The sequence below is a fragment of a genome, unplaced genomic scaffold (assembly GCF_019419815.1).
Source record: "Pyrus x bretschneideri cultivar Hongxiangsu unplaced genomic scaffold, Pyrus_bretschneideri_v1 Contig28, whole genome shotgun sequence".
Lineage (NCBI taxonomy): Eukaryota > Viridiplantae > Streptophyta > Magnoliopsida > Rosales > Rosaceae > Pyrus > Pyrus x bretschneideri.
In genome coordinates this window covers 4,757,652-4,892,403 of record NW_025999590.1, presented here as the reverse complement: position 1 = coordinate 4,892,403, position 134,752 = coordinate 4,757,652, and the positions used below count along the sequence as shown (strand labels likewise).

General features: G+C 37.4%; 23 protein-coding genes and 1 pseudogene across 30 annotated transcripts; 15 read left to right on the top strand and 9 right to left on the bottom strand.

Annotated features, from left to right (window-relative positions):
• Positions 1–584: 584 nt before the first annotated feature.
• On the bottom strand, positions 585–2,901 carry LOC125479302. 2 transcript variants are annotated; one of them, XM_048588474.1, is made up of 4 exons: positions 1,887–2,901; positions 1,580–1,642; positions 1,369–1,443; positions 585–1,284 (listed from the first exon to the last, which is right to left on the bottom strand). In XM_048588474.1, exons 1-4 carry the CDS (start codon positions 2,334–2,336, stop codon positions 820–822), a joined length of 1,053 nt encoding a protein of 350 aa, XP_048444431.1. In that variant the 5' UTR covers positions 2,337–2,901; the 3' UTR covers positions 585–819. The 2 variants fall into 2 exon arrangements, with proteins under 2 accessions (XP_048444431.1, XP_048444432.1); XM_048588475.1 differs by having other exon boundaries at positions 585–1,260; positions 1,887–2,896.
• Positions 2,902–3,990: 1,089 nt separating this feature from the next.
• On the bottom strand, positions 3,991–6,161 carry LOC125479128 (transcriptional regulator ATRX homolog). The gene is made up of 4 exons (XM_048588163.1): positions 5,829–6,161; positions 5,557–5,709; positions 5,385–5,455; positions 3,991–4,458 (listed from the first exon to the last, which is right to left on the bottom strand). Exons 1-4 carry the CDS (start codon positions 6,159–6,161, stop codon positions 4,146–4,148), a joined length of 870 nt encoding a protein of 289 aa, XP_048444120.1. The 3' UTR covers positions 3,991–4,145.
• A 1,915-nt stretch (positions 6,162–8,076) lies between these two features.
• Positions 8,077–8,647, top strand: LOC125479127. The gene is made up of 2 exons (XM_048588162.1): positions 8,077–8,431; positions 8,574–8,647. The coding sequence occupies exons 1-2, from the start codon at positions 8,077–8,079 to the stop codon at positions 8,645–8,647; spliced, it is 429 nt and encodes a 142-aa protein (XP_048444119.1).
• Positions 8,648–9,297: 650 nt separating this feature from the next.
• On the bottom strand, positions 9,298–11,162 carry LOC125479164. Its single transcript, XM_048588221.1, has 4 exons — positions 10,799–11,162; positions 10,567–10,678; positions 9,702–10,198; positions 9,298–9,586 (listed from the first exon to the last, which is right to left on the bottom strand). Exons 1-4 carry the CDS (start codon positions 11,000–11,002, stop codon positions 9,464–9,466), a joined length of 936 nt encoding a protein of 311 aa, XP_048444178.1. The 5' UTR covers positions 11,003–11,162; the 3' UTR covers positions 9,298–9,463.
• A 2,570-nt stretch (positions 11,163–13,732) lies between these two features.
• On the top strand, positions 13,733–16,861 carry LOC125479329 (probable alkaline/neutral invertase B). Its single transcript, XM_048588530.1, has 4 exons — positions 13,733–14,134; positions 14,524–14,955; positions 15,775–16,333; positions 16,472–16,861. Exons 1-4 carry the CDS (start codon positions 13,826–13,828, stop codon positions 16,765–16,767), a joined length of 1,596 nt encoding a protein of 531 aa, XP_048444487.1. The 5' UTR covers positions 13,733–13,825; the 3' UTR covers positions 16,768–16,861.
• A 2,021-nt stretch (positions 16,862–18,882) lies between these two features.
• LOC125479167 lies at positions 18,883–20,848 on the top strand. Its single transcript, XM_048588237.1, has 4 exons — positions 18,883–19,051; positions 19,152–19,319; positions 19,573–19,821; positions 20,349–20,848. The coding sequence occupies exons 1-4, from the start codon at positions 18,887–18,889 to the stop codon at positions 20,634–20,636; spliced, it is 870 nt and encodes a 289-aa protein (XP_048444194.1). The 5' UTR covers positions 18,883–18,886; the 3' UTR covers positions 20,637–20,848.
• A 3,848-nt stretch (positions 20,849–24,696) lies between these two features.
• On the top strand, positions 24,697–25,488 carry LOC125479185 (gibberellin-regulated protein 1-like). Its single transcript, XM_048588258.1, has 3 exons — positions 24,697–24,890; positions 25,030–25,072; positions 25,155–25,488. The coding sequence occupies exons 1-3, from the start codon at positions 24,801–24,803 to the stop codon at positions 25,334–25,336; spliced, it is 315 nt and encodes a 104-aa protein (XP_048444215.1). The 5' UTR covers positions 24,697–24,800; the 3' UTR covers positions 25,337–25,488.
• On the top strand, positions 25,391–27,425 carry LOC125479186 (gibberellin-regulated protein 11-like). The gene is made up of 4 exons (XM_048588260.1): positions 25,391–25,498; positions 26,861–26,948; positions 27,030–27,075; positions 27,167–27,425. Exons 2-4 carry the CDS (start codon positions 26,868–26,870, stop codon positions 27,346–27,348), a joined length of 309 nt encoding a protein of 102 aa, XP_048444217.1. The 5' UTR covers positions 25,391–25,498; positions 26,861–26,867; the 3' UTR covers positions 27,349–27,425.
• A 1,757-nt stretch (positions 27,426–29,182) lies between these two features.
• Positions 29,183–34,359, top strand: LOC103927813. Its single transcript, XM_048588161.1, has 13 exons — positions 29,183–30,324; positions 30,570–30,748; positions 30,833–30,890; positions 31,362–31,423; positions 31,585–31,765; positions 31,862–32,156; positions 32,272–32,341; positions 32,422–32,482; positions 32,618–32,693; positions 32,782–32,869; positions 33,018–33,368; positions 33,446–33,658; positions 33,904–34,359. The coding sequence occupies exons 1-13, from the start codon at positions 30,216–30,218 to the stop codon at positions 34,357–34,359; spliced, it is 2,199 nt and encodes a 732-aa protein (XP_048444118.1). The 5' UTR covers positions 29,183–30,215.
• Positions 34,360–35,442: 1,083 nt separating this feature from the next.
• Positions 35,443–37,443, bottom strand: LOC125479163 (AP-2 complex subunit sigma). The gene is made up of 6 exons (XM_048588219.1): positions 37,282–37,443; positions 37,109–37,207; positions 36,946–36,996; positions 36,682–36,855; positions 36,219–36,278; positions 35,443–35,734 (listed from the first exon to the last, which is right to left on the bottom strand). The coding sequence occupies exons 1-6, from the start codon at positions 37,282–37,284 to the stop codon at positions 35,693–35,695; spliced, it is 429 nt and encodes a 142-aa protein (XP_048444176.1). The 5' UTR covers positions 37,285–37,443; the 3' UTR covers positions 35,443–35,692.
• Positions 37,444–39,117: 1,674 nt separating this feature from the next.
• Positions 39,118–41,209, top strand: LOC125479331 (WEB family protein At1g75720-like). Of its 2 annotated transcripts, none has more exons than XM_048588533.1 (2): positions 39,118–39,488; positions 40,490–41,209. In XM_048588533.1, exons 1-2 carry the CDS (start codon positions 39,324–39,326, stop codon positions 40,982–40,984), a joined length of 660 nt encoding a protein of 219 aa, XP_048444490.1. In that variant the 5' UTR covers positions 39,118–39,323; the 3' UTR covers positions 40,985–41,209. The 2 variants fall into 2 exon arrangements, with proteins under 2 accessions (XP_048444490.1, XP_048444489.1); XM_048588532.1 differs by having other exon boundaries at positions 39,125–39,488; positions 40,484–41,209.
• A 5,778-nt stretch (positions 41,210–46,987) lies between these two features.
• On the bottom strand, positions 46,988–50,104 carry LOC125479151. The gene is made up of 3 exons (XM_048588194.1): positions 49,387–50,104; positions 49,115–49,215; positions 46,988–47,897 (listed from the first exon to the last, which is right to left on the bottom strand). The coding sequence occupies exons 1-3, from the start codon at positions 49,911–49,913 to the stop codon at positions 47,227–47,229; spliced, it is 1,299 nt and encodes a 432-aa protein (XP_048444151.1). The 5' UTR covers positions 49,914–50,104; the 3' UTR covers positions 46,988–47,226.
• Positions 50,105–62,967: 12,863 nt separating this feature from the next.
• Positions 62,968–66,543, top strand: LOC103927873 (tRNA (adenine(58)-N(1))-methyltransferase non-catalytic subunit trm6). Its single transcript, XM_048588193.1, has 13 exons — positions 62,968–63,287; positions 63,376–63,503; positions 63,604–63,724; positions 63,810–63,891; positions 63,970–64,040; positions 64,253–64,294; positions 64,395–64,519; positions 64,720–64,813; positions 64,923–65,025; positions 65,103–65,281; positions 65,358–65,463; positions 65,578–65,664; positions 66,210–66,543. Exons 1-13 carry the CDS (start codon positions 63,157–63,159, stop codon positions 66,294–66,296), a joined length of 1,356 nt encoding a protein of 451 aa, XP_048444150.1. The 5' UTR covers positions 62,968–63,156; the 3' UTR covers positions 66,297–66,543.
• A 1,003-nt stretch (positions 66,544–67,546) lies between these two features.
• On the top strand, positions 67,547–71,825 carry LOC125479195 (transcription factor E2FC). Of its 2 annotated transcripts, XM_048588275.1 has the most exons (13): positions 67,547–68,034; positions 68,696–68,936; positions 69,100–69,185; positions 69,303–69,391; positions 69,472–69,526; positions 69,648–69,700; positions 69,787–69,837; positions 69,930–69,978; positions 70,082–70,147; positions 70,223–70,299; positions 70,437–70,644; positions 70,747–70,804; positions 71,002–71,825. In XM_048588275.1, the coding sequence occupies exons 1-13, from the start codon at positions 67,786–67,788 to the stop codon at positions 71,007–71,009; spliced, it is 1,290 nt and encodes a 429-aa protein (XP_048444232.1). In that variant the 5' UTR covers positions 67,547–67,785; the 3' UTR covers positions 71,010–71,825. The 2 variants fall into 2 exon arrangements, with proteins under 2 accessions (XP_048444232.1, XP_048444231.1); XM_048588274.1 differs by having other exon boundaries at positions 70,747–71,825.
• A 7,079-nt stretch (positions 71,826–78,904) lies between these two features.
• On the top strand, positions 78,905–81,817 carry LOC103927885 (putative HVA22-like protein g). The gene is made up of 7 exons (XM_048588548.1): positions 78,905–79,166; positions 79,860–79,902; positions 80,004–80,102; positions 80,199–80,255; positions 80,350–80,413; positions 80,518–80,727; positions 81,300–81,817. The coding sequence occupies exons 2-7, from the start codon at positions 79,871–79,873 to the stop codon at positions 81,702–81,704; spliced, it is 867 nt and encodes a 288-aa protein (XP_048444505.1). The 5' UTR covers positions 78,905–79,166; positions 79,860–79,870; the 3' UTR covers positions 81,705–81,817.
• A 700-nt stretch (positions 81,818–82,517) lies between these two features.
• Positions 82,518–84,470, top strand: LOC125479298 (annotated as a pseudogene).
• Positions 84,318–86,206, top strand: LOC125479297 (probable diphthine methyl ester synthase). The gene is made up of 6 exons (XM_048588462.1): positions 84,318–84,612; positions 84,688–84,812; positions 85,022–85,251; positions 85,338–85,377; positions 85,510–85,601; positions 85,714–86,206. The coding sequence occupies exons 1-6, from the start codon at positions 84,463–84,465 to the stop codon at positions 85,884–85,886; spliced, it is 810 nt and encodes a 269-aa protein (XP_048444419.1). The 5' UTR covers positions 84,318–84,462; the 3' UTR covers positions 85,887–86,206.
• A 129-nt stretch (positions 86,207–86,335) lies between these two features.
• On the bottom strand, positions 86,336–87,950 carry LOC125479296 (L10-interacting MYB domain-containing protein-like). Its single transcript, XM_048588461.1, has 2 exons — positions 87,814–87,950; positions 86,336–87,368 (listed from the first exon to the last, which is right to left on the bottom strand). The coding sequence occupies exon 2, from the start codon at positions 87,344–87,346 to the stop codon at positions 86,414–86,416; it is 933 nt and encodes a 310-aa protein (XP_048444418.1). The 5' UTR covers positions 87,347–87,368; positions 87,814–87,950; the 3' UTR covers positions 86,336–86,413.
• A 2,137-nt stretch (positions 87,951–90,087) lies between these two features.
• LOC125479252 (endoglucanase 10-like) lies at positions 90,088–93,732 on the top strand. Its single transcript, XM_048588403.1, has 6 exons — positions 90,088–90,511; positions 91,090–91,373; positions 91,623–92,060; positions 92,287–92,428; positions 92,985–93,151; positions 93,268–93,732. Exons 1-6 carry the CDS (start codon positions 90,295–90,297, stop codon positions 93,598–93,600), a joined length of 1,581 nt encoding a protein of 526 aa, XP_048444360.1. The 5' UTR covers positions 90,088–90,294; the 3' UTR covers positions 93,601–93,732.
• Positions 93,733–96,161: 2,429 nt separating this feature from the next.
• LOC125479253 (cytokinin riboside 5'-monophosphate phosphoribohydrolase LOG7-like) lies at positions 96,162–99,014 on the bottom strand. 2 transcript variants are annotated; one of them, XM_048588404.1, is made up of 7 exons: positions 98,221–99,004; positions 97,726–97,823; positions 97,557–97,587; positions 97,366–97,465; positions 97,135–97,205; positions 96,893–97,036; positions 96,162–96,602 (listed from the first exon to the last, which is right to left on the bottom strand). In XM_048588404.1, the coding sequence occupies exons 1-7, from the start codon at positions 98,341–98,343 to the stop codon at positions 96,519–96,521; spliced, it is 651 nt and encodes a 216-aa protein (XP_048444361.1). In that variant the 5' UTR covers positions 98,344–99,004; the 3' UTR covers positions 96,162–96,518. The 2 variants fall into 2 exon arrangements, with proteins under 2 accessions (XP_048444361.1, XP_048444362.1); XM_048588405.1 differs by having other exon boundaries at positions 96,576–96,716; positions 98,221–99,014.
• An 8,903-nt stretch (positions 99,015–107,917) lies between these two features.
• LOC125479156 (5'-3' exoribonuclease 3-like) lies at positions 107,918–116,713 on the bottom strand. 4 transcript variants are annotated; one of them, XM_048588206.1, is made up of 23 exons: positions 116,347–116,713; positions 116,092–116,194; positions 115,910–115,986; positions 115,089–115,280; positions 114,817–114,936; positions 114,627–114,689; positions 114,315–114,464; positions 113,937–114,101; positions 113,618–113,695; positions 113,432–113,518; positions 112,584–112,844; positions 112,216–112,311; positions 111,769–111,870; positions 111,619–111,689; positions 111,181–111,309; positions 111,031–111,107; positions 110,887–110,927; positions 110,695–110,769; positions 110,448–110,605; positions 109,755–109,871; positions 109,394–109,469; positions 108,929–109,035; positions 107,918–108,820 (listed from the first exon to the last, which is right to left on the bottom strand). In XM_048588206.1, exons 1-23 carry the CDS (start codon positions 116,548–116,550, stop codon positions 108,142–108,144), a joined length of 3,228 nt encoding a protein of 1,075 aa, XP_048444163.1. In that variant the 5' UTR covers positions 116,551–116,713; the 3' UTR covers positions 107,918–108,141. The 4 variants fall into 4 exon arrangements, with proteins under 4 accessions (XP_048444163.1, XP_048444165.1, XP_048444164.1 ...); XM_048588208.1 differs by having other exon boundaries at positions 109,755–109,859; XM_048588207.1 differs by having other exon boundaries at positions 111,775–111,870.
• Positions 116,714–120,134: 3,421 nt separating this feature from the next.
• LOC125479157 (ATP sulfurylase 2-like) lies at positions 120,135–123,815 on the top strand. The gene is made up of 5 exons (XM_048588210.1): positions 120,135–120,897; positions 121,870–122,275; positions 122,501–122,761; positions 123,046–123,132; positions 123,415–123,815. Exons 1-5 carry the CDS (start codon positions 120,329–120,331, stop codon positions 123,550–123,552), a joined length of 1,461 nt encoding a protein of 486 aa, XP_048444167.1. The 5' UTR covers positions 120,135–120,328; the 3' UTR covers positions 123,553–123,815.
• A 7,528-nt stretch (positions 123,816–131,343) lies between these two features.
• LOC125479181 lies at positions 131,344–132,914 on the bottom strand. The gene is made up of 2 exons (XM_048588255.1): positions 132,682–132,914; positions 131,344–132,154 (listed from the first exon to the last, which is right to left on the bottom strand). Exons 1-2 carry the CDS (start codon positions 132,912–132,914, stop codon positions 131,902–131,904), a joined length of 486 nt encoding a protein of 161 aa, XP_048444212.1. The 3' UTR covers positions 131,344–131,901.
• Positions 132,915–132,951: 37 nt separating this feature from the next.
• Positions 132,952–133,742, top strand: LOC103930090 (auxin-responsive protein SAUR50-like). The gene has a single exon (XM_009339381.3). The coding sequence runs from the start codon at positions 133,097–133,099 to the stop codon at positions 133,412–133,414; it is 318 nt and encodes a 105-aa protein (XP_009337656.1). The 5' UTR covers positions 132,952–133,096; the 3' UTR covers positions 133,415–133,742.
• Positions 133,743–134,752: the final 1,010 nt, after the last annotated feature.

The window sequence follows — 134,752 nt, the reverse complement described above, 5'->3', positions numbered from 1 at the left end:
AAAACTTCTCACTTCTAAGCAAAAAAACATATTACCAAATCGTAGTACTGAATGGCTGATAAGGCGTTATCTCAAAGGATAACTATTACTTATGTAAGAACGCAACTAGGGTTTCGTACAACAGTTGTGAAGTAAATCCTCCTCCTTCGTCATCTACGGCCGAGATTCTAAAGCCTGCTCCGTCTTGTTACTGGCAAAAACTCAATTATATTGTGGTTTCACTTACAATATAAACCGGATAAATACTTTTTAATTATATGAAAATTTTATTACGCTCTGGTACATGATGTATAGTAGATGAGTGAAGTGGTAGTTCTACATCTAAGGATTCAATGGCTACTCTTTGACCATAGCCTTACAAGGTATATATAATTTTATTTTTTTGTTAAATTTAGAATCGTCTTGATTAATTTTAATATTGTTTAATCTGTAAAGATATTTATAGCTCAAATAGTTGAAAAGTATTCACATATTAACATGCTCCTTGTTTCTTTTTGTGGTACACGAACTTTTCAAATTTGTCACACACAAAAATAATTATTGAACGAATCTAAAATTAAATTTAACAATATATCAATCAAATATCGACGTAATTCCCAATGACCAAAATCTCATTACGAGCTTCTCTTGTTCTATGACAATGTTAATATATGGAATTATAGGTACAATATATCTACGTACTAAGTCTCACCTTAATAATTGCTAAAAAAGACCTCATCAAACCTTTTGGTTTGGATAAAAAATTACACCCCAAATAAAGTAATCAAATTATTAGGGGCAAAAAATTGAAAAAAAAAAAAAACATTGGCCAATGCGATGTCATCTGGAGTGGAAGCGAGGTTTCTTAACCCTGCAGATTTCGAGCCTCTTCTGCCTTGCCTCGGCTGCCCTTTTCCTAATCATATCCTTGTTAACCAAGCCAAGATCAAACGGCTGGGAGGAGTTCAACACGATTGAATCCTTAAAACAGAGGTTAAAGTTACCGCCTCGCGGGCCCACGTTGATCTCTCTTCTTTGATTTTTAGCCGTTTGATCCATGATCAGCTGCTGCAGTTGATGTTGATAAAAAATCACACTAGGAGGAGAAGGAATTTGCATTTGCATTTGCATTGGCATTGGCATTTTCACTTGCTCAGGATGTTGGTAAGGCTCTTGATTTGGGGCCGGTTGAGGCGGAGTCACAGACGTGAGTTGGGTCGATTGGCTTAATTGCTCGGTTGGTTCCGGGCTTGCATCCGTATCCAAACACGGCTCCTCTTCCTGTTTATGGTCAAGTCTCATTAGCTGCTTAAAAAATAAAAAATAAAAAAAAAGGGTAAGCAAATTAAAACAAGAGAAAAATATTTTTTAAGCGAAACAAAAATATACCTCCTCTTTCCTTGCTTTCAATTCCAAAGTAAGACCATCCATCTTCTCAAAGAAACGCTTCACATTCACAAGCTCCTGCTCAAATTATCAAAAATCGAAGTTAAATAAATAAATTGAAAAAGAAAAAGGATAATTTGGCACGGTTGAATTTTAGAAAAAGACAGAGAAATTGCTGCAAAAGACCAAAAAATAATTCAAGTAAAATACTTACTTGATTTCGCAATTTTTTCTTCGAAGTCAATTCGTCCACAATTGTAATCCATTCCTCTGTCTTCTGCAGAATCAATAAGAACAAAAAAAAAAAAAAAAAAAAAAATTCAGAAAACAGTGAAAAATAGTAAATAAATCAAAAATATTTAATCCGTAAATTGGAAAAAGAAAGAAAGAGATCGAACCCAGTTGCCAGAATTCCCAGAAAATCAAAACCCATATCACAGAAAAATAAATTACAAAATTTCTTATGGAAAAACAAGACGTTGTTTTATTTCTGGAGTTTGAACAGAGAAAAAAAGTCGTACCCTTTTTTGACCAAGGAGTTTACTTCTCAAGTGGTCAGGCTGCTTCTCATCAGATTCACTGGGCTCGAAGCACAGCGGCGTATCGGGGCTGGAAGTCTCCTCCTTGACAGCATTAGGGACGGGGGAAGGCGGCGGAGCCATGGCCGCCAAAGGCCCAGGACCCAGAGGAGCCAGAGAAGCCCAGAGTGGAAGTGAAGACAAAAAATCAGGTCCAATCAGACGACGCAGAGTGGAAGCGCCGCCGTCGTTCTTCAGAGCGAGTACAGATCTCTTTCTCTTGCATCCCCAGACGAGCGCGAGCGGAATCGGAAGCGGAGTTTCGAATTCGGAGATCATGTGGGGAAGATTAATCAGGATTTTCGCCACCTCTATCTCGGAGTCGCTGGCGTTCGGAAAACAGGGGAAGAGTGGAAGCCTCTGTTCCATTGTTAGTGTTTCTCTCTGTTCCATTGCTTTCACTCTCTACAATTGAGGATTTCACAGCAATATTGCAGTCTTTGTGGCCAAAAGCAAGTATATATATGCGCCGGAATCAGGCGGACGACGGCGGGGGTGCGGAGGCGTTGAGGGCAACGAGAAGATTGGATGAGAGGGTTGAGAGAGAGAAAGCAGAGAGAGCGAGTAACTTGGAGGACGGGGTTTTTGTCTTCTGTGTTTATGGGACGCGAGGGGAAAATAATCCTTGAGGAGGTAGGAGAGTGCAACACGTGTCGAATAGATGGAGATTGAGGCCAAGGCCCTACTCCCTAGGGTATATAGTCTTTGTAATTTTTTATTATTTTTTAATCAGAGGGAGTTTTCCTTAAATCGTTTTCGCTTTTTTATTTTTCTTACCTTCTGTTTTTCGGGTTAGTTTAACAAGGAATATGCAAGAAATCACGTGTCTGTATGGCCAGATGCACAAAATTAATATCTTCTATTTTTACATTATTTAAGGCTACACAGAGTCTTATCTTTCGAGTCGATGCGGCTGCTATAGAAAAGGTTCACAATTACTTTTCAAATTTTTGATTGTCGGATTAAACGAATTGAAGATAATCAAATAGCATAAGTTAACATGAGTGTGTAAGAGGCAAAAAAAATATGGGCAACGTCATCCAGAAATAAACTTGAAACCAATTTTGTTCGCCTTCCTTCATGCAAAGCGTCCCTATGACTCACCAAAACATATTATAAATCAAACAAAAATAAATTTAATTGGTGATACATTTATGGGAAATGATTTTCACACTTTTTCAGCCTATTTTTGTCCTTTGATTTACCGTTAATTTATTCATCTTGTAGGTAAAAATAAGAGAGGATAAGAGAACAAAGGGCATTCGTACGTTAATAAACACACCAAAATTTGTACTTCTATATATGAAAAGAAACAAGTCTTTTATGCAAAGGGATTCTTATTTTTTTCAAAAAAAAAAAAAAAGGGAATAGGTGTGGGGCCCACTCCACATTGAATTTCAAGGATCCGAACCGTCTATTTTGTAAGTCTCGATTCATAGATCATCCTTGCAAAAATTCAATTCAATCCGAAACCATTTGCCTATTTAATTATCAAGATCAAATTTCATTGTTTCTTATATAATAAAGTATTCGTTCATTTCTTCGAACCCAATTAGATGTCTTAAATATTTCTGATTTGGCTAATATTTTGCAAGGATGATCTATGAGGTACAACTTGAAAAATAGACGGTTTAGATCGTTAAAATTCGATGTGATATGAACCCCACAACTAATTTTTATTTTTATAAAAAAATGATAATCTCTTCCCTTAAAGGTTTCAAGAAATCATGTTGGAATATGAAATGGCAACCAAAGTAGCTGACCCTTTAACTTGTAAGCCCAGTTTCTTACCAGACTGAGTTTAAGCCCATTAACTCTTGACCATGGTATGAAAATTAAGTTAATTAAACATAAAAAATAAAATTTAAGAAAATCCTGTTAATTGGACTTAATTCTGTGGATTCCGTTACTTCAGGACCAAGTAAAAACAAAAGCAGAAACGACGACGTAAAGTGCATATCACAAAATCCACCTTCCTGATTCTCCCTAATAATCTTTTACTTTTGTAGTAGAAAAACAATTTTAACTAAGAAAACCCTAGTAAAAATACAAACACTAAATGATAAACCATCGATTAATCTTTTGTTAAAACGTCGCTACAATCCGATTAATGAAAGTTAATTACATCCGAATGCCGAATAATAAGGTAGCAGAACAAATGCCCCAAGGCTGTGATTGATTAATGACAAACAAATAGCACAACTAAGCTGCTTGCTTCTTCTTTACTATTCTGGCCACAAAGTCATCATCAGAGTCTCTCTCTGAGCTGCTATCTTCCGTCTTCTGCTTCTTCGACTGGTTTGTTGCGCTTTTGGAGACTGTTGTCGGTTTCTTGTTATTTGAAGGCGCTGCGGGTGATGGTGTGTTCTTCTTAACAGTAACTGACTTTGTGCTTGTCTTTACAGAAGATACAGATTTTGTTGGAGAAGTGAGCTTTTGCAGTTGACTCTTCTTCTGCTTCTTCTCAAACACTTTCTCCGCCTCCACTTTGGGTAGCAAACCGTACTCCATCATCCTGAATTCACATTGAAAACTTGAAATCCATGCTTTTACAGAAGCAATCTAGGTTTAATTATACTTGGTCGGTTTCTAGTTTCAACTGCTAGAGTTGTAGCATTGCAAATAATCAAAAAGGGCAAGAGAACGAGGTCTCGCCATTGCAGGATCTGGGAGGATTTAAACATTCTTGGTCTTACCCCCAGTTTGGGGAGAAGCTGCCCAAGGACTTCGAATTAGAAAATGTGAAGGAAATGAGGGAGGAGAGTCGCATTTATAGGCAAGGGAGGATTGGGTTGATGGTTAGGATCATTCTACATGACCCAATGGCCAAGATTTTCCATTACGAATCCGTCCTTCTGGTTGCAAACAACCAACTTAACTAGTCTGCAACCTATAGGTTGCAAACAAGCAAAACTGGTATGAAAATCATGAATCTGTTATGTCATTTACAAGTATAAAAGCAAAGCATCATTCAAAGTACGACCACCACTCAGACAGCAACCGAAGAGGCAGGTTTCAAACTGTCAATTGCAAGCTATAACTAAACCTAATGCCCTAAATGCAGCATGCACCAAAGTAAACATTTCCTGATTTCCATACATGTTAAACAACAAGAACAAGGTTGAATAGTAGGTATCCAAACTTCTCTCAATTTTATTTGTAAACTAGGTGCAGCACGATGCAATTCATTGAATTGTAATTCAAGTTCACCGAATTTGGGACTTAAACATGCTTTTGGATGCCCCAAAGCCAGCGCTTCCGTGCAAGCAGCATAGAGGTAACTAGATAACTAGCTACTCACAATAAAACACACTCCAAAACAAATTCTATTGCCTGAATGCAATGAGAAGCATCAGGTAGCTCAAATAGTATGCAGTAAACTCAGCAGTAGTTGTTTGAGCAAAACCAATTATCGGAACAAATGGGAGAGCAAAGACTCACCAGAACTGCGCCATCTCGCTACTCGGAATTTGCTCGTGAAGCGACTCGTAGAATTGCCTGAGTGGGTCCTTCTGAACTCCAAAGTACAACAAAACAATCACCCAAAGAATTCCAAAGCAACATTCTAAATACGAATTAAAGTAATAAGAGAAAAAAGGCAGTGTTTGTGTACCTTCTCGGGAGGGTCCTTCTTCTGACCAGGCAAATCATACACCTTCTTCTCCCTCTTCTTCTTCTCCTCCGTCGCAGCCTCCGACGCCTTCCTCTTCTTCCCCTTCTCCTCCTCCTCCTCCTCCATTTTCTTCACCTTGTTGTCCTTGATTTCCTTAATCCAAATAACCCGCATTCATCAGTAAAACAGTAAAATTCAGTACCTTCTCACAAACAGAACCCAAATTTGAAAAAAAAAAAAGAAGAAAAAAAAAACCAAAACAAAGCAAGAACCTTTTGGGGCTTTGAATTCGAACCCTTTCTCGGCTTCAAACCCAATTCCTCGTTGCTATCGCCGCCGTTCTCCTCCTTCTTCACTCTGGCTTCTTGTTTAGGCTTCGCCTTCGTGGCCTTATCCCAATCTTGGTCCATCTTGTCCTCCTTCTTCACCTTAGCGGCTTCTCTTCCCGTAGATTTCGCCGTTCCATTCGCATTGCCACTGCTTTTCGTGGGTTGCTTCTTCTTGCGCTCCAACGCAATCGAACCCAAGCTCTTCTCATCGTCGTCGTCTTCTTCCTCTTTCACCTCCCTCCGCGGCTTCGCAGGCTTCTCATCTTTTGGCGGCATCTCTCAAAATTTTAAGTGTGTGAGAAATTCGCAGGCGAAAAGATGGAAACCAAAAGGGTTTTTGGAAGAAAAATCGGAGGGAGTAAAAAGCGAGGGTGTGAATTTCGATATTCAAAAGGAAAATTGCCCTTCCCTTTTTGGGCTTCGCGGTTTGAAACGTTTCGGAATACATCTTATTTTACTTTTTACATACCATTTTAATTTTCGACAGTCAGATCGGAGGATTTGAAAAAAATCAACAAATGGAAATTAATAAGGGGTATGTAAAAAGTAAAATGGGATGTGTGGATAGCACATCCCTTTGGGAAACATCTGAAGCCCTAATGCAATAACGGGCCGTACTATTCATGAAGCCCAACTTAAGCTAGCCTTAATTAAGCCCAACAACTTGAGTCCAACAAAACCCAATACGTCCATTTTTCGCCATTGCCGGTTTTTGTTGGGGGGAATAATAGTGTTTTTATGTGTTTATAAACGTAAGTATTTCTTATATATAGTCTCTCGTAATATAATTGCTTAAAAGCATTTATTTGAAGTACATCGTATAAAGAGAGGTCCATCGTCACGTTTTTTCATTCACGATTTTATGTCTTTGGTAATGATAAAAAATATATTTTCTCTCTTCTTATACTATTCTATTTAATTATCTTGATTGTTATCGTTTGATTTTTTTAATATGATGGTTAAAAATAAAAGATAATGGGTGAGAGGCTAAAGAAAAGGTGAAAATCAGCTCCATTACATTTTCAATTTTATTAAAATTATCCACTGTCTTTTGAATATATACCTTGAAGTGCTTTCTGAAAAGAAAAAAAAAACATTTCATATATATTTTTCAAAAAAAAAAAAATTATGAGTCATAAACACTTTTAAAGTTTTTTTCTCAAATGCAGTCAGAAGTCATTTCAAGTGTCCTAAACCATGTTTGGTTGTCGTAAAACAATCTCAAACAAGTCATAAAAACTTAATCAAAAATTTAATCACATATAACATAGCAAATACAGCATATCCAACCCTTCCTTGATCGTGAAGATTTGCAATCAACCAAGAAGCATATATTCTTCTTTCCCTGTTTTATGTACTTTTTTCGTTTTTTTTTTTGGGAAAATTTAACATTTTAGTATCAAATTCCTCCGACTCGAGAGATTTTTTTTAGTTATGTCTGGAACACGTACACATACGTTAAATGTCATTATATAAGTGGAGAGACACTTGAAAAATAAAATCCTCTTCACTTATATAATAACGTATGACTTACATATCTGTGTGTCCGAACACATTGAAAAATCTCTTATATGTGGGCATTTCAAAGTATCCAAAAGAAATAGATGCAAAGATTGGTGGGAGATAAGAATCTGCAACCTGAGAATTTATGCCAAAGGCACAAAGCCAACACACCTGCACTGTAAACCTCCCATATCAGACCCCACCCTAAAACCCTAGTAATTTCAAATCATGAAAAACTAGCTTACTTGGGGAAAAGTTAACCTCCAATTTCCCATACTACTTTGGTATTTTGAGAGATTTTTTAGTGTGTTTGTTAAACTGGTGGTACACCACGTATCGTTATATAAATGGTAAGATATGTGTGTTAAAAAGTTAATAACTTCAAAAATAAAATTTCTCACCATTTACATAAAAACACGTAATGTACCATCCGTGTTTCCGTCATGATTAAAAATTTCTCATCTCCTCTTACTGTCTAACCCTGGAATGCCACGCGTCATCTCGAACCAGTGATACAATGTCACGTAGTGGAGGTCAAATACATTGTATTATTTGCCCGAAATGTGCTACAGTGACTTGGGTATATATAATACCATCTTCATCCTTCATCTCACTCAAAAAAAAAAAAAAAACTAGCTAGAGAGAGATGGGTTGGTTTTTGAGTGAGAGAAAAGGAAGGAGGGGATGGATGGAGGAGACCCTAGCCTCCGTCTCCGCGCCGCCATCGTCTCTAGTGATGCTAGTCGGCATAGTGGTTGCGTTACTAATATTTTCATCTTACACCAGCTACAAGGCGCAGATGGAGAGAACTAAGTTCGGGTTCAATATATTTGTCTTGTTTCTGCCCTTCTTGTTGACCATTGTCGCTTACTGTTTGATCACATACCGGAACTTTCGGGTGAGGACGAAGGCGGCGGTGGCTGATAAGGCAGCTGAAGGTGGAGGAGCATCCCCCTGGGGCGTGGCCTTGTTTCTGGGGCTGTTGCTCGTTTTGGTGTCCTATCAGTCTTCTGTGCAGTCCAAGTGGTGGCCTCACTATTGGGGTACTTATTAGTTAATTAAAACAACTACTTATTGTTAATCATGAAGTTAATCAAGCAGTTTTTGAGGTTCCATTCATCATAATCATCATCATGATGTAACAATTAATGATGTTCGTGGTGTTGTTTTACACTGAAATTGTAGTTCATGATCCTGCTGTGTTATTAGTTAAGAATGAATTAGTTGTGTGGATAGTTTGGAAATATGCTCGTGAGTAGAGGTGACAAATCACTGTAATTTATAGTTGAGATTAGTAGTTCATGATCCTGCCGTGTTATTGTTAACGGATACCTGTTAAAGACTCGTTTAATTTGATATCACCGTAATATATAGTTGAGATTAGTAGTGGTGATGATGATATAAGATGAAATCAAACTAAGTCGGTCTTAATGGGTATCCATTAACAATCCAATGAATTAATTTGCCACCTTTACTCGTGAGTTTATGATAGAACGGTGCCGGTTTGGAATTGCTTTTGTAAAAAGTACTTGTACTTATAGACTCTTTTTCAACAGCTTAACTTGCCAAAATTTTATTGAAAAATCCAAATCCACTTAGGAAGCAAGCGCTTTTATGGCCAAAATGCATCTCTTAATTTCTTTTGCATTTGGATTTTGGAGAAACTGGAACTGATGCAGCCCCTTCTTTAGAAAAAAGGGTTTTTACGATCCAAAAGCAGCTTTTAGTTTTTTATGCGTAAAGTAGTAGAAGTGCTTTTAGAGGCAATTACAAATAGGCCTTGGGAATAAGAAAGCTATAAAGCAAAAAATAGAAAAGTCTACTGCGAATCAAATTCCCACTGATTAAAAAAGAAAAAATAAATTTATCAAAATTTACAGGATAAATGTGTAAGATAACACCACATAGATGATTCACAGATCCAATCATATATTTTACTACTTGTTAGGATTGACACATAATTTACACAAAAGCAATGAACTCTAGGAGAACACAAGACAAGCTAAAACTGAACAACTCCACATGAAACTACGGTGTGACAATCGCCGTTAGGAAAACGCCGTTGGGTGGGACGGTTATCTTACACTGGGTGATGATGCATTCTTCAACTTGGGTACTTTAAATCTGGATGAGAACAACTTTGGAGTCTCGGTAATGGTTATAACATCATCTGCGTTTCTCTTTGAACTGCCGCTCCCCTGATCAACCAGAAGCAGAAGATCAAATATTGTAGTTTTAGCATTGATGCTACAAAATAGCAGAGAGAAATAAATAAGAACACATCTGATTCGAACTCATTAAAATCGGAAGTACCCTTTTGGTGTCCTTTGAAGGATGAGGACGTTGTGCAGCCGACGAATCTTTCTTCACAGTTACATTAACACTACTCTTGCCTCTAGTTCTTGTTGTACACCGGTTCAAAACAGGAGTAGACGAAGTACTTGCGGAATTTCTTAATGTTTCCAACTCCTTTGAAAGTTTAGAAATTTCCTCCTTGAACTTGTTTGAATCAGTCTCCATCTTAGCAACTTTACTTATTAAAATTCCAATCTTGTCATCCTTTTCGGTACTTGAGGACTGTAACTGCTCCATACTGGCGAGAAGAGTTTGTATCTTTGCATTCGCCTGCTCAAGTTCAGAATTCTTGCTCTTCAGTTTAGTTTTGTAATCATTTTCCATAAGGTCGTACTGATGCCACGCGAAGCTCTTTTCGGAAGCAAGCTTATCACATTGCTGCTTTAAGGTGGTATTTTTGTTGGAGTGTAGGTCAAACCATGCTTTAAAACCTTCTACCTCACTGTCTGAGTATTCTGTAAGTACAAAAACATCAAGAATAGTATCACAAAACAGCCCGAATTCCCACCCACATACAGCAAGTACCCCATCATCTAAAAGAGGCCTTGCTAATTTGCTAACATGGGATATTTTGACGGAAAAAATCATCGAAATCCAACATAATCGAGTTGCTTATATAGACAATACAAACCTAATACATTGACAGGAAGAAAGACGGATTAACTCAAATTACTACTCAAATCGACATGGAACGCTAGAAATACTAAACCCAAGTTTTCTTGTGTTTCGAAAACAGAATTCTAACGAAATCAAACACAATCTACAGAAAATCATGCTTATAAAGTAACAATATTTTTTGCACATATGAAAAAAAAGTACTCACCTAACTTGAGTTTCGCGATATAAGCCTCTTGTTGCTTCATGCTAAGAGCCCACCCTAACTTGGCCGACTCAACGGAGCCTTCCATTTCTTTCAATTCCAAGTCCACCTTCATCTACACACAAATTCACAAGAAACCCACAGAAATTTTCAATTCCAAACCCCCCCAAAAAGAAATTCGTATGTCAATACACGAAACCCTAATTTTACAAAATTGAAAAATTGGGGAAAATACCTGGCGGATTTGATCTCCCAAGAGATGAAACGCGGAGATCCACTTCTCTTCTTGCACTCTGACGCGATCTTTGAAGACTTTTCTGTCGGCGGCCATCGTCTCGAGGTTCGATTGCTGAGACCGCAGCATCTGTACCAGCGCGTTGAAGATGTTGTGCCAGTTCCGGCGCGGAGGGGGGGAGTCCAGAAGCTCTTTGGTGCCCATTTGGGAAGAGAAATCGCAGAAGAAGAAGAAAAAGATCGGATCTTTGGAGAGCGGAGTTTTGGAGGAGAAGAAGACCGTTGGAGAGAGAGAGCACTATAGAGTGTAAAGAGTTGCGAGTTGTCAAAGAGGGAGCTTTCAATCTCAACGGTCGGGAAATATAAAACAGGTGTCGTGTTTTGAAAGCGAAGCGGTCTATCAGATGAGATGAGGGATAGAGTTGGATTGGGCTGGTTTAGGTTGGGTTCTTGTTAAAGAAATCGGGCCGTTAAACGAGTAACAAGTCAGTTAGAAATTGATTTTTTTTTTTTAAATGTATTCTTATGAGAAGTGTAAAATAATTTTTTTGAAATGGATATCGATCTTCTCTCGGATGTATTCTTCAAGGCATCCCAAATCTAATTTATGGCGGGAGTCGTGTTTCTGCCCAAAGTTGGGTTGTTTTCCTAAGTAACAGAGGTTTTCGGGAGCTGGTGATTTCAAGCTTGGTTGTTTGCATTGACTGAACTGTCTTGGTTGTCAGCTGACATCAATCGATTAAGGTGAGAACATGAATGTAGCACTCGATGAAAATATCAATTGTTGAAATTAAATTGCCGCCCCATCGTAGATGATTAAAATGTGCAAATCTAACCACTTACAGACAAGACCAAACAACCGTAATAGTAAGGATGCGGACTTTTAATTTAGAAATACTTTTTTGTAATTGGAAGAAATAAAACTATTTGGAAAATTATTAAACTATAACCGTAAAGATGTTCCTAAGAATCTGAACTTGCCGCCGGATCTTACAAAAAATGCCTTGCATTCGTATTTTCCTTTTTCTAAATATGACAAAATACTGTACATTGGGAATTTGTCATGACGAATGACTTGAACAAATTAAATATACGTCGTGGAACTTGCTCTTGATTATTCGAAAATTATCAATTAAAATCTTCGAAGTTATCTAAAAATTAATTTTCTTTGTGCATGATTTGTTTACAATTTTCGTGGACGAATAACTTTGGACAAGTTCTCTAACTCATTAAGCCTAATGGTTGTTATCAATATTTTGTTTATTATTATAAACAGCTTTATTATACTTTTTTTTTTAAGCAAATGATATTATCGATACTAAACGGTAAGGGAGTAGGCAAAGTCTCATAATGCGTTAGTAATTATCAAGGTTCTAAAAGACGCTAAGCGCTAGTCGGGTGGCAAGCTGGGGCATAGCGCCTAGGCGGACTAGGCATATTTAACTAAATCCATTATATTTCATGTAAATAAGTGTACGTTTATACTTGAAATATATATAATTTTATCATAAACTACAAAATATAATAACACATATATTATGAAGTATTGGAACATAATGAAAACATGGGGAACAAGCATATAATGTGTGCTCATTTAAGTATTCGACAAGTCTCTTACAATTTATTGAAAAAAAATAAAATGCAAAATGAAAGTTATCTATTTTCTGCCTAAATGAGTCGATGCCTAGGTGGGTATGGGCGGGTGCCTAGGCGGTCTAGCCGGGAGCCTCAGTAGGTCTATGGGCCATTTCTTAATTTTCAAACGCCTAGACATTAATCGAGGTAGTGACCAACCGCCTAGATGGGGTCTAGGCGGCGTTAAGCGGGGATTTTTAGAACAGTGGTAATTATGTGGTTCAAATTTTCTTTTGAGGAAAATCGAACCTAAAACCTCTCACTTACAAGTAAAGAGGAATTACACTAGACCGTAGTACTAAATGACGACTTTATTATATGTTAGTAAATGCACCATATACAAAAAATGAGAATAAAACTCATATTTTGCATACCTATTTCCATAAGCTAAATATTCTATTTTCGGCAAATCCTCGTGGACAACTAACATGCTTCCTACCTCCCATATCCCATTTTTTTTCTTTAAATTTTATTACTATTAACGGGAGGGGGAGAGTCTAAAAATATTACAATAATTTAAAAAATGAAGATTTTCGAACCTAAGATGCATGGATGAAAATCCAACATTCTATCTGCTAAAATATCAACCACATGCTCCTAGATCCCACCTTCTTAGTCTTAAAAATCTCTTTTAAACAAACAATTCACAGAGATCTTCAATTTTGCAACTTGTTACCAAAAGAAAAAAAAAATGTTGCTTAAACCTTGATCTCTGGATCATGGAAATAAAAATTAAAAAAAAAATAGGAAGAAAACGTTAAAACCTTTGGAAATAAAGAAGAACTATAAACGTTCATTTGGTCCGGCAGCCTTTGGACTTCGGAAATATGACAACCATAAACCATTCGGGCTACACAAAAATAAAGACGAAAACGAGGGGAACATCCCAAGCTGCTGACGGATTTACCTAGATTGCCAACTTCCGTCCACATTTAACTACAACGCCATTTTCTTTCGCAGTCCGGTTAAAATTCGCTTCTTGTACTTGTCTTTGATGTATGGTCGAAGATTATGAATGTCGTCGATTCGATCAAAAACTATGAGACCGTTTGCTTCCCTGCTGTCAACTTTTTCATCCTTCCCATTTCGCTCCACCATATAAGTTGCCACATTGCTGGCATCACCAGCAGGGCGAGCAGCCATCTTCTTCCCTTCGTTAGCTTTTCTGCTACGTTTTTGGTAAGCAAAAGTTTTACTCAACGACTTTTACAAGAAAAAAGTAAAGGAATTAGTTGCTTTCAATATCCATCAACTTTATGTGCTAAATCTACATCATTATTTTTTTTTTTTTGTGATCAACTCATGCGGTCAACCTATGCAGATTCTTGAACCTTAGATTTGATACCGAAATCGCTGTTTTCGATCGATATTCAAGGACCGAGAACCGGAAGAGATGTCTCCTTTCCAAAATGGGAATGCGAGAACTCACGAGTCACCTGTTTTCGAAATCGGAGAAGACTCCAATTTTCTGAGGTTGCTGGACAGGCCTAGACCGGTAAGCGTGGAGAAGAAGAGATCATTCGATGAAAGGTCGTTCAGCGAGTTGTCTTTTTTGGGGAGTCCTAGACCAAGCTTTGACACCAATCCCATGGTTTCCGATGCCTGGGAAACCTTGCGCCGCTCTGTAGTTCACTTTCGTGGCCAGGCTGTTGGAACCCTCGCCGCCGTCGACCATTCTGTCGAAGAACTTAACTATGATCAGGTGAACTTTTAATTAAAAATAGAACTGGAGGGACACTACCGATCTGAGGCTTTAGAACTCGTTTGAATGTACTTTTAAAATGGCTGAAAATGCTTTTAGATAAAATGTTTTTAGATTCCAAAAGTACTTTAAGTGCTTTCTGCAAGAAGCATCAGTTATGTGCTTCTTTTAGAAAGCACTTTAAGTGCTTTTCCAGAATTTACTTGTATTTTTATTAAGGATTGGTTCCAAAAACATTTTCACCAAAAGCGCTTTCATTCATTTTAAAAGCACATTCAAACGAGCTCTTATATAAACTATATTTCATAACCAATTCCTTTTGTGTATACTTCTCTCGAATTAATGTTACAAATTTATTTCATGCTTTTCTTAGTAATCTTTTTGTATAGGTGTTTGTTAGAGATTTTGTGCCAAGTGCATTGGCATTTTTGATGAATGGAGAATATGAGATAGTGAAGAACTTTCTTTTGAAAACACTTCGCCTGCAATCACTGAAGAAATTTGTGGACCAATTCAAGCTAGGAGAAGGGGTCATGCCGGCGAGCTTCAAAGTGCACCATGACCCCATACGAAACTCCGAAACCATATCTGCGGATTTTGGCGAGACTGCAATCGGAAGAGTGGCTCCGGTTGATTCTGGATTCTGGTGGATCATATTGCTTCGTGCTTACACAAAGTCGACCGGGGACTCTTCAGTCTCCGAAATGCCAGATTGCCAAAACGGCATTCGCCTCATCCTCGCTCTCTGCCTCTCAGAAGGATTTGATACTTTCCCTACTCTGCTTTGTGCTGATGGATGTTGTATGATTGATCGCAGAATGGTTAGTTTACTTCCCATTTTATCAGACGCCTTCAGTGCGCTAATTACTAAGTAGTCATGTTTTGCTTTAGTTATTATCTAAACCCTACATCCATTCTTTATCAATGGACACTCAGTCGATAGTAGCGATCAAAAATCGGCTAAAATAATTATACATTACATCTTATTTGTTATAAATTGCTTCGGCACAAAATAAGAAACGGTCTCTCCAACGCATAAATGGTTGGGAATTAACATTCTCATCATCTTTGGTAAAATCAAGTCCACCGCGTAGACATTCATAAACTGCTCTACCGTAATTCTTAGCGGATAACCCCAATTTTGGTTTTATAGTACATCCCAATAGAGGGCGGCCATACTTGTTCAATTTATCTCTCTCAACTTGGATACCATGAGGCGGGCCCTGGAAAGTTTTAACATAAGCAGTAGGGATTCGCAAATCCTCCAGACGTAGAGCGCGCAGGGCCTTGAACCCAAACACATTACCTACAATGGAAGTAAACATGTTAGTAACAGAACCTTCTTCAAAAAGGTCTAAGGAGAAATTAATATTTACGACGTATCGATCTGATATCGATAATATAGCGATCAGAGATTAATCAGTCATATGATATGACTAATTAGTCATGTCACGGTTTTCTTCTTTAAGCAAGAAGTTCATTTTATTTTATTAAATAATAGATTGTCGATATAATATATATTTCATTATCGATTATATGAGTAACAAAATTTATCCCGACATGTTTCATTAGCATCTAATATCGACTTTTTGCGCAGAGAATTTTTGTTTAATCAAAATACGTTATGATGTGTATTGCAGGGTGTGTACGGATATCCAATCGAAATTCAAGCGCTGTTCTTCATGGCATTACGATGCGCTCTGATTTTGCTCAAGCAAGACAACTGCGGCAAAGAATTCGTAAACCGCATAACCGACCGCCTCCACGCCCTGACCTACCACATGCGCAGCTACTTCTGGCTGGACCTGAAGCAGCTCAACGACATCTACCGCTACAAGACGGAGGAGTACTCTCATACGGCAGTGAACAAGTTCAACGTCATGCCGGATTCGCTGCCCAGTTGGGTGTTCGATTTCATGCCGAGCCACGGCGGTTACTTCATTGGGAATGTGAGCCCGGCCAGAATGGATTTCCGGTGGTTCTGTTTGGGCAATTGCATGGCGATTTTATCGTCTTTGGCGACGCCGGAACAGGCATCGGCGATCATGGATCTCATTGAATCGCGGTGGGATGAGTTGGTCGGAGAAGTGCCGTTGAAGATTTGCTATCCAGCAATAGAAAATCATGAGTGGAGGATTGTTACTGGCTGTGATCCAAAGAATACTAGGTGGAGTTACCACAATGGAGGCTCTTGGCCAGGTGAACTTATCGCCTAATCACTTATTTGAAACTGCTTTTGTACAAAGTACTTTCTCATAAGCGCTTTGTTAAATGAAAAATGAAATTTGAGGGAAAAATATGTTACGTAAAATAATTTTATTTTTGTGATTGGCGCAGTGCTGCTGTGGCTGTTGACGGCGGCATGCATAAAAACGGGGAGGCCCCAAATAGCGCGACGTGCGATCGAGCTGGCGGAGAGCCGGTTGTCGAAAGACGGCTGGCCGGAGTACTATGACGGGAAGCTAGGAAGGTACATGGGGAAGCAGGCACGGAAGTACCAGACATGGTCGGTTGCAGGGTACTTGGTGGCAAAGATGATGCTGGAAGACCCCTCTCATTTGGGCATGGTAGCATTGGAGGAGGACGAGCAAATGAAACCCCTAATTAAAAGATCTGCTTCATGGACCTATTAAATATTATTATTTTTAAATAAATATTGTTTTTTTGCTGTATTTATGCAAATGTGCGTTAGAATATTGTAAGCAAACAGTTTTGGGCGTGTTTATTTTTTTTTTTGTGAGAACGTGGAACTTTTAGCATTTAAACACCTTTATAGTTTATACTCCTCTTTTATGCAAACGTGCATTAGGTCAGCTGCGGAGGATATATGTATTGAATGTTTAGTAGTTATCAAATGAGTTTCTGTTTTCAAAGCTTAAAAACTAAAAAGTAAAAACAAATAGTTATCAAACCGTCTTTGAACTTACTTTTTTTAATTTGAAGCATAACCTAGACAACTTTTATAAACCCCATAAAATCACAAGTTCCAAATTGATGGGGCTGAGGCGCAGATTGTACACAAGTATCCGAAATTCAAACAGGTATGTTATATGTTATGGTCCTTTCAAAACAAACTCGTGTTTCTCTCCGTCGTGGGTCATCACCAAAGGCATTTTTTATTTTTTTCCCGAACAAAGAAATGACGTTTTGAAAGAAGAAAAATAAGAGAGAGATTTGCAATGAGATGTTAAGTAAAGGTTGAGTTGGAAGAGAAATTGTTCGATCTAAAGACTAATAAATAAATAAAAATGTAGTTGTATAAATGTGTGAAATTCTCGAGTGATGAATGGTAAAAGGAGAAAAATGAATAATGCTTTCGTATGACACATATTAATCTATTTTATAACATGTGTTAATATAATAAATTATCGTCCATCCAAATTATGATGATTTTTATTTTCTTTCCCACTATTTTACATATTTTCATTTGTAAGTAAATTTATGAGTATTTATCAAATATAGTCAAATATTAGCCTCTAATTTCAAAAATTTTAGTTTTTATAAAAACTTTCAAATATATCCAAAATATCACTTAAATAGATACAAATACCCTTAAGCTTTAAACCTAATAAATTAAAAAAACCAAAACCCTATTAGATGAAGAGTTCCCACAACTAAACCTTAAAATTGGAGGAGACCTAGTGAAAGCATCGACTGTTGGTGAAGAATTGTGCACTCCTAAACGAAGATGAGTGTAGAGGTTGATTTTTCGCACTTTTCCTGGTCTACATTTTCTCTTTGCTTTTGTAGTTTCTTCCTTCGATTGAATATTTATGGAAGAATGAACTGTCAATTTTTGTAACATTATTTATCTCAATTTTCCTTTGGATTATATGTGCTTCATATTTAATTTTCCACTTTTGCAATATTAAGGGTGTTGTTCGTGTCCGGATTCTGTTTTGAAGGTTATCATTGACTGCACTAGTAAATCGAGAGATTTGTTGTGTTGTTAGAAAGTGCAATAAATATATTTTAAAGTTTACGAAATAGAAATTCTTATGGTGCATATTAGAAAAATTAGTGAAAGCACCACTTGATTATCGCACAAGAATTTTTTTATCAACAACTAGTTATTTGTATGAACTAAGGGTGTTTGTATCTATTTAAATGATATTTTGAATATATTTAAAAAAATTTATAAAAATTGATATTTTTGAAATTAAAAGCTAATATTTAGCTATATTTGATAAATACTCTAAATTTACAAGTCACGAGTAATTTTTAGGCAAAGAAAAAGGTAAACCATTACCACTCATTGTTAGAGCACATTTATGCTCACCCTTAAAGTGCGGATGATGCTCACTTAGTTTAAATTTTAAAATTAATTAAACCAAACTAATCTTACGGGAATAGAGGTGAGCGAAATTTCCTTCTTCCTCGTTTTTCTCATCTGCATGACTCATCACCTTTAAAATAAGCACCCAGTTAATCGTAAAACAAATAGAGCTTTTCCCCCCCATTTTATCTCCTCTGATGTCGTTTACTGGCGGAGAAAGAAAATCAGAACGTCGTCGTTTTACTGCAGGCGCGAACTGGCTTGGTAGAGATTTTTTAATGTGATCGGTACACGATGTGGTACATCACGTGTCATTTATTATACAAATGATGACTAAAGTGTGTTAAAAAGTTAATAACTTAAAACATAAAATTTCCCACAATTTATATAAAAGCACGTGATGTACCGTTCGTGTTCTCAGTCACAATAAAAAGTTTCTCCTTGGCGTACGTGTCGTTTCCGTGATGGAAACTCCAATGAGGTGGAAAGCGGAAGGGGCAGAAGAAGATAGTCCCCAACAAATTATCAAGTCAAATACTTCCCCCTACTCATTTCAGAGGTGCACGCAAAGCAAAATGAGCTCTCTTCTTCCTCTCCACGTTCCGGATGATATTGCCCTCCAAATTGCTTCCTTGTTACCGGTGAGTCGAAGCTCCTCGATCCTTTCATTTTCTTCCGATGGTTGTAGATATTAATTTTGTGTGTGTTTTTTGTTTTTAATTTGAATTTTTGGAAACGAAGGTGTGGGATTTGTGCGCGTTGGGCAGCTGTTCTCGGTTTTGGAGGGAGCTCTGTAAGTCGGATTGCGTATGGGAGTGTCTGGCACGACGGCGATGGTCTCTTCTGGAATTTTCGGATCATGGGTCGTCTTCTTCTTCTTCCACTGCAATCGAAAAGCCCACGTCCATGGTAATTTCCCAATCGTCAATCAATCAAATTATTTGATCAATTGAAAATTTGAGCTTGTGGTGTGATCAATCCCTAATGATTATCCATGATTTCGGAGAAGGAAGTACGATTTTCACGCAGAAGCCCTCGATCTCATTACGTTTTAGAGAAAAACACGTGAAAGTTCGATACTTTAGATAAAAAAAAACCTAGAGCATATGTTGTAAGTCAATGGTGTTTGTTATACTCGTTTGGAAATTTACGATTTATGCAGGGGTGGAGGAGCTTTTACATCGAGCTGCACAACGAGAAGGCCGCGATTGCTGCCTCGGTGGTTCGATTCGTGGAGAAATGCTCGTCGTCTGAATCCCTTGAGGTTGGAGAGTATCAGAAGGCGATGCGAAATTTGAACCAATTGCAATTCGGATATCAGGATGTGGAAATGTTTCTTTTCAAACCAAAGCTTACTGTGCTTGTTAACCTACTTGGTTTGCACTACTGCCTGAATTGGCTGAGAGTACCGGTATACACTTTTATCACCCTCTCCACTGATTAATTTTCCGTCAGAATCTACGTTTCCAACTCGTTTATTTTTCGAAGAATTTGCATTAAGGCCAATAGTGACCGTAATGACATTAGGAATTTAGGACTGTTGAGGCTGTGAGGAAAAGGATATGAAACTTACTTCTAAGATGATACAATTCATTCTGCCATTGTCGCGCTCGTTTTCTTTCAGCGATTTTTCTGTGCTTTTCCATGTTATAAGACGATACATTTTGTTCTGAAAATGTATGCAGTTCTTGATTTCTCTGTACCCTCTCCACTGATTAATTTTCCGTAGGAATCTACGTTTCCAACTCGTTTATTTTTCGATGAATTTGCATTGAACCCTAAACCGAATTACTTCTGTGCTTTTCCATGTCATAAGATGATACATTTCGTTCTGAAGAATGTATGCGGTTCTTGATTTCTCTCAGCCATATTACACATTCTGGCAAAACCTGCTATTGACTTTAGATGCTTATAGTGTTTTAATAACATAATTGGCAGGCTGAATGTGTCCTGAAAGCGCTCCAGAGTAGCGAGATATCGGAGCGGCAAGTTTGTGTAAAATGGTGGACGCTTGGGAGATGGTCACATGGCTACCGCATGCGGGATGAGTTATGTTCCCGGTGCTTCACTCTGTTAGATTTTGGATTGGCCAAACAAGAGGAGGTTCTCGCGGTGCTATATCGAGGCGCGGTTCATGAGGTACTACGCGTTCAGATCTGTGTTGCCGATCCCTCAAGTACCTCTTGGTCATGCCAAGGAGCACGCAGAGAGGGGAAGAAGACTTGAAATTGAATCCCTAAAATCTTTCTGTATGTATAATGTCTTCGTAATTATTGTACAGTGACATTTATACCTAGCTGTACGTGTGGTGTGTGTATGTATGTTTTAACTTTCTTCCGCTACTCGGAGTGTATACTCAAACTTGTCTGTAAATCCGTATACTCGAAACATACGTTGTCAATGCAGAGACCATGGAAGTGCTGGAGTTGCTTCAATAACTGCTATTACTTAGCCAAATTCAATTCACTTCCAATCAATCAAACGTTTCAAGGAGCATATCTACAACGAGGTCATCCCGGCCTTTTCCAAATCGCGTATTCCTTAACAAAATACGTACTCCTCGAAGTACGAAGATCATCACCTGGTTGCCAACCTGATGGAGGATGAATTCTCCTTTCCGTACAGACAACAGGGGCATTGGAGATACTCTTGCTTCTTCTTAAACTCCTTGGCCAAACTGCGTGGACAAACGCGGCCATTTTCTTCAAATTCCGTGCATGCTCGAGCATGTACCTTGCAAACTCGATTAAATAAGACCTCTCAGCAAATTCAATGTGGGAGTCGACGAACAAAGTTGTAAGTTTTCGATGGGCTTCGGACTGAATGAGGTCTGATAGGTGAAAGAATGTGATGACAATTTTCACAGGAATGAGCAAGCAGGAAAGCCAATGGGCTGGTTGGATTGCAGAACGAGGGAAAAAAAAAAGCGAAAGCCTAGAAAGCTGAAAATTTGAGAAGGCCCAAGAATTACGAACCACCAGTTGTTTTTCCTTTCTGCCTTGTACCCGAAGGCCCAAGATTTGGTGGTATAAAAAAGTGCTTTGATCGTCACGACCAAAGGGAAAAAGTGCTTTTGTCGTTGCTGCCACTTGCCAATAATGCCAAATTTAGTGGGTGAAATTCTGCTTTCCAGTTCCATTTTTAGGTCATGAAATATCACGAAACCACAGGCTGCTCTTGTGATTGAAAACTACCGGAGGAACACGGCAATTGCAATTGGCTAGCCAATCAATGTTGCCAGTTAAATTGTCATTTGGCGAGATAGTAAAATGGCGGATGCATTGAGAAAAGAGAGAAAGACGGAGAGAGAGGTGGGGGAGAAGATGGGGGGTGTGTGTGTCAACTGAGCTCCCTTCGAACTTCGATGATCGTTCATAGATACCTTGGGTGTTGATAAGTGTGTTTCCTTGTTAAGAATTCATATAGGAGCATGCTTGGAACATGTTAATTACCCTCGCAAATAAAGCATTAATGGGTGTGCAATATGCATTTCCAAATAACTTCAGGTCTAGTAAAAAAAAATTACGCACTATTCTTACTGACCTCTTTAATATTATTTCTTGGATCCGCCACTGTTAGTCGGACCTCCAGCCTCTAGCTATGTGAGGTGACGGATCCAAATTTTGAATTTTGTGGGTCTCATTATTAAAGGTTCAAGTTTTTTAATAAAAACATAGCGCGTAATAAAAATTCAGTTTATTTACTGAGGCATTTCGTCAAACGCTTGGTGAGCTTGTTGTCGGCAACCTAACCAAGTTGCGCACATGTCAATAAATAATGACATATGACGAAGCAATCTGATGAGTGCTATTGAAATAATTTGAAGAGCGTTGTTGACACAACGTGCAAGAGGCATTTGCTCTAATACTTGGTGCACACAAAAAGGACCGGTATCAAACATTCGAAGGGTCCTGGAAAGACTTTCACCTGGATATTTTTTGAAATCCGAGTGATTCTGGTACCCCTAGGTCCCAATATGCATCCGTCACTTGCTCTGTGGTCTCATCTCATTCGTTTGAGATAAAGCACAAGTCCCCCTTTCTAAGTGCACATGTGGCCAATCAGGCACGTGTACTTCATCCAAATATTTTATCGTGTAATTAAGAGTATATTTTCTTTTTCTTGTTTTTCTTATTGATTCATATGACGAGATGAAAGAGATAGCGATAGTCGAACAACGAGGATCACCAAAGCTAATTTGTACACAAGACACACATAATTTCGAGTTTTGTGGATGCATCACTCTTATATATAAGGTTAAATATTTGTTTGCTTGGCAAATACTAATTACTTGATTAGATATTTGGATGGAGAATGATTGGGTCCAAAGCCAACTAATAATCCACTACTAACCACTTCATTAGTGCCTTTTGGTTTGGCAGTCGACTCCACTTCATATATATATATATATGTTGGGCAGAAGAGTCCATTATCCATCCCATCACATTTTAAAAGACCTGTCACTTTTCTGGCCAGCCAGCAAAAACAAGAAAGGACCGTACACGGCCTAAATAAAAAAATCCATATATAGAATTGGCTTGATATTTATGGAAAGGGGTTCTTCCGATTCATTTGTTCTTAATTTATCAAGTTCGAAAATTAGGATTGTTGAGATTTAATCAAATAGTTATAAATAAGAGCACATTTTAAAATTTATAATAACTTTAGTCGTTGGATCAAATTTTAATGATCGAAATTTTCAAACTTAATGGATTAAAAAGAAGGAATTTGTAAATGATTCATTTTCATAAATATCAAGCCAATTCTTTATATGGATTTTTTTTTTATATATTCAATTACCTTAATTCTCAACTATTAATCTCAGCCACCGGATTTTAAAGCAGTACATGTATCTATCAACCCAAGATTTTTGTGTTTTCATTTTTGTACATGCCTGGAATTCATAAGACTTTTCTTCTGGAATTGTTTTAAAAAGTTATATTTCAGAGTTTCGAACGCTAATCTAATTTATATTTATTTCTGAGTTAACTCAAGTGAATTCTATTCTAATGTACATTGGGTTATGTCAAGAGATTTGGATCGGATCTCTTTCACCAAGATCAACGATCAAGTGATTTGAGTCTTTGAAATTTCATCCAACAGCCCACGTGTTTTGACCTCTTAAAAGCTATAATAATTTTTGGCTGTTAAATGAAATTTCAAAGTTCCGAATCACTTGATCAGATGACCTTAGTGAAAGAGATCTGACTTAGATATTTGTATTGAAATGAATAAAAAATGAAAAATTGATTGATTGCCCATGTCTTGCAACTTAAGTATACTTAATAGCAAGGTTCCATGCTTAACAGCTAGCTAGATTCACTAGCTTGCTTTATATGCATGGCAAAGTCCGATAAGTCCACCTTAATTTTCTGTAATTAGTCCCTAGACTGTGTGCGTGGTGTGTGCCTTTATCAATCTAAATTCGCGCTTCGGCTACGCGACAAAGAATAAAGAAAAAATGAAAATGGTTGAGAGTATGAATTTCACACCAAAAAAATGGGAGACTTTTATGTACTTAAATGTAATTGGCTTACTCCCTATAATGGCGGATCGAAGATTTGAATTTTGGACAATTATATTGTTTAAAAATCCAAGTTTTTAAAAAAGAAACAAAACTCGAAGCCCGCAAAAAAAAAAAAAAAAAAAACAGTTTATTTACTAAGACATTTCTTTAAAAGCTTGATGGGCTTGTTATCATTAGTTAAATTATGTTATGCACATATTAACAGATATCGACATATGCTGAAGCAATCTAATAAGTGATATCAAGAGAATTTGTATAGTGCTGGTGACGTAATCTGTAAAGATATGTCTAGCAGTTATTATATAGAACACTTAGTGAGCACAAAAAGGACATGTATATTTCTAAGGATACTCAAAAGACAGTCACATGTATATTTTTCAGATTTTTAGTGGTCCTAGGACTACTTTGATCCTAATATACATCTGCTCTTAACTCTCTATAGTAGAACCCCAACTTCCTTCGAACAAAAACTCATCATTAATTTTCGACGTGCATGATAACCATGAGCTACTACAACCTAAGGCCAGCTGGAAAGTTCATCCCCACGAATACAAAACGCAAAGACGATAGCTTTACTCATCGTCCAGGCACACGATTCCAAAAGCTTTTACACGGGTGATGCCTTCTATTTCTTTTCATGCTTTTGCCATTTTTTTTCCTTAATATTTTGGCTTCTTAATTATTCGCGGCCAATTAGCATATGCCACACGTACCCACCCAGCTGGCAAGCTCCTGCCCTATAAATAGGGAGGCCATGCAAATGAAAACCACATAGTAATACCACTCCACGTTAAGCTTAGTTTCAATTAGGTTTGAGACGAATATAATTAAGGAAATAATTAAATCTCGTTAATCAGCTAGCCATGGCGGCCATCTCGACCTCATCAAGGGTTGTGATTGTTTCACTACTCGTTTCCCTTCTTGTTCTCACACCCGTCGAAGCTGATGAGACGGTAATTATCTATTAAGTTTCGGTTAATTATAATTAGCTACGCAGTTAATTATCTGCTAGCTTCATCCTTTGTTTTTCGTGGTTTACAAGCTAGCTTTAAGGTGGTATATGCATGTTTTTTATATGCTTTGAATTTGCAGGTAAACAACAATCCAGAACAGACTTCTCTCCTCAAGAAAATAGGTAAGTAAATGTTTATTTTTAGATTTTTCATCTGGACTTGTATAGTACTGCAGCGTTTGATTAAATGTAAATATATATGTAGACTGTGGCGGAGCATGCAGTGCTCGATGTCGTTTATCATCGAGGCCTCATCTGTGCAAGAGGGCATGCGGGACTTGCTGCCAGCGTTGCAGCTGTGTTCCACCGGGTACCGCCGGCAATCTTGAGACCTGCCCGTGTTACGCCACCCTCACCACCCACGGCGGCAGACGCAAGTGTCCTTAAAACAATCCTCTATCTTGAAACTCAAACAAACGTGCTCATATGGGGCATGCAGGTGCTGTATATATGGGAATTGAAGGTGTTCATGCCTTCAGATGAATAAATAGTATGTTTCGAAATAAATAAAAATGTCACTGTGTGTTATTAAAGCTACAGAAATTGCTTGTAAGTATGTTATTCTTTTTCTACTTCTTCAAATATGACCCTTCAATTTCGATATTGCTAGTAAAACATCATGAAAAGCTATCCATAAAGAAATTTTTTTTGGGACCATAGCATACGAACTCGATGATCACTTTTCACACAAGCCTTGTTCTATTTGAGGGAATTGGATGTGGTCCGCACAAATTCAATTTAACAGTCCTCACTAACTCATTTTTCAGGTCCATCACATAAACCCAACCTACGGCTCTGATTTCTTTTACACACCAATCAGCGGTCCAGATGATTTGAGCAGATCCAATTCCCAATTTTAGTACCATCCGACTTCGTACAAGTAGAACTTTCAACATACATGCGATGACCTTTGTAAGAGTGGCATGACTAACTATCCTACTATATATTTTTTACTCCATAAGCCTCAGGGAATTATTATGGCATCGATCATGAGGACTGAGTTGTCCATAAGGAAAATTTTTGTACCATAGTCTCTCGATCACAAGTCAATGCAGTTGAACTTGAAATTGGCGTGCCCCACTTTACTCAAAACTGAAAAGCCTAAATTAAATCATGGGCCTTATTTTCAGTGACCCAGAGCCCAATCCCGCCCATTTTGCAAAATTAACAAGCTGCTGAAACTCGAATTTGTAAGTGCAGAAACCCTAACGACAGAAACGCCTGGATTGTGAGGCAGATGCAAGTAATTCTTAGTCATACAGACACAGTGCTTAATTTGTTACTCAGTTAGGATTTGACCAAAATTATGACCTGGATTAAGTTAATTAAGCAGTTTAACAACTCTTAAACTGTTTCCTTCCATACACTTACATTTATACGCATACTTGTACCTCACTCAATTCTCATGCATGCATGCATACTTGGACAATTTATTGCATTAAACTCATTTAATATGACCATTGATTTTTTCATTTTTTTTGTTAGGGTAATGCTTGGGAAATTATTCATTTAAACCATATTTTGTAACTCATATAACGTGATTTTGTAACCCGTAGGCCTTGCATGGTTCCGCCCATGCTCATACAACAATTCTTGTAATTGTGTTCACACATGTACATATTCGTGTGTTACTGAATTTTTGCTATTGCTTATGGTTTAAAAAAACTTTTATTTACACGAAAGCACAATAAAAGCATTACTTAATTGGTCAATGTTGTTGCTGGTTCATATCCTCGTTGGAGTACTTTTTGTCATCGCGGTGTCACTGAATTAAATGACCTCATATCCCATAACCCTCATGAACGTCTCTATAAATATCACACCAGTTTTTCACTTTCAGACCACACACATATTCTCAGTTCTCTAACTCTGCATATCCTCCGAGAGATTGAATATTTTCAATTACTCCAGGGCCAAAATGATGTTGAAGGTTCTGATCGCTCACGTTCTTGTTTCTCTTCTCGTTCTTCATGACCTCGCCGCTGATTCCAATGAAACTGTACGTAATTAAACTACCTAATCCTGTTTTTTGTAGTATTATGTTCAAAGCTTTTGACTAACTCAGGGTGACGCATTTCAGGTGGCCACAACCTTTGCTGCAAACCTTCCTCCTCAGCCAAAAATAGGTATTAATTAATTAATTAACTGCTATATATGTTACACTAACCAAACCACTTAATTATATGCTTATATAACTAAACATGGCAATATTTACAGACTGTGATGGAGCTTGTGTTGTTAGGTGTTCAAAATCATCGAGGCCTAATCTGTGTCGTCGGGCATGCGGGACGTGTTGCAGTAGATGCAACTGCGTTCCGCCTGGCACTTTCAACAACTATGACGTATGCCCTTGTTACAGAGACATGACCACTCGTGAAGGCAAACACAAATGCCCTTAGAGGTTAATGTATCAAGTTTCTCTTTATTCGTTAACTGGACTACATAAATAAGAAAAAAAAATACGATTTTGATTTTATTACTGATTTGCATTTGAATTACTGACAATTAAATCATAAAATTCTAGCGCATGATGAATATTGTTAGGTCCATAAGCCTAATTAGTTGGAACCTGTTGGGTCAGATATATGTAGGGATTTGGAGGCCCAATGGGCTAGCGCCAGTTCACATTTTTCTCCAACTTTGGGGTGCACATTATCAGATCCCAATTCCCAACAAACATGCAAATGTCTCGTATGATCACCGTGACACCGTTCCACTTTTGGCGCGGGGTTATTTAGTTAGGAAGAGGATGCTCTCCAGATAAATATTAAATATGTATGTTAAAAAATTAATAATTTAAAAAATAAAATATATCATTATTTATCTAAAAATACGTGATGTATCATTCGTATTTCCGTCATAATAAAAAATTTCTCTCATTTTTGACGTGGGGTTATTAAGTCAGGAAGACGATCTTCTCCAAATCCTAGAATCTTTACATCTTAGTCGTTCATCATACATCGTGCGATCATGTTTTTTTAAATATTATTTATGTTTAATTTTAATCAAATAATTTATAACCACACGATAAATGATTAAAATATAAGAATTCGATTCGAATGAAATCCAATTCCATTTAGTCATTCGCCCTGAAGGACAACGAGTCACACAACAAACATGACTCAGTCCCCCATTCCAACAAATAAAAATCGCCGAGTTGCCAACTCCTCCTCCTTCCTTTCCTCGTGGCTCCCGAAACAACTACTGTCTTTCTCTAGAATTGGACATATATACATTCACACACATATATAGATGATCTCCTCCACCTAATTCTCTTCATCAAACAATCTGAAATTTAATCCAATGGTTAAAATTATTATATCTTTTAAAGTAAATCTGTGTTTTTAACCATTGAATTAAATTTCAAAAACCCGAATTGCTTGACGAGAAGATCAGGGGGAAGGAATTCGGTATCAATCCCCTGCAGCTGCTTTCACATCCGCAGATTTTAGTGTCACTCAGTCAGACACTCACAGATTGATACACCCGTTTTGTACAATCACACCTGCATTTTCCCACGCGCATCCTGGGCTGTGAACACTAGTCGCCCTGCACTCTGCAATCTACTATTCCACTCTTCCTGTCCTCCTAATTGAGTCGCGTTGTATACGCACATTGTATGTACGTATTTGTAGAGCTACGGTGTATAATACGTACATGTACATGGGGTGTGGGTGAGAAAATATAGGAATGTGCTACCCATACACCCCATTTTACTTCTCACACACTCTTGATAATTTTTTTCCGTTGATATTCTTCAATTCATCCTATTCGACGGTTGAAAATTAAAAAGGTGTGTGAGAAGTAAAATGAAAGTGTGGATATCACATCTTAAAATATAATTTGTGGATGTGGGAAGAGGGAGGTACAGAGAGAGAAGCACAACCGTTTCGTACGGAGAATTTTCTGATGCCTCCACGAGGAAACGTAACAACCGTCGGATTTAAGAAATTTGGGTTTCACAGGAGAGGGAGAAGGCGATCGGACGGCCGAGCGCGGCGGAGGTGAACTGGTAGGGCAGGGGTGGGGTGGGAGGTTTATCTGATGTAGGATGCCACGCGGGATATAAAGTTGCCCCGATCCATCAAAAGATGGTGTGTGATCTAACGGCTGCGAGGGGACCGCAGATTGATGGACAGCGTGTGTTAGCCGTCGATGGTGGAATGACGTGAGGAGGGAGGGAAAGCATGGAAAAAAGCCTCGGTGTTTCCGTCTTTTGGGAACCAAGGTCGTGCTTTCTGGCTTCTGCGTTTGGCTTTCTGCTTTCCTTCTCTCTGTTCTCTCTCTGGTCCAAAATTCAAGCTCCGGTCTTTCTGGCTTCTTCGATTGCCTTCAGTTTCAACGTTTCCCATAAATGCTTTTGGGTGAAGCTGATGAATTCAATGAATGGGTTCGGATCATAAATAAAGAGAGAAATTGTTGGATTTAATTTGGTGGGTTTGGGTGGAAGAAAATTGGGTTTCTAATCGAATCGAGACATTGTTTTCAATCAATTAATGCGATCTAACTCTCCTCTCTCTCCATTTGACATTGTTTTCACGGGTCTCTCAGTCGCAGACACCCTTTTTCTTCCTTTTCTCTTTTACCCTTTACGTCTCTCTCTCTAGGAAGAACCTGATTCTCTGGGCACGAGGTGGGGAGCGCAGTGCTTTACATTTCAGTGGCTTTTTTACAAATCGCTTTGCCTTTAATCGCTTTTACCTTTGTCTTCTTCTTCTCCTCCTCCTCTCTGAATCTCCTCTGTTTCTGCTACTGCTTCTGCTTCTGCTTATTTTCTGAGCTCTCTTCACTCCCGCAGAAAAAACGGAGAGATATCTGGCAATCGATCGAAGCAACTGATAAATCGTCGATTTTCTCATTTTTTTGCTAAACAAATATAATAAATAAAATAAAAACCAAACCCCACTTTTTCGGTTCTCTTTCCGGCGACCTTTTCGTTTCGCTAAATAGCCATCGATACCCACAAAAAGAAACAAATGATAAAAAACTAAACACGAAGCTTTCTCTCTCCTCTCGCTCTCTCTTTCTCTTTCCACACGTTGTTCTCGCCCACTTTCTTCTTCAGCACCCTTGCCTCCACCTCATTACCCCCATTCCAGCATCTGGGTTCTGCTGTCTTTTCGTTTTCCTCACCTGGGTTTCTTCCATTTCATCGTTCTGCGATCCAAGTTTGAAGATTTTAGAGAGCTGAGCTCAAAATTTGCAGAGAGGCGAAGGATCTGTTCCTCGAGCTCAATCAGACGGTCCAGAATCCTTCAAATTCCAGATGTTAGTACCACCTGCCACCAAGCATCGAGACGTGAGACGTGGAGGAGGAGCCACTCGCTTCAAGCAATCTTCTGGACCCAGCAACACCACCACCAAGCTCTTTCCCAGTAAAATGCTAAAATCCCAATAAATATTTCACCGTTTTCGAATTTTTGGAATTTTCTCAGCTGGGAACATTCCAAAAAACGGCCGAGAAAATTCCAAAAGCCGCTTGATGGGTACTTGTCTTTATCTGTGTAGCTTTCTGATAAGAGCCTTGCAGATAATGCGTGCCTTCTTCCCTTATAATTATCACCACTATTTTCTCTGAGTAGTTGCTGTTCATTTATTTTGTTCTTCTGAAATTTTGAAGGTTTGGATGGTGGTGGGGACTTTGTGCTCTCTGGAAAATCAACGAAGAAAGAGAGGCTCAGAAAATTGAGTGCTCTTGGTACTGCAAAAACAACGAGCTTTGGAGACTGCGAAATGGGTTGCGACGTGCCTGACAGAGACGATGAGCTCCCCACTAAGAGATTTAAGCTTCCCAGAAAGGTTTGCTTACATCTATCGATTACCCAAAATCTTTGATTCGTGTTATTATTCCTCTGTTTTTAATTTTTCTTTTTTCTTCCCCAGTTCTTTGATGATTGCAATGGCGTTGATCTTGCCTCGGTTCCACGGAAGCTCCGATCAGGTATGTGGGTTTGAATTAACAGTGGAAAATTTTGCTCTTTTATCTTTGTTTTTAATTTCAACGCTAAATTTTCCATTTTTGAGTTAATTATTTTTTGGTTTAATTATTTGGGATTTGATTTCTTTGGTGGGTCTTCTGGGGAGTTTTTCGAGTTTGTTTTACTTTGGTTTAAGATGTAATTCTGGATTAGAAGTCAAGCAAAACCGAAGCTTTCCGCTTTTTCTTTCTTTTTCGAGAAGTAAGCTTTCCACTTTTATTAATTATTTATTATATTTGGGTCTGATATTTTGCCCTCCTTTTTTTCTGTAGTTTTACTTTTCCAAAAGAGATACTTTAATGGCTTTCAATGATTCGGGTCCCTTTCGGATTATGGGGAATTAAAAAAAAAAAAAATGAAACAGTTCCTGTGTTATTCTGTTGTATGAAGTATGAATGTCTTGTGCCTTTTTGAAATTGTTTATGCACTTGCAGCAATGAAGAAGCGCAATCGTGAATCTGCATCTCCCGCCCGGTCTTTACCAAATGCAAAGAAGGTGAGCCATACAATGCGTGGAAGCGAATCTCTGAAAAGGGATGGTGTAAATAAGTCCAAACCGTACTTGGTAGTCATCTCTGTCTGCTATTTCGATATTTTCGTTATGTTTGCCTTTTCTGTTCGCAACTCTAATGCATATACTCGAACTTACTTGTGAAGAAACAAGGAGGCTCAGAAATCACCAAAGATGAGGAAGAAGTTGTGGAGACGTTGTATGCTTTGGCAGGACTGTTTCCCAGAAACGATTCAAATGATGATAGTAAAGTAGACTCTGAATCGTTAGATGCAAATGCTTCAGCTTTGCCAGAGTCAAAGGAGAGTTTGACATCTGCATTTGAAGGTTGATTCGTAATTCACTTCTGAGAAATCTTCTTTTTCTTAAATATATGCCATTGTGCCAGATTGTTAATTTATGTGGTGGAATTGGTTTCTGCAGTTGGAAATGATAAATCGGGTTCAAACTCCCCCTTGAGAGCTACCAAGGCTGCCAGTCCATCAAATGTAGAAAGATTAGTAAAAGAAAATGATCAAGTTGATTGTTTGAACAAACCCAGTACTCAACAAGAGCCTGAGTCACCTAACAGCAGGAAATCAAGTATAAATTCAGATAATTCAGTTCCTCAAAGTCTGAATGTTTCGTCATTGTCAGTGAAAGTTGAGGGGTGCAATGAAAAGCATGCTACAAGCAGTGCTGTCAACTTTTGCATATCTGATCTAAACCTGGATAGTTGGTGGGTACTCTTCAACTTAATTCTGGCTTCCATCCCTGCATTATATTTCATTGTGTGTTTGTGTGTCCGCCTATCTGTTTCGTTTTTAAGCATTATCATATTTCTAATCTCCCAGCAGGTTAAAGCAGCCTGTGCAAGAGTTGTCCTCAATTCCTGAGAGAAAACCAGTAATAGCACTGGAGCTGGTAAGAATTAACTCATCAAGTCTAAGTCAAATATCGTTTGGTGAGATCAGTTTGATTTTAAGATTTGGGTTACTCTTCAGAGCACAACTGTTGGGGCTCAAATTGTACTGCACGATATGGACCAGGAAACAAAGAAAAATGGTATAGTTCTTGTTTGCAGCAAAGTCTTCACTATTGGTTGTAATTTCACTTTCACTTGTGAAAAGCCGTGTTTTAGTATTGCATTGCGTATCAATTTCTTCAAGATGACATCATATTTGGTTCTTTGATTCAAAGGTCCAGTATTGTGGCCTGGCTTGTCTTCAAGTGTCTCTCATGGTGCTAGGAATGATAGTCCATCATCATTGTCACAGTAATTGTCCTCAATCCTGAATAAATTTTCTAGATAAGTTTTATTTCTCTGTATTTTTCCCGTTTCTCATGCTTTTTATCCATTCAAGGTCTCCTGCTGCTAAAATTCCGCACTGGCTTGATGCTGCCTTGTCTACCTCAAGAGCTTCGGTCCAAAATGGTTCGTCTTTTGGAAAGGTGAAGAGAGGAATTTCAATTTTCTAATGATTCCATTGTATGATTATCAGCTATTTTAAAATTTGAATATGCGCCACTCTTTTCTTCTCAAATTTCAATACCATGTGAAGCTTCTGATTGAGGGTATGGTGGACTATCAACTATACAGGTGACTACTGTTCTCAATGGTAGAAGGTCGTGTAAGAAGTGCGCAGCTCATGTTTACATAAGTCACTTAATTCAGGCTTTACAAAACTCCGAGCGTAAAAATAAGATACAGCTACAGCCTAATCAAATGAGACCACATGAAGGATCAAAACAAGTGGCTTTTCTGGGAGTTAATATCAATGCTAAATCGAACAATGGTTTAAACGGGATTCTTTCTACTAGTAGTATAGGTACTTCTATTTCAGAAAAAAATTCAACCGAAGCTAAGAACGGTACACTGCAGCAGATGAAACTCCATCAAGATCAGCCACAGTTCGCCATGGGATCTTGGGCATACACTTCACCAAAGCAGGTAAGGCTTAGTGTTGTAATTGCTATTTATTCATCGCAGGGTTTTGATGATGTTCTCACTGGTTTCATTTCTTGCAGAGTATTGATTTCCTGTCATTGTCAGCTGGAGGTTGTGGCTCAGAAAGTAATAATAGTTTTAGCAGATCTAGAAACGGGATGGAGCCATCGTCACAATCCCAAGCTACTTATATCCATCCCCTCATGCAACGTCACACACTCGTTCCTTTCTCTTTGCCCCCGTCTCAGTACAGCTCTTCCGCTCACCCTAACAATCCTTCAGTGTCCCAGCAGGTTTTTCTGTTCTCCTTTAATTGTTTTCTTTTTATTCCAGTTCTTCTGTAAAGCTTAGATTCACTTTAATAGAACCAGGATTTAATCTTATACGCAACGGGAGGTTGAGAGGGACAACTGAGAGTTATCCTATTCATCTTTGACAAATTAAGCATACCTCTTACTATTTTAGGCCTATAGTAATAGTGTTGAAAATAAACATTGAATGCAAAGTACTAAAATTACAAAATAATACTTAATTGTAGGGCCAGATGCAGCTATCTCCATATCATGGCAACCCATTTTGTGGTCCTCAAGCAAGCCCCACAGCCTCGACAAAGCAGCAACCTCAACAGCAACATCTTCAGCTCCAACAGCATCAGCAGAGGCTTTGGGCCAATCACTTAGCGGCTCAGTACAGGCCGGTGGGAACTTCAGCGCCCGCAGTTCATGTTCCCGGTTGGCAAAATGGAAGGCAGGATATGATGCTGATGCCATGCAGCCAAGGTCTAATGTCTCCATCCCCTTCAACACTTGAACTTGTTGGTCCCAAGTACGCACCACTGTCTCAACAACAGCTAATGGCTGTCACTTCATCTTTTCCTCCCGGCAGGGTGAAACGACAGGAACACCACCTACCTTCTGTGTACGAGGAATCTGGAGGTGGATTTCGTGCTGGAAGTGCGATGCCACTGCAGTTGCTCTGCAGCGAGCGCCTCTAGTAAGTTCTGTTGGGAAGTAGCTGGTTCGTAAATTATTTCATTCTTTCTTCTGTTCAGAAGTGGGGACTTGCTGCTTAACTTTATCGCGACTCAATAAGATATGAACATGTATAAATGATCACCCGGCATTTCGGCCATGGCTTGATAAGCTGAGGCATTCGGTTCGTAGAAAAATTGCCCTTAGACTATTAGGCCGCAAAGGTTTTGTAGTAGTCATTTCACGAACATATTTGAGGCACATTGTTCATCTTTTACAAAGAAGATAATAGAAAAATTCGAAATGTTTGTGCTCTACAAAGTACATTGCATTGGGGATCAAATGTGGCTTGTGTTTCGGAAAATGGCTTCGGCTTTTCTAAATCGAAACAGAACTAATAATTTGGATGACTTGGGGAATAAAATTTAAGGAAAACTAATGAAAATAGTCTGAAAACTTTAAATTTTAACCAAAATGACAAAGTGTTGTAAGTAAATAATACCAAACGTGATTTTTTAGAGTAAAAATATCCTTAACGTTAAAAGTAAACAGCACCAAGTGTATTTCATTAAAACTTCCTAAAATTTAGCTTAGGTCTAAAGATTTTGGTAATTTTGGTTGATGTTTGGTCTCTTTCGTATTGCACTTCGTTTGTACAACGTTGTCTTGCACTCGAAGGACGTGATCTGATTTCAAGGCTATCGAAAGCATATTTCGTTTTGATTCCTCAAAAAGAGAGACCTACCTTCCACAGCAACGATATCTCAAATCAGTAACGCATTGTCGACCACACAACATAAGAATATGCAGGTTAATCAATGGATTTCACCCGATAACGGCCAGTTTTCCATGGGGTTATACATTGCTTGTTACAATCAAGTTAAACACCTGTAGAACTGAAAAGTGATCGAAAGGTCCCCGCGAAATGCATTTGGCAATACCGTTGGTCCGCGCAGCAGGATAGGAGCTCTGGCCTTAGCAACCGAAGCCAACATAACACGACCCCTGTTCCAAGCAATGTCAAAGAAAACTGATTTGTCTGCTAACTTGCACATACCCATTGTTCCATGTAAACTACAAAAGTGCCTATCTGGAAACAGAAAAACTGAAAAATACACGGTTGATCGTATATATGCCTTCAATTATACGAATATATATTTCAAACACAAATGACAAAATGGGGGAAAAACCGGGTACAAAGAAGATACGAAAAAGAGAAACCTTCAAGTTTAATTGACGTTTACTACACGAAAGGAATTCACACAACGAATGGCGATACAAGAATTGACTGAAACAATCCGCAGAAACAAAGAACCAATACTTCAATCCTAAAAACTTGTCACCCAAGGAAAATCTTCACTCTAGTTTTTCGAGTTCCCCCATTCTCTCTATTATCGCCTGCAAGCACAACAAAAAATTCATGAAACCAGATATCTTCGATGTTGTATGTTTGCATTGCCAATGATTACATAACATCAGTATAAACATGACGAGGCACAAAGCAAGGTAGTTATTGGGAAATAAATAGAGCGATCTAGCCAGGTTGGAGTGAGGATTTTGGTTTCTTGGTGTACTATACAAAACAAGGCAAGAGCTAGTGGGGAAGGAACGAGAAGACCCGTGAGGGGCAATCAAAGGCACATACTTTCACAAAATCCTGATACATGATTAACGATAAATCAGATCAAAGGGTCCCCGGACCAAAATGGATAACAAAAAACCAAGGTTTCTGTTGCCTGTCCCCATTCTAAACCAAGGTTTCTGTTGCCTGTCCCCATTCTAACAGCATACAAACGCAAAATGCAGGAGAAACAGAAGAAAAGCTACATTGATGACAAAACTTCACAAGAAGATAAATTCATAGACATTCTCATGGTCTTACCTTCTTGCTTGTTTCTTGGAGCTCTCCAGCAAGAATGAACTCATCAAGTATCAGATAGACCTTCCATAAATGAAAACAGAAAACATTAATCAGTAAGGTAACAAACAACCACACCCATATATACTCACGAGCGGGGAAGAAACTCTGCAACGCCAAGGTATTTACAACTTTAGGTATTGGCATCTACCATGCAGCCTGACTTGGTTACTGCCTAACATCAACTGACAGTAAGAAAACCGCAAGGTATGGTATAATGTTGGAGGAGAAAACAACGGGCTTGAATTCGCAAAAATCAACGGCTTCCAGTAGTATGGCCGATTCATTATTTCATATATATCTACTTCCACCACTATCCAAGTTAAGTTTCGTGAATAAACCAGCACGGGGTGACTACTACTAACTCGGGAACTAAATACGAAAGCAGATAATCACATCAAAACGAAGGCGAGAACAAGCAACGGACCTTGTGAAAGTTAAAGACCAAATCGAGCTCGCAAACATTGCTGAAAAAATGATCCAAAATTTCAACGAACAGATGAATGCATTCCAAGTATGCCAGTTCATTGTCAGTTATATCAACACACAGTGAGAAAAACAACCCTGCATATCTCCTGTATATAACCTTGTGTGTACGGAACTGCAAATTAATTTAGAAAATTAAATCTTTGCTTTAACCAAACTATTTTAAAAAAATCCCAACATAAAAAAAACAAATTAAATTACAAACCTCGACGAAATTTGTGAACTTGGGATCTCTGTTGACCACCAAACGATGAACCTGCAAATACCATCGAATTCAAAAACCCTAGAAATTTCGAAACTTGAAGCACAAATTGCAATTAAAAATTTAATATCAATTGAAATAAAGGGGAATTAGGTGTGGATCATACCTCGTATTCGACCTTGTGCTTCTCGGAATCCTCGAGAGGAACGTAGTACTTGGCTAACCGGGTCTTTCCCTGGCGGTTCTGTAACAGTATGAATCGGATCTGCCATACGAATCGGATCGGGTCAGATTTCGAAATCGAATCAAATAATACTGGAAATGTTTAGAGAGGAGTACCATTGTCGAAGCAAAATTGAAGAGAAATTAACAACAGAGGAACCCCAAACTCGGGGACGAAAGCTACCAACTTTTTTCTTTTCTTTTTGGTTTCTTTGTGCGATGTCGTTTCGGGGTTCCAATGAGTAGCGGGGCCGGTAAGAGAGAGAGGAAGAGGGAGAGGGAGCCAGCGTAGCTAAGTAACTTGGGTAGGGGAGACGTGTCTCCGTTGACGGTCTTGGTCAACGTAAACATTCAAAGAAGGAATTGACAGTTTTACGGAAGGTATAAAATTGTAATAAATTTATAAGATGAGGTATGATATTGATTTTTTTTAAAGATGGGTATGAAACTGTGACTAACGAAGTAATTTTATTTAATTTACCCTTAATTCACTCATATAAAACTCTTGTACTTTGTTGTCGGTCATCTTAGAATCGCACAATAATTGATTAACAACTCATAAAATAAATGACAAAATGAAGATTCTAAACCAATTGCTCATACCACACTCAGTAAATATTCTATATTCCGGAGGCTCAAAACAATTACTTGAGAAATCAAAATTCTTGCTAGTGATTTCACTAGAGTTTCTCGGTTATCAAAATGCTTGCTAGCGATTTCACTAGGTTTTTTGGATATCTAGAAAGGCAAATTTCGTTACACATGTTATTACTGAAATTTGATTGTCTAAGTTTAGATTGTGAAAGGAATTTATCTTGTAATCTTTTCTAGGTATTTGAAAGTTGGCAACTGGCAAAATGTTCCCAATAGTTTTCGGCTAGCTTAACAACTTAACAGCAATCAATAGTTAAGTCGTCACTGCAATAATTCTACTCTAAGCTACATTATAAGAGGAGGAAAATTTGAATTCACGTAGCTTATTTACCCACACAATCCACTACTTAAAAGCTCAATTTAAGTTACTTAATCAGATAGCGTGACTTATTTAAATTTAACTCTCCGTCTATTAATTAGAAAAATTTAGAATATCGTCAAAATTTGTGATTAAGATGAGTGTTTGGAGAACAATAGGGACTGGACGGATAAATCAATGTGGACTTGTGGATGTGAGACGCAACAACGATCTGTGCTTGGTGCTGTTAGGTCGAAATCGAATTGCTTGCAACATGTTTTTTCACAGTTTTTTAGTATATATCCTGTCCTAATATGCTTACCGTGACTTGGACCGCCAGCATTTCCTTTTTATATGTTCTCCCGTCCCATCAAATATTATTTTTTGTAAAACACAAGGTAAATGAAGAGGAATCTGGCCGAACTTAAGATCTTGTTAATATAGTTATTGATAATGATTAGTTGAGAGTGATTGATGATTCTCATCCTAAACCTTTTATTATTGGCTTAATTATTCTCCTTTTGAAATTCTCAAATTTTCATCAACCTTGAGTTGTGGTCGCCGATCAAATTTGACAAATTACCGTTCATGTGTGCCCTCTGATCTGTTCATTGGGTGCTAAAAGGGAGATTCGTCGGGTGCTACAAGGGAGAAGGGATTCCACACATTATTCGCTAAACGATTAATACGATGTCATGTTTTTTATATTTCTATATGATAGAGTTATTAGTCCGGAATGTCGCAATAAAGCGCCGAAATATGTAAGCGCTACTACTACTTGTGGATTGTAGTCCATGTTGGTAGTTTGTAGGCAAGCCCAACACTGGTATAGTTGGGTTGGAATTGGTGGATTTTGTTCTGTTGGTGTGTGTGTGTTGGGGCATTTGGCGAAGAGTCCCTGTCTATTACCGAAGTCCACGGAGCCACCCACCCACCGCCTTTCGCATTCACATATATTAACAGATATCTAGTGAAGTGGACGCGAAGAAACGAATTCAACCTCCCCACTCCCTCCTATAACCCCCCTGTGTGTCCCTCTCTCTCCCCCTCACTTGTAAGCCGTCAATCTAACCAGCCACCCCATCTGTCTCTCCCTCTCTCTCTCTCTCTCTCTCTCTCTCTCTCAAGTAGTACTAGTCCAAATAAAACACACATTCTTTCCTTTCATTCTTTCAACCCTAGGAGTGCAACATTTTACAAAGTGAACATGGAGAAAGAAGTAGGAGGAGGAGGAGGAGGAGGAATGCAAACGACGAGGACGAGGAGGGCGGAGATTGATACGAGGCGACCCTTCCGCTCTGTCAAAGAGGCCGTTGCGTTGTTTGGAGAAAAAGTTCTTGCCGGAGAGCTCTATGCCTCCCAGCTTAAACAGGTGCATCATTCATCATCAACCTTCATCACATTTCAATTTCATATCCTCCACCCCTTATGTAACATATGTTCCCCTTAATTTATTTAACCACATTGATAATTGCATTAGGCTTATCAGCTACGTTAAGGGTTACTACTTATGTTAACTAGCTTAGCTATCATGCATGTAAGTTTTTTTTCGGAGATTTTTCGTAATTTGCACGCAGTTTTAATAAAAAATTGTATTTCTAGTATTCATATGTTCTATCGTATTGTATTGTAATCAATATTTGTATGTATCCATGCATCATAGATTTCAACCTCTACAAAATGTAATTTCTTTGTTGGTCTTGCTAGAAGCTAGTCAATCATATATGCTTTGCTCGTGGCTGAGTACAACTTGTCCTTAATTATCATGTTTGGTGGAATATATAAAGCTAAATATGTATAGTTTGATATATTTAGGAGACTATGAGCAATCATCACGAGGCCTAATTCCTTATTAATCAGCTTTTTAGGGAATCTAATCTTCTTGGCTTTCATGTGAAGAGATGCCAAGTTATATGCTATGCACTTGCACTATACCTTCTTTTTCTTTTTAAATAAAATTAACTAATGTTTATTTAGAATTTAGGAGGGCTCACAAGCAAGCAAAGCAAGCATCCACGGTTCCTTTACTATTTGTTGCAGTATCAAATATCAGTATGACTCTTAATTGGAGAGATTCTAGAGTTGAGACTTTCGTGTCACGTCATTCGTACGCACAAGACTCATATAAAGAGGATATTTACAAATTTGGTTTCACAAGGACCATTTTGAATGGATCTAAATGCAGGGAGATCATGTTGTGTGTGACTATTAAAGTACAAGTGACGTGACATGAAAATTATTGTTCTGAAAATTTCTCCCCAAACTGTTTTACTTACATATATTTGACTGATAAAATTAAATTTTTAATTAAGGGATGCATTTGATTTCGATGCTAATTGGTTTTTTTGTAACATGATCCGTATATAGATGCAGAATGAAGCAAATGGAAATGGGCATCACCCCGCATTATCCAGAATTGGAACTGTGACAGCAGAACTAGAGGACACAAAACAAAGCCTCCAGAAAGCCAGAGAAGAAAGTGAGCTCATGGAAAACTGCCTCTCTTCTCTAAAACAGGAGCTCGATCGTACAAAGCAAGAGCTCCAGCAACTGAAGGAACGAGAGTACGAAAAACACTTCATAGAAACCGAGATTGAAGACGTCAGGATATTCGACGAAGACTCGACCAAGTTTGAAACCAAACCACAAGCATCTAGTGAGGAAGATGAAAGTTTTGAGTTCCAAAAGAAAAGGTATGTGACATTTGCAAATCCACCTTCCCTTGCGAAAGTGATGATTGCGCCAGGAGGTGTTGAGGAAACACTGCAAAGACACCCTTCTCTCAAGAAAAAGAAGAAGCCCTTGATTCCTCTGATTGCAGGGATCTTTTCTAAGAAGAAAGGAAGCTCCCCAGTTGCTTATGCTTGATGCAACATACAGGCACACACACACTTCTTGGTTCCAAGAAGATTGCATCCCAACTCTTTTCACCCTTTTTTTGTACAAGTCTATTTTCTATGTTTCAGTTCTTTTAATCCATTGCATATTTGGCTCGGGATAAGATAAAACTGTAACATTGTATGTCGATTGATTATACCACGTGACTGTGTTCTAGTACTGCATAATAATTTCTTAACGAAAATACCTAATAAATCAGCATCCTTCAATAGAGTACCTAATAATTTAGACCCTTTAAGCTTGCTGTTATGTTCCTTTTCATTTTCATTCTTAAACTAGGGACCTTTTTTATTTTTTATTTTTTATTTTTTATTATTTGAGTAGTGTATCCTTTGGTCAATTGAATGGGCCTTAATGAAATGGACTTTAATACAACGGGCCATATAAACATTGGGCTGGAGCCGCCGGACCAGGACCAGCCTAGTTATAGATGGACAGCCCGCAACAATATGTGCTTTGAGTCCTCGACATCCGACGACAAATACGGAGCACGACAAAAATTTTGATAAGATTGTCTAATTAGAGTAGCTCTTAAACTGGATAGAATCATCATGGAGAGATCTAATTAGAGTAGCTTTCAAACTGGATAGAATCATTATAGAGTAAGATGAGACCAAAGCACAAAAAATCTCATGCTTTTATAAGAGATTCTTTTTGAATAACGTGGTCATGGTGTTCTAATGAAAATTTTCTCCTCTCAAATCGACTAGAAACAACATTCATTTCGCTTTTTAGGATTTTTTTTTTTTCTTTTCAAAATTCAACCCAGCTCCAGTGAAAATAAATACAATGAGAAATAATTTAAACAAAACTAATGCATGCATTCAGAAAAATATGGATATGTTTAGTAAAGGTTGTTTTAATTTTCATGAATATGTTGGAGGATATATAGCGCAAGCAAACTGAAACAGTACGTTGTAGGTTTAAATCCCACATTGTAAGAGACATGAATAGCAAGCAAATCAAATATTTAACGTGCAACTAGATAGGAGCGTTTATCGTTACACCGAAGTCACAGTACATGTTATTTTGATGCGCTTGGGATAAAAACAAAGATTGCAAATTAATTATAAGATAAAATGAGGCAAATATTAAACACAAGTAGTAACCAAACCATATGTGATATGTGATATTGAGATTGATGCTTGGGAATGATATATCAAACCATAACGTTGAATTCTCCATCATCCAAACTGCCCTCTTGGCTAGAAGATGACTTGTTAAAGAACTCGATGCAGTCAGCGATGGCCTCGTTGTAATGCGAATGCGACGAGTAGTACGAACTGCATGAAGTCTTCGGAGGCTCAAATCTGTCACAGCTACTGTTCCTTGGCCTGGTAGTGCTCGTAGCTCCCGACGAGGACGTGTCTCTGGCCGATCGAGACGGGACAGAAAACACGAGCCTCATTATTATCTTCCTGAAGCGGTTGAAGATTTTCATCGCAGACAAGTTCAGCTTGGGAGGTTGACGATGAGGGTCTGAGCTTTGGCGATGGAGGAGGGTTTCTTGACCTACTTGTATAATAAAGCTGTGGTTTCTTGGAATATTATGCAGCATTGTATTCTCTGTGATTTTGTCCTCCGGGAAATGGAATGCTATCATGGGAGGGTGTCTGTCTTATAAATATAAAATGGGGGAGAGAGATGAGGGTGTGAAGTTCCGGAGAGAGTTTTCAGTGTGTCGGAAATACAGTTTGGTAAACCAAGTGTCACAATACAATTGGTTCGAAACTTGAAAAAAAAAACATTTCAATTAATTGTATTATGACACTTAATGTATCAAACTATGTTTCTGGCACACTGAAAATCTTCTAGAAGTTCCATGGTGTTGATGTTATTCTATATATTTGGGAAATTAAACTCTCTCAAGCCTCAAGGATGATGATGAGCATGCACATTCGGAGTAGGCAATGGCGTTCTCCATGTGCTAAAATCATTTGCAGGGGCATCACTTGTCCTCATGAGATGAGATAGCTTTTGTTAATTAATCACAACAAAAGCCCTCCTTAATTATATATGATTAGCCTTCAACTTAATTAAAACGCTAGAGTTCAACCTAATTTTCCACTTCTTACTTGCTCATGATTCTTTTCAAAGTGATTAACTGATTTAACACACACAGAGTTTTAGAAGGCGCGCATACGTTTGGAATTCGTTAGTGCTTCTTCATAAAACGTTTTTATGACCTAAAAACACTACTAAGTAGATGCTTTTGATTGCACTTATCCATAGCCTAAGTAATCCTCAAATTAATGAGAAACAGGTAAATGATTATTTGACTCATGTTCATTAGTAAGTAAAAGAGACATGCCAAAAATTTACCATTCATTTTTTAGCTTTATGTTAGCTAGGTACCTGCTTGCCTGAGGAAAGCTAACCCTAATCATTGCCTTTCTATTAGTCAATTCAACACAATAAAATCAAAAGATGTGAATCAGTTTCTAGCTCAAGTTCATATCCAGGTGGTCCAGACCCTATCAGTTTCTAGCATCACAAATGGTCCTGCAAAGGCAAAAGAAACGAAGATAATTAATAATTGTTTATGGTAAAACAAAATAAGAAGTATTCGTTGATTTGTCTTCCGAACTTTTATAGAGCAGTCAATTTCTCTTTTTAGCTAATTATCTCATAAATTTTAAAAATTAGTCAATTTCCTCCTTGAACTTTAATTTTAACTAATTATCCCCACGAACTTTTATAAATAGTCAACTTCTCCCCTTACGTTAGATTATAAAATTTTCATCCAATGCTTCATTCATCTAATTTTTATCATTTTTGCCCTTATATAGTTGTCATGCATGTGTTGTCCGCGAGAACGAGATGGATGGAATATTGGATGAAAAATTTTAAAATCTAACACCGAGAGGAAAATTGGTTATTTATAAAAGTTCAAAAAAGTAATCAGCTAAAATTAAAGTTTCGGAGAGAAATTGACTAATTATAAAAATTCGAGGTAATTGGCTAAAGTTAAAATTCAAAAAAAAATTGACAATTCTATACAAGTTGGGGAGGAAATCAATAAATATGCCAACAAAAAAATGGGTATATTATTTGGATAGATGATGAGCTTGTGAAGAGGGATAATTCAGATGATGTGGAGGGCCAGGGTTTGTTCTAATGATATTTGGACAACATCATAATTGTGTTTAATTGGTACTTTCTTCCTTAAAGTAAAGAAAATGTACTAATCATGAGCTAAGCAAGCACCCGTCCAATGAACTTGATAACCGGACTAAGTGAAGTCATCCCTTTTTAAACAAAAAAAATTAGTTCCAAATACCTTTTCATAATTGTGTTGTTAATTGTTAATACAAACCAGACTAGGTGAGGTGAGAGGTACCTCTGATGGATTTGATACAATTTCTGAAATTTATTTTTGTTGCTACTTTTAATGACAAAATATGTTTGTTTGGGCTGTAGGTGTCCGCTAATCAACTGAAAACCATAATGTGTTTTGTTTATGGGCTCCGGATGAAGCGTATTTTGAGCCTGATAGCGGGGCATGAGGAAATTTCGAAAAATACACCTAGGGTGTCCAATGCAGAAGGACATGACAATTGACAAGGAAAATCAAACAATAATTCTTCGTTGGAAAACAACTAGCAAACTTTAGAATTCAATATGAAGAAAGAGAGAAAACTTGTGTTTATTTAACAATGTCAAAAGATTACAAACCTAAAGCCAAGACAACATATTATAATATTCTCATTTTTTTGTCATTAGTTAAGATGTGGGGGTGGAGAGACTTTTCAGTGCGGCCGGAACACGTAATGGTATATCACGTGTTATTATACAACTGGTGGGATATATTTATTAAAGAATAAAACTTCACACCACTTATATAAAAACACGTGGTGTACTACCCGTGTTCCAGTCACAATGAAAAATTTCTTCTGGGAGTGGGGGTTTCTAACATTTTATGAGGTGGGTATTGACTTGGCTATAGTGCTATTGTGCTAGACATATCACGACCCAAATATTCAATTGAAACACCGAAATCAAGGCATGTTGGCCGACCCTTAAAAGGTGATGAAGCCATAATCTAAAAATGAGTAATGCTATAAATTAATACCACAGCTAGAACTAAACTAATTTCTCAAGCATAGGGCAAAGCGCCTAAATGATTCGAAAGAGCGTAACAAAAATAGTCTCTCGCCGAAAACCCGATGTAGTTCGGAAGGGGCGTCCCCAAGTAAACAGAAACCCCCATAATGCGAAAAGAACCGAAAGGATGCATTTGAGTTGATGAATATTCGGCTGGTTACTAATACTAATCAAACATCTGCTGGTCCCGGCTGATCTCACTTCCAATAACTATCAACCTGTCAATGCATGCTAATCTACTAATTAATTTGTTAGTAGCTAACACTAACTAGTATAAGTACGATTAGTTGGACTGTCAATCAAGCTGTAGGAGGAAGTTTGGCACGAGCCTTAATTTGAAATTACAGTTTCAGTATGGACTATGGACCGCCACTGATCTGTCATTAACATGATTGTACGTGCAAGATTTGTCAGTAATCTCAACGAGGATTGCATTAAACATGATTTTTGGGAAACCCTACTTGTTTCTAATTATATATACTATCCGCCATAACTATTTTATCTTTGTTTTAATCTTGCAATGAGCGATCACTACGTTGAAGCCATAAATTAATCGGCTTTTGGACAGTTCAATTCAAACACTCCAACCAATGAGAAGTAATAGTTAGTGTGCATCTGCTCGCGCATGTTGCATGTGCATGCAATTATCATCTGCCAACTATATATGCATTGTTCTATTACTATCGTGACGTTTCAATACAATAATATTATACATATGTATTTATCACTATGACAGCGGTGAACTTGTTCTACATCAGTTAATTACTTTGGAGTTGGTGATGACTAAGTTCGTGACTTGGTGAGTTTTTGTTTATTGGTCAAACTCAAACATGAACTCCTCCATCAAGACATAACTACGTGCAGTAATAGTTTAAAAGAAATGTTAGGTAGACTAATTTTTTAGACCACATTGTAAACCACCACACTATGTCATATGATTTAAATAGATAGTCTCTCTAGTATTATCCATAATTTAAATAAAGAATCCAACCATCAACAACTACATCATATAATTTACAAAATACGATTCAAATCAATAATCTCTCTAGAATTACCATGCAGTAAATTCAAAGATTATCTCACGTGTGGCCCCTATCATTAGTCTTGGACTCCTGGCTTAAGTGGGGTACGAATCTTGCTTTTAGAGTTAAATAACCCCCGAGCTACAAAATTACAAAGTTTGTCAATAATCTAATTACAATTGAAACCCACCCCCCAACCCTTCCCCCTAAAAAAGAAAAAAAAATTAATTACTAATTGACACTTTAACTGGAAACAATTATTGCTCATTTTTGTTTACTAAATATTGGTCATGGGGCTTTGCCTTTCAAGTGTGAGTAAGACCTCTCATGAATTTAAACGTGATGACTCATATAAGGAGACCCAGCACGAAATAAAGACTAGTTCTTGGTTTAGGTGCGTGATTTTGACGCTGATGATATAAGCTAGCCAGGCATCCATTGAAGATTGACAGATCAACATATATATATATATATATATATATATATATATATATAACACCTACGTTTTGAATGTTGCAATTGCTTTGAATATTCATCGATCACATGAATTTTCATTGTTTTCAGCAGATTAAAAACATTAAAAAGGACAAGAACAAGATAGTTTCTAGATACACTAATTTTAAATTAGCTTGCCCATATGATAAAACAGTTTAACAAATATTCTTGGAGTTGAGCAGTTGAACTAAAGCTGCTAAATCCATTAAACAAACCTATAATCTAAACAAAACCAAAAACAAAAACAAAAACAAAAAAAGAGGTAGGCCTCACTAGCATCACCATGTGAAAATGATGCAGAAAAACATGTATATACACGAACACATAAAAAAAAAACGAAAAAGAAATAAAGTAGTAGAAGTTAGCAAAGTTGACCTTTGATATTAGTCGATACAGCACGCTCTAAAAAGAAAAAGAACTTCCTTTCAACGAGATAACACTATGATGGTATTCTAAATCAATCACCATTATATCAGAATGTGTTTAAATTCACCGTGATGTATGATTGACTTAGTATACCGTGTCAATAACATATACTGACAATGTAATGAAGATAACTAACGCATTATACGACTTAAACTACAACGTTAATCACGACTCCATAGCCTTGTAAATGACTACGAAGCATGAGAGGATGGCCTTCGGATTATAAACAACAAGTTCCTCGAGATTGGAGTAGATTCCAGCGAATCCGGCTACAGAATCGTAGGAGCCAGCAGCAGCCGACAGTTGGGACAGGCCATCCTCCTCCGGTGGCGCATCGTCCGCAATGCGCCTGACCCTGCCCGCAATGACACGGCACACCAGCATGGCCCTGCGCCCGTCCGTACAATTAAACGAGTCGTGAGCCCTACCGCTGCTGGCAGTGGTCCGCACTCCCTTGCTCCCACCACCTTGATCACCTCCCGCCACTGCTTTGCCTTGAAAGCCGTGACGGATGATCGTGCACACTCCGCAGCCAGGTACGGAGTCGCACAGGCTCGACGAGCCACGTCCACCGAGCGTGCACGAGATGCTGGTGCAGTGGAACCGCAACAGCTCGTTCCCGTCTGCCGCGCACCTAGGGTTCTTCCGCGTGCTTGTCAGCGCACGGTTCTTCACTGCATCACGGCAGTCCTCGAACCGTTGAATCGTACGCTGCGTGTTCTGTACCTTTAGTATGCGTTCGATCTTGCAGATGGGGATGTCTTTCTTGAGCCAGCTCGATTTGAAGATTATTTCCACGATATTTCGGCCGGAATCTTCGACGCCCAGCTCCGACACTGTACAAATAAAAGTTAAGATATTATTATTTTTAGATATTTTTATATTATGGAACCTTATTCAAATATAGTAAACTTATAGAATTTGTAAAAGAAAAAGAATTATATTAATGATAGTATTTATTTTCTACTTGTCGGTGGGGTCGTGATGGTTGAGTTTTGGAGAGATTTTTCAGTGTGATCGGTACACAGAATGAAACACCACGTGTCATAAGATATGTGTGTTAAAAAGTTAATAACTTAAAAAATAAAATTTCCCACCACTCCTATTAAAATACGTGATATACCACTTGTGTTCCTGTCACAACTAAAAACTTTTCTGAGTTTTGAGTCTTTGACGTCACAAGTGGGGTAAATGATGTTAAGAAATTGAAAACTTTCAATGTCCGGAACATGATTAGTACACCAAGTGTACTAATACATAATTTAAACTTGATGAATCAGACTATATTCTTGACACATTAAAAAATCTTTCATAAAAAACAAAATATGCATGAAAACAAGTTACTATCAAATAACGTTCAAATTATCTTAATAATACATCGTTATATATTATAGAACTTTACATAAAACATTGTATTATTAGGCGGGATACAACAAGTTCATCTCCCAGTTATTTAAGGCAGGCCACCTTACAAATGAGGATCATTTATTTGGTTGTGCATGGACAGCTGTAGGTTTGTACTCTATGAAGTTGACTGCCTTTATGATTAGTTATATGCTAGATGCAAGACTCGCGGCAAATTAAGAAGCACAATTTTTTATTCATGCATGAAAAAAAATATATTTCATTGGATTCTTTTCTCTTTTACCAGTATTTTTTAATAAAATGATATTCTAAATCGCTCAAGCTTACGAAAAATAAAATTCAAATTAACGATAAGAAAATATATACATTATTTTAATTAACTGACTTAAAACACAATTTTAGCTCAAAATTAGCTTGTAAGAATGCACAAAGTTTTAGCCAAACAAAGAGGCTATCAATAAAATATCAAAAACTATATATGGAGACGTAGTTGCGTGCACTTTATCACATATAAGCCATATAAACTCACTATTTCTATGTAAAAAAATTAATAAAATGTGATGGAAAATTGAAAGAATAAATCATGGAGAAAAGCATATTGCCTATAAAATAAATAAACCATGAAATAATTAAAGGAAATTCAGCGTGAAAATGATTAATTCCGTGTGAAAAATAGATTATGTAGTACCAGCATGGCGAATTGCTTGGTGATGCTCCAAACTCTCCATCTTTGGGAAGATCTCTCCACACTGAGAGCAAGCACAAATAGTAGACCTAGGAACTGGGTACCTGTATAAACATAAGAGTATTTTAATTTTTTTTAAGTGGTATTTTAGACTATATTTAAATCTAAATTATGGGGATAAAAACTCGAACTTCAGTGAAAAAAATGAGATACTACTCTAACTAAGTTAGCTAAATTAAGGTCTATAAATAAAAAATGTGCAAATTAATATCTACCTGCTAGGGTCAACGATCATGTGGCACTCGTAACACCCAGAGAGCTTCCGGAATTGCATTCCTCTGGAGGATGATGACGTCTGGTAAGCAGCAGAAGAACCAGAACCGTTGGATCTGATTGACCGAGTTGCAGGTTTCCGAGCCAGTAACCCGGTTTCCTGACCCAGCGTGCTACTCTCGGGCGACGAGCTGTCACCTCTGTGAACGACCCTAGTGTTCCCATGAACGACATCTCTGAAGCTGCATATGGAGCTGCAGGATGACCCCAGCTTCGAGTAGCCTCCACCGTGGTCGGCAGCTGCGCCACCGACAATATTATTTTTCGATGGGTCGTGTACTCTAGACCCTTCGATCTGTTTGCAGGTCAGAAGGTTCTTGATGTGGTCCCATGAGGAGGAGGAGGAGGAGGACGGTGGTTTTTGCTGCTTTTTGTTGGTTGAAGACGACTGCTTTTGCCTGCGTTTTGATGGTGGCGTTTCTTTCTTCTTGGGCTCTGTGGCCTCTGGTGCAAAAGGGAAGAGAGCCATAGGAAAAAGTAGATCGCCAAGAAATTAAAGAAGTGATATTTTAGAATTGGAGAACGAGGTATCTGCTCTTCTCATATATATGAGAGAGAGAGAGAGAGAGAGAGAGAGAGAGAGAGGACTTAAGACTTTTTTGAACTTTGATAGCTTTGTGTAGTGGAGCTGTGGAAGACGGATCCGAGATGGGTAAATAACTAAACGCAAAAGCGCATCTGAGGGTTTGGGCAAACTTTTCTATATATGCAGCATGTAAACTGCTGATTTAGTCTCTAATTAAATTATTATCTGAGTGAAAGTTAAAATTTTAAATTTTTTTTTTTCAAAATAATTAGTCTTTAAACTAATAAAATCTGCTAATTACATCCTAATATTAGATTTGAAGCAATTCTATTCAATTTTTCTTCAATTTAAGTCATGTGATTTGTATGTGACACACTTTAAAAGGTAAACTAATAAATTTTCATAGTTTAAGGACTACTTTTTTCAAAGATATAGTGTATGAAGTTAACCTTCAGGGTAAATTAGACTTTAGATTCATAAATTATATGCAACGTTAAGAGCTCATAGGCAAGACAAGACGATGCCCTTTAAAATGTGTCATGTGACTTAAGTTGACAAAAAATTGGATAAACTAGCTTTTATATAATATTAGGGATGAAATTAGCAGTATGAATTAAGGGACTTATTTTATCCAAAAATAATTCAGGGGCCTAATTTTCATCATGGTGATAATTCATGCGGTTCACCCTATGCAATAACAACTACAACACGGTCACTTGGCGTTATAATTTTTGTGAGTTTAATATAGGTAGATGATACAATAGATATATTTTATTTTTAAGATATATTAATAAAAAGATTCACATTATAATTTAAGTGAAATGGTAACACTGCATGACATGATTCATATAAATGTTACTCATAATTTAGGACAATTGATCAAAACTTTTACATCGAGTTCAAATCTTTATAATGGTAAATTAGTATAAATAAGATATTATCTTGTAAAAAGAAATATTATTATTCAGACGCTCAAAACTGACATTCTTGTTAACACATAGTTTTATAGAATTGTATGCCACTATTGTATGTGAGACTTGTGAGGTTACACACTCTCTCTAATGTAAGTGGTGCCACATACAATGGTAGGATGCACCTTTATTAGATAAAATATCAATGATTTTTTGTTTCTAATTAGTTTTATGTTGAGAAAATTCTACTGTGCTCCGATTTGTGGTATGTACCGAAGAATGGAGGATCAATATCAGTGCCTTTTTGGGTAATAAAACATTTTTATCTTCTTTTTCTGATTACCTACTATGTTTGTCTTATGTACAAAGAAGTAGAACCTTTGAAGCATAAGGAGGTTAACCTTGTCATTAAGTCGACTCAATCAACGGTTGATTGAGGGGTACTTGAATGCGGTGGGCCAGAAGAAGCAAAGAAGGATAAAATACTTGTTCATGTGCGATGTGGTTAGTCGGCTTGTCGTGGATTTGGAGATCATATGTGCTTGTATGCTGTCTTATTGGAGCCTTTCTCTTGTGCTTTCTTGGTCTTTTGTTTATTCTCTTCTTCAACTCACGTTCTTCAACTTCATTTGCACTGAAAGTTTAAAGTTTTGTTTGGATGGGCCGAATAGAGATCATTTTCGGATCTTTGTGTTCGTAGCTCAAGAATCAAGAGAATTAGATCACTCATTTGAAATCATGTAGCCACTATTAGCCTATTCAACTGATTCATTTAACACAAACTAAGAATTCAAATCTCTCTCTTTAACGGTCTGAATCTCCTAGTCCTTAAGCTCCAGACACAGAAATCCTGAGAGGATTCAATTTGGATGGGCCATTTTTGGATTGAAAAAGTTGAAACTATCCACATGCGTATGGTGAGAGAAACTTGTATATAGAACTTATCTCAGCTATAAGAGAAGAGTGAGATACAGAGGATGAATATCTCTGATTGTATGTAAGAATCTATCAAACCGATGTTACACATTTAATTTGAGTTAACCTAAACAGAATGTAGAACCGTGCAGTCTTGCTTGCTTCCGAGCCTCACTAACCATTTAACTAAGCAAAAGAGAGGGACGTAGTTTGTTACCTAACCTTCAATTTATTTTGGCCGAAGTTCTTCTTACTGGACGAGGAATCAATAACAGAAAATTATGAATGAAAAAAACCTGACAAAAATTTCTCAATACGAGATTTGTGAAGCATGAAACGTGTACAATTAATTCGTTTACAAGTGGTGATGGGTATGTATGACTGTTTTACCTATAATTTGCCCTCCATTAGTCACTAATAAAATTCTTATTTTTTTTTAGTACAATGATATATTTTATACTAGGAGGAGGAGGAGTTCGGAACTCACACAATGAGCAACCTAATTTGGTATCGAATTCGCCATCCACGTTATTCGAACCTAAGACCTCTCACTTACAAGTGAAGAGGAATACCACCAAACTTTAGTACTGAGTGAGATAGTTTTAAACACGTGTAGTTTCATTTTGAGAAATACTTAGTAGATTCTCTCAAAAAATGGGACTCTCCAAGGACCCTCCGTCATCTTTTGTTTTTGGCATAACGTTTAATAATATTAGTACGAAAATTAATGTTAAAAGATGAGATGACAGAGAATCCCATTTTTGAGAGTCATCATTTCTATTTTCCCTTTGGATGAGGGCCTGGGGAGACACTGTCCCTAAAGCTGCGGAAATTTCCGTTAATTTGTGTATATATATAATGATCAAATGGGTCCAGAATCGGAAAGGAAGAAAAAGGAAAAGTGCATGAAGCCGACGAGACATCCTTCACCACATAAAACATGGAGAAAGAATAGGAAACTACTACTTGGATTGTAGTACCAGATTCACTCCAATTCTATATATAACTCCATTCCACCTTCTCATGTCTCCTACTTTCACATATGATACATCCATTTCAGGGACCTCTCTGAAATTAACAAGCCACATGCAAATAAACCTTCAAACTCTGCTTTCACATGTTGCCTGATCGATGGAAGAAGAACCCCACTGATCCACTACATACCAGTACAAGATCAATATGTCGCATGCAGCTCGTCCTCTACGTTACTTTTTTCAGATTCCTAGCTACGTATGAAAATCGTATGCATTTTGCATGTATGATCGATGTATCCATCCATCACAAATAAACTCGTATGTATCATCCGTCGTGTTTAGACCACACTTAAACACGGCGACACATGAAAGGAGAAGTCGATCAGATCGCAATAGAGAAACCCTAAACAAATAATCCGGGTAAATATTAAGGGAACTTGTGAATTTGAACATCATTCAGGAAAGACGGAAGGCCAGTCATATGCATGGAACAGAGTCCAGTTAAGTTAGCTGCTCTAGCTCCCCACGCATGTGGTAATACTAATACATATATATGTCCAATAATTATTAGAAAAATTAAAGAGAAAATTGGGCATTATATTGGGAGCAGTTAGAAATGAGATTGGTTCTGGCCAACCACTGCCTTAAGATAAGTAGCGTTTAAAAGTGGCGTCGGTCTCCAACTCAGGGAACCAAACCCTTCTGCATATCTCACCCGTACTCGACATAATATTAAAAAAATTTCACCCATACATATTATATATATTACGAGGATTAATTACGAAAAATAATTAATCAGATTTAATTAAAGTACTAGTGCTGGACTTAGCTAATAGCTAGCTATTACGTACATTGTTCTTTTAAACCTAAATCATTATTTGTTTGAAAATAAGATTTCACATCAGTCATATGATAAAATAATATATAATTAATGTTTGATGTATTTTGTGATAAAATTTAACACCTAGTAATAGTTGCTTAAGTTGAGACAATATCGGTGATATTGGTGGTGGATCATTTTAACCTACAAAATTTATCATTAATCAGAGTTCATTTGATAGCAAATTTGTTTTCTCAGTGTTTATATTATCTTCAGAAACTGCATGCATGGACAATGTCGATCCTCATTGAAAATGTTATATGTACAAGTTCATCACAGAGTTTATTGCCAGCAATATCTCCACGAGTGAAGGCAGGCATGTGCCTCGTATTTTCTTATTGTACCCTATAGATATACGTATAGTTTTCCATTCTATATATATTCTTGACCTATGCTACATGTCAACTACTTCGATATGGCTGTCTTGTAATTAAGGCCATGTGCCTCTCTCATATATATATATATATATATATATATATATATATATATATATATATATATATTACTTATACTATGCGAGCCAGTACGTCGTCTGTTTGCAAGCAAAATTTTGAATGGAATCAGGGTGTGTCGCACGAAGGATGGGGAATGTACTTGTGCTTGTATTACACAAAGAAAGTTAAGGTTTCGCTATAAAATTAATTGACAATATAGAAAGTAACTCAATTTATTTATTAAGCCCATTCAAGTTCCCTTATGTGTAACGAATTTTCAAGCCTAACATGTAGACAATACAACGAGGTGATGTGGCCGTTTGGCTTCACACGTAGAATAACTTACCCTGATACCATGAAGAAAATTCAGATTTCACCATAAAACTAATTGGCAATATAAATAGTAGCCTAACTTACTAAGTTCATCCTTCTATAATCATGAGACTCATTCTTTGACATTCGCAACGTTTTAGAAAGTGAAATAGAGTGGCGGTGGTGTTGGGGAGGCAGTACGGGTTAGGTGAGATTCTTGACTTGATTAGATAATCACACTAATGTAAAATTCATAATACATGAGACAATTATTCGTTTAAATCAATCTTGTCAAATTTTCAACACTGTACAGAAATTAAAATTAGGAGCTTTTTCTTTCTTTTATTATGTGCTTATCGAGTTTATATATCTAATCTATGGGAGAGGATTCTCTCCCCTTCTATCCTAATTTTTCTTTCTTTTTCTTTCCTCTTATTTGAACGATCATAGTTAAGCTACTTCAACATCTTATATTGATTTTTTTTTTTTAGAGACAATAAGACAAAAACAATGTGTGAAAAGAGAAGAGGAAAGGGAATGAGAATAGAAGGGGAGAGAATCGTACTCCCTAATCTATAACTTGTGACTTGAAACCTATGATTGTTGAATATCTCCGATTTCTCATGTGTTTATTATTTCATACAAAATCTAATAAAAAAAAAATGAGGAATCAGATCAACTAGGGGATAGCTAATCCCATTCCTAATCATTCTTCATCAATTTTGCATGGGTCTCTTAATTTTTGTCCGTATAATCAAATAAATCGCAAAATGATCAAATAATAGAATTTAACAAAAAAAATAAATATATGTGAAAGGTAAAATGAATTGCGCTGATGCCACCCTTAGAGCAAGTCCACCCCTAAAAATATGCGCCAACACCCTATTTATTTAATCCACTCAGTGAACAGTGATAGACCCAAATAAACAGTAATAGACCAAATGCATCTCCACTCCTAAAACTAAATAGCCTAGTCAATTTTAGTAAAATTTTATTATTTTTTATTACAAAATAATAAAAATTAATAATTTGATTTTTAATTTCTGACTTTACAGTTTCTAAACTCCCAAAAAATGCTCCTCCAATGAAGCATACCAGAGCACGCTAACCCACCACCCATGCCGTCAATCCCCACTTTTTTCTATGACGAAACAACCCTTCTCCTCCCTTACCACCGCCACCTTCATCATCATCACCGCCACCATGCTCTTCGCCATTATACCACCACCAGCTCATGCCTTCGATTCCGGCTCCACCCTTGTTGTTATCTTTGCCTTCGGATTGGAAATTCTAGCAGGTTAGAAGATCAGTAAAGGGTGGTGGCAGAGACTGTGACAGCCCATCGTCTGTTACCGCCGCAGATAAACAATCGCAATCGAGCCCAACATCTCCGGCGGACAGACCTTTGTTGAGACCTGGCATAAAAAAAAAATAAAAAAAAAAGATTTCATATCAAGACGTCATCCTGACATCATGTAGGCTGGTCTCTAGCTCAACACATTTTGAGCCCGCCTATGGACTGGCTTGGGTGCCAGCCTATTAGGCTGGGCTGGAGCAAATTAGCTAAGTGCCGGGCCAAAAAGGTTGCTGGTGCCAACCTAATGGCTCTCGGTGGACTTGCTCTTATGCATTCTTTATTTTTCATCATATGTCATTATTGGATTGGATGGGGTTCCGCCCTTAACAATATTAACAAAAAAGTATTACTTTAATTTTCAAACTTCACAGTGAGGCGAAGGTGAAAATAAAGAGTTTGAACGACGATTTATGTATGAATTTTAAAAATTGACAAAAAAACGTGAGTTGTGACATCCCACATCGCCCAGGGAAGTGAACCTTATATGTATATTCCCATCCTTACCTAGCACGAGGCCTTTTGGGAGCTCACTGGCTTCGGGTTCCGTAGGAACTCCGAAGTTAAGCGAGAAGGGGGCTAGAGCAATCCCATGATGGGTAACCCACTGGGAAGTTGCTTGTGAGTTCCCAAAAACAAAACCGTGGGGGAATGGTAAGCCCAAAGTGGACAATATCGTGCTACGGTGGTGGAGTGGGCTGGGCAAGTGATCCGTCCCGAGCGGGGATATGACAATTTGGTATCAGAGCCTAACCCTGGTCGCGTGTGTGCCGACGAGGACGTCGGGCCCCTAAGGGGGGTGGATTGTGACATCCCACATCGCTCAGGGAAGTGATCCTTATATGTATATTTCTATCCCTACCTAGCACGAGGCTTTTTGGGAGCTCACTGGCTTCGAGTTCCGTAGGAACTCCGAAGTTAAGCGAGAAAGGGGCTAGAGCAATCCCATGAGTGGTAACCCATTGGGAAGTTGCTTGTGAGTTCCCAAAAACAAAACCGTGAAGGAATGGTAAGCCCAAAGCGGACAATATCGTGCTACGGTGGTGGAGCGGGCCGGGGAAGTGATCCGCCTCGGGCCGGGATGTGACATGAGTGTTAACCCACTTTTTTGTCAAAAAATGTAAATTTTTTATTTTAGCGAAATATTTTTCATGAGCATTAAGGAAAATTTATAAGGCAGCTAGAAGTGAACTTCAGATTTTTTGAGCAACAAATGTGTATTTAGTAGACTATTTAAGTCAAAAAAAAAAAGTGAAAAATATAGTAGTAAGGCCCAAAATATTGTTAAAATTGGGTTGCACCCTCAAGAATATAACGGAAAGTATTACTATAATTTTCAAACATCACAGGGAGGCAAAGTTGAAAAGAAATAGTTTGACCGACGATTTATGTACGAATTTGTAAAAACTGACTAAAAACTGTGGGTGTTAACCCACGTTTTTTTGTCAAAAATGCAAAAATTTTTTTGGGAGCATTGAGGAAATTTTATAAGGCATTTGGAAGCGTATTTACAATTTATTAAGCAACAAATGGATATTTAGAAGACTATTTAAGTCCAAAACTAAAAAAATATGTGAAAAATATAGTGGTGAGGCCTAAAATATTGTTAAAATGGGGTTCCACCCTCAACAATATTAACGGAAAGTATTATTTTAATTTTCCAACTTCACAGTGAGGCGAATGTGAAAATAAAGAGTTTGAATAACAATTTATGTACAAATTTGTAAAAATCGTGGGTGTTAACCCACTTTTTTTGTCAAAAATGAATTTTTTTTTATTTTCATGAAATATTTTCCATGAGCATTAAGGAAAATTTATAAGACCTTTAGAAGCGGATTTACGATTTATTGTGCATATTTAGTAGACTATTTAAGTCGAAAACTAAAAAAATGAGCAAAAAGTGTAGTAGTGAGGCCCAAAACATTGTTAAAATGGGGTTCCACCCTCAAGAATATAACAAGAAGTATTACTATAATTTTCAAACTTCACGATTAGGTAAAGGTAAAAATAAATAGTTTGAACGACGATTTATGTCCGAATTTGTAAAAATCAACTAAAAAATGTGAGTGTTAACCCACGTTTTTTGTAAAAAAAAATGCAAATTTTTTTTTTTTTTTTGAAATATTTTCCATGAGCATTAAGGAAAATTTTATAAGGCAATTGGAAATGGATTTACGATTTATTGCAACAAATGGATATTTAGTAGACTATTTAAGGCGAAAACTAAAAAATTAAGTGAAAAATATAGTAGTGTAACATCCCACATCGCCCAGAGGAGCGATCCTTAAATGTATATTCCCATCTCTACCTAGCACGAGGCCTTTTGGGAACTCACTGGCTTCGGGTTCCGTAGGAACTCCGAAGTTAAGCGAGTAGCGCGCGAGAGCATTCCCAGGATGGGTGACCCATCGGGAAGTTCTCGTGTGAGTTCCCAGAAATAAAACCGTGAGGGCGTGGTCGGGGCCCAAAGCGGACAATATCGTGCTACGGTGGTGGAGCGGCCCCGGGAAGTGGTGCCGCCCGGGCCGGGATGTGACAGTAGTGAGGCCCAAAACATTGTTAAAATTGGGTTCCTCCCCCCAGAATATTAACGGAAAGTATTACTTTATTTTTCAAACTTCACGGTGAGACGAAGGTGAAAATAAATAGTTTGAACGACAATTTATGTACGAATTTGTAAAACTCGACTAAAAACTGTGAGTGTTAACCCACATTTTTTTGTCAAAAATGTAATTTTTTTTATTTTTGCAAAATATCTTTTGTGAGCATTAAGCAAAATTTATAAGGCATTTGGAAGTGGTTTTGCGATTTATTGAGCAACAACCGTATATTTAGTAGACTATTTAAATCGAAAACAAACAAATGAGAGAAAAATATAGTACTAAGGCCCAAAACATTGTTAAAATGGGGTTCCACCATCAAGAATATAACAAAAAATATTACTATAATTTTCAAATTTCACAATAAGGTGAATGTGAAAATAAATAGTTTTAAGGATGATTTATGTACGAATTTGTGGAAACTGACTAAAAACCTTGAGTGCTAACACACGTTTTTTTTGTCAAAAATGCAAACTTTTTATTTTCATGAAATATTTTCCGTCAGCATTAAGGAAAATTTACAAGGCAGTTGGCAGCGGATTTACGATTTATTGAGCAACAAATGTATATTTAGTAGACTATTTAAGTCGAAAACTAAAAAACTAAGTGAAAAATATAGTAGTGAGGCCTAAGACATTGTTAAAATAGGGTCCACCCTCAACTATATTAACGGAAAGTATTATAGTAATTTTCAAACTTCATTGTGAGGTGAAGGTGAAAATAAAGAGTTTGAACAACGATTTATGTACGAATTTGTAAAAACCGAGTAAAAATCATGAGTGTTAACCCACTTTTTTGTCAAAATGCAAATTTTTTTTTCGCGAAATATTTTCCATGAGCATTAAGGAAAATTTATAAGACATTTAGAAGCAGATTTACGATTTATTGTGCATATTTAGGAGACTATTTAGGTTGAAAACTAAAAAATTGAGTGAAACGTGTAGTAGTGAAGCCCAAAACATTGTTATAAAATGGGGTTCCACCCTCAAGAATATAACAAAAGTATTACTATAATTTTCAATCTTCACGATTAGGCAAAGGAAAAAATAAATAGTTTGAACGATGATTTATGTACAAATTTGTAAAAACCCACTAAAAACCATGAGTGTTAAATCCACGCTTTTTGTCAAAAATGAAAATATTTTATTTTTATGAAATATTTTTCAGTAAGCATTAAGGAAAATTTATAAGGTAGTTGGAAGCGGATTTACGATTTATTGAGCAACAAATGTATATTTAGTAGACTATTTAAGTAAAAAACAAACAAAAAAAAACAGTGAAAATATAGTATTGAGGCCCAAAACATTGTTAAAATGGGCTTCCACCCTCAAGAATATAACGGAAAGTATTACTCTAATTTTCAAACATCACGGTGAGGTGAAGGTGAAAAGAAATAGTTTGAACGGCGATTTATATACGAAATTGTAAAAACTGACTAAAAACCATGAGTGTTAACCCACGTTTTTTGTAAAAAATGCAATTTTTTTTTTTCGCAAAATATTTTTTGTGAGCATTAAGGAAAATTTTATAAGGCATATGAAAGCAGATATATGATTTCTTGAGCTAGAAATGTATATTTAGTAGACTTTTTAAAGTCAAAAACTAAAAAAATAAGGGAAAATATAGTAGTGAGGCCCAAAACATTGTTAAAATTGGGTTCCACCCTCAAGAATATTAAGAGAAAGTATTACTTTAATTTTCAAACTTCATGGTGAGGCGAATGTGAAAATAAATAGTTTGAACAATGAGTTATGCACGAATTTGTAGAAATTGACTAAAAACCGTGAGTCTTAACCAACGTTTTTTTGTTAAAAATGCAAATTTTTTATTTACGCAAAATATTTTCAGTGAGCATTAAGTAAAATTTTATAAGGCATTTGAAAGCAGATTTGTGATTTATTGAGCAACAAATATATATTTAGTAGAGTATTTAAGTCGAAAACTAAAACAATAAGTGAAAAATATAGTAGTGAGGCCTAAAACATTTTTAAAATAGGGTTCCACCCTCAAGAATATTAACGGAAAGTATTATTTTAATTTCAAACTTCATAGTGAGGTGAGGGTGAAAATAAATAGTTTGAACGACGAATTATGTACGAATTAAAAAAATCATGTGTGTTAACCCATGTTTTTTTTTTCAAAAATGAAATTTTTTTTGTTTTCGTGAAATATTTTATGAGCATTAAGGAAAATTTATAAGGCATTTGGAAGTAGATTTACTGTGACATCCCACATCGCCTAGGGGAGTGATCCTTATATGTATATCCCATCCTTACCTAGCACGAGGCCTTTTGGGAGCTCACTAGCTTCGGGTTCCGTAGGAACTCCGAAGTTAAGCGAGAAGGGGGCTAGAGCAATCCCATGATGGGTGACCCACTGGGAAGTTGCTCGTGAGTTCCCAAAAACAAAACCGTGAGGGAATGGTAAGCCTAAAGCGGACAATATCGTGCTACGGTAGTGGAGTCGGGCCCGGGAAGTCGTCCCGCCTGGGCCGGGATGTGACATTTACGATCTACTGAGCAACAAATGTATATTTAGTAGACTATTTAATTCGAAAACTAGAAAAATAAGTGAAACATTTAGTAGTGAAGCCCAAAACATTGTGAAAATTGGGTTCCACCCTCTAGAATATTAACGGAAAGTAGTACTTTAATTTTTAAACTTGACGGTGAGGCAAATGTGAAAATAAATTGTTTGAACAACAATTTATATACGAATTTGTAAAAACTGACTAAAAATCGTGAGTGTTAACCCACGTTTTTTGTCAAAATGCAATTTTTTTTTTCACGAAATATTTTATGTGATCTTTAAGGAATATTTTATAAGGCATCTGAAAGCGGATTTCCAATTTATTAAGTAACAAATGTGTATTTAATAGACTATTTAAGTCGAAAAATAAAAAAAAATAAGTGAAAAATATAGTAGTGAGGCCAAAAAATGATTAAAATAGGGTTCCACCCCCAAGAATATTAATGGAAAGTATTACTTTAATTTTCAAACTTCACGTTGAGGCGAATATGAAAATAAATAGTTTGACCGACGAGTTATGTACGAATTTGTAAAAATCGACAAAAAACTGTGTTTTTTTGTCAAAAATGCAAATTTTTTATTTTTGCGAAATATTTTCCGTGAGCATTAAGGAAAATTGTATAATTCATTTGGAAGTGGATTTGTGATTTATTGAGCAACAAATGTATATTTTGTAGACTATTTACATCGAAAACTAAATAAATTAGTGAAAAATATAGTAGTCAAGTCCAAAACATTGTCGAATGGGTTTCACCCTCAACAATATTAACGGAAAGTATTACTTTAATTTTCAAACTTCACAGTGAGTCGAAGGTGAAAATAAATAGTTTGAACGATGATTTATATACGAGTTTGTAAAAGCCAACTAAAAACCGTAAGTGTTAACCCACGTTTTTTTGTCAAAAATGCGAAGTTTTTATTTTTGTGAAATATTTTCTGTGAGCATTAAAGAAAATTTATAACGCATTTTGAAGCGGTTTTATGATTTTTGAGAAATAAATGTCTATTTAGTAGAATATTTAACGGCAAAAGCAAAAAAAAAAAAAAAAAAAAAAAGTGAAAAATGTAGTTGTGAGGCCTGAAACATTATTAAAATCGGGTTCCACAGAACGTCTTACCTTAATTTTCAAAACCTCATGGTGAGGCAAAGGTGAAAAGAAATAGATTGGACTATGATTTATGTACAAATTTGCAAAACGGACTAAAAACGTGAGCAACCCACGTTTTTTTGTCAAAGATGCAAATTTTTTATTGTCGCGAAATATTTTCCACGACCATAATGGAAAACTTTGTAAGAAATGTGGAAGTGGATTTACGATGTATTGAACAACAAATATTTATTTAGTAGAATATTTGAGCCAAAAAATAAAAAGTGAAAAATATAGTAGTGAGACCCAAAAATAGGGTTTTATCCTCAAGAATCTCAATGGAAAGTCTTACGTTAATTTTCAAAACTTCACGGTGAGGTGAAAGTGAAAATTAATAGATTGAATGGTTTTAAATACGATTGGGCGAGGAAAAGCATGGTACCGATCTGTCCCAATTCCAATTTTTTTATTTATTTTCTGCTTTTTTGTTTTTTCCTTTGAGTTTTTTCTCTGTACGTTACTTTATTTGAGTAACCACTATTAAATTCAAATATTTTTAAATTTAGGTTTTAAATCGTTGTAAATATGTATTATAATAGATTTTGCATGGAAAAATATATTTTGAAGAATGTGAGTTTGATAGTTTGTTTTTATGGTAAGAGAAATAAAACAAACATAAGCGAAAAAAAAATAAAAAACTAAAAATAAAAAATTGAAAAGAAGGATTCGGTATGAAGATAGCGATTCTTACTGAAAAATGTTGCTAACATGCTAGCGACAAATATTCCAAATAATCGGTAGTTCCATACTGATCGTATCCTTTTCTATTTCATTTATTTATTTATTTGCTTTTTTTATTGAAGTTTTTTTTCTTCTTACGTTACTTTACGTCGGGCTGGAGTCTCGGCCCACTAATTCTATTAACAGATAATCTGCTGGTTCCAGATTGTTGGGCCCAAACTACCCACCGCTACACCCGCGAAATGTTCGAATCTCTAATTCTCGCGGGCCTCACCATACCCGAAAAAACCGTCGTCGTTGGAAGAAAAGGAAGCGTCGTCGTCCGCATCGCCGAACTGTGAACTAAAACCCTAGCTAAGCTAACTGTCAGAGACTCAGAGCGTTGGGGTTTTAAGCTTGTAGTTGTGCTTACTGCTTCACTTCAAAATTCAGTAAAAGATACAAAAGAATGGAGATTTCTGAAAGTAAGCCCCAAATCGATTCATCTGAAAACCCTAGGTCCACCTGGGACGGTTGCTCCGTCTTGCTCGACATCAACGACGGCGACCGTCTGGTTTTCGCCCGCCTCTCCGCCGGAGCGTAAGTAGTATTTCTCTCTCAGTCAAATTTTTGCCTTTTTTTAGAGTTGTTGAGAGTTCTTACAGTTGAATGCGGAATGGATGTGCAGGAAATTGAAAATTGGGAATAAGAATTGCTCTCTGCAGCCTTTGATTGGCTGCCCCTTCGGCTCTTTCTTTCGGGTCGAAAATGGAGCCGAAGGCCCGTATTTGGCCCGGTACACTCCGTCCACGGAAGGTTTGGTTTTTAACTTTAATTTGTTCGAAATTTTGTGTTAATGTGGAATTTGGGATAATGACATTGTGTTATTTTGCTTGATATTTGCCTGTTTATTCAGTTAATAATGTTCAAGAAAAAGGTGATGGTCAATCAATTGATGAGTTTAGAGATAATCGAGCATTAGTCGATAACAATAAAGCGCAGAGCCTAACCGGAGAAGACATTAACGCAATGCGACAGTGAGAACAAATTAATCAGAGATTTAGTTTGTATTTTGGGCTCCTTTTGTACATTTTTGGTGGACTAATACAATGATAAATGCAGACAGGGTGCAACGGGTGATGAAATAGTTGAAGCTCTCATTGCAAACAGTGCGACGTTTGAGAAGAAAACTGTTTTCTCACAGGTAATGTAGATCGTTCGAGTACTACTTTGTGTTCATATGAGAAGGTGGTCTGATTTCCTGTCGTTCTGTTGTCTGCAGGAGAAATATAGGCTTAAGAAGCAAAAGAAATATGCTCCCGTTGTACTTATGAGGCGCCCATTCACTAGAAGGTTACCTCTTATTTCTGAAGCAGGAGCTTTATTTTGAAGTCATATTGCTGTTCTATCAGCAAGAACTTTACGAAATGATTTAATTATATGCATGAAACGTCATGATGTCTCCACAATTAGCAATTTTTTGGCTGCTGTTATGAATGTGCATCTATAATTTCCGAATCTCATATTCTTTTTACTCACTTGTTGTTCTTTACTGTTTCTCTCAGTATATGTGAGGCGTACTTAAAGAAATATCCGAATAAAATTGGGTAAGGACTAGCCAGTTATGAGTTTTCCTCTATTTTGGTAAACTACTTTTTCATGTTATTTGCTCAGAATTTATGTATCATATGTTTGCCTTTGGTTCAGATTCTTGCGAATGGACACATTGTCTCTTCTGCTTTCCATGGCTAATGTTTCTGCAAATTCTGATGTCCTCGTAGTGGATATGGTTGGAGGACTTCTAACTGGTGCTGTGGCAGAGCGTTTAGGAGGTCTGCTCTCCCCAAGTTCCCTTTACTATTTGCTGCTTTGAGTTTTTTAATTTACAGAGTCATGGGTGGTGAAGTAGTGAAACTGAAGTGAATTATATCCAATTAAAATGGAATCGGTTTGTTATGGCTACTTTGTGTGATTGCAATTGCAACATTGTTTATGACATTTCGCATTTTTAATGCTTCTGTATGTTTCACAGGTACGGGCTATGTCTGCAATACATATCTTAGTGGGTCGCCTTATTCTATGGATATAGCGAGGATATTCAACTTTGGAGATGAATTTTGCAAGAGGTACATCTGCCCTTGAGTTACTTTTCATGGGAAATGTAGTTAGATGAAATTTTACACTCCTTAAGTAACCAACTTTTGAGATATTTTTGTATTTATGTTGCTTATACAGGATTGTGAGGTCTCCTCTTGCGGACCTATTATCTGTCCAAAACGGAATTGAAAAACCAGCAACTCAGGAAGCGGAGTCTGGTAATATGGAAATTCAGTCAAATGTGAGTGGCGCTTCATTTTTGTTTGCAGATTTCGTTGTCTTGCAGTTTCGTAATTGTTTTGGGTACTCTATTTTCAGGACCAAATTTCTTCAGCAGTTAGCATGGAAGAAGCATCTCTTACATCTGAAAGTGTGATATCAGATCCTATGCCTGTGTCTACTAGTTCTCCAGTAATTAAAATGTCCAAACCAGCAAAATTGGGAGAAAAAGCACCACAGGAAATCATCAGCTCGTGGAAAGAGAATGGTTTCTCTAGGTAAATATTGTTGCTGCGTGTTTATTTTACTAGTTGAAAGTAGCATCTGGTTGATAGTTCTGCATTCTTTTTGCAGTTTAATAATAGCAGCACCGGAGCTGGATGCTTGGGCCTTAGTTAAAGAGATCTTGCCACTTATGTCAAATTCTGCTCCTTTTGCTATTTTTCATCAGTATCTGCAGGTTTTTAGCTTCAAATGCTTGATCATACCAGATTAGTAGTTTTCCTATTCGAATTCAGTATCTTCAAATTTTGTAGACGATTAAACTAACACTGTTGTACTCTTGAATATGCAGCCTCTTGCAACATGCATGCACAATCTACAAACGGGGAAAATGGCGATTGGCATGCAAATTTCAGAACCTTGGTTACGCGAATATCAGGTTGGTTTGGTCTTATTTATGTATCTGATCTGGTCTGCGAGTTCTAAAGATCTCTATATATTTTAACGTCGTTTGCCATCAGAACTCCAGTTTTTGAAACTTGTGTAGGTTAAATGAATCTGAAAACAGAGATTCTGTGTGAGTTATTTTAATGCATACAATTTGTCTACATGCATGTGTGTGTGTGTGTGTGTGTGTGAGAGAGAGATCTGCCAATCAAAATTTAAATTTGGACAAGAAGTTGAATAAAATATTTAAGATAAGATTGCCCATAGGGTGAGGTTACGGCCTGCATCTGTCATCTCCAGCGTAAACATGTATGCCGGAGAATTATTTCTAAGGATGTACGTTGGAAATGTTGAGAAAGTGGCCTAGCTCAACTTGAGTGTTAATCTGATGATTTCAGTACGAACGCCACGTTGGAATGCTAATTTTTCTTGTGCCGTTGTGGCAGGTCCATTCTTAATTCCCGGTGTAATGTTTCTGTAAGATTATACACCTTTATTTGATGCGTTCTAGAGACTGATTGTGAATAATTGTTTCAGGTACTACCATCAAGAACGCATCCATGCATGCAGATGAATGGATTCGGCGGGTACATTCTCAGCGGGACCAAGATTTCACCAACCTGATTTGAAGAAGAAAATCACACGGCTGAGTTGCGATTACTTGTTATATGGATGTTCGTGGGCGAAACCACTGCGTGCAAAATGTACACTAGCTTTTCGTCTTCTGTTTATCTGTAAACCTGCAATTACTGCAAATTTTTTCCTTGCAGGATTTGCAATCTGTGTTCTGTGGGTTGTGGCTTATGTGTATTTCTATGGCAATTTGTTGGGACTAACGAGAATGATAGTGGTGCTCCATTTCTTCTTGCAATTCCGGATTTTAAAGTTTCTATCGGAAAATAGGGAAGTGTTATTGACACTCTAAAAATTTCATTATACACTCCTTACAAGTGTATTTTTCTTTCTATATATAGAAAGTTTGGAGTGCCAATAACAATTTCCGGAAAATATTATTCTCTCTTAATTTTGCTTGGATGGGTATAATGGTATTTCTATTTGTTTTTTAGTTGACAAAGAGTTCTATTAATAGGAAAAAGGCATGTGAAATTATTTTGATGTCCATAATTTCTTTTTTTAATATTTTTTTTAATTATGTATAAAAAAATTAATTGAAAAAGAGAGTTCGTAGTATAAATTATTATTATTATTTTTATAAAATAAATTTTTAGCCGAATTGCTCATGGTAAGGAACTATTTTTTAACAGGGTATATCTAAATTATCTATTAATAGAACTCTTCATGAAATTACCATTTCAATTCTCATCAAAACTGAGTAAAAAGCAAAAACAAGAGGGCAATTTAGTAGTTATATGTAACATAAAAGTTTGATGTTTTTTACCCTAACCTCACAGTCATGTAAGCATATCATGTCCTATTTAAAAATAAAATAATATGCCCAAGTCAGATGTAATTGCCCCATTGGGGAAGATATTCAGTCCGGATCTTTCAATTTGATCTAATAGTTACAAATAGGAAACTCTCTAAAAATTTTAACAATTGTAACTGTTTGATCAAATTTCAACGGCCTGTATCACTTGATCTGGACCTTTGATGGGAGAGATGATCCAGACCAGATCTCTTCCCCCATTATTGTTCTGTTCCATTTTTCATAACCGATTTGTTTTTTAGAATTTTAAAAAATAATCACGCTCTTTAATAAAAAAACAACATAAAACAAAATTGTTCCCGCACACATTTCAGGTGGGCATCTGCTAGTATTTATATATTGAAGAAAAAGCCCAAGCCCATGATGAATAAGAAGGCCCAAACAACCAAAGGTTGCCCACCGCTTACAAATACAATATTTTGTCAGGGTGACAGCAGAAAGGCGGGGCGAGCGCATTCGAAACTCACCCGCATACGTTTCCCGCTGTTGTGTCACTTACCGACGCCGCTTCCTCTCTCTCCTCGCGTTTCGAGTTCCATTCGCGTTGGGCTTCCTTCTTCCCATTAAAACTTAAACACTCACAAATTTAAGAGTTAATTAAATTCGCAAAACTAGCAAACGAAAACCCTACCTCCTCTTCAAAATTCTTCCGCTCCCTCCTCCGCCATGGAGACAGAGGATCCCAATCGCCTCCTCCGGCCGTTGCAATTCCAGTTCCAGCTCCTCCGCTCGCACTCCCAGATTCAGAGCCATATGAGCTACCAGTACTCGCCTTTGCCTCCCTCCCAGTGTCTCCACCCACAGTCGTTTCCCGCTCTCGCTCCTTCCCGCGGCTCCGACCGCCGCCGCCTCTCCGGCGACGCTTCTGCTTCTCTCGTCACCGCCGACGCCCGTTCCGCTTTGGCTAAGCTTTCGGTGAGTGTTTCTGGTCATCGGCGCCGTCTTTTTTTTATTGAGATTTCTTGAATTACTTTTGTGTTTGTTATTGATTCTGTGAGGAATGATCACCGTCATTGTTTTCTTCGTTTTCTTCGTTTTCAAAGACTCGGTTTCGGATTTATTGTATTTGAAAGGTTTAGAGGATTTTACTGCTTCTTAATTGTTTATTTAGTTCTTGCTGATAATTAGTCGTGGATTTTATTGGATGGCGACTTGATTTTTCCTTTTTAATTTAAATGTTCGATTGGCCATTCTGTCTGCCCTCATTAACTGCGCAATCGGCTTCTTTATTGTGATTTACAGAGATTTTTTTCCCTTTTTTTTTACCGTAATAAATTGCCATAAACGCGTGAGCAACTGACAGTAACATTCTTTACAATGTCAATGATATGAACTATAAAATTGCACAACTTATACAATCGCAATGTATCTGTTTAGTTAAATGACTTGAGAATGTCGCTGTTAGTTAAAGTATGCATGACTATCGTCGTTGAGTACACTTGCCGGTGTGTCTGAATGCGATTTCTGTTCATTTTATGGTTGTGTTGTGCAAATGTTGTGCAAATCTTTCATAGCATACTTTTAGCCTTCTCGTGTATTCTTTTTCCACATCTCTAATATACAATAATTACTGCAGTTGAGACCAAAACAGGAAATAGATAACGACGCTCAGATTGGTGGGCAAGAAGCTGCTGCTGGGCCAAGCAAGGTAATGAAGGGTATTTTACCTCTACCACAGTCCTTCACAGGTGCAAAGCATAATGGTAAACTAAAAGTTCCTAAGCATACCAAAGTTGGGACTCAAAGATCAACTGCGGACTTCTGTAATGGTCTGGGTCCAGCTCAAGCTATTGGTTGCCGTTTTGACAACTCTTTAGGTAAGTTGAGATTAAAAAGAAATAATTTGGAGCTATCCCTCTAACTATGCGCCCACTTCGAACACTTATTACAGGCATTCATTCAGTATGTGCTGTTGAGTATTGACGTTCTCCCTGTCTGTGTAGCTCAAGGCTAATAAGGGATGTAATATGTTGTTTGCAGGCTTGTTAACCAAGAAATTTATCAAGCTAATTTACGAGGCCAAGGATAGAACCCTTGATTTGAATAGAACAGCAGAGGTGTTGGAGGTATATCAAATGTCTTTGGTATCATTTTAACAAGCACTTGGTGTTATGTCTCATGTCTGGGTAATAACATATCAAATCTTCCTTGTGTTATTGTTTATACCATATTGGTTATTACAGGTTCAAAAGAGGAGGATATATGATATTACAAACGTTCTTGAAGGAATAAATTTGGTAGAGAAAACTTCAAAGAATCACATACGTTGGAAGTAATTTTATCAATCTTTGCTTCCCTTTGTTTGATACTTTCTATGTATGGATTGATCTGACCAGTGCACTTTAATGACAGGGGATATGATGGGCCGACACCATGCGAGCTGGATGATCATGTTTCTAGACTAAAGGTGCTTTCAATTATAATCACTTGGATCGTGTTCATTAGTCAACTTCTTGCTCATTCCCTTTGTTTGATACTTTCTATGCATGATTTGATCTAACAACGCAGAACTCTTGGTTTTCTTTCAGGATGAAGTTGAAAGTCTATATGAGGAGGAATGCAGGCTTGATGATGCTATAAGGTTGGATCTTTAGAATTTAAACAGACGCTTTGAGATGTTTTCTGATCTCTCTTGTATGTTGAGCTATCAAGACGTCATTTTTTCAGGGAAAAGCAAGAGCTTCTAAGGGCCCTGGAGCAAGATGAAAAGTATAAAAAGTATAGTCTCAATCCCGTTGTCTGTCCTTGCATCAACGCTACATCTTTTTATCTTTTTAATACTTTATAATCTGCTAACATCTACATTTTAGGTACTCATTTTTGACGGAGGAAGATATTTCAAGTCTTCATTGCTTCCAGGTCAGTTTTTTCCTGTGAAACTTAAAAACTTTAATTACTTAGCGCTTTATTTTTCTACCTGTTCATGAATCTCACTGTTTTCTTACTGCTTTTGTTGTCGCAGAATCAAACCCTTATTGCAATAAAAGCTCCTCAAGCTAGTTATATTGAAGTTGTAGATCCTGATGAGGTGGGTACCTTCGACGGACGTGGTTTGTGAATTTTGGGATAGCATTAATAGCTAACTCAGTTTTTGTTTGATCAGGATATTTCTTTTCAACAAAGGCAGTTTAGGATGATTGTCAAAAGCACGATAGGACCTATAGATGTGTATCTCTTGAGGTATTAATTTCTCTTCCCTGCATAGGCTAAGCTATATGGATGGTCATGAACATATGTCACAGAATTTATTTCCGAATTACATGCATAGGTTACGTTTTTGCACTTCAGTGTGTAACGTTTATTCTCAATATTTGTAGCAAATACCAATGTCAACTCGAGAGTATTGCTTTCAAGAAAGCAAAATTAGCAGGTTCATCTTCTTGCAATCGTAGTGACTATTGCAATGCAGAACATGGAGGGATATCTTCATGTCATCAGGGCGAGAAAAATACTTCTGAAACTCTCAGCTTACCAAGCTCAGAGGCATCTTCTGGGATTCAGAAGATTATTCCTTCACATTTCGATGCAAGTTTTTCTTCCATGTAGCTTCTGAAGTGTGCTTAGTATGTATCTATCATCGGTCATAGTTAACCTAATTAACTGATTTGTGAATGATAATTTTTGCAGGCCAATGATGATTATTGGTTTAGATCAGAACCTGATGTTAGCCTTACAGATCTATGGGGTAAGCAACTTCCTCCCTCTCTTTTGCCCCGAATCTTTTAGAATTAGTCGCCAAGGTCTGCATCTTCCACCTCTCCTTGTAAAAAAGGGAATGGAGCATTTATGTAACGGATATGAATCCAAATCAGATTTGGATAAGATGTAGCCATGTAGGCTTACAGGGAATTAACTAAAGACTTTCTTTATTGGAACCTACAGCGAATTAGGCCCGGATCCAAAGCAAAAACCTCCTTCAAGACCGTTCTAAGAAGAGTAGCGCAGCGTTGGGCAATGAACATTGACCGTAGTGTAAATGGGAATCAGGTAGTTGATTGTTCCAGACGACGTGAGGGATACCATATTCTTTTCATGTTTTGCTATACAAATGTGTAGTTAGAACTTTCTATTGTTTTAGTATAATCTATAGTTACTGCTGGAAAGTTTAGACAATGTAGGGCAAGGATGCCAATTAGATGGCTGCCTGACCATTTAGGCAGCCTATATGTGTCATCTGAAGGCTGAGGAATGACGAGTTTTGGTCGAACCATAGCTTATCAACTTTGTCGAGGGATAGATAAAACGATATGGCAGTTACAGCGGTTTTGATGAAGTTTTTCTAGATCAAGTTTCCGTGTTCAGAGATGCAGATGAGGATTGCTTTCTATAGATGGACGACCAATGATAACATTACATAATGAAGGAAGGAAGTTGTATGCACTTTGGAGCTCCGGTCGCGTGATAGTTGGGAATCTTTGTTCGTTGGAGGGGAGGCTTAAACCTACGATCTGGTGAAAGCAAACAATAACAAGCGTTGGGAATAATGTCGGGTGGTGTCATCGGATTCAACAATAAGCCGAGGAAGGCAAGGCCGAAGGGGAAGACATCCTACTACCTGATCATAAACATTACACATTGGATAGAAGTTGCTAAATTAATTAGAAATTTCCTTTTTTTCCCAATGATTTTGCAGCAGTATCTGAATTAGCTTTATGCATAATCAAAGTCAATGAGAAATACGTGCCTCGCACGTTATCATTAGTGTAGAGCTAATCTCGTCTAATCTTTTTTTCATTAAAAAAAAAAAAAAAGTAGAGAAATACAGTGTTTTTTGAAGCTACCTTCCCCACGTTTCAGCTTGAATGATTCACAACAGTTAGGCTCGTCTACCTGGGCTCCAATGTAGAATATTTGGAATTCGAAGGCCCAGATTTGGTAGAAGCTCATATTCAGCTAGCCTAGTCAACCCAAGTTTGGGTTGACTTGCAACTGTGATGGTGTATCAGTTCCATTTAGATCGTACTCGTTTGGTTGACCCGTTGGTTGATTAGATAACGCAACAAGATGATGTCATGTCGTGATATTCTTTCAACGTAGGCTTTTATGTATGAGCATGTCGATACGATATCAAACAGTTACGTAATCGAAGAATCAATAATACTAATAGTATAGTTACTATCTTGTTCATGTATGTCATGTGGTCAGATGGTTTGATCTACGGTTATGCGTTTTATAAAATTAGTAGGTGGTGGCATATTACATGAGGGAGGTATTTGTGGGGTTGTTATTGAATCTGTAATCCAACCACAAGCCTTCCTTGACATGATTTAAAAGGATTTGTAATGTACGACATAGCAGCTAGAGTTGGATATGCTGTCACTGCAAGTCGTTTATTTAAGAAAAGCCACCACAATTTTACCTAACTTCTTAGTTCTTATCTACGACGGATTTTAATACTAATACCATCAGTTAAAGTAGGATTTCAATGAGAGAGGATTCTCGCCGGATTCTTTTTAAAAAGATTTCGAGGATCTTTTAATCACATTCGTTCATCGTATATCGTGCGGTCAGTTTTTATCAGGTATTGTTTATATTCACTTTTAAATAAAAAAATTTACAATAATTTATGATCGCACGATGTACGATAAACAGACGTGATTGAAGAATCACCAGGAGGATTTCAATTGGCTACGTACTCGCAAATCACAATCAGATTTGGTGGAACTTAGGTTACACATGTTTAGACCACAATGTTGATCATTTTCTCCTCTCTCTCACGATTCATGAGTCAAATTATGTACTGTAAGACCAACGGATTGAGTTCGTTGTACGAAATTTTTTAGTATGCACCGGTAAATAGTGCATATTAAAGACCTTAGTTGTTAAATTTTTAGTTGTTGTAATTTTATTTTTTTTGGTAACAATAAGTCAAGGGAGATGGGAGGCTACCATATTTTAGGGTCAGGGTACACCACAAGTCTTTTGAAGACTTACAGAGTGGGTCTTAGTTTTTTTTTATAGTTTTTACAAATAACTTGTCAAGAAGGATTACTGCAGTGAAACTGAAACCTATGTCATGATCTAGCGAAGAGAACGATTTTACCAACTCAACAAATCCTTGTTGGTTTGGCTGTTGTATCTTTGATTGTACATTCAACTTTACATTCATCTGGTACATATCATACACAAAACTGAAGCATAATAAAATTTCGCCATTTTATATGAGAACCGCCATGAATTAATTTCTTTGAATGGAAAACACTAAAAACCAGCAGTGGAGTTGCACTTATTATTATCAAAGAGAGTAATTGATGGTAGAGATTAACCGTTTGCCCATCCCTTCTTCCCAAATAATGCATACAACAAAGTAGGTGGGTGGTGATAACAATTATCAAGTGACTTCAATTATCTTTGGTCAAATTTTTTTTTTGACCAAATCCCCTTCCCAAAAGCATGTATAGTTTCACAAATTATAAGAACACACTATTCTTGACTCTAACCAACTCGGTTATGCCCAAAATATACGTAAAGAATTGCTACAGTAAGTCCACTTCAAATTTTCCCACATTGGATAGAATTATAAGGGAGATTCTGGGTATGTCTTGTACCAAAAAAGGAAAAGAGCAGAGAAAAATAGAGAGTATTTTTGCTCACCACTCTTAAATAACGGTGACGCTGACCATCCTATTTAATATTGTTGAATAAGTTTACATTTCGAAATCTATGCAGTAAATAGACACAAATCTTAAAATTTAAATTAATCTAATAGTAATAAATAAAGTGATGAGCAAAAATGCATCAAGAGAAATAGAGAGCATTTGAAGGTTTATGAAAAGGACAATAAAATAAGCAAAAGAAGTAAAGAAAGAAAAAATGGGTGGGGGTAAAGGGTAAAGGGTAAAAGGTATGAGAAAGACATGCCAACAAACAAACATAAATAATTACAGGCACATGAGGGGAAGAAGAAGCCAGGGGAGGGGAGGGGACGATTGTCCCATAAAATGGAATGCCATAGGATTATTTGGACCACCACTCGATCCAACTGCTTCTACTAGCTATAATTTTATTTACGAGAAATGTGGAATCCAAGGCTTCGAAAACCTTCCCCACTTTCTACATGCCTCTCCCTTTCTGTCTCTAATGATGCAAAACAACTTTGATGATACGAGTATAGTTTTAACGTAGTGTTTTGTGTTAGAGAAATGCTAAGGAGATTCTTTTAAAGTGGAACTCTTCATAGAATTTCTGTCACCTTACAGTTTAATGTCAATTTTCATGCTAACATTATGAAACATTGTGCCAAAATCATAAAGTGACAGAGAGTTAATGGATAGTCCAACGTTTGAGAGAGTCTTCTTAGTGTATTCCTAGGTGTTAACAATCAATATTATGTAAAAGTAAATTTACACATTACAATATATCGTTGACACGACATACCACGATGAGAGCGTGCCAGTACTGTGAAGTCTTTCTCCTCATATTCTTTTGGAGAAAATTGTAGCAATGGTCCCTCTACTTTAATCCAATTGGAGCAATGGTCCCTTAACCAAAAATCTGTGACCGTTGGTCACTTAATTCACCAAAACATGCAGCTATAATCCATTTCGTCAACTCCATCATAAAATCCGTCAAAATGAGTCATGTTGGAAGAACAATTGCTACAATTGGGTTAAAATCGAGGGACCATTGCTCCAATTTGGTTAATGTTGACGGACAATTTCTCCAATTGGGTTAAAGTTGAGGAACAATTTCTACAATTTTCTCATTTGATTTTCATATTTGCTCCTTGATTCACCCTCACATTCGTGGTATGCGACTCATTTCATCGGAATTTCTAACAGAGTTGACGAAAAATACCATAAATACGCGTTTTAATGAGTTAAGAGACCATTGGTCAAATATTTTTAGTTAAATGACCTGCTCTAGTACCATGAAGAGAGTTGGAGTTCCCTCATAAAATCAATTGGCAATTTGGGGAGTAGTCCAACTTACTTATAAGCAAAGCACATGCAAAGTCTCCCCTCCCATCAATGTAAAATTCATTCTCAACATGATTATTACTCTAATTGAATTAAAATTAAAGAACAATTACTACAATTCTCTCTATTCTTTGTAGGTGAGGGTTCTTTTGGCTTCCTTGTGGTTGACAAAAACACAAAGGAAACACCCTTGTCCTCTTTGGTGTAATTTTTACTTTAATACCTGTAACACAATTACCAACAAGTCCCTTTTTTTCTGCTCTTGTAAAATGAATGATGGAATTGACGTGTAAATGGACACTCGATGGCCGCGGTAGACTCGAATCTCATTTATCATTTGCACTTTTTAACTTTAAATTATTTGTTGGATTAAAATTAAATGATATCTCTTGCTTCTTTTTGGAAACAGCCAAAAGGGTTAAGGGAGCACAACCTTTTACTCGTGAAAACTGCTAGATTCATCTCAATATCTTATTTTTTTAATTATATTATGATCTCGTCTATTAACAAAATTTAGAAAATTAAAATGTTACTTCTGCACCCATTGATATTCCTAAAATAATCTCTAATATATTATCTAAAATTATAAACTTGTCTCTTAGAAAAATATATATGATTTGAACATGATTTTCTTACATTTTCAATGAAAACGTTATCCTCTACTTAGTCAATGGAAACATCGTGTACCTCTTCCATGAAAACATTGTCTTCTATCTCTTCAATGAAAACGTCATCTTCTAAGTTCAATTTTTTTGTTTTCTCTGAATGAAAAAAGATGGAAATATGAGCTAGAGTTTAAAGGTAGATAAATGTTTCTAAACAGAGGGCAGAGTTAGAATCGTGCTCAACCTGTTTATTTAACAAAATAATTACGCCCAACTGTTTTATTTTTTAAAAAAGATAAAGTAAAAAGAGGGTGGGAGTCAGAATCCTGCTCAACCCTTTCATTTTTTTTAAAAGATAAAGCAAGAAGAGGGTGGGACTTAGAACCGCGTCCAATCTATTATTATTATACATCTTTTAAGGTCTTTATTAGTCATTTTACAAATGGGCAAACTTGTAATTAAATAGTTTATTAAAAAGTGGATGAAAAGTCAAGACAATGATCGAGGTGATAATTACAACACTATACTCTATTACATTATATCAGATAGCCCAACTCCTCTGTCAGAGAGCCTTACCAAGCTAGCCTCTAGTCTAGCTACCAACTCTATTACACTATACCCACCGTCTCGTTGATCGATCTCATAAATTATTAACTTTCTTCTTCATTCGTAAAGAATATCTTTTATGTTTGACTCATATAAATGACAAAATTGATACTTATTTAACTTAGTATTGTGGTATCTCGTTTACAGTTAAGTTCGAATTGTACTCTTTCTAATTTAAATCAAATTAGAAAATAGCTCAAGCAAAATAAAAATCCTAACCTCATGGTCTCTAATTAATAAAAGGGTTATAGGAATTTTTGGTCACTATGTTATAAGTCAAAATTTATTTTGTTCACTGATGAAGGATCATCTGAGGAGTCACACATAGAATTAAAGTCAAAGTCTTGCTCTTGGACATTCCTAACCTCATGGTTTCTAATAAGCATTCTATTGCCAAGGAACGTCTTAGGAGGGTTGTTACAAAACCCATCAGATTCCAAGATTAAGAAGGCTAATAACTTGTACTAGTTTATGTTCCTTTTGTTGTATAAATAACTTGTACTTGAGATGCTGGAGGACAAGTCTGATTTGAATGAAATTATTACTATCGAGTTAACTGTCAAGCTTCTCTTTTATTCCAAGCTTGCATTTTGTTCTACCTTTTCCAATTCTCTACAGCCCTAAGAGGATTTTATCATTCACTATGTTTTTTTATTTAGCCAATTTGATCGCTGTGTTGTTGAAGATTAATAATTTTGGTCACTTTCGAAGTTAAAAATATATTAAAATATTCATTAAATAGATAAAATCAATGAAAGAATTCGAAAACTTAATTAGCAAATAATTTAATAGTTTTTTTTTTAACTGCAAACTAATGGAAGTGACTAAAATTGTTAACTTATAACAACACATTAATTAAATTGGCTAAATTGACAACACAACGACCAAAATAAATTTTAACCTTTAGTGTCACATCACGGCCCGGGTGGGACGACTTCCCGGGCCCGCTCCACTACCGTAGCACGATATTGTCAGCTTTGGGCTTACCATTCCCTCACGGTTTTGTTTTTGGGAACTCACGAGCAACTTCCTAGAGGGTCACCCATCATGGGATTGCTCTGGCCCCCCTCTCGCTTAACTTCGGAGTTCCTACGGAACCCGAAGCCAGTGAGCTCCCAAAAGGCCTCGTGCTAGGTAGAGATGGAATATACATATAAGGATCAGTCCCCTGGGTGATGTGGGATGTCACAATCCACCCCCCTTAGGGGCCCGACGTCCTCGTCGGCACATTTCCGGCCAGGGATAGGCTCTGATACCAAATTGTCACATCCCGGCCCGGGTGGGACGACTTCCCGGGCCCGCTCCACTACCGTAGCACGATATTGTCCACTTTGGGCTTACCATTCCCTCACGGTTTTGTTTTTGGGAACTCACGAGCAACTTCCTAGAGGGTCACCCATCATGGGATTGCTCTGGCCCCCCTCTCGCTTAACTTCGGAGTTCCTACGGAACCCGAAGCCAGTGAGTTCCCAAAAGGCCTCGTGCTAGATAGAGATGAAATATACATATAAGGATCAGTCCCCTGGACGATGTGGGATGTCACATTTAGAACAATGAACAAAAATGTTTTCACCCTTAATAAAATTCTAACTGGTAGGATCAAATCATAGAGAATCTCAGACATGATTAGACAATCATATTCAATTAACAATGGTCAAATGTTATATTCATTTTTCTTTTGAGAAACGTGAAGAAATCATTCTCAAAGTGAAATTCTTCGTAAATACAAAATATATTATCTATATTAAAAAAATAAAGAATTGGATTAAGCCTCATATTAGATGAGTCGTAATAATATGATTCAAAAATAAAAATAAAATATAAAACTTTTTATTTACTACCAAAAAAAAATACCAATGTAGCGTAGTACTTAATCGACAGTCCCCACTTTCTCCTTAGCACTTCTATTTTCTTGTTGGGTCAGAGTGGTCAAATCATAGAGGTTACCGTTATTTCCGTATGCAAAATTTTTACATCCCTGTCCATTGTCCCATCCCAATCAGACACTTTCTACTCAATCACAACATCTTAACCCACCTCATTAGTTGACCACATTCCCACTAAAATAATGGTTTTTCTATAACGTACCTCTCCCAATTCTTTTTTTTTAAGCACCGAACAATCACGATTAAGTTACAGTAACATCATATACAGATTTTTTATTTTTTATAGAGAAATAAAGAAAAAAAGAAACGTTAAAGAAGAGTGGAGGATTTGGAGGGCAAAAAATTCTACTTCTCTTGAAGTGGCAAAGGACAGAAAGCAAACCATGCTTCAAATGGAAATTTGTCAAGGCATCAATGTGCATCCCGAAAAGTTTCCAATCACTCTGTTACGTAATATCACAAATTTATTAATGTCATAATATTACGAGTTCAAGGATCAAAAAAAAATTTATATGATGCGTGTATACTATTATTTGTCATTTCGTAAATTAGTATTACAGGTCACCACGATCGTAGTGTACCCCTGACCTGTAAAGATGCAAGGGAAAAGGAAAAACGTGAGCCGTGAGTTTCAACTTTAACGGTGATTAAAGCCCGAGAGCGTATCGCGTGGCGTTCGTAACAATATACACACGCACACAGCGAACCGGCTCTCCGTGATGACGGAACCGAAAAGCTAAGACTCACCGCTATATCAAATCCGACGCCAAAGGGGCAAAAGCAAAGCCAACAAAACATAAGATATGGTAATGTAAACGGCACAAACACCTCTCTCTCTCTCTCTCTTCCCTTCTCAGTCTATTACGCCGCCGACACCGTAACGGTTCTTCGAGCCTTTCGTCGGTGCGGTTCTCCTGCGGCGGCGATCTCCGAACTGTCCGGCGATTCGAGTTTTCTGTTAACTCTCTCACTGCTCAGTGCCTTCTTTCAATCCGCTGATTCCGTTCAAATTTCAAATTAGTCTTCGAGCGGTTCTCTCTCTCTCTCTAATACTCTAATTGTTACTGTTTATTTTTTGAATATTTTCGTGAACCGATTTTATTTCATGAAAAATGAGATTGGATGATATGTGGATTCTTATCAGCATCAGATTATTGCATTCATAATTTCCCTTTAGGAAATTAAATTTTTTTTTTTTTTTTTTTTTGCCTTTTTTTCTTAATTTTTTTGCTTTTAGTTCTTGTAATGCGTATATTGTCTCCAAATGTTAAGAAATTTTAATTTCTGTGCGGTGTAATCGTTTGCTTCAGTGGCTGTTCTTACAAATCTGGCCGTTCACTTAGCTCAGTTGAATTTGAATTGCGGATTTGCTAATCCCAATTTCAAATTCAAGTTCAACTGAGCTCAGATACATTTTCGTTTCCAGGAATTTATAATTTATTCAGGTCAAATACTTGACAGATTCCTCGAAACCGAAACGAAAATAATGTGTTTGAAGATCAACATTTCTGAATATTGTATCAGCTTTACCTGTTGTGATTTTGTTCTGCTCTTAATTTGTTGAATGGTTATGTTTATCGAAAACAAATTCATCCTGTTCTGTACTAAAGTTCTGAAAATTGAAATGTTGTATCTCAAAAAATTGGTAGTTGTTTGGTATTGAAGTGAGCCATTTTATGTTTCTTTTCGTGTATGACCAAGCGGTTATTTTCGTGTATGGGCAGGTACGCAAAAGATGATAGGATCCTTTCTTACCAGAACACTTGTGTATGTGAATGATCGACCCTCGCTTTCTGGTTGCGTTTCAAAGGACGTTTGATTATTGTCAAATTCTGACCTTCCCCCTTTTCCATGTTGGCACTTGACAGGATGGCTCTTGGCTATGCTTATCCAGCTTATGAGTGCTACAAAACCGTTGAAAAGAATAAGCCGGAGATTGAACAGCTTCGCTTTTGGTGCCAGTATTGGTATCAACTGCGTCTTCTGTCTAAGATAGCGATCTATTTGTCCTTGAATCCCTTGTGATTCTTAGCGATGACCCGCTTTTCATCCTTGAATTTCAGGATTTTGGTGGCTGTTTTGACTGTATGTGAGAGAGTTGGTGATGCTTTTGTTTCCTGGTAGGGGATTTGTGTTTGAATGTTGCGAGATTTCAAATATGCTTATTTTGTGCCACTTCATTGTCTCATTCTGTTTTTTTTTCTTTTTGTGCAGGGTTCCCATGTATAGCGAAGCTAAGTTGCTCTTCATTATATATCTGTGGTTTCCGAAAACAAAGGTACAGGATTCCGTAAGGGATTTTGGACTGAGATTATTAGCTTATTTAATTGTTTGTTTATGAGTATAACTTTCCTTATACTCACAACTATCTCTGTGTTGCAGGGAACGACCTATGTGTATGATTCCTTCTTTAGACCATATCTTGCAAAGCATGAAAATGAAATTGATAGGAACTTGTTGGAACTAAAAACTAGAGCTGGTGACATGGCCATTGTGTATTGGCAAAGAGCTGCAAGCTATGGTCAGACGAGAATATTTGATATTTTGCAGTATGTTGCTGCACAATCGACACCAAGGCCTCGCCCTGCTCAGGTACGGTGACATGATTTGGACTTGGTGTTTTCAGTTTTACCATTATGTTCCATCATTATTGATTGCAACATCGCCAATCTGGCCACCCAGTCAGTTGGAGCAAGTTATCAAAACGTTATTGTCTTTTTATCATCCAGATGTTGATTTTTTTGTGCATGTTGAATTGTTATGTTGGAGTTTCAATTCTAGGCTTTGCCTTTTCACCATCTTTTCATTAAATTAGTCCTTTCAAGTACTTGTTCAAGGTTATTTTGTTTGAACTTCGGGATATTGTGTGTGTGTTTATATATATTTCTTCATTTAGTTATAGATGATCGTTCATGCCTTGGGGAGGTTGGTACCGGATTGAAAGTAATACTTTGTTGCTTCATGAGTTATTGATTGTACGTTGCATTTCTTTTGTACCCTGCATTCCGGTATGGATGTGTGCATCTCGCCTTCATTGCACGATATTTATTGTTTATTATTACCATATAGGCCGTACTGCGCTATACATTGTGGAACCGCTCATCAAGGAAAAAATTATAACAAGGTTTTTGCCTCTGCTGAAAAAGTTACTCTTGAAATTGCAGCCACAACAAGGTGTTAGGCGCCAACCCACCACACCACCTCCAAATCGCCAGCCAGCTGCAACTACGCAATCACAACCCGAGGAACCGCCATCTCCCACTTCCAGTACTTCTTCAAGCAAGGACCAAAAGGAGATAGTGGAAGCCTTAGCACCATCACCAAAGCCTAAACCTGCCCCTCAAACGGCAGGTTCAATTACTCAAAAAGCCACAGCAACAGCAGCTGCATCTGAATCATCTAGCCAAACCACCCCAACTGAAGAGGCTGCACCAACGCAGACTGACGCAGCGCCATCCTCTTCGGCAACTGAAGAGACAAATCCTCCCCCGAAAGAGACGGTCATGGAGGAAACCATTCGGGTCACACGTGGAAAGTTGAGGAAAGCACGCTCCGCAGGAAACCGTTGAAATTTCACATTTTTAGATTTGCGTAGGTGGACAATGACGGCTCTTTGAATTGTTGCTGTAACCGTGATGTAAATTTGGCATCCTCTGCTTTCTATTTCATTCGTTTTTTGGTCGCTGGACCGTGGACCGGTCTGATGTTTCACAGGGCAGTTCAATCATCAAACTCACATATTGCTTCAATTGCACTCGGATGTCAAAGTGACGATATTTCAATCCAACAATGCTGCGTCGTGTGAAAATGTTCAGTATATTGGCACCTAGGGTTGGATGGTACACAAACACAAGGGGCGTCCTTATGTGGAGAAATTTTTCAGTGTGCCGAGAATATGGTTGAATACACTAAGTGTCATAATACAATTGATTGGATTTTTTTTCAAGTTTCTAATCAATTGTATTATGACACTTTATATACCAGGTTGTGTTCCTGGCACACCGAAAAATATGCTCCTTATATGAGGGCAAATTTTAAGGTTCACTTGTCAGACACAGAACAAGACCCCCCATGTGTTGCCTTTTGTCCTGTTCTTACTCATGGTACCACTTGATTTTGTTAATGACATATACAATCGAATGGACATAAGTTTTTCTTCTTTATAAGAATGATCTGACCAATCACGTGATCAGACTGTCCTACCGAAATTTTCTTCCCTTGATTAAAAAAACTCTCTTATTTGAGGGCGAATTTGAAGGTTCACCCGTGATACACAAAACAAGACCCTAGGTATTGCCTTTTGTCATGTTCTTACCCATGGCACCGCCCAATTTTGTTTAAGCCATATACAATCGGTTGGACATAAGTTTTTTTCTTTGTTAAGAATGATATGACTAATCACGTGATCAGACTGCCTTACTGAATTTTTTCTCTCATGATTCAGATGGGTTGGACACAGCTGAATGGTATTGAGCTTCCATACAACTTATTCAAATTCCAAAGAATTTTCTTTTAGTTTTGTGTTTTTTGGTTTTTTATCGCTAGGGAGCCACGTAGGAGGAACGTTGAGTTTGTGATAGGAAAAGCTTTCAACTGTGTAGTGGCTGAAACTAGAGGCAACTGCTAACCCCACAGATCCAAACCCCACCATCACTCTGCATTCACCGGAAAATTAACTTGGAAATGCCGCAAGCACCATCACTCCCCCGCCTCCACTCTCCACCTCTCCTTCTTCCTTTCGCGTGTCCCACAAGTTTGCAGGAAATCAACGATCGCCAAAGTCGTATCCATGCATCAGAGCGATTGATCTTGATCAAAACACGGTTTCTGTTCTTTCCCCCACTCTTTCTCCTTCCAAAATCTCGAATTCGAACAGTTTGTTTTGGAATCTGACGTAACCATCAATTTCCAGGTAGTGGCAATCTCAGTTGGGTTTGCGAGTGTTGCGGTTGGGATTGGCATTCCGGTTTTCTACGAAACACAGATCGACAGTGCTGTGAGTCCTTTTGATTCTGTATCTAAATACGATTAATTAAGTAGTTTGTAGATAATTAATTTAACATTAGTAATGCTAACTGCAGGCTAAGAGAGACAACACTCAGCCATGCTTCCCCTGCAATGGAACTGGCGCTCGTAAGTAATTAGTAAACTACTTCACTTGCAGCTGTATTTTTTGGTGAAGTATGTAAAGTCTCGCTTCGGAAATCTTACAAAATAAAATACAACTTATTTTACGCGGTTTCAGTCCTAATTGCATCGAAACCTTATTGAAAAAGAAAAAAACCGAACTGCACACACGTGCTTAAGTTTGAAACAATATCGGCGTTTCAATTACATACTCAATGTGTCAACAACTCGTAGTTCCGGTACTCATGTGTCGTGCTGTTTAAGCTTGTGCCAAATTATGAAACTGGACGACCGTACGTTGTTGTGTGTCTCAGAAAAATGCAGATTCTGCACGGGGAGTGGGACAGTGACAGTAGAGATTGGCGGGGGCGAGAAAGAAGTGTCCAACTGCATCAACTGCGAAGGGGTCGGTTTGTTTACGTGCACAACGTGTCAGGGTTCCAGGATTCAACCTCGGTACCTTGATCGCAGGTACGATGATTCATATGTTCGGATCATATTCGATCGATCAGTTATGCATGAAACTAACTCATTTGTGTATATTTTTGTGTTGGAACAGAGAGTTCAAAGACGATGACTGATCGAGATGTGCTATATATTGCTAGGAAGAGAAGCTAGCTGCTGGGATATTCGATTCTTTCTCTTACTTGTGTTTGTTGTTTTTCATGATTTTCATTTTCTTTATTCTTCTCTGCACAAGAGTATGCAAACAAAGATGCAAGGACCTATTTTGTCGAAAGCGGTATTCTAAACTATGCTAATTTAATAGGAACGGAGTTTGAATTTCGATGAAAGGGTTTAATTGGTTTAATTCACCTTTGCATACAACTACCAATCTTAAAATCCACAATGTGCAAACTGTAGTCACACTTACTAGAGCGGACGTGCTTCTCTTATGCATCAACATTCAAATTCTCTCCGCATAATTTCGATTAGTTTGAAGTAAATTATCGTCGGACAAGAGATAAAACAAAAACTAAGTTGGGCTTTCGTTAAAACGTTGAATCGGCCCGTCTTCCTCTCTGGCCGCCTCTGGGTAGAGAGAGAGAGAGAGAGAGAGAGAGGACGACGTCGGATTGAGTTGGCCGCACCTGGCTTCCAAGCCCCAACTAGGGTTTTTGCAGGGTTCCAAGCCTACAAACCAGCTAGAGAGAGAGAGAGAGAGAGAGACTGGAGAGAGAGAGAGAGAGAGAGAGAGAGATGTTGTACATCGTAGGACTGGGATTGGGGGACGAGAAAGACATAACTGTGAGAGGATTAGAGGCTGTGAAGAAATGCGACAAGATTTTCATCGAAGCCTACACTTCCCTCCTCTCCTTGGGCCTCTCCTCCTCCGGCCTCTCCTCTCTCGTACTCTCTCTCTCTCGAATTGCTTGCAAAACTTGCTTAATTTTTTCAAAAAGTTTGAACATTGTCAATGTGCAGGAAAAACTGTACGGAAAACCAGTGGCACTTGCAGATAGAGAAACTGTGGAGGAAACGGCCGATCAAATTCTAACTGCCGCCGCTGCTTCTGACGTCGCTTTCCTTGTCGTCGGCGATCCTTTTGGGTATGCCCTTTCTCCTTATCTGTACAACTCGAAATCCATGTGTGACAATTTTTTTGAGTAGGAATTGAGGAAGCAATTAAGATAACTTATGTTGATCAATTGAGCTTTTTCAAATGCATAAGATCATTAAACTGATACAAAAGCAACGAGGAATCTCTTTGTAAGCTGATTACTGTGTTTTTGCTTGCGTAATTCGATCTGTAACGCAGAGCTACGACACACACTGATCTTGTGGTTCGAGCCAAGAAGTTGGGGATTGATGTCAAGGTGGTGCACAATGCGTCGGTGATGAATGCAGTTGGAGCCTGTGGATTACAACTCTACCACTACGGTGAGACAGTTTCAATACCATTCTTCACCGAGACATGGAGCCCGGATAGCTTTTATGAGAAGATTCAGAAAAATCGTGCGCTTGGGCTGCATACGCTATGCTTGTTAGGTTGTGTTCTAGATACTTGCTTAAAAAATGACACCGCTGACGCTTATCTTACTATACAAACTCATTACAAATTATTTTTGTTGTAGATATACGCGTGAAGGAACCAACTCTGGAATCTTTGTGCAGGTCTCTAGTCAAATAATCGACTGCCTCTTTTTTAATTTCAGCTTCGAAGAATTCACCGTGTGCATTAGTTTGTGTGTTTTTTGTGCTTCTGCAACTGCATAGGCTTATTATTGTTACTTGCCTCCCTTTCAGAGGAAAGAAGCAGTATGAACCGCCTAGATATATGTCGATAAACACTGCAATTGAGCAGCTTCTGGAGGTTGAGCACAATCGAGGAGAATCTGGTAACCATGCCATTTTTTCAGATCTTTACCTTCAAACATGAGTGTTATCTGTTGTCTGGCCTCTACACGATAAAACTATTGCTATATTTTTTATTTGTGCATTACGTTGCAGCATATAATGAAGACACGACATGTGTTGGGCTTGCTCGGCTGGGAAGTGAGGATCAGAAGATCGTTTCTGGTACGATGAGGCAACTGCAGTCGGTTGATTTTGGGGCACCTCTCCATTGCCTTGTTATAGTAGGCAAAACTCATCCAGTGGAAGAAGAAATGCTGGATTTTTAGAGAGAATAATCATGGCAGTGTTTGATTATAACGCTGTTAGGACGGACTTTGCCTGATCCACTTTTCTACAGTGAACTGTTGCACTATATGCAGCAGAGACAGAAGAGGAACTTGGCTTTCAAGAGAGATCGGAAGATGGGTTACTGTGGACGCCAAATTGCTGCCGGTTAGCAGATACCAAGTCATGCTGCACAATCCGATAAATTTTGTGGGTCGAGTTTAGTCGAGTTGCTGTGATACATTACCTACTGTATTAATTTCACTTGTCTCCAATTTTGAGCAAAATATATTTATTGTGATCATTCCTCATTGTTTGGATACTTATTTAGAGATGAATAACATTGAGACTTGCTAATCGAACAACGACGAATGCTTGTTTGATTTCATTGATACTGCAAGATGAATACTTTCTGGGGCTCGGTGTTTATAAATTAGCTATGCCATTGAAGTTGAGATGAAATATCTATAAACTTTCACTGACAGAAAAGCCATATTATGAACATGTGCTATGAGTTCATCCTAAATATCTAACCATGCGTAGTTTTACTGCACTTCCCTCGCAACCAAGGCAACCTTATCTGATCGCCTTTCAAACAGATGAATGTCTCTCTCAAATTAGGGTCCTCGAACAGGTCTAGCGCGGGAAAGTAGAGTTCTTCTTCAATGCCTTGTATCTCATCCAGTGCTCTGATACAATTGGTAATGGAAAATCTGTCATCTCTAGGCATTGCCGCCGCTCTCCTCAACTTTGACGCAGCAATCATCTCCGAAAGGGCTTGTGCCATTGTATCACATATTTCTTGATCCCTTCTGCTTTGACCCTCGGAAGACTCTGCCTCGGATGGACGTTTCCTTTTCCTATCCACTATAACCTTGGCCACCTTTTCTGCTGTTGACGCTTTGCCTTGCACAGGCTCTGAGGATGATGGGATTTCAGAATGAGGGGCTTCACTGTCGGGACAGGAAATCAAACCTGCACTGTCTATTCCGGCAGACTTGTCCGATCCCTCGTAGTGACTAGACTGAGCATACTTCCCATCGGCTGCAGAGTCTGCGAATATCGTGCACAGCTGATCATATATCGGACAGTCCTTGACTTTAATTGTCTCAGGTTTAGTCTGCACCCCGAGGTCCTCCCACAGATGCTCAAACTCGATACAGCAAGAATCATCCAGAGTGAAGTCATTCGTTTGATCATAAGCCGACTTGAGGTTGTAAAATCGTGTCCTCAGAACATCCAAGTGCTTCCTCAACTGATTGTTGTTGAAGTTGAGATCCGTTTGCTTGTTGAACTCATCGCGAATAATGTTCCAGGTTTTCTTGTCGAACACACTGTTCGGTCTGTTTCCCAACTGAATCTGCTTCACAACCAAGTCTGCGAATGTCTTATCGAGGGATGCTGTCCACCGAGTCCTCGAACGTTCTTGCTTAGGCTGACGATGACTAACTTCATTATCCATCTACAAGCCACAAAACTTGCATCTGAAAATCGATAAAATTCCGCTTAGAATGCTATCCCAAAACCCTAAACCCTAAACCGAGCATAAATCATCATTTTCACATTACAAATTTCACAAACAGCATTGAAATTAGTGGGAATTATACGCCTCGAGTAAAAATTAAAATTCCCTAAACCCTAGATTCAACCAGACCAGAATGGCCGCGGAATAAAACCCTAATCCAACAACGGCCGCGGATTAAAACCCTAAAACCAACAATTACAAACCCCCACACAAGAATTAAAGATCATAAAACCCTAATTATAATATCAAAAACTAAACACAAAAAGCAGTTCTTTCCCACACAACCTGATTCTACGTATTATGCAAATTCACATCAAAATTAAAAGAATTGGGGAATTCAGTAAATATTAATCGGGAGAGAAAAACCAGAACGCAAAATGCTTTGAATACTGTGGAGAGGTTACCTGCGTCCTCCGGGATGTCGCCGCCGGAGACTGTGGCGTCTCAGCTACACAGGAGAGAGTGAGTAATTAACACAGAAATTTAATTTAATTTTTATTTTAATTTTTAAGTTAAATGTAAATATGTGGGAGGGTCAATGCTTATGGTCAACGATGACGGTGGAAAGAGACCGAGAACATGGCGAGACGTCATTGGTTGGCTTCGCGCGTCTTCACGGTGGAGTTATTTTTTGGACGCATGTTCACCAGTGTGCTATTCGGAGCGTTTAGGGCTATTTGCGATTTTCCACCAACATTACATATTTCTCATTAGTCACGTTCCACTCTTAAATTTAGAACATCTCCATAACAGTTGTCAAAATCCTAGATTAAATACCATTGTGCAAATTTGACATTGAAAATCTTTTCAATCGAAGTGTTATTTGTTGATTGAATTTGAAGACTTTGTGATTAGGAGTCAAATTTGACATCAATGCACATTTATTTTTAATTGATTTTAGGAAACTTTAACGAAAAACTCCAGATACTGCTCACTTTAACGAAAAACCATATTTTTATAATAAAAAGTCAATCATGGCACTATTCACTTTACCATTTATTTTGTACTTATCATTAAAACTCAAAGTTTTCAAATCTTTTTCATTAGTTTTCCTTTAATTTTAATGGTGGGTTTCTTATTCCACTAACATTTCAATCAATAAAAATTTTGTTTCAACATTTTTTTTTTAAATAATTATAACCATTTAAAGCTCTATTTTAATAAGAAAAATAACTTTTGACAATTCGATTGGAAAAATACAAAATTTGATATAAAACTTCATATTCTCACATCAGCTAATTAATTACTATTTACCTATTATAATTTGACATTTTCTTTGACAACGGTCTTACATTTCAAATACAAGATTAATGAACATTTGTATTTTTTTTGTTTTGTTTTAGATGTGGGGGACCCTATCCAAAATTTAACAAGAAATTGAAAAGCTACGTGATTGAGAGATCAAATCTTCCGCACTTAAAATACGCGACTCACGGCGAAATCTCTCTTTTTGTCGCTAGCACACCCCTTTATGGAAGTACGGATGACCATATTTTATTCAGACGCAACGCTCTAACCGAAGCTGGATCGTCGGCTGCACATTCCGCACCAGAAATTGGCCCACTTTCAATTCGTTTTACCATCCACAAGCAACGACCAGGGTTTTAAGATCCACGGTCAATTTCTTTTACCTTCCTGTCGGTGGTCAGTTGAACGGTTAATATCATCTTTCCCTCCCAAATATCCAACGGCCAAAACAACTCTGCGTCATCTCTGACATCGTCCTACTGCAGATCTGCCCGTTCGTTTTGCCTGCCCGCACGAGGGCTAGTTCCGTCTTTTGACAATGATTAGCCCAACCAGCGAACCAACGTACCAAACTCCAATAAACGAAAATAAAAAAAATAAAAATAAAGGTTTATTATATTAACATTCTACAAATTAATAAATAAACCCACGTACTTAATACATATCATATTTGCTTTTTCAATTAAAAATTATCGTAATACACCTCTCACATGCTTACTTATAATATCCTCACACCCCACATTCTTAATATACATCTGACATTTTCTACATGCACCCCATATTTTCTATACATTCCACATTTCTCAAATCTTATAAAGCTTTTAATTTGGACAAAAAATACAGACTAGAATTTTGACAAAAAATGCCGCTTGAGATTTAAAGCATATGTGCGTTGTTTTTAATTCCACCATTAAAACCTATGTCGTTTGTTTCTAATATTTAGTGGTAATTTTAGGTGTTTAATTATTCATGCAATCCTTGTGAGCCCTAAAAGATAAATACGAACATAAAAACTTGAATAACACATAAAAAACAAGATTAAATAATTATCGATGTCGTCAAAATTACTAAAACAATAAAAAATATGAAGTCTTACCTCATGTGAAGCTTCTGAAACATCGATTTCGTGTTTCGTTCTCAAAAATAATTTTTCTCAATCAACATGTTTGTAGTTTTATTAGTTAGGATTTTGTTCAACAATGGAAGGTCGAAGAGGTTTTGATAGTTGAAGAAGATAAATAATACGTTAAAAGTGATTTGGAGTGTAGATAATTTTTTTTTTTATAAACTTAATAAGATCAAAATTGCCATTACATAATAGGATAAATAAATTATTTAATATTAAATTTTAATGTGAAGTGCATTCAATATTTTACAGAATGCTAATATAAAAAGGCAAAATAAAAGCAAAGGCGGCGAAATTAACCTTGTCACGGTTGTCGGTGCAGTAGATCGTGTCCAACGACAAACATAAAAAACAAACATCTGAGTTCGGATCCGAGAGGGAGCACCAATCGTCGCTTAATCTCCTCCAAAACCTCGATTAATGTTTGTTTGTCTTGTCACAATGTGCTAAGACAGATCTCTACTTGGACTACTTTTTGCCTGCCTCTTGTGGTTTTGGTTGGTCCTGAAAAATGGGAGCTAAATCTAGGTGCAAGGGTTGGTGGGCGTGGCTGCTGGTGCTCGCGATCTTCGGCCTCGTCGTCGGCGCCGTCGTTCTTGCCGTCGTCAAGAAAGTAAAGAAAAACTCCGGCGGCGACGACGGGGCGGTTCCCGGGCCTCCCGGCGCCATTACCCAGAAATACTCCGACGCTCTCAAACTCGCCGTCCAATTCTTCGACGTCCAGAAATGTACCCTCTCTCCCTCTCTCTCTCTACATTTGCAATGTGTTCAAGTTCTTTGCTAAATTCTCAGTTGATTAACATTGTTAGCATTACCCAATGCCCCAATTACTAAAAATTGCAAGTGTTTGATCTTTGTTTTGCTGTTTTTCTTGCTTTACATTGCGGATTTTAAGTGTATAATTTCCCAAGTAACTATCCAGTTGCTCAATTGGTATAAATGTTTGATCTTTGCTTTGTTCTTCTTCGTCTTTGTTGCGAATCTTTGATGCATTAATTTCCTTAGTAAATTGCTCACTGGATTCACATTAGTAGTTTACCTAAAACCCAGATGCTAAATTGGTATAGATCTTTGATCTTTGCTAAATTGGTATAAATGTTTGATCTTTCCAAAATTGATATAAAGGTTCGATCTTTGTTCTTCATCTTTTCCATTGTGAATTTGCGAGTTCTCGATGTATTAATTTACTTAGTAACTATTCAGGTGATTCACATGATTCGTATTACCCAAAACCCAGTTTGCTAAGTGTTGTGAAGTGCTTGATCTGTAATTTGTTTTTTATTTTGTGGGTGATTGTCATGTGTAGCTGGTCAGTTGGTCGATAACAAGATATCGTGGAGAGGGGATTCGGGTCTGAAAGATGGAAGCGATGTGAAGTTGGATTTGTCCAAGGGAATGTATGATGCTGGGGATCAGATGAAGTTTGGTTTTCCAATGGCGTATACTGCCACAGTGTTGTCGTGGACGATTCTTGAGTATGGTGATCAGATGGATGCGGTGAATCAGTTACAAACCGCTCAAGCATCTCTGAAGTGGATCACTGACTTCCTTGTCAATGCTCATCCCAAGGACAATGTGCTCTACGTTCAGGTTTGTATATATCAGCATTGTATTTTGATACTGATTTCTTGGCTAACAGTTGATTTTCGGGAGGGTCATTGGTTTGAATATGCGCTAAACGTTGTTACGAATGTTAGTGTTTAATTCTACAATCGCGTAGTGATTCTTCTAGAGCACTGTGTGGGATAATAGGTGCTGTAATGATGAACCATTTTTATTACATGCAAATTGCAATGCTTATGAAGTGTTACTTACTTGTCAATTCATATTCTGGGGCAGGTAGGTGACCCTAAAAAGGACCATGCATGTTGGTATAGGCCGGAAGACATGACCGAGAGTAGGCCAGTCACACAGGTCAACACATCCGCTCCAGGAACGGATGTTGCAGCTGAAACTGCAGCGGCTATGGCTTCGGCATCTCTGGTCTTCAAGAAAAGTGATGCCACATATTCAGATACGCTTCTCAAGCACGCCAAGCAGTTATTTACTTTTGCTGACAAAAACAGAGGCTCTTACAGTGAAAGCATCCCTGAGGTCCAGCAATTTTACAATTCAACGGGATATGGAGATGAGCTTTTGTGGGCAGCAGCCTGGCTTTACCATGCAACTGGGGATAAGGAATACCTTGATTACGTCACAGGGGAGAATGGAGATGAGTTTGCTCAATTTGGTAAACCAACATGGTTCAGTTGGGATAACAAGCTTGCAGGAACCCAGGTATGTTGAGAACAATCCTTTCTTTGTTTTTCCTGCTGTGTTTTAATCTGTCAAATGCCATGGTAAAATGCAACTCACCGGAGAAACATATGATTTAACAATGTGTTACTCTTCCTGGATTATTATAGCTATATTTGTGGGACTTCCATTTGCAAGATAAGTTACCATTATACTTGATTAAACTTCGTCTTTCAGTCTTTTCAATAACTTGGCCATTTTCATGCAGGTTTTGCTTTCCAGGTTGACCTTCTTTGGTGGGAAGGACACCTCAGACAATTCTGGCCTTCAAAAGTACAGGAAAACAGCTGAGGCTGTTATATGTGGCTTCCTGCCAAGCTCGCCAACAGCCACGAAAAGCAGAACAGACAGTAATCTTCTTCACTATTGTCATATTACATGGATTATCATGCATATCTTTTCTTCTTCAAGTTAAATCAAAATCATTGCTCCTGCTACCCTACCTCGAGATTAGTTCTCCAGAACTATATCAACGCTTCTTCTACATTCTAACGCACCAATTAATCTAGATGTTACTGATAATATTATAAACACTCACCAATCTAACAGCCTCTATTGTAGACAAACTCCTCCACCATTCATAATAACTGATTTGCACTTCAAAACAACTAGGGAGGATCAACACAATTGCTTCCTATTATGTAGAAGATAGTGATATTTGTACTAGGCAAACGTAAAGCTTTAAACACCAAAATGCATACGGTTTCTGATATTTCCAAGCTATCAAGTATGTGTCCACAGTTGGAAATGTTATTTTGCTTTGTATCCTTCTAGCTTTATGCACCACACTCAAATCTCCTAGGCTGGTTTGCATATGCTCGTAGTTCGGTTTGAGTTGATTTATTCAGTTTTTTTTCCCGTATCTCTCATTCTCCTTCGCTTACCATCATGGTGTCCACATTGCAGATGGTCTGATCTGGGTCAGTGAATGGAATGCTCTGCAGCAGCCAGTTGCTGCTGCTTTCCTAGCTGCTCTTTACAGTGACTACATGCTTACATCTCGCTCCACAAAACTAGAGTGCGATGGAGATACCTATAAGCCATCAGATATTCGGAAATTTGTTAGATCTCAGGTATGCTTTCTGTTGTGTCTCAAGTACATTTTGCATATATGCACAGGTGTTAGCAACAAACAGCCGTAACCCTTCATAAACGTGTATTCCTTCCTAATGTGTTTCGAATTTTATAGGCGGATTATGTCTTGGGCGACAATCCTATGAAAATGAGCTATCTTGTCGGGTACGGGGATAAATATCCCAAATACGTACACCACAGAGGAGCTTCTATCCCGGCTAATCAGAAGACTGGCTGCAAAGATGGATTCAAGTACCTTGACTCAACTGACCCCAACCCTAACATAGCCGTTGGAGCACTTGTTGGCGGGCCATTCCTAAACGAAACATACATTGATGCCCGGAACAACTCGAAGCAAGCGGAGCCGAGCACATACAACAGTGCGGTCATTGTTGGCCTTCTGTCAAGTTTGGTGACAACCTCTTCAGCAGTTAAATCCTTCACCTAGAGAGTCGTAGATAACTGATTACATTTGTTTGTATTATATATATTGCTCTGTACCTGTTTGTATGCATGCCCTGGGGACTGTTTCTATACACAATTTAGTGATGTAATGCAGTAGTACGTATTTGCTTTCCAATTATTTGGGTCATTCAGAATTCAGATCCCTCACTGGATCTTGTGTTCGGAGCCAATGGACTAGAGAATTTGGATTACTCAATTTAAATCTTGCGGCTATCATCAACCCATCTTATTGGCCCACCTCATACAAAACCAAGCCCTTGAACAATCTGGATCTGTTTCTCACTCTCTTGAATTGTTCGAATTCTCTGGTCTGTCGCTTCCGGACATAGATCCTGAGAGGACTAATATCTACCCTAATTTAGGAGGGAGAAGATTCGAATTTGTGTGGTACACTGTTCTAGCCAATTGGTCTATTGTTGCGTAAAGTTTAGAGCTCTTGTGGTTCAACTTTGTGGAATGCTTTGAAAATTCAAGTTTTCTCCTCTACACTCGTTTTCTAGCTTTTTTTATTTTTTAAGAATCTCGTTTTCTACCCTTAAATTGAATAAATAAATAAACGAAAATCACAATCACAGTAGTGTTATAGAATTAGTGGATGAATGCCCACTCAAACGAATGCCCAAAGACTTAGTAATAGTGAGTAATAGTGTTTGATACTTACAAAAGTATCATCATTGTATTTTGATGGTTGTAGTTACGAGAGTTGCTCTATAAATAGAGCACTCCGTCTGTTATCAAATGCACTACGAAAGAAAGCGAGAGAAATAATAACAGTATCCAATAATATCAGTATCTCTCCCTCTCTTTATCTGTCATCCTTACTGTGTTATAGCTACTAAAGTTATAATATGATATTTTGCACCTACTTCGCTCATGTCCTTATAAAGATTATCTCTCTAACTTATTTATAACAAATAGTGCAAAGAAAAGAACGAGAACGTAAAAAATTACTACTCGAAAAGGTTATACAAACGATCATCTTGAATAGGACTAACACATCACTTATATTGTGTGGATTCCTTAAAGTTTTGAGTTAAAATAATGACGTGGTTGTCTTTCAACATTAGTGCATGTAATTGTTCATGTTTCGCATGGGAAGTGAGACATGATTTGGATTTCCTAGTTTTCGCTCCAAGAAAAAGGTTAAAGTTGAGAGCGACAACTACTGACTAATGCCGTCGTACATTATCCACAACAGAAAGGAATTGCGTTGTTCTACGGGATTTATAGATTCACATGACACCACCAATTGATGTCTATCCATATATGGAATCAACCACACAAAGTGGTCGTGCAACTTCAACAACCATCGAAACTCAAAGGAAGTTCCGTACTCCTACTTCTCTCTTTTGGGTCTCAATCAACTGCTTTCTTACTTTGTTCATAAAGCATTGTAACAGTATCTCACGCCACTTACACACTGTTAAAAGATGTAATGTTTCTTTATCTCACACGTAATAAAATTTTTGTTGAATGAAAGTTCTCGTTTTTAAGTCTAACAAGATGTAACACCCACATGTTTTCTCTCGTAAGTGATGGGATGCTTAATGATAGGCTATTCTTTCTTTTCAAGTCGAATAAGATGCAATATCCACGTAAACTCTTATAAAGTAATGAAGTTCTTCTCGCTTGTCGAGATGCCATTCCAACTTGTGTTATCACAGGTACATAATCCCTAGTTTCTCATCTCATCAACAACAACAACGCACCAAGAAAGGAGAAGGGCCACTTAATTTTCCACCATAGCTTTCGCACTCTACGCAGTGTGTAATTGGTAGGGTCAATGACAGGTGTCATGTCCGCTACTTTGCGTGATGAACAACCTAGCCCTGTCCACTCTTCAAACCACTCGCTCAAATAATAAAATGAAAAATGGTGTTATTCACATTCATTTTTATTTTTATAATTTTTTAATTAATTTTTGTTATTTGATTTTTTTTTTCTATTCATTTGATTTGAAGCAAAAAATTAAAAAAATATTTAAAAGGTAAAAAAAAAAAAAAAATGTAAATAGCAATACTCTAAATAAAAAGTAAGAAAATATAAATAGCATTGGTTCAATTCAATGCAATGAGGACCAAATAGTGAATTTAGGTAAACATTCAATCCAATGCTAAAAAAATTCTAAGTTCATGTACGATTCTCTCTAGTGTTGTTCGGTCAATTAATGTTTGTCATGCATTTAAAAAGTGAACCAATCCTCTAATAAGAGTATAATCACATGCTGAATTGATGATAAAAAATATCTTTCCTCTCATTAGGTTCGAGAAATATCACTCCATAGTATTACTAATCTACTTCCATTCCAACACATAAATTGATCTTCATCTTGAGCCTTTCACTCGTGTTTCGAATATGCTTTTAACCTCCTTTCTTCCATTTACTACAACTAAACATCAAATTTGTGACATTTCAATTGTATCGTATTCACGTAATATTACAACAAATGAATAAGCGACACAAAACACGTACTTTATGTCTCCTTTTTCTTGATAATCTTTGCATAATGTTCCTCTCGACACTCCTTTCTTTCATAAAAACAACTTGCAACAGCCAATCCATTTTTTGAAACTATATACGAACTGAATCGATAGAATATACAAACATCATGAATCGCTGACATGAAGAACTCGTGATCAAATCACAGGTATTGTGATCCAGTTCAGATTCTAATTAGCATAAATAATAAATAATTCTCAAAAAATTTATATAAAAAAAAAGAAATCCAAAAAGCATGATCCACAGCTATATAACTGTGTTGTTGGCACTTTTCAATTGGAGCTGGCATCTACCAATGGTTGACTGCTTTTACATAGTTCTGTGTATTTTTCAGAAAACAAATCGGGGAATTAATCTAACGGTCATTAATCCTCCACGACGACACGATAGATCTTGTTCTGGTCAACGTGCAATGTCTGACTTTGCCTTGTATTCCAGTTGTTGCTCCATCTCCCAACTCAGCCCAGAATGCTTTGGAGCATATTCCTGCAGGTTTGGTCAATCAACATCAAAACCCCTATCAGCATCAGGTCATCAAAATGGACGGCTCAGATCTCATGAGTCCTCATCATTTAGCACTTCTTTCTCAAGTACCTGTACCTACACGTACTCAATGGCAACATACTTGACTGTTGGATCAAAACCAAGCCATCTTTCGGGGCATTTAGTTTTAAGCCGTTGAATCAAATTTAACAGTCAAATATGTGTCAACAATGAATGTTCGTAAACGTTAAAGAGGAAGGAATCTTTTAGTTTTGACAATTACAAAAATGTACCTCTAGTTTGCACATGAGTTCGCAGGGAGTTTCGGCAGAGACAATAATGTGGCGAGCTGCAGGGTCAATGAAACCTTCGTCCACAGCCTTGTCCACGAACGATAGCAGTGAGTTGTAGTATCCATCCACATTTAACAACCCCACCTGCATCATCCAAAATAATTAACTTTGTTAACTAATCAACCTCTAATTTTAATTAGTCCTATTTAATTTACAAGGACCAAAGCTGAATTACTAATTACCGGCTTATTATGGATTCCTAACTGTGCCCAAGTGATCATTTCCAACAGTTCTTCCAAGGTCCCATAGCCACCTGTAATCAACATTAACATACGGATGGTTTATTTCGGAAGTGCATGATCGAATGCACTGTGACACACTATCACGTGAAATAGGTAAACAAAGTGCGTAATTGATTTAAGAAATTAGTGTGTGATTAATTTGAGACACTGTCACAAGGCAGAATTTGGTACCTGGCAAGGCAATGAATGCATCAGCTTGGCGAGCCATTTCCGCTTTGCGTTGGTGCATGCTTGATACAACTCTTATTTCTCCCACTGGCTCTCCTGTGATCTAAGATTATAAAATAATTATTTATTTTAATATCTTCACTTAACTGTAATTAAAGGATTTAAAATAAATACATAATGAAGAAATTAAATACCTCTCTTGGCATGAGGGTAGTGGGAATTACTCTGCAAATTAATAAAAGCAAAATACAAATTAAGATCAGAGGAATAAAAAAATTTAGAAAAATACAGTACAACAAGCGCGTTGTTGATTTTTTTTTTAATTTCCAATTAACTGTAAAATTAGAGATAAAATGTTTTTACCCCAACACGTGGCGGCCACCATCATTGACAACTTGGGAGATCTGACCCATTAACCCAATGCTTCCTCCTCCATACACCAAGTCAATGTGTCTTTCAACCTGCAAAAAGATATCGTCTTTTTATATTACCAACTGACGTGCCTCGTTCAAACATCTCAACTAATCATATAATTATGTAAAGTTCAAACACTCATCATTTACGCCATCGTCGTAACGATATTTTAAATCAATCACATATATAATAAAAATGAATAGTAACAAGTGATTAACATCGAATACCGTTGTAGTGGCATATCGTTCTAAGAAATGGCTCCGAATCCCAAATACCTCTAATCCAAATGAATTCACTAAAGACTTACCAAGAAAATGGTACCTCAAAATTCGATTGATTTTGTAGAATGACACAAGAGTTTCGATTCTTCAAACATTTAAAGGTTAAAAAAAAATGCTTTGAACTTTAGAAGGAGTGAAGAGAGCTATGAGAAATAAGAGTTACCAATTCTTTGCCGAGTTGAACGGCAGCAAGCTGGTAGCTCGGGTTCTTGCCAGCACTGCTGCCACAGAAAACGCAGATACGCCTGAATCTCGATTCCTTTGCAATCTGCTGCTGCTTTTCCATCACAGGAAATTAAACGCCTGAATCCAATTGGGTTTCTTCAATCGAGAAATGTAGAGAGAGAGAGAGAGAGAGAGAGAGAGAGAGAGAGAAAGAAGGGATTAACGTGAAGGTGTTTGTTGTGTTCAACAGTCAAGCAATCGCTATGAAAGCCAATGACAAGAGTTGAGGGAATGAAATTGGTGGTATTGGTTCTTTATTTATACCGGCAAAATATTAAAAATTAAAGGTGTGTGCTGTCTACACACATCTCATTTTCTTTTATTATTCGCATACTTTTTTTTAATGTCGAATCGAATGAATTTATAAAAAAATTACAGCGTTTTGAAAATCTGGGATTTTAAACGAAACTGTAAAAATCTAGAGATACTCATTAAGATAAAAAACGTTCGTAAGTTAATAAAAATTCAAAAAGGTTTATAAAAGTTAATCAGAATTCATACATAAAATCTAGGGGTATTCAATTCTATGAAGATTGGAAAGAGTTTATAAAAGTCAATAAAAATCCGAAAGTATCACTCGATCAGGATTTTGAAAAAGATAACAAAATGGAAAAAAAATTAGCCATTAGATTCTAACCGTGGAGTATTTTCGAATAAGAAAGAACTGGAGTTGTGACTAACAAAAAAAAAATATTCTGAAAGGGCTGGAAGACTAAAGAAGAGAAGTTCAACCCTTTAAGTTTCAACAATTTTATAAGAAAGAAATCTTAGTTGATATCTGGTGATGACTTCCCCAGTTATTAGGTATTAATATAATGATTTGGATGTAACTAAGTTAATTATCATAATTAATTGATATAAATTTGTATTTTTTTTTTTTTTTTGTGAGTATAAATTTGTATTTTTTAACAGCTGCATTCCAGTTAATTGGGATGATGAGATAGGCACGTACGTACTGGTCCTTGACTAATCGTTTCTAATTAATCAGTTTCTTTGTCTTAAGCTTCGTCTACAACTGACAATAAAGTGCATGTCGAATTATTTTAATATATAATGCTGGTTATCCTTAAACAAATCAATAATTAATTCCACTTGGCAATAGTTGAACTGTAAACCTGAGATTAGTAATGGGACACATCAGCAATGCATCAACTAGCGTGTAGTCTTTAGTCACGAGGACATGCAATATGCTTGGAAATTTCTAAGAGTGTAAGAGATGTGACTTAATTACTTATTATGATATATCCATTTGTTAATTATCATCAAATTTAAAATTAATACAAATGGTATAATTAGTAGCCTGGCCAGATGGTCTATCGTGCAATGTTGCTCTCTCTTGAAGATTCTTAAACTTGCAAACTGAATAAGGTGGTAGAATACAATACACCTTGCTAGCTACTAATTAATTTTCAATTCTATAATATATTAATCCATATTTAATAATTTTTAAGAATTGTCTTGGAGTTTGGTTTAATTTATGTTGGTAGGAGAGTTTGTTAATTTGATTGCTTCGTTTTGGTGTGTACCCTCTTTAATTTGGATCTATGTGTGAACTGTGGAGCCGTTTGATTTGGTGAATCTACTTGGTGTTTTGGAATCGGGATGGTGATTAGGTGATGCAATCGACCCATGGGCATCGTACTCCCTATCCCAATTTATGATTTCCCTGTAATACGAAGTTCAGCAGTTTTATTGATCCGAGTAATCGTGCAGTTACCAATGAGCTCGGACGAGTGCTTGAAGTCTACTCATTGTTTTGTAATTAGTGATGCTTCATTGTAATATTTTTAGATCTAGTTTGCAAGGACCCTTTTGGGATAGAGTTCTTCATGATATATATTTATAATTGCCTTTTATCAATGAATGAAATATATTACTCTTCTTAAAAAAAATCCATATATATATTGATAGATCTATATATTATTAAACTATTCTTTAATTACACGAAAGATAACCTATATATTCAAATTAAGTATATCTTCCAAGATCTTTCCTACCACCACACACACACATACATATATATAGTATTCTGTTTGAAAACATAACTGCAGAAATATATATAAAGATCTCTAGTCGGCCTATTATTAATACCAGAAAGGTTAATATTTTCATAATTTAATCACGTTTATATCCTTTTTAAGTAGTCATATATATAGTTGGTTCAAAAAACTCCTAATCTTACTTAGGATGTGCTTTTTTTACGGATTCTACGATCAGTTGATTGTTTCCTTGCCTGTATGAACACGGGATCTCTTTTTCCTTCTCCGAAATTCTTCCATTATTGAATTTTACCAGAAATTTTTTTTCTAGAGAAAGCTGCAGGTTGAAATAGACGTACGTAAACCATGGAACTCTGGTTAAATAAAGCGACCTTACCCTAAATTCCTTGACATTTTCCCATGCAAAATTCAAAAGAACACCGTGACCAATGGAACTCTGGTCCAATTAATTCAAAGGATTTGGATAGAGAATATTCTCTTCCATTCAAAGTCCGAAGTGCCCTGAAGAATGACGGTCATTCCTCTCTTTTCTTTTCTTTTCTTTTCTTTTTAATTAGAATGTTCCAAAGTAACTTTTCCTTTCATCTTTTTGTTTTTGTTCATGAAGTTTCAAAGCATACAAATCTGTATTCTCTTGTTTATAATTTGGTTTTTGGTTCTGGATGTTCAAGTCTTTGGAGCAAAAGAGAGAGAATTAGTTTCCTAAACTTCTGGGCCGTGAATGGCTCCTTTTTTCCTTCGTTTTTAATTATTAACCGACACTGGCAAATGGCTACGACTTTATATTGATTCCATTCCCTTTTACTTCTTCCTCAAGAGATTACTGCTTAATCTTGTTTCTCGGTGGTTAATCATTATGGTCAACAGATGAATTAGTGATTGAGAGAGTTAAACTTACAGCATAAGAATAACCATTTGTGCGTATTCTGATTGAAATTCTAAATTTTTAATTGGATGTAATATTACTTAATTAATAACTAGCGTATTTGGCTTTAGCAAAGTTGCTAGAACAATTTTCTCTTCTCGAGACCCAAGTTTGAATCCCTTTACCTATAGTTTAAAGAGTAATGTTGGGAAGACTATCTAAATTGAGCCATCTTTTATATTATCTGATATGGTAAATAACATATACATGTTAGGTCATTAAATTTAATGAGTGGACATTTTATTTAATATATTCACAGAGTTTATTCTTAAAAATAATAATTTGAAGCTCTTTCTTCTTCTACTTCTCATCACCATCCCCACCGTACCGTCAGCCATCCACCGTCGACAGCATCAACGGTGACCACCTTTTTCTCTGTATTCTTCTTTTTTCACTTTCTTTTGCTATTCTCGCGTTGGATATTAGGTTTCAATTTAAATACTGAAATTGGCCAATGATTTTGTAGATTCAATAGAAACCCTAATATCATGAAGAATTAATATGAGATTGTGTCAGATCGGAGGCTTCTACTCTAGAGAGAGAGAGCGAGAGAGAGAGAGAGAGAGAGAGAGAGAGAGAGAGATGGAGACAGAAGGGCCGACGCCAATAACAGACGGGATGAGGAAGGCGGATGACCATGGGATGGCTAGGCGGATAGGTTTATTTTCAATTTTGTAATTTCTATTTTTCTTTTTAATCTCAATGTTAACTTCTTATTAGATTAGATGATCTTCCTAGCATTTTCTTAGTTTAAATGAATACGTATAAATATCATTTAAATGAAAACAATGCATGCATGATGTAATCAGGGTACATAGCAGACTGCATCTGCATGAACATTTTGGTACAGTTTTCTTAAAAATACGTCATGCAAGTAACCAGCGCCGAAAACTCGTTTTTAAACCCTAGCTCTCAACTCAGATAGCTTGTTTCGACAAAAAAAAAAAAAAAAAAAAAAAAACTCAGATAGCTTGTTAAAGCATGATTTTAAAATATAAAAGTACACCCTAGCTGGCAACTCAGATCGCGAAAGCTTGTGTTTAAGGTTATTACTGTTTAATCTCGAAAGCAAAGGGCAAATTACAACTGAGGGAAAGAAAGCATTATACCCCTGTAGCCCTAAGGGTAGCCGAAGTAGCGCCAGTTTAGGGTCCCAATTCGAAAGGGCTCCCAATTTTATTTTTTTTAAATATGTGTATATATAAAATTTTACAATTCAAATTTAATAAAATATCAAAAAATAAATTCATAGGCAATAATATAATTTTCCATAAGATTTATTTTTACTTTTTTCCCTTACCCCCATGTAACTACAGTTTTACACGTATACAAAAATTACTATCCTCTTTATTTTAGTATTTTCCTGCTATAAGATGCAGCTCTACAATCCAACCATTCATTCATTTATTGAACGTAATAAGTAACATTGAACCAAATTATTGCTAGCACATTGTAAGGCTAAACCCACCCCCTCCCCCTTAGCATAGATAATATTGCTTGTTCCAAAAAAAATTGATAGAATTTGGCGTACCGGGTAGGGACTCCTCTTTCGGTTTGAATTAGTTGAAAAATTAGATTATCTAAACTTAGTAAGTACATTTGCGTCTAAAAACGCAAGGCAGGTTATCACATCCCGGCCCGGGGCGGATCACTTCTCGGGCCCATTTCACTACCGTAGCACGATATTGTCCGTTTTGGGCTTACCATTCCCTCACGGTTTTGTTTTTGGGAACTCACGAGCAACTTCCCAGTGGGTCACCCGTCATGGGATTGCTCTAGCCCCCTTCTCGCTTTAACTTCGGAGTTCCCATGGAACCCGAAGCCAGTGAACTCCCAAAAGGCCTCGTGCTAGGTAAGGATGGGAATATACATATAAGGATCACTCTCCTGGGTGATGTGGGATGTCACAATCCACCCCCCTTAGGGGCCCGATGTCCTCGTCGGCACACCACGGCCAGGGTTAGGCTCTGATACCAAATTGTCACAACCCGACCCGGGCGGGAACACTTCCCGGGCCCACTTCACTACCGTAGCACGATATTGTCCGCTTTGGTCTTACCATTCCCTCACGGTTTTGTTTTTGGGAACTCACGAGCAACTTCCCAGTGGGTCACCCGTCATGGGATTGCTCTAGCCCCCTTCTTGCTTAACTTCGGAGTTCCCATGGAACACGAAGTCAGTGAGCTCCCAAAAGGCCTCGTGCTAGGTAAGGATGGGAATATACATATAAGGATCACTCCCCTAGGTGATGTGGGATGTCACACAAGTAATATTTAAGTAATGCTTGTATATCTTTCTTCTTTTGATATCAATTTTTAATGATATTTGGTGTAGAAATTGACTTTTTCATGTATTTAGCAATTTTTTTTTATACATGTTAATGTACAAAGGGTTGGGGGTCAGAGAGAACTGTAGGGCCGGCCCTGCATTATGTGTGTGTGTGTGTGTGTGTGTGTCTATATATATATATATATTTCATGTGGATCATGATATATTAGTGCTATCTCTTTTCATATAGCCTATAGGATGGATATATACAAACGTATGATCTCCAGCCTCCACAGAAAATACATAGTTTTGAACCCTTTGATTTTCCGTTTGACCACAGAAAATAAAACTTATAAACGCTTTTGCTTTCTGAAATATAAATATTATGTTTGATTAAGAAAAAAGAAAGAAAGGCATACAAATATGAATATATCTTCTGCGGAAATACACTCCAGTCTCTTTTAATCCAACTATTAGAGGTTTCCCACAAACATATCTAATCTGGTTCGTAGCCTAGTGTTTTGTTACATGTATTAAAACATATCTAAATTCCTTTCTAATTAATTAAAATGTGTAAGAGGTTGGTTCTCCAATCAAACCCATCAAAAACCATTGTTTATATGTACCTAACTGAAAATCATTAATTGATTAAACGAGTCAAGTTTGATTTTATTTGATTTTATATTTTTTTACTCTATAATTTTTTTCCATAAAGTGGGGTTTTGTTCTTGACTAACAAACAGGTTGAAAAACTCACTAATACTAATTTAAAATGATTTAGGATATTCATTATCTTTTGAAAGTATGGTTTAGAAGAGAACAAACCTCCAATAGGAGGACTGATCGATCTTGCACGGTGAGAGAGGAACAAACAGGTTGAAAAACTCACTAATACTAATTTAAAATGATTTAGGATATTCATTATCTTTTGAAAGTATCGTTTAGAAGAGAACACACCTCCAATAGGAGGACTGATCGATCTTGCACGGTGTGAGAACTAGAAACCTCTCTCTCTCTCTCTCTCTCTCTCTCTCTCTCTCTCTCTCATAAAAGAAAGGATGACTCGTTCATGCATGTATTTGGAATCTACTTTTGGATATCTATGAACTTTTTGAGTCTATAAAGTTTCCTGGACTTGTGTGACTAACTACGTGGCAATGAAAATCATGTATACATTGAAGATGACATCTAACTAGCTTTATGTTGCAGTCCCATGCTGAATATATTTAATACATTTTCGAAAGTATATAACTTTTTTTTTTTTTTTTTAACGTTTGGAGTTTCACAAGATCTTTTACATGTACATGTAACAAAATGTTACTGTCTATTTGGAAGGAGTTTTAAATTTTATCGAGCCTTATTAGTGTTTAATGGATTTTTTTAATTTTATTAAAAAATAAATAAATAATTACCAGTAAGGCCTGACAACGATTGTAACATCCCATATCGACCAACGGAAAGGGGTGATGTGTCTTATATGTACATGCCCACCTCTTTATAGCACGAGGCCTTTTGGGAACTCATTAGTTTCGGATTTCATCGAAACTCCGAAGTTAAGTGAGTTCGGGCGAGAGCAATCCTAGGATGGGTGACTTACTGGGAAGTTCTCGTATAAGTTTCCAGAAACAAAACCGTAAAGACGTGGCCGGGGTCCAAAACGGATAATATCGTGCTACAGCGGAGCTGGCATTAAGATGTGACAACGATTGCCAATTTTATTTTTATTTTAAAAAATATTCATTACGGTTTCGTCACGCCCTAAGCTTCTTAAAGTTTATGTTGAATTTCGCAGATTTTTCAAACGTTGATAATCGTTGTCAGGCCTTATTAGTATTTCCTATTTATCTTTTAAAATAAATAAAAATTATCCATTAAACACAAATGAGGCTCGATAAAATTTAAGACTCCTTCCAAGAGGCCAGTTTTCATGTACATGAAAAAGATTCGGAATGTTCCAAATTAAATTTAGGAATCATGTGGTGTAGCTAGAATGACTTGAATTTTGACTTATAATGAATCTTGTAAAATCCTCGAAATTGATTGGAAATCGTGTGCTATAATTCAGCTTTTATGGAAAATTAAATTTTTTTAGTTTTATTTATATATTTGCATGAGAGCAAAAGAAAATGTTGCAAGATCCCTAGATGTGATCCTATAATTTAGCTGTCACATCCCGGCCCGGGGCGGATCACTTCTCGGGCCCGCTCCACCACCGTAGCACAATATTGTCCGTTTTGGGCTTACCATTCCCTCACGGTTTTGTTTTTGGGATCTCACGAGCAACTTCCCAGTGGGTCATCCATCATGAGATTGCTCTAGCCCCCTTCTCGCTTAACTTCGGAGTTCCTACGGAACCCGAAGCCAGTGAGCTCCCAAAAGGCCTCGTGCTAGGTAGGGATGGGAATATACATTTAAGGATCACTCCCCTGGATGATGTGGGATGTCACAATCCACCCCCCTTAGGGGCCCGACGTCCTCGTCGGCACACCACGACCAGGGTTAGGCTCTGATACCAAATTGTCACATCCCAGCCCGGGCAGATCACTTCCCGGGCCGCTCCACCACCGTAGCACGATATTGTTCGCTTTGGGCCCCGACCACGCCCTCACGGTTTTGTTTTTGGGAACTCACACGAGAAACTTCCCAGTGGGTCACCCATCATGGGATTGCTCTAGCCCCCTTCTCGCTTAACTTCGGAGTTCCTACGGAACCCGAAGCCAGTGAGCTCCCAAAAGGCCTCGTGCTAGGTAGGGATGGGAATATACATTTAAGGATCACTCCCCTGGACGATGTGGGATGTCACATTAGCTCCCAAAACGATTATATATTTATTTTTAAAGTTGAAAAATAAAAATAATAATATAAGCTAATATGGCTCCCTAAATTGATTTTTATGTGTAAAAAATCTTCAGAATGTCCTAAACTAGTCTTAGAAATTATGTGGTGCGATTAGAGTGATTCGAATTTTGGCTCATAATGAATCTTATAAAAATTCTCAAAATTGATGGGAAATTGTGTGTTACAAGTCATAGTTTTTATATAAAAAAATTCGTTTTATTATATATTTTGGGTCAGAGTTAAAGAAAATGGTGCAAGACCATAGGAAGTGATACAACATTTAAAGATGAAAATTCAATATACACTAATAAAGGGGCCCACAAATATATTTTTATGTGTCGAAATCTTCAGAATATTCTAAGTTACTTTTAGGAAACGTGGTACGGTGAGAATGACTCAAATTTGGGCATATAATGAATCTTGAAATTTTCAAAATCAATTTAAAAACGTGGGTTTACAACCCTCATTTTGTGCTAAAAAATTTGAAATTTTTAGTCTTAGGAAATATTTTGTTTTGGGGCAAAGGAAAATATTGCAAGACTGTTGGATGTGATCCTACAATGTATTAGGTTCTGAAACTATTTTTTTTATTAATTTTTAATATTGAAAAATAAAAAAATTAATATAAACCAATAGAGGGGTCCTCAGATATACTTATTTTTCGAAAATCTTCGGAATGTCCTAATTTAATTTTAGAAAACATATGGTGCGATGAGAATGACTCTACTAACTCTTGTAAAAAAAAGTAAATAAATCGATTGGAAATCATGGGTTATAACTCACAGTTTTTGTTGTAAAATTAAAAATTTTATTTTTAAGAAATATTTTGCGTGAGAGCTTAAGAAAAATGTTGCAAAACCTTTGGATGTGATTCTACCATTTACTAGGTCTCAAAACTATTTTTATTGACCTTTACAGTTGAAAAATAGAAAAAAGAATATAAACTAATACATGCTCCCCCAAATGTACTTTTATGTGTCAAAAATATTTGGAATGTCCAAAATTAATTCAAGAAACATGGGGTGAGACAAGACTGAATCGAATTTTGGCTTATAATTAATAGTGTAAATGCTTTCCAAAAATGTTATTCTACCATTTACTAGGTTCCGAAACTAATTTTTGTTGATTTTTATTAGTTCCACCTCCGTGTATATTCCCCTATATAGCGTCAGGACACAAGATTTTACCCTTTGTGAGACTAGAATGGTTTATATTACATTTTCATGACATCATCATCTTACAATACCCCCTTAGCAATTGAAGCACTATTTGATTAATTGTCTAAACCTCACTGGTAAAGCGGTAAAAGGACAATACACGGGTGTGAGAGGGCAAAGAAGGCCTTCTAACGCGGCCCATCCGTTTCTCGTTAAGAGCCGCGCCCCATCCTTCGCCAACATTTTAAGAGGCCCAATTAGGATTTTGTTCGTACTACGGCCCAATCATCTAGGAAACAGAACCATTCCTTTTCAGGCCCAATTAGATTTTTAAATGGGCCATATGGAGATTTATAGCAATAGAGCTGACATCTTATTTCTTGGTCAAATAAGTCTTGGTTCTTGACCACGTAAACAAATAAGTCATTAATTCTAATTTCCAAAAAATGAATGAAAAACTTAAATAAAATAAACGCTACACTGACGAGAATGTTTTATCTAAATTACAATTGGGAAAAATGGATACTTTGCTGCCGATGAAACGCCTACTGCGGCGGCGCGTATTGTGTAACAGAAACACAAATCAAATCGGAAGATAACTTCCGCTACCATTTTCGCCGTTCTGAGGCCTAAATATAGTACAACAATTTCATCACAAGCAGAAGATCGTTCTACTTGTGGCCATAACCATACTGGGGTGCAGGTGGCCTCCTATTTCCTCTCCTGTCCAATCCAGAGAATTGGTTTCCGGATTGCTGAGGGCGGCCATATCCTCTGCCCGGGTTATGGCCAACCGGTGGAACCCAGTCATCATAACCATGATGGCCAGACGCTGCAGATGGTTGGTAACTCTGATAGTTGTTATAGCCACCTGGATAAGGAGCACCGCCGACTCCCGGCGGAGTTTGTAAAATAGGTCTCTGAGGGTAGATTGGCCCACCGTTCTGGTGATTTCCTGATTCGTAGTATACATGCCCAGAATTCCTTTCATGGTGCTGAGTGTGAGGCCTGTTCTGAAAGTGGACAGCCGTTGAAGAATGCGCTACATTATACCCACGGTCACCGTGACTTGGGAAGGTACTAATATTCGAAGCTCGGGGTTGATGTTGAGGATGGTGGATTGCCCTAGGTGGTGGCATTCTACTGTGTCCCCGATCATAGCTTCCGTTATTTGCATAGGAAGGATGCGGTGGATAATACTGAGGCTCGGCATAAGATGGTCGATGGGAATGCATGTGATTGCCATACCCATTGGAATCCGTTTTAGCCTGTAAGCTATTAACAACAAGGCGATGTGCCGCTGCCCCGAGCTGTATTCCAGAAATAGCTCCTGCAGGGTTCTGCCTGGAACTGAAAGCAAAATCCAAAATTGTAAAAAATACAATCAGAAGAGAAAGTAAATTACTGTGGAGGACGGCACTGCATATTTATCAAAATGGATATGTTAAAAGGACCTACTGGGAGTTTTCATATGGCGTCCGCGCAGAATTTTCATGCCATGGCTTTCGCCCAGTTTCTTCATGCCATAAAGGAGGTAAAGGCTTCACATCCCCCACTGTAACAGTCTGAAAACAATTTGATGTCAACATAATGATAAGCGTCAAACTAGTGGACTACATAGAACTTCTCCATTAATGACGTGCTAAGGCGTATACAATATAACTTTTTATTACCCAAAATTAGAGGTAACGGACAAGTTAATTTTTTATTACCTGAAACGCTTAAAATGAGAAACCCAGAAAGCAGCACAGGCAAACAAAATAATTTTTTATTACCGAAAATTAAAGGTAACGGACAAGTCATAAAGTTCAAAGGAGCACATGCAAACACATAAAGCAACACTTACAATGCATATGCATAACACCCGTACAACAAACAATCTAATTGGAAAATAAAAGCTTAAGATCAATGTGGACTACATACCTTCTTCGGGAATATAACACCTGCCGGAGGTCGAGTTATATGCTTATGTACATCCGGTAGTCTGTATATCGCACATCTGAACATCAAAGGGAGGGGAATTACAGTTCAGAAATGCATGATCACTTCTATATATAGAACGAATCCATTAATGAAGCCATTTTGTACTAATAGAGGCCACTTCTATCTACATCCAATTAAATTACCTAACACACCTACGTGTAAAGATTACCCATCAATAAAATATAGTGCTTCTTCTCTCTCTCTCTCTCTCTCTCTCTCTCTCTCTCTCTCTCTCTCTTTCTCTCTCTCTCTCTCTCAGTATATTTTTATAGTAAATGAATTTCTCAGTTGAAATACATACATTACTTGGTTGTCCATAATATCCTCCATGCTGTCAACAGGAGACCGAAAAACCGGAGGGCAAGGCTCACCAGTACATGGAGACAGATAACCGTTCATCCCCTCACTGCATGCATCCCTAAATAAAATCAGAAAATAACCTCAAACAATTCATAAATACATGATCAACAACAATAACAGAGCCTTATCCCACTAAGTGGGGTCGTCATAAATACACGATCAATAAAAAAAATGGTAAACAGAAATATGGCTTTATATTCATGTAGCAAACATTTCCATCTAGAGCCAAAAATTTGCCACACTGGAGTCAACGTTGATTCATCATTTTTAACGTCTCTAATTCAAAACTGAATATGAAACTTTGGTTTCATTCGGCTCTTCCTCGTCCCAGGAATGAACAATTGGATTAAAAAAAACAGATTTTCTTAGTTCAGAAAACGATAGAAATAATTGATTGAAAAGTGCCAAACTAGAGCATGATTCCCAAGAAAAATATATAATAAATCAATTTGCATATGCCTTATGCCACCAATATGGAACACATGCCATATGATCTATAGCACAAGGTTTTCCCAATTAAAAGAATTAACCTATCAAAACTGGCTCAAATGGAAAATAGAAACGGTATAACGTAAAATTCAAATTAGAAACCTGGTTGCTGCTCTGAAGCAGAGTAAATGTACTGAGAACAAACCTGTACTTGGGATCAATCTGCTCCTTGACTTCAACTCGCTCTTTGTCTGTCAACTGTTTACATCGATTGTCCAGAGAATATATGCATACAGATAGAGGATGAGACGATGTAACAAAAAGCATCTCGAACATCACACTGTTTCTCCGGGTCTCCTCCTCCTACAATCGAAAAGCAAAAGTTGAATTAGACAAAATAGAATACCAAAATAAGTAGTGCAAAATAAATCAAATAAAATAAATACCCTTACCGTCAATGTATGTTCGAGTTTTTCAACCTCAGCTAGAAGGCGGACTTCATCAATAAAAGGCAACTTTGCAATACCCTTCAGAAAAGCAAAATGATGTCAACCTCTGCTCGATAGTTGTCCAATATACACCGTATCATCATGACCATGCGCAAAAGCAAAATATAGTTATAATCTGTACTACAAAAAACCTACCTGCCATGCGTACCGCTTCCCATTCATATCCACTTCAAAGTCTGATAGCAAATAAAGGTTCAGAGAAGAATGTCAGTGAGCAAGTTAAAAAAAAAAAAAAAAAAAAAAACCTAAAACCACCAAATATTAGGCAAGAAAACATACCAATAGGGTAAAAGTCAATGATAGGTGAATTTGGATCAGTCATCAACTTCCTGTACTGCTCAGGAAGAGCATGGGAGCTGCAAACGAATTATCAGTAGTGCCTTACTTAATGGATACTTCACTAATAAAAGGAATAAATTAAAAGCAAACCTTGCAGCAGGAAAAACCCCCAATAGTTGATTGAATGGTTTAAAAGGAGAGCCCAAGTCAAAACTTATATTTAGCTGACCAAGGTCTTTCAGATCAGAAGCAAAGGGTGCATAATGATAGGGGTAAAACCTGAAAAAATGGCAATCAAATGGCACAATTAACATATATTAATAAGATCATTAATGCAGTTTTTACAGAAAATGTTGCAACAAAATCCCATCTATATGGCATTATTCTGATATGCAAACACATTTTTGTATGATATGCTAAAAATAAAAATGCAAAATGTTCCTAATCCAATCCTGCTCCTTATACAAGACTAAAAACCCCCATCCAAATACAACTAATAATTCCAGTCATCACAAAATGCTACAAAAGCAAAAGGAAGGCGAATGCCCTTCATCATGTAGTGGAGGAAGTTGGATCAAAACTACTCACCACTGCCACGAGCAAACACCTTCATAATAATAGTGCATCACCCAACACAGGCCCTCAGTGTACCGCAAAACCTACCCAAACACACAAATATGAGAAAAACTAATGGGTACACAAATAAACATTTGAAAACAGCAGCACCAGAACTCATACACGTACAACATCTTTTCGAATTGCATCACGTTCTTCAGGAGTTTTTGCAGAAAACTTTTCTTCGTAATACCTATCTTTCCATCCAGGTTCTCCCAATTTAACCTAATAATACAAGACAAAAAGAATCACATTAACAATGCAACCAGCAAAAAAAAATTCAAGCTTCTCAGCTATAGCATAACAAATATAATAAGGTAAACAGAGCAATGCAGCAACAGCTACATGCATAAACGAGACAACAGTTTAACATTTAGCATTCAAAACTGCCATAAAACAATACAGAACAATGTTGTGACAGGTCACTTTCATAGGGAATGCATGATAATTGCAAATACTCATGTTTCTATGGTTCCAACTTCCAAGATACAAGCAGACAAATGCTTTAAACATAGGCCTTGCAAAAGCCAGTGTCAAAATATCAAATATAAGTACAGTAAGTAACTGAACCTTGTCTACGTCGGGATTTCCAGAGTTAAAAGCATCAGATTTCTCACGAAGAATCTCCTTCAGCTTTGCTTTCAAGTCTTCTTTGTTTCCATGTTCCTAGAAGAAGAAAAAACAGTGACAGCTTAACGACCACATAGTTTATAATATATAACAAGCAGAACTCATTAACCACCTTAACGACCACATAGTTAATAATATATAACAAGAAGAACTCATTAACCACCTAACCCTGTTTGTAAAGCGATTATCACAAGATGGTACAATAGAGATTCAAAATTACAGTCAGCGTCACGAATCAGCATGCAGAAAAGTAGATATAAAGAACAGACTAAAAATGTTTAAGTGATCTCTTGAGCTAAAAAACATACATCTAGTTCAAGACTGTCCTCAGCTTCAACAATAGCAGCACCAACAGTTGACGTCTCTAAAGACAAACGTGCAACCTTTCGAGGATTTCCTTGACCATTAGATTTTCCAGACTGTTGATAAGGTGAAGCTGTATGACCCGAAGCAAGACGAGATCCCTGAAACCGAGAAACTGGCACCAAAGAATCTGGTTGCACTTGAGGCGCCGCATCATCTCCTCTTCTTAATTGCCTTTTATCACGCTTTATTCTGTCTGCCTGACGCTGGGGAGAGGGGGAAAATTTTTGTTATAACATAAAGCAGTCTAATCACCAGTATAACATCTATTAATCCACCCATCAAGCAATTCACACAAGCACAATAACAGGTAAACATCCACAGATTTGGAAGGGGGTGTCTGCTCAAAAGGCCACATCCCAGACCTAGCACAAAAACCCTCTTATCTACTGCAACAGAGACCTTTTCTGATAGCAGATTGATTTTATCTGCCCTCTTTCAGCTCACATTTATTGAGAAAAGTATCCTCCTTCCCAAATCCTGTTTTTTCTTGTGAAAGCTTGAACAAGCTATCTGAAACCTAAAGTCCCCCCCCCCCCCCACCCCCCCAACCCCTCTCAAAAACATTCCAAAACCCTAGCTAAGTACCATGCTCCATCACTAAACAGCCTAAACAGGTGCACTAAATAAAAAAAACTTTGGACTTATCCACATCATGCAAATCAACATGGTTATACAATCATGCTGACCACAGTACCAACGATCTTGCCTATCTAAAATAAAAAACTGACAAGGCTGGTAACTGGATGGCCATAAAAGTAATACTGTTTCAAGAGGCTAATAAGGAACAAACCTGATGCAATCGAGCTCTTTTCTGAAATATTTTATCTTCATACGATCCAACCGCTTGAATGAAATGCTCTACCCGACTCAAATTCGGCTGAAAAAAAAGGCAGGTAAAGAAGAACATTATGAAAAAATGCTTAAGCCAAATGTAATTCATTGGCTTAAAAATAACCTACAATAGTCAATTAACTACCTTGCTTCCATCAGTCAGATATCCACCCAATGCCTTAAATTCCTTCTTGTATACAGCCAAAAGCAAATTGATTGCACCCTGAACAATCACCAATCAGAATGTTGTAAGTTGTAACAGGAAATTATTACTCTTTCAAGCCCTCCTATTTTCATTTTTATTTTTTAGCCCTCCTATTTTCATTTTTATTTTTTTAGCCGTCCTATTGTCTTATCAAACAAACAAACAACATAAAGAAGTTAATATATTTCTATTAAAATATTAGATTTGAAAATAAATTTCAATTATGTCCTATTTTTCAAACTTAATAAAAATTATATACCTCACGAATCTCCAGCGTGGGCATGTGTGGCAAGAAATCGTTACCAACGAAGAAGCACATGAATATGAAATCATCCACAATGCACTCAAAATCAATCTCAAATGGGGTGTTGGGAATTCGCATCTCATATTCCAAATATTCTCTAAGAGTCCAGATGTTGAGAAACTACCAAAACAGAAAGCAAAGAGATAAAAAATTCAATATATAATTGTCACATGGTATTTCAAAAATAGGAATAAAGTTATTCCATTAGTTCTATTCAACGAAATCTCCAATTCGCAATGGCTTCAAAATGAATACTTAAAATACAAAATTAGCAACCATTCCTTTTATAAGTTTTATCAGTAGCTCTTCAATCAATATATTGCAAAAACTAACCTGGTAAGGCTTCTTGGGCACAGCCTCACCATCAGCTTTCTCATCAAACTCTCCAGCCTTCCGTTTCGCCTTACCTTCACAATTTGCTGCTACATGACCCACCTGACCACATATGAAGCATTTGTCTTGCTGTCCGGGTGTGAATACAACCTGGAATGTTGCATAGCCAAATTACAACCATAAGTTGGAATGAAGGTGGAAATCGTGAAACACATTGTAGGAGAATTGAAGCTAATGAAGATGCCAATCATACAGAAAAACAAAGTTAAACTGATTTTTAAAATAAAAAATTGCAAAATCATAAATGCATACCTCTCGAAGAATTGAAAAATGAACCTCATGGGTAGCCAAAGCAAGCATAATCAAATCAGCATCCTGTAATTGACCACACATTAATAGACTACAGGAAAAAAATTACCAGAACAACCAGGGGGGTTTATAAAGCAATGGATGTATGAATTAGGGGTATGAGACGATGCATGTAATGAAGGAAGAAACATACCAAACCATACAGACAATGGCGTGTATTTGGATCATAACCAGGAAGATTTCTTTGAAGACGAATATAGGACATAATTTTGTGTTCGCCTTCACCTGGAACATTTGCATCAGAAAGAATAACCTGCCAAAACAAAATATTAAAAAAATTTGGTAAAAAAAGAATATTCATCAGCATTGATAGAGCAATAAAATTAGGTCCTAGTTATTAACTGCAAAAAAAAAAAAAACACAATATAACTTCAGGAAGCCAAGGGAACAAAGCATAGAAATTACCTTAACATTTTTCCATCCTGGGTCATTGTTTAATCTGAGATGGATGTAATACTGCAATGCTACTGACAGAACAGCCATAAATTCAGTTCCAGGAGTGATGACATTGGAATCAACAACTTGTGAGTCTTGTTTGGGAGGAAGCTTTCTCCCCTCCATTTCAAACTCTTCACGCAGCCTTTCTTCTTCAGCTGCCTATAAAAGAGAAACCAAAAATCAATAAATGTAAAGACTTGGCTTCGTTTCTCCTATTTACTTCCCCCTGCCAATGAAGGCTGTATAGCAGTATGGAACAATTGTGACAAGCAAGGATTCAGGAAAACAATGAGTATACACAAAGACCGGGGAAGCGGGAGAGACATGAGAAGCTATGTTCCTTCAATTTCCTTAATACGAGATTGAAGATTGAGTTACGACCCCCACCCCTCCCCCCAACAAAAAAAAAAAAAAAATCTTATTGCAAATACACATTCCACAACTCCATTAAGGTTGTGTTGGATTATCAGGATTCATAACAAAAATTACACGAACTGCATCACTTGCATAACCCAAACAATGACTGGTAAAAATAACAATGTGCATATAATAAGAATTGATGTTTGCACAAACGGGGATATTCGAGATAATTTTCTGTCAACATCACTTGTTAACTCCTAAATATAAACACCACTCTGATTCAGCTACAGAGGATATATAAACATACCAGTTCTCTGCAATTGATGAACTTTATTTCATAAAGAATCAGAAATTAACCGAAGAAAAAAAAAAAGCCCTTCACGTGCAAACACATGGAGGACCCACCTAGAATCCACAGAATGACGTACCGAGTCTGCTGCATCTTTCGCAGCTCTAAATCGCCGAGACCGCTGTTGATTCATTTTTGCCCTGGGGGCAACACCATCTATCAATAATTTCCAACTATTAGCATTACGCAAATTTCATATGATATTGCATTTACTTCTACTTTTCTATAAAACATAACATCAGTTCCAAGTCCAACACTCACCAATCGCCATGTACAATAGCTTTCGAGGCCGAACCATCACAAACAGTCTGTCAATGTAATCAAACATGCACTGGAATACCTCGTCGAAGGTCGAGGGAGAAGGCTGCATCATTCAGGTAACAAAATTAAGCCACGTAAACAAATTTACAGCTACAAAGGCAAAATTTTGATAACAATAAAAGGGGTAAAATCTTTACACATTATAAAATTTGCAATTCGTAATCACATTGTAAAGAAATTAAATCGAATCGTTACCCTATCTTCTGGGTGGAAACAAGGGTGAATGATCCCGTTCATGTCGAGATACAGATTGTCGTATTCCAACCCATTAGGATTTGGTTTACTGGTGTCGACCGGAATCGATACGTCATCGATCACGACGGGCTCTTCTTCCACAACGTCGACAATCACGAGCGGGTACTTCTCCGCCAACCACCGGTAGAACGCGGGAACTCCCATCGTCAATTGGAGGTAGCTCGCGTCGGCGGACTAACAGATTAACGGATCTCTCTCAGTCTCACTCGCGAATCGAGAAAAAAATAGAAGGCGCGAGAAAGTGAGGGAAAATCGGAACCCGAACCCTAACCCTAAATCGCTGACGGAAACTTTAGCGGCAAAAGAGTGACAACGTAGAAAGAGGGCGCGAGTGGTTGTTGGGGGAGGGGAGGGAATTAGGGTACGAAAGTGAGTGATTTGACGGTTGTACCCCTGGAAATTGGACAACTTTAGGTGGTGGTTTGGGGAAAATGAGCAGGGGTGTTTGTGTCTTCTCGTAACCTTGCCCGTCGTTTAAGGTAAGGATAGAAGGGATTTTTTATTATACAAAAAAAAAAAAAAAACGGATGGCAAGCTATAGATATCCACTTCTTTCGACGGCTGGGAAGACAGTTATCCACCTCTTCCGACGACTGGGAAGACAGGCATTTCAGCATCCCTCTGGCTACAAGTTTGGCTTCCACACTAGTAGCAGTTTTCTAACCCGAGATCTCTGATTTTTAGTTTTAAGGAAGCCTTATAGTCCGTCATTTACCATTGAATCACCAAATCATGGTTGGATAGTAGAGATTTCGGTCCTACGATTTTGTTTTATATACGAATCTAAGGGTGCGTTTGTTACATCGGACTGTCTTGAACTAGACTAGCTTCAGGGATTAAGTTGGACTGATTTAGTAAAGCGTTTGGTGCAGTGTCAGGCTAAAAATGAGGATTATAATATTATATTATTTAATAACATTTTATTTTTAATTTAATATATCAATTAATATTTTATTATTACTTTATCTTTTTCCCTATTTTTCTAGAACCCTCCCCTATCTCTTCATTCATTTTTTTCTCCGCTTCTCCCTCCCCATTCCCCATTTCTCCCATTTTTGTTCCTTCCTTTTTTTTTTTTTTTTTTGGTTGCAAATCCTTTGCCTCTTCACTTCATCTTCTTCGCCTCCTGCCTCTACACTTCACCTCTCCCTCCTGCCTCTTCACTGTCTCTGCACTTCACATCCTACCTCATTTTTTCCGATAGGTTGCAGGTTTCTCGATGGGTTTTCCAACTAAACCTCATTGGATTAGACGAGGTTTGCACCACTAACAAACTCTTCCTCATCTCTAGTCTCATATTCGAGCTTTGCATGCTCGATCTGTCATGGATTCAAAAAAACCCAAACCAGCTGAGACTTCCAAGCCATTTTTCGGCCATCTTCGACCACCTTTTGGCCTCGATTTAGGTAGAATCGTAATTCCCTCACTCCCATCTTCAATTTGGTATTTTATATGAAAATTGGTTGTGAAAAGCATCCCATGGTTTTAGAGGGTGAGTGGTTGAGGAGCAAGGCGAGGAGGAGAAAGGGGGGAGAGAGGGGACAATCTTAGCTAGTCCTATGGTTTTCAAGGGGTTTCATTAAGACCATCTAGTCCCGGATTTAGTCTAGGCGACTGAGATTTAGTCTCATTAAACCTAGTCCCTATGAGGAGCAAACATGGAATTGGACTAATCCTTAGTCCAATCTAGTCCAGTACACTTTAATGAGGGCAAACAAACGCTCCCCTAAGCGTTTTATCCGGTTGAGTATTGTTTTCCTTTTTGGTTTGTAATTCCGATTTCCAAATCGTCCTAACCGAAGCCGGAAAGCTTACATATTGGGCCGAAGGGTTGCTAATAAACAAGCCCGAGGTCCATGAAGCCTTAAGCCCGTTTAGCCCGTACAACCCATTTAGCCAATTTAGCCCATTGAGTTTTTTGGGTGTTGAGGATTTTTGGAGAATACGATCTAGAATTCGGATACGCACATATTCGAAGACGATATCTGTTTTATATAAGATTGATGGTAAGTTGTTGACTGTTGTTGTGGGTGAGTTAATAGTCTGTTGTAAAGTATTTTTGTAAATATCGCATTGTTTATTGAGAAAAATATGAATTCCATTAACACATTAATAGTTTCCGATTGTTGAGATGGTGTATTTTATGATATGGTAGGGATTAGGTTTGTCCTAGAATGTTCTTGCAACATTGACTCTTCTATTCCCTGAGTTTCAAACGTTGTATGATTTTTTTTCTCCACCTGTTTGCTTTATATGTAACTATTTAATACTGATTTTACTTGTTTTATATGTCTCTCTTTCTACCTCTCAAGTCATGCCATACAAGAAGTTTCTCTATGTAAGAGCATCTTTAATGAGAAACTCTATTTTAGGGTCTCCACCGTCACTCTTGAGGACTCTTTTTAGGGGCTTCAAAAGAATATTTGAGTCTCTAAAGGAATATTGTTGAATATGAGGTCCTTATAGTAAATCCTTAAATTTATGAACTAAAAGATTATTTTGTTGAGTATGATGGTCATCAATAAAAGCAAGAGGCTATCTAAACCGTTGAAAGGCACAAGTGCGGTGTTGGACCCATGCCTAACGCTGCGTCGACAGTTGCCTGGCGAGTAAACTTGCACCCGCATATGAAGGGAGAGTATGGGACGTTGCTACACAACATTCATGTGGATGGGGTTTGTTTTCCACTCAAAAACAATATTGGGGCCATTATTTGAGTCCCTGTACGATTCTCACATTTGAAGATTTTTTAAAGGGCTCTGGTGAGTCCCTCTAACATAGGGACTTTAACTCAACCTCGTTGGAAGTCTTCTAAACTCTAAACATGAGGACATAAGTGGTAGGAACAAAATTTAAAGCACCACTATGAACGCTCTAAACCTAAAAGGATTTGATCATGATGTCCCCGCACTTGTTTTCGTGTGAAGATGCTAAAGTAAAGTGGAAGGGAAAACAAATCATGAGCAAAGTACAATAATACAACTTTGACCAATGTCATCTAAAGTCAACACTTCAGAATAAGCGGTCGAAAGTGATGCACACTATTTGCATATACTAAACTACACTATATTCCCTCCATCCCCACCATCTAAAAAAAAACCCCTGGAATAAGGATGTCTCGTAGAACATTTTTCACAAAAGCATGAGCGAATAAGCCTCATGTATTATGTCGTTGTTGGCTCAACACGATCTTATTTGGTGTCAAAGCTGACCCTATACAACTATACTCTAATTATCCGGTTCAAATGTGAAAGCCCTAATTGTACTAGTACTATCATTATAATTTAGTAATATTCTTCTTCATTTATAAATAAGAGATCTTAAATTTGACCCGTATGATCGATAAATTCAAAACGTCAATGAGTGGAGGGGTGGGCTTTAAACCTCTACCCTTTAGTAACTTTATAATCATACTCAATTAGGTTTCAAAGCAACGGCCCATATCAAAAATGGACAAAGGCTCCTTCTTTCTTCTGGATTATGGTCCCTAGGACTCTCCAACAACTTGAGACCACAAGGGGAGATTATTTTTCAGTGTGACTGTCACGCGGAGTGGTATAACATATGTTATTATACAAATAGTAAGATGTATATGTTAAAATGTTAATAACTTAAAAAATAAAAATTTTCGCTACTTACATAAAAACATGCGATGTACTACTATATTCCCGTTACAATTAAAAATTTCTCCACCAAAGCAGCAGCCATAACCTCACTGAATCCTCGAACGTGTGGATCACATTCGGTCCAACCAAGTTATTCCTCGCTGCGCTCGCTTCCCACGAGACGAAGATGTTCGCCTCCAAATTTAGAGGCCACCACATTACACTCCCCCACACTAACCGGATCTCCACCCTACAACTCCGCCACTCCTCCACCACGACCTCCTCCTCCCTCCCCCCGAATCCCTACCCCCAGCAACATGTCTCTCACCATTAAACTCCACGACCGCCACCTCAGTCTCCTCAACAACAACAACCTCGGCATCTCCAAACCCAAAACCGAACTCCTAAACTTCAAGCTCAAATTCCGAACCAAACCCATCTACCACTCCGACCCGTTGCTCTCCGTCGCCTACAACTCCACAATGCACGCCTCCTCCGCTCACCCGCCTCAGTCCGCCGTCATCAAGAGCTCCCTGATCGACCCCGACGGCGGGGCCCTGGTCGATCTCGTGGTGCCCAAGAGCCAGAGGTTTGCCAAGGCTTTGAAGGCTGAGGCGCTGCCCAAGGTGCGGCTGACGAAGATTGATCTCGAGTGGGTCCACGTCGTCAGCGAGGGGTGGGCCAGCCCGCTACGGGGATTTATGAGAGAAGACCAGTACTTGCAGAGCTTGCATTTTAATTCGCTGCGAATCGAAGACGGGTCGTTGGTTAACATGTCGCTGCCTATTGTGTTGGCGATTGACGACGAGACTAAGGAGAGAATCGGGTCGTCGAATGATGTCGGGCTGGTCGGTCCGGGTGGTGATTTGGTTGGCGTATTAAACAGGTTAATCCTTGTTTATAGTATTTACAATTGAGAAATTGGCCGAAATAATCATTTTTTAATATGTCATTCAATGTTTGATTGTTACGTTGTCATTATTTAATTGTATCGTGGATATTTTGATATTTGATTTTGATCAGTTTAGCAATTGATGTTCATCGTCACCATTTAATCGTGTTGTGGACGTTTCGATATTTGATTTTGATCAGTTTAGCGATCAAGATTTGATTATTTTATTTTTTAATTTGTTATTTATTGTTTGCACATGGAAATTTATTATACTCTTTTTTTTTTTTTTTATAATCACCTGAATTCATGCGGAAGGAATGTTATTATTTGTTTGTTTACTGTCCGTGATGTAAACAAAAATCAAAGTTCCCACAGTTTAGGGTTAGTTTATTGAAAGTGTTTTGGGTAAAATTAATTTGGGGTTTTAAATAAAAGCACTTTAAATACATTTTGGAAGAAACATTAGATATGTGCTTCGTATAGGAAATCTTAAGTGTTTTTCAAGGATCCACTTAGGGTTTGTTTGGATGTGCCTTTAAATGACTAAAAGTTGGTGAAAATGTTTTTGAAACTAATTCTTATGAAAAATCCAAGTGAATCCTATAAAGCACTTAAAATGTTTTTGGAACCTAAAATCAATTTCACCAAAAACGCCTCTAGTCATTTTAAAAGAACTTCCAAACGAGCCCATAGATTTTTACTAAGAATTGTTCTAAAATATATTTTCACCAAAATCGCTTTCAGTCATTTTAAGATTGAGACCTGTTTCTGCTTTAAAAATAAAATTTGTTTAATTTGTTTAATTGTAATTTCAATTAACTATACACTCACACATGAACATGTTGATTTTTTGGCTATCAATTTACTGAGAATCTCCTTGTGGCAAAAATCATGTGTAATTAACCCCGAAATTCTTGTTACGCTAATACAATTTTGTAATCTGTTATATTTATTTTTTTGTTGCAGCATTGAGATTTACAAGCATAACAAAGAAGAAAGGATTGCTAGGACTTGGGGATCAACCGCACCGGGATTGCCATACGTTGAGGAGGTGATCACTCCGGCTGGAAACTGGCTTATTGGCGGAGATTTGGAAGTACTAGACCCTATCAAATATAATGACGGGCTTGATCACTACAGGCTCTCTCCTGAACAGCTCCGGAAAGAATTTGACAGGCGTCGAGCTGATGCAGTTTTCGCGTTTCAGTTGAGAAATCCCGTACATAATGGCCATGCCTTGTTGATGAACGACACACGCATGCGACTCTTGGACATGGGATACAAGAATCCAATTCTGTTGCTTCATCCTTTGGGAGGTTTCACAAAGCCTGACGATGTGCCATTGGATGTTCGGATGGAGCAACATAGCAAGGTCGCTCCCTGCATTCCCTTTATTTGTCTCTGAATAATTTGTAAATTTGCTATAGGTTGGCCAAGATATACTAGCAAAATATTTTGACCTGCCATAGCATTCTATCTACGTCTTTTCGTTTTGTTGAACAGATGTTGTTTCACTTCTGCATTGTAAGTACCGTAGATGCATTGCAAATTGAGATGTCGAAAATGGGTAGTTTTTAAATGTTTTGTTTCTGTTCAGGTCCTAGAAGATGGAGTTCTTGACCCGGAAACTACTATTGTGGGTATATTCCCATCACCTATGCACTACGCAGGTCCAACTGAAGTACAGTGGCATGCCAAAGCTCGGATAAATGCAGGTGCAAATTTCTACATTGTTGGCCGTGATCCTGCTGGTATGGGACACCCCACAGAGAAGAGGGATCTATATGACCCTGATCATGGGAAAAAGGTGTTAAGCATGGCTCCCGGGCTCGAGAAGCTCAGTATTTTGCCTTTCAGGGTACGTGAAACTATACGTTGCTTTTAGTATTGACATATGGTGCGCTCCTTCTTGTGCTTATTTGCTTGGTTGATATATGTTATCGGAAATTTAAGCATGTGTTACATCAGAGTTCTACTAGTTTGGATCCGATGAATTCTTCCTTGGTTTTATATGGCCCTTGAGATGGTAGCTTTATTCGATGACTTGGTTGTGGTTCCTGGATACAATGATTGATTACGAGAGATGATAATTTGCTCCATTTTGTGTGTCAATTAATCTTCTTGTTTAATTATAAACTGCAGGTGGCAGCTTATGACACTGTGGAGAAGAAGATGGCATTTTTTGATCCTTCACGCGCTAAAGATTTCCTCTTCATCTCTGGAACCAAGGTATGAACCGAATTTGGTATTGTTTTTTTCTGGAACCAACGCATGAACAGATGGCATAGTCGAACAACCTTGTTTGCTGCATAAGTCCTTAATCTTTAGTATAAGCGTGCAAACTATAACGGGTGTTGAATGCTTACCCATGATGAAATTCTCGGATGTTGCTTGCTGCATTAAACCTTATAGAATTGTATGTGCGCGACCGTTGAATTAGATATTTGATCTTTGATTACGAAAACCATCTCTCTTCTATATGATCTGCATAAGTAGTTACACTTGTTTCAGATGCGTGCTTATGCAAAGAGCGGCGAAAACCCTCCTGATGGTTTTATGTGTCCCTCGGGATGGAAGGTGCTCGTCAAGTATTACGAGAGCTTGCAAACAGAAGAGGCATCGCAGCAACAAGCTGTGTTATCCACTTAGACATCAGTGATAAATTAACACCAGAGTATTCAGCCAAGTTAATTCCAGTTTAGCTGCAGAAAGAGCGTAGCCGCTAGCCAGATTATAACCGATGCAGCACTTCCAGCAGAGGGGTGACCTTTTGGAGAGTATCTTTTGTTTTCCAATCCAGTAGCCATAATGCCTGTAACATATTCATTTGTTTTCTTTTTATTTTTTGTTTCTGAGGTGTATAGACCAGGAAAACATTTGCTTTATATAATTGGGTGAGTTTTTTCTTCAAACTAGTGTGAACCGAAGTTACATATGAGATTTTGTTATTGTTGTTGTAGCCTAATAGTCTATTTGGGCTCTATATAAGTCGTCAATCGGCCCAGGTTGTTCCAAGATTGGGCTTTTGACAAGAAATTAGAGTGAAGCTTACTTATAAACGTGACGCCACAAGTATCCAAACCAATTCAATACTACCATGCGTACAAGTTAAAATCCATTGTAATTTGATTGACTTGGGATACTGCAACAGTGTGTGAGTCGTCCCAATTTTAGATAACATGACAGAATCTATTGTTGTGCTTTTCACTTGAGAGAGGTGGATGAAAATTTTCAAATCTCCAATACTTGTACAGGTAGCTGCTTATTTGCTACTGAATCTACTTCAGCTAGGAAAATTTAATTTGAAAAAGAGAATTGATTTTCACTGTTCTTTTCTCTTTCTGTGCTACGTTCTTCTTTTCTCTTTATGCACTACTCTTTTCGTTTCTATTCTTAAAATTGAATAAATAAAAAATTAAGAGAAATAATATTTAAAAAAAATGAGTGCATAAAGAGAATTTGAGAGCGTGAAAATAACATTCCGTCAACAAACCCAAAGGCGTGCCCGATGTACAAGAATCTTCATGCTTTCCAATAATTTATTTCTTCATATTTCGCTTCCAAGTCTAATCTCTTCAAGTTGGGCTATGGAAGCGACCGTATATGGCGGCACGAACAAATGATCATCCTACATTTGGACCCTCAAATGGAGCACAAATTTTTCAGTATATCGAAAACACGGCTCGGTACACCAAATATTATTTCAATCACTTATATTATTACACTAAAAAAATCCCTCCATATGTAGAATGTTGTCCTTGTTTATGTTGTGGGTCACTTATGTTGTAGTATTTTAGACTAATATTTAACTTGACATGTACAAATTTTCCCCACCTGAAATACATTTACATGTGCACGTACGTGTGGTTAAGCTACATCCATGTAAACCACTTTTGCTTCTCCAGGTTCCGAAGCTGAGCTGTAATGGGGCCAAATCTTTCCTCTAATCCGGCAGAGATGGGGGTGATGGCTTTTAAAAACCTCAAAGATTTTTCAGATGTTGGATTCTTCATAGAATCCACTTGGCACAATGTAATTGGTATTGTGGGTCCCACACACGTGCCGCGTAAGCATCATACCTAAACTTTTAGCAGAGTATGACAAGAAGAAAGATTAATGATCATTTGTAATAAAAACCATATATTTCTCCCCTAATTTTCGGGCAGAGCATGAAATATAGAACAATATGGACTCGTTTAAAAGTGTTTTTAAAATGATTGAAATGTTTTTAGAGAAAATATTTTTGAGTAACAAAAACACTTAATTAAAGAGATTTCTACAAGAAGTATTAGTAATGTACTTCATGCATAAAACACTTCATGTGCTTTTTAAGAATTTACTTGTATTTTTACTAAAGAATGGTTCCAAAAACATTTTCCTTTTTTAAAAGCACTTCCAAATGAATTCTATGTAATGTAGCATAGCTAGCTAAGCTAGTTTATTACGCCATTTGGTAGTTAAAAGTAATCTGCCTCAACCTTTTTCCTAGTTGTCTCAAACATGTTTTATTCTGTGTCCGAATCGAATCCATGATCGATCGTTTTCTCTTCAGTCTGCATCATCAGAACTATGTACATCATTGATCATATATATACAAGATAATGGCGGTGGCAGGTTTTAAGATTTCAGAAACCCTGTGCGAAAGTCAATTGAAGGCCTAAAAAGTACTTAATATTTTTTTTTTTTTTGTTTAAAAAAAATAATTTTAGTTTTCATTTGAGTTTCTTTAAATTCTAATAGCACAAATAAATTTAACAAATCAACAAGTGAAAAGGTGACGTATTGTTTTTCCTTAACTATTTAGAGGGTCAAGGTTCAAATGACGAGTTTTGAACCCATCACCCAGGGCGATGTAAAGAAGCAGTAATACGACTTGTGCTTATACTCAAGTTTATAATATTCTAGGCTTTTTAGCCAAAATGGTTCCTGAGATGCGCATAACACATCATTTTGGTCCCTTAGATTGAAAATCAATAGAAATGGTCCCTGAGACTGTCCACCATCCATTATTTTGGTCATTTTGTTAAAAACTCAGTTAAGTGTCCCGGAGCTGTTGGCCGAAAGTTTGAGCAATTTTCAAAGCTTCGTAACTCAATCGGTTCTTAACCAAATTCGACCCATAATATATCAAAATGAAGATAGGAAAGTGTAGAATAAGATTATACCTATTTAGAAGCCCAATGATTGCCGAAGATGACCGAAAAATAGCCTGAAAGGTGACTGATCCACGGAAAAACTGGAAAATTCGTTGGAAACTAGGTAAACTTAAACGTTCATAACTTCTTCAATATTCAACGAAATCGAGTGATTCAAAAATGAAAATCATACTTCTCGACGAGATGAAGAGAATGGTATCTTTCTTGAACAGCACAACAGCCAATTTCGAGCTGTTTTCCGGCCAAACCATGACGAATTAGCCATTGAGAAAGGACCATTTTCTTTGTCTCATTGAGAAGTATGATTTTCCTTTCTGAATCACTCGATTTCGTTAAGTATTGAAGAAGTTATGAACATTTAAAGTTTACCCAGTTTCTCGTGAGTTTTCTAGTTTTCCCTCGGATCAGTCACCTTTTAGGCTATTTTTCGGCCATCTCCGACAACCATTGGGCTTCCAAATAGGTATAATCTTGTTCTACACTTTCCTATCTTCATTTTGATAAATTATGGGTCGAATTTGGTTAAGAAACAATTGGGTTACGAAACTTTGAAAATTGCCCAAACTTCCGGCCAAGAGCTCCGGGACACTTAATGGAGTTTTTAACAGAAGGACCAAAATAATGGATGATGGACAATCTCAGGGACCATTTCTATTGATTTTCAATCTCATAGATGAAGCTTTGAATGAACTTGATCAACAATGATCGATACGTACCCGACCACACCTGAAACCCATTAGGTGGCTATTCTATGCAGGGACTATTGAAGAATGTAAGAATCTCACATTATAAACTTGATAAAATAAAACACAATATAAGCTTTTTAATTAAAATGGTCACTGAGATTGTTATAATTCCCCACTTTGATTCTTGAGATTTAAAATCAATAGAAGTGGTCCTTAAGATTATCCACCGTCAATCATTTTGGTCAAGTCCTTCCGAAAAATGACCTTTAAATTGAAGAAACCACCAGTTCAAGTGGAGGAGTTGAGTACTCAATGAGTATTTTTGATACCCATCTAATTTGGATACTTAACAATGATCCCCAATTAGCAAACCTCTATTAGATAACCAATACCTAAAAGACTAGCGCGGGGGTGATCATAAAGGTATAAGTTCTTTGCATATTTGGCAATTTTTCATGTTTTAAGTGTTAGGGTTATGTTTGGGGCTACATTTTCAAGTGCTTGTTGCGTTGTGCTTTTATCTCTTTGGGAGCAAATGCATGTGCTAGTTGGGTCATTTTCTGGTTCTACTTTCCACCCAAGCTTAGCTACATCACAAAAGAAGAGGACTTGCACTAGTACATACAGTTTGAGTCAGTGACTGCCTTTGGTGACAAAGCACGGGGTCCATATCCTTATTTTCTCTGCTTTTATCCACCATTTACCAAACCAATCTAAACCCCAGAACATGCAAACTGCAAAGGGGTAGCTTATTTTCAAGATTGCAAAACCCTATGGCCCCGGTCAAAAAGTCTGCATTTAAAGCCTTCAAGTCCATACCAGCTTAGCTTCCCTCCTTTAATATGCGTTGTCATGCAACCGAGTTTCTCACGTTTACACAGTTTTGGAAAATAGGGTTTGTTGCACCATGTGCTGGAGGAGAAAAACTTGTGTGGAAAATGCTATGTTCACATCATTTATATTACACCCCTTTAAATGCATTGGACCCCTTGCATTTTAGTCCCATTGCACCGCGTTGATTTGACCCGGTGTGAGAGTACGTAGTCGGGAAACCTTATTGAAGATTTATTCGTTGAGTCATGATGGATATTATATGAACCTACACAAAGCATGGACAAGGTGAATGAACGGCCGGATAGGGATGCCCCCGAACACGTCATGGAGATGGAGGAGAAACTTGAGTGAAGATGTCCGTATCTCGTCATTTGTATAACACCTTTCGATAAAAATGGACCCTTTACTCGTGAGTCGTACGGAAATTATATGAACCGAAAATTCTAGAATGAACTGGCCCATAGCATGAGCTAGATGATCAAGAGGCTGAATATGCAGCCAATAACTCAATGGCTAATGATCCAACGACTAAGGATCCCGATGCATACTATGCTCCAGTCCATACTGGAAAACCCTATATGAACGCGGTTTTGCAATGAATGGCTGCAAATCCAATCAAGCTGTCAAGTCTTCGATCGAGTTAACTCACTAGTTGTAGTCCTTCCTAAGTTTCAAACTTTCAATCTAAACAGAAGGTCAAGGACTTGAAGCCTTACACACCAAGTACAATGGCCACCTAATTAATTGTCTGGCTTTCTAGTACTGATGATGGTACAACGGGGAACACATTGCCGGACAAATGCCGTATAAGAGCATTTAAATGGGCAATGTTATCGTTGAGAAGCACAGCCTTCTTCTACACCTCAGAACGTGCACGGGGAAGGGACAATGGCCCCCCGATTGAATCCACATCATTGGGTTAATTCATGCAATTATTTAATACAGCCAGGCTAGCAAAGGTAGCAATATATGAGCAGCAATCGAGCGGTGGTACCATTTTTCACTGAATTTTGAATTTATGATCGGATTATGACACTGCTCCTATTGGTATCTCGGCCATACGTACATATGACCAGTTTCTTAGGTATAGAACCATCGCATGAACCATGCATGCATGTATACATTTCACCATCCTCCCAGTTTTGCTTCATGTTACAAAAATCTTACACCGTAAATGCAGGGTTCCTATGAAGATCTCTCGACGCCTTTTGCTACAGTATAACAGGATCCTTTACTAAGAAAAAACTTGTATATATGTACTGCTGGTGGTACGTACTAGCAGACCACGAGACAGGCCATTTTCCTCTCTATCCGTTGTTATTTGTAAAGCTAAATATGAATTAATATAGGAATAGATAGATCGATGAGTTAGGAGATCTTAATGACAAAGCCATCTTCTTTCGTTTATAGCCATTTAATTCTGTTAGATTAACTAGAAACATCAACAATAAACAAGTGCTATATATATATATATATGTATGTATGTATGTATATGTATTAGTTTATTAAGCAAGTCTCACTTTCACTGAACATGCAGGCCCTTTCCATGATTTTTTTTTTCTTCTTAAATTATGGGAAAGCGTATTATTCTAACCAACTTGGCTACGCTCAAATCTATCATGTTCCATGAACTTTGGCTACTTTCTTTGTTGCCTAATGGAAAAAAGAAGATTTATTGTTTGGTTATTAGGTTTTCAACAGTCGATTATGATTTTCTGACAAAACTTTACATGAAACGAAAACACCAAAGCAACAAGAATACGTCCAAGGTCCAAGTTTATTTTCTTGTACGTATCCCGGCAGGAATGATTCATGGTCACGGGTGCACGGTGGGTGGCCCGGTGGGGGGGGGGGGGAGAGGGTCTGGGGGCCTCATTAGCGGTTTAAAATGCTGCAAGCAAACGTGGATCGATGTGCATGTGAAAAAAAAAATCAGCAACCTCATCTGCCAATGATTTTATATATAGAATGAAAACATGAAAAATGATAAACCCAGCAAGCATTTAAGATGACCCAGCCCTACACGTACCCCACAGCTTCCGGCAACAACTGCGTCGTACGTAGCTTCAGTACATGCATACATGCAGATGCTGAGATATAAACATCAATGTGAATGATTCCATGGTAAATAATTATACACACACACACGTTACATAAAAACCCTAGTATATTCACTGAAGCAATTGACTCGAAGAATTGTTCGTGGGCTGAGTCGTCCTTTTACGACGGTAACTGGCTAACTGCAATCAAACTATGTCGAGGTCCTTATGACTAGTAAGTTAATTGATATATCTTTAACTACTTAAGCAAGACAGTTGACTTTGACTGTATCCCAACTCAATCAAACATGGTTAATGGCAGAAACAACATGATAGTACGGATTTTCAACCATAAACCCTAGAGGGAGAATCTCAAAGTTTATTTGATAATATGAATAAGAAGGTTTAAATACTTCCAAACCTCCAAAAGGAAAATAAAATTAGAAATAAAACTCTGAAAAATCCCCAAACTATGAGAAATTCTTGAAATCATGCAGTCAAATCTTCCGGCACTCGAGCCAAAAAGTACTTAAAGTTTTTTTTAGGGTGGAATAAAGTTCATAATTGGAGATCATATAATGTTCCTATGGAGGACATATTTCTCAAAGTTGATACATCTTAATTTTACACTGGCTTGTTGAGTCGTTTTATAAATTTGCTTACTAATTGTCTTACATAAGTTGTCACATGTTTTAATTTTTCTCGTGCAATAATACTTTATTGAGTTGAAGTACCAGAACAGTGCTGTTGCGAATGTAAGCAAGTTTCTCTTTGACTAACAATTGAAAAAGTGAGAGAGCAATGTGGAAGGGGAAAGTGATTAGTCAATTGGGGGAGAGTCGGGGGAGGGATTGAGATTGCAAAAGCTGAAACAATGAAATCGAAGAATGTGTCAGACAACCCTAAAAGAGGAGACAAAGAAAACTCTGAACCCTAATTGAAACTTGAAATAAACAGCGGTCCAAGCAGAGTAGGGTTGATTGAAAACAGAGACCATGAAAATTGCAAAAAAATAAAAATAAAGTTGTTAGTAGCTTTAGCCCTAGAGCTAGCCTACGCTGATGATAGCAATGTACACTGGTCATTGCCTCACATATTACGGTCAATATTAATTTCCAGGAAATTTCACTATTTTCCCTTTATCCTTGGTACACAATCTTCAAATGAGATTCGCTCTGGATCTTGTGTCCAGAACACACAGACTGAAAGATTCGGACTGTTCAAGAAACAGAAAAACAAATCCGTGCAGTTCAATTTTTTTGAATGTTTGTGAAGTGAGTTAATGTAATGGATTAATAAGGGCCGCAATATTGAAATTGAATGGTATGGATCTCTTAGTTCAAAGAATTCAAACACAAAGATCCTAAGTAAATCTCAAACCCAAAATTTGAATCAAACACCACAAATAAATAAATAAATAAGTACAGAAGAAATGAGCACTAGGAAATTGGTGGGATGTTTCTCAAAGTGAATGTACACCAATGTAGACAAAATTTGTATGGATATTATTAAAAATCATCAATAACAAGTTGATACATTTTGTAAGTGACAGTGACATCAACACATTATTAATAACATATTAATAATTTGTTACATCTGATTTATATCTGGACTAAGTTTGCATGGGCAAAATTTGAATCAAGTACCACTAGAAAGTAAAAATAAGTACAAATGAGCAGTAGAAACTTGGTGGGATGTTTCTCAAAGTAAATGTACACCAACAGAGATAAATTTTGCGTCAATATTGTAAAAAATGCATTAATAATATGAAGAGATTTTTTAATATCACCAAAACATGGGACGGTACACCATATGTAATTGTTAAATGGGGGGAAGTTTTATTTATTTATTTTTTTTTTTCTAAGTGTCTTTCCACTTGTATAATAACATTATTGATAAATATTTAGAAATATGCCACATATGTTCTATTGCAATTAAGTGAGAGGGATTATGGATTCTTTTCCCTCTAAATTACTTTCCCTCCATTCCTTTCCTCTCTTACTGTCTTCTTTTTTCTCTCTTATAAAGAAATCAATACCAGACATTGACGTGATGTAATCATAACCGTTCAAACAAAAAAGAATTGGATGGAAAGAGGGATTTGAAGATAAGAGAATTCTACTCCGTGAGAGAGGAGGAATTTTTCAAGGAGCCGGGAACTCCACATAAGATTGAGAGCTGGTGTACCCAAGCAATAAGAGATGGACACATTGACTTTTAACATTTTTTTCTTTAAATAGATATGAACGTGTAATCCAAAACCAAGAAAACCTCAGTCAAACGTTAAGCATTCACCACCTCTTTCCTTTCCACCATCGATGGCATCGTCGGACCCACCCCAAATCCCGACGACATCATTGGAATATAAAGCCTCGCCGGCTTCTTCCTCTTCAGCTGCGTCACTGGACACCCTAGACGCGAACGCGACAATCCGATCGGCGGCTCCGGGATCTGAATCAGAGAAACTCTGTCAAACTGCCGCTGACGATGAATACCCGTCCGTCCTCGGTTTCGTCCTTTCTCCGATGGCCTTCCACTGCCGTTTTATGGAGACACCAATCAGTTGAGAAATTAAAGGAAAAAAAATTACATTTTCGTAAAAAGTCACTGCAATCTGCGGCCATGTATTCCTCTTAAAGCCCAAAACAATCATACTACGCATAAATTCATGAATGTTTGAAATTGTGAAAAACCCAGCTAAAAAAAAAATTAAAAAATTCGAGCAAAAAGCTAAAGGGAATTATCTTCTCAGTTATCGAACCCAGCGATTTGGAAGTCACAGAAATGGAGGCCGCTTGTCTGCCCTCCTCTTTGATGTCATTCTCATTTCCTTTTATTTTTCTTATTTTGTGCGATCACGGTTAAACTACGTTAATATTTTATATTAATTTTTTTTACATAAATAATAAGATAAAAAATAATAAAAATATAAAATATTAACGTAACTTAACCGTAACCGCATAAATAAGAAGAGATGGAAAAGACATCCAAAACAAAAAGGCAGATAATCTGCCTCCCACAGAAACTGTTTTAATTGAAAAAGAAAGCAGGACACGTATCTACCTGTAATTGGCTTGGTACTCCAGGTCAAGTTGGGCACCCGGTATCCTGAAAAATTTCTCGTGGGAGAGAGGGACCAAGTTGTCCTTTGGAGGGCAACAATGGTATGTAAACCCAGTGGGGTTGGCTCCCCTCCCTCCATGTCCTTTGAGCTCACCACGGGCCCCCAAAAGGAACCCTCTCTCTCTCTCTCTCTCTCTCTCTCTCCCCCCTCTTTTGTCCCTACAACCCCACATGACTCTGTTTCTCTCTACCCCCTAAACTCTCAGTTTCTCACCATAAATACTCCTGCACTTCCCTTCGTCCCTTTCACACAATTCCTTTACCCTCCTCCCCTTTGGCTCTAAACTCCCCAACAAACCCAATCTCCCCTCTGACTCTGAGGCGTTTCATCAAACACACAGCGATCAACTCCAAAATGGCCATCAGAAAATCAAACCGGCTTCCGCAAACGGCAGTCCTGAAGCAGATTCTCAAGAGGTGCTCCAGCTTGGGAAAAAAGCAGCAGCACTACGACGAACAGGGCCTCCCTCTCGATGTCCCAAAAGGTCATTTCGTCGTCTATGTCGGAGAAAACCGAAGCAGATACATCGTACCGATCTCCTTCCTCACCCGGCCCGAGTTCCAGAGCCTGCTTCACCAAGCAGAGGAAGAGTTCGGCTTCGATCACGACATGGGTCTCACGATTCCTTGCGAAGAAGTCGCTTTTCAGACATTAACCTCCATGCTCCGGTGAAGAAAAGCGCTTTTGAAGTCTGGATTTTGGGAGTAAATGGCTGAAAATACAAGCAAGACGAAGCTGCTGACCTGCTTCTCTGTTTTTTCAAGTTTTCTCCTTTATTTTTTGGGGTTGTTGTCTTACAAATTTGACTCTGACCCAAGATTAAACCCTAGAAATTGAACCCATGGAGATAATATTATCTGGGTTTGAAATTGTAAATCTGATATAGTGTGAGGCTTTACTCACGGCGGCGGTGCGGTGGTTGTCGTCCACCAAAATGTACCCTGTGGGAGAAGATGAGAAGTAATTAATATTAATATTAATATTAAATTTGAGTTTGTCACCTTTAGAAATTTTTAATTGTAATGAGAATTTATAGGAATGGTGGAAATTATTTTTTTTTAAGTTATTAATTTTTTAACATATATTCTACAATTTATACAGTGATACGTGGTATATCGAAGAATTCTCTTCCTTCTTAGTCTCATCCATTTTCCTCTCCTCATTTCACATATTATTTTTTGTCTTATTGTTTTTATAAAAAAATTAATATAAGATGTTGACATGATTAAACCGTAACCGTTCAAATAAAAAAGAAAGAAATGGAAGAATGATTAGAAGGGAAGAGAATTTTTCTTCTAATATACCACTTCGTGTACCGATCACATTGAAAAACCTTCCATCACCTTTTTTCTTGTTTCAGCTGCTCTTGGTTTCTAGAATTTTGTCTGCTGCGCGTGCTATATTTTTCGTATCTTGTCCAGCTCTGTCTGACTCTGGTTAACTTAAACAGTTTTATCCGTTAAAACTGTTAATACCAGCACAGATTTTTAACGGACAGCCCGCAGCTTCATGGGATGCTCTGTTTACAAATATTTTGCAAGCAATTTTTCAGTCATCTGAATACAAATCTTAACGTTACTGCTCATTTTTTTTCAATAAAAATACTTGGCTCCTCGAGCGTAAGAACACATTTCTTCTTATAAGCGAGTGATTTTTCAGTATAATTGACTCACGGAATAGTACATCACGTGTCATTATACAAATAATGAGATATGTATGTTAAAAAGATAATAATTTAAAAAAAAAAAAATTTACCACCATTTTTATAAAAACACGTAATGTACCATCCATATTCTCGTCATAATAAAAAATTTCTCTTCTTCAATTATGCGTAAACTTCTTACGCATGCTTTGTAATAAGTAGTTTGTGCATATCGCTCAACTACTTGACTCATCGAATGTCAAGATTGTTTCTTCTTACAAACTAATCACAACTGCTAGATATTCATAAACTTTTTCATTTAGGTGAAATTCTTTGCTGCGGAGTTGGGGTTAAATTAACTTGGAATA

Bases quoted from the DNA above. Each gene is read 5' to 3' on its own strand.
- LOC125479167 (XM_048588237.1), top strand. From the start codon at position 18,887: ATGAGGTGGAAAGCGGAAGGGGCAGAAGAAGATAGTCCCCAACAAATT. The intron at 19,052-19,151 runs GTGAGTCGAAGC...TTGGAAACGAAG, and splicing joins AAATTGCTTCCTTGTTACCG to GTGTGGGATTTGTGCGCGTT. The intron at 19,822-20,348 runs GTATACACTTTT...CATAATTGGCAG, and splicing joins TGAATTGGCTGAGAGTACCG to GCTGAATGTGTCCTGAAAGC.
- LOC125479186 (XM_048588260.1), top strand. From the start codon at position 26,868: ATGATGTTGAAGGTTCTGATCGCTCACGTTCTTGTTTCTCTTCTCGTT. The intron at 26,949-27,029 runs GTACGTAATTAA...GACGCATTTCAG, and splicing joins CCGCTGATTCCAATGAAACT to GTGGCCACAACCTTTGCTGC. The intron at 27,076-27,166 runs GTATTAATTAAT...CAATATTTACAG, and splicing joins TCCTCCTCAGCCAAAAATAG to ACTGTGATGGAGCTTGTGTT.
- LOC125479329 (XM_048588530.1), top strand. From the start codon at position 13,826: ATGTCTCCTTTCCAAAATGGGAATGCGAGAACTCACGAGTCACCTGTT. The intron at 14,956-15,774 runs GTTAGTTTACTT...TGTGTATTGCAG, and splicing joins GTATGATTGATCGCAGAATG to GGTGTGTACGGATATCCAAT. The intron at 16,334-16,471 runs GTGAACTTATCG...TGATTGGCGCAG, and splicing joins CAATGGAGGCTCTTGGCCAG to TGCTGCTGTGGCTGTTGACG.
- LOC125479296 (XM_048588461.1), bottom strand. From the start codon at position 87,346: ATGGATAATGAAGTTAGTCATCGTCAGCCTAAGCAAGAACGTTCGAGG.
- LOC103930090 (XM_009339381.3), top strand. From the start codon at position 133,097: ATGGCCATCAGAAAATCAAACCGGCTTCCGCAAACGGCAGTCCTGAAG.
- LOC125479128 (XM_048588163.1), bottom strand. From the start codon at position 6,161: ATGCCGCCAAAAGATGAGAAGCCTGCGAAGCCGCGGAGGGAGGTGAAA. The intron at 5,710-5,828 runs GTTCTTGCTTTG...ATTTGGATTAAG, and splicing joins CGAATTCAAAGCCCCAAAAG to GAAATCAAGGACAACAAGGT. The intron at 4,459-5,384 runs GTGAGTCTTTGC...ATGTGAATTCAG, and splicing joins AGCGAGATGGCGCAGTTCTG to GATGATGGAGTACGGTTTGC.
- LOC125479157 (XM_048588210.1), top strand. From the start codon at position 120,329: ATGTCTCTCACCATTAAACTCCACGACCGCCACCTCAGTCTCCTCAAC. The intron at 122,276-122,500 runs GTCGCTCCCTGC...GTTTCTGTTCAG, and splicing joins GGATGGAGCAACATAGCAAG to GTCCTAGAAGATGGAGTTCT. The intron at 122,762-123,045 runs GTACGTGAAACT...TATAAACTGCAG, and splicing joins TCAGTATTTTGCCTTTCAGG to GTGGCAGCTTATGACACTGT.
- LOC103927813 (XM_048588161.1), top strand. From the start codon at position 30,216: ATGTTAGTACCACCTGCCACCAAGCATCGAGACGTGAGACGTGGAGGA. The intron at 30,749-30,832 runs GTTTGCTTACAT...TTTCTTCCCCAG, and splicing joins GATTTAAGCTTCCCAGAAAG to TTCTTTGATGATTGCAATGG. The intron at 32,342-32,421 runs GTAAGAATTAAC...GTTACTCTTCAG, and splicing joins CAGTAATAGCACTGGAGCTG to AGCACAACTGTTGGGGCTCA.
- LOC125479297 (XM_048588462.1), top strand. From the start codon at position 84,463: ATGTTGTACATCGTAGGACTGGGATTGGGGGACGAGAAAGACATAACT. The intron at 85,252-85,337 runs GTTGTGTTCTAG...TTTTTGTTGTAG, and splicing joins GCATACGCTATGCTTGTTAG to ATATACGCGTGAAGGAACCA. The intron at 85,602-85,713 runs GTAACCATGCCA...ATTACGTTGCAG, and splicing joins GCACAATCGAGGAGAATCTG to CATATAATGAAGACACGACA.
- LOC103927873 (XM_048588193.1), top strand. From the start codon at position 63,157: ATGGAGATTTCTGAAAGTAAGCCCCAAATCGATTCATCTGAAAACCCT. The intron at 63,892-63,969 runs GTAATGTAGATC...TGTTGTCTGCAG, and splicing joins AGAAAACTGTTTTCTCACAG to GAGAAATATAGGCTTAAGAA. The intron at 64,041-64,252 runs GTTACCTCTTAT...TGTTTCTCTCAG, and splicing joins AGGCGCCCATTCACTAGAAG to TATATGTGAGGCGTACTTAA.
- LOC125479164 (XM_048588221.1), bottom strand. From the start codon at position 11,002: ATGGGCACCAAAGAGCTTCTGGACTCCCCCCCTCCGCGCCGGAACTGG. The intron at 10,679-10,798 runs GTATTTTCCCCA...ATTTGTGTGTAG, and splicing joins TGGGAGATCAAATCCGCCAG to ATGAAGGTGGACTTGGAATT. The intron at 9,587-9,701 runs GTACTTCCGATT...CTGGTTGATCAG, and splicing joins CTTCAAAGGACACCAAAAGG to GGGAGCGGCAGTTCAAAGAG.
- LOC125479195 (XM_048588274.1), top strand. From the start codon at position 67,786: ATGGAGACAGAGGATCCCAATCGCCTCCTCCGGCCGTTGCAATTCCAG. The intron at 68,937-69,099 runs GTAAGTTGAGAT...TGTTGTTTGCAG, and splicing joins CCGTTTTGACAACTCTTTAG to GCTTGTTAACCAAGAAATTT. The intron at 69,979-70,081 runs GTCAGTTTTTTC...TTGTTGTCGCAG, and splicing joins CAAGTCTTCATTGCTTCCAG to AATCAAACCCTTATTGCAAT.
- LOC125479127 (XM_048588162.1), top strand. From the start codon at position 8,077: ATGGAGGAGACCCTAGCCTCCGTCTCCGCGCCGCCATCGTCTCTAGTG. The intron at 8,432-8,573 runs GTACTTATTAGT...CTGAAATTGTAG, and splicing joins GTGGTGGCCTCACTATTGGG to TTCATGATCCTGCTGTGTTA.
- LOC125479252 (XM_048588403.1), top strand. From the start codon at position 90,295: ATGGGAGCTAAATCTAGGTGCAAGGGTTGGTGGGCGTGGCTGCTGGTG. The intron at 91,374-91,622 runs GTTTGTATATAT...ATTCTGGGGCAG, and splicing joins ACAATGTGCTCTACGTTCAG to GTAGGTGACCCTAAAAAGGA. The intron at 93,152-93,267 runs GTATGCTTTCTG...CGAATTTTATAG, and splicing joins GGAAATTTGTTAGATCTCAG to GCGGATTATGTCTTGGGCGA.
- LOC125479253 (XM_048588404.1), bottom strand. From the start codon at position 98,343: ATGGAAAAGCAGCAGCAGATTGCAAAGGAATCGAGATTCAGGCGTATC. The intron at 97,466-97,556 runs GTATTTAATTTC...TTATAATCTTAG, and splicing joins CTACCCTCATGCCAAGAGAG to ATCACAGGAGAGCCAGTGGG. The intron at 96,603-96,892 runs GTACATTTTTGT...CCAAACCTGCAG, and splicing joins AACTCATGTGCAAACTAGAG to GAATATGCTCCAAAGCATTC.
- LOC125479163 (XM_048588219.1), bottom strand. The intron at 36,997-37,108 runs GTATGATCCACA...TGGTATTTGCAG, and splicing joins AGCACAAGGTCGAATACGAG to GTTCATCGTTTGGTGGTCAA. The intron at 36,856-36,945 runs GTTTGTAATTTA...ATTAATTTGCAG, and splicing joins AGTTCACAAATTTCGTCGAG to TTCCGTACACACAAGGTTAT.
- LOC125479302 (XM_048588474.1), bottom strand. From the start codon at position 2,336: ATGGAACAGAGAGAAACACTAACAATGGAACAGAGGCTTCCACTCTTC. The intron at 1,643-1,886 runs GTACGACTTTTT...TTGATTCTGCAG, and splicing joins AACTCCTTGGTCAAAAAAGG to AAGACAGAGGAATGGATTAC. The intron at 1,285-1,368 runs GTATATTTTTGT...TTTTTTAAGCAG, and splicing joins TGAAAGCAAGGAAAGAGGAG to CTAATGAGACTTGACCATAA.
- LOC125479331 (XM_048588532.1), top strand. From the start codon at position 39,324: ATGGAGAAAGAAGTAGGAGGAGGAGGAGGAGGAGGAATGCAAACGACG. The intron at 39,489-40,483 runs GTGCATCATTCA...ATCCGTATATAG, and splicing joins ATGCCTCCCAGCTTAAACAG to ATGCAGAATGAAGCAAATGG.
- LOC103927885 (XM_048588548.1), top strand. From the start codon at position 79,871: ATGATAGGATCCTTTCTTACCAGAACACTTGT. The intron at 79,903-80,003 runs GTATGTGAATGA...GGCACTTGACAG, and splicing joins TTTCTTACCAGAACACTTGT to GATGGCTCTTGGCTATGCTT. The intron at 80,728-81,299 runs GTACGGTGACAT...TTGAAATTGCAG, and splicing joins CAAGGCCTCGCCCTGCTCAG to CCACAACAAGGTGTTAGGCG.
- LOC125479156 (XM_048588206.1), bottom strand. From the start codon at position 116,550: ATGGGAGTTCCCGCGTTCTACCGGTGGTTGGCGGAGAAGTACCCGCTC. The intron at 115,281-115,909 runs GTACGTCATTCT...TCTCTTTTATAG, and splicing joins CGAAAGATGCAGCAGACTCG to GCAGCTGAAGAAGAAAGGCT. The intron at 111,690-111,768 runs GTATGAGTTCTG...GTGTTTGGGTAG, and splicing joins TTCGAAAAGATGTTGTACGT to GTTTTGCGGTACACTGAGGG.
- LOC125479181 (XM_048588255.1), bottom strand. From the start codon at position 132,914: ATGTGGGGTTGTAGGGACAAAAGAGGGGGGAGAGAGAGAGAGAGAGAG. The intron at 132,155-132,681 runs GTAGATACGTGT...ATAAAACGGCAG, and splicing joins GAGTACCAAGCCAATTACAG to TGGAAGGCCATCGGAGAAAG.
- LOC125479151 (XM_048588194.1), bottom strand. From the start codon at position 49,913: ATGGCTCTCTTCCCTTTTGCACCAGAGGCCACAGAGCCCAAGAAGAAA. The intron at 49,216-49,386 runs GTAGATATTAAT...ATGTTTATACAG, and splicing joins ATGATCGTTGACCCTAGCAG to GTACCCAGTTCCTAGGTCTA. The intron at 47,898-49,114 runs GTACTACATAAT...TTATTTGTACAG, and splicing joins CCAAGCAATTCGCCATGCTG to TGTCGGAGCTGGGCGTCGAA.
- LOC125479185 (XM_048588258.1), top strand. From the start codon at position 24,801: ATGGCGGCCATCTCGACCTCATCAAGGGTTGTGATTGTTTCACTACTC. The intron at 24,891-25,029 runs GTAATTATCTAT...TTGAATTTGCAG, and splicing joins CCGTCGAAGCTGATGAGACG to GTAAACAACAATCCAGAACA. The intron at 25,073-25,154 runs GTAAGTAAATGT...ATATATATGTAG, and splicing joins TTCTCTCCTCAAGAAAATAG to ACTGTGGCGGAGCATGCAGT.